The 144179-nt window shown below is 43.9% G+C and overlaps 1 pseudogene; it reads left to right on the forward strand.

Moving 5' to 3' along the window:
• The first annotated feature begins 67907 nt into the window (after window positions 1-67907).
• Window positions 67908-68545, forward strand: LOC123450599 (annotated as a pseudogene).
• The last annotated feature ends 75634 nt before the right edge of the window (window positions 68546-144179 follow it).

A 144179-nucleotide genomic window follows, 5' to 3' on the forward strand; every position in this document is an offset into this window, starting at 1 on the left:
GCAAAAGAAGGTTAGATCACATAGATCTCCAAGAAGATCATGGAGAACTTTGTATTGAAGATCCAAGAGAGAGAAGAAGCCATCTAGCTACTAGCTATGGACCCGAAGGTCTATGGTGAACTACTCACGCATCATTGGAGAGGCAAAGGTGTTGATGAAGAAGCCCTCCGTGTCCGAATCCCCCTCCAGCAGGGCACTAGAATGGTCCCCAGATGGGATCTTTGCGGAGACAGAAGGTTGTGACGGCGGAAAAGTATTTTCGTGGCTCTCTCTGGTGGTTCTGGATTTTTATGAAATATATAGGTGAAAGAAGTAGGGCAAAGGAGCCACGTGGGGCCCACAAGCCTGGTAGGCGCCCCCCTCCCCTAGGCCGCAGCTACGGGGCTTGTGACCTCCCCCGGGGTCCTTTGCCTTGGTTCTCAAGTTCCCTGCGTATCTTCTGTTACGGAAAAAATCATTCCGCAGATTTTATTCCGTTTTGACTCCGTTTAATATTCTTCTCTGAAAAGGGTCAAAAACACGAAAAAAACGGAAACTGACACTTGGCACTGAGTTAATAGGTTAGTCCCAAAAGATATAAAATAGCATATTCATGCATACAAAACATCCAAAGTTGACAAGATAATAGCATGGAACCATCAAAAATTATAGATACGTTGGAGACGTATCAGGGGTCCAAACTGTGAATCTTGGATCGACGGGTAGCAAGGGGCGATGGAGACAATGTTTTACCCACGTTCGGGCCCTCTTGATGGAGGTAAAACCCTACGTCATGCTCTTGTTGTATTGAGGATGAAGTATCGAGTACAGAGTTGATCTACCTCGAGATCGTATGTTTTGGTCTAAACCCTAACAATGTAGACACTGTGTTTAATGCATATCTATCAACTAGCTTTGCCTTGGGTTATGTAATACACCGGAGTCCCACGATAACAAGTCCTAGTCGGCTATGTCAGTGCAGAGGAGTCCTTGTCTTGATCACCAAGTCTCGTGGAAATTTCCTCGTATATGTCATCGGCTGCCCGAAGTAGCCCAGGAATCCGGCCCTTGGAGATAGGTCGGTAGCCCGAGGACCCTGTAGTCCTGGACTCCCTTAGTAGCCCCCTAACTGGCAGCCAATGCCATATTATTAATCCTTAGCATCACAAGTCCAAAGTCTTTGGCTTCCGGGGCAAGTTCTTCTCCCCATTTATGTTTGGCCAACACCAGTTCGGCCACCGATGACTTCCCGATTTCTGAGCATAGGTCTTTAAGTTAGGGACGCTCCTCAGTTCTTCCAAACTTTTCTTTATCTTTGGTTGTCGGTCTTGAATAATGGTTCAACAAATCTTCCCATCACTAATCTTGAGGATCGTCGGGGTTAATCTGAAGAGTTTCACACGTCGGGCATCCGAGGTGCCCCTTTAAGTTATCAGCCTTTATTAATGCCTTGTAATTTTTCATGCCACACCTAGGGTTTGAAATGTTTCCCATCCGATGATATCCTCTTGCTTTCGAGCTCCAATGCCGAACTGCATCTGAGGTGTCCTCTTACGTGTGAGCTCCAACGCCGGACTGCATTCGAGGTGTCTTTTTGTAGCCGAGCTCCAATGCTGGTCAGCATCCGAGGTGTCATAGATTACCTCGGTTTGTGAAAAATTGAAGGAATTCATCTGAGCTTAAATGTCGGAATAGTATTTTGTGAACTATATGCCGGACTGCTTCTGAGATGGTGCACTACCTCCGCCGTGGGCTAATTTTTTGTGGATATATAGCCAGTAGCCCTCAAGGTGTGTGTCAGTCTAAAACCTGAGATGCACTTGAAGGAAAAAATAAAACCGTTGATCCCAGTAGCCCGTGAAACTCGTGTTGATTCACCGAATCGGCCTGAGGATCAATTCCTTGGTCGGCAGCCAACTTTAGGAATTAAAACACGGCATGCAATAGCCCCTGAGACTCGGGTTGTGTTCGGCCGACCGACCTAAGGATAGAATCTTCTCGGAAACTGTACTGCACTTGTTATGTACATTTTGACAACACCAAGGTGCATGTCGGCAGGGAAGATGTCGAACTGTGGGTCGAAAAAGATTTTCTGGTTTGTGTAATTTATTCTCTGACAAGTTGTATAACCAGTAGCCCCCGAGAGTTGGGTTGGGCAAGATGGCCGACCCTAGGATCGTATCTCCTCGTGAACTATTTCATCCAGTAAATGTGTTTTGATGTGGTGTCGTTAGAGCCCATCTCCATTGTGGGGTCATCGTTAGAGACCTCGGGGGAGCTGTCCAGCATGTCGTCCTAGATCCGCCTAGCTCGACGTCTCTACCAGGCGCCGCAAGGGCATCCACCTCATGCTTAATCTCCATCAAAAGGCTCTCCCATAGAGCGTTGCCACCTGTAGTCATGGTAAATGTGATGCCTGAGAGGAGGATGTGGATTGGATTGTGTTTCGTCATGGAATTAGCCGCGTGTGCTCACCTTTAAATAGAAGATTCCCGTGAGGCTAAGCATACGGGTGCGTCAACACGGGGTGCTGGAGTGGGTTTCCCAATCGAAGAGCCTGCTTAATGGCGGCATTCGGATGAACATGATATTGAGTGTACATGGTAGATATCCATCACATTCCGTCCCATACACTAAAGCATTTTCAGAATTGGATACGTGCACACATCAGGGACGCGTTGTGGGTGGCGTCCTTGGCCGAAACACCGCTTCAAAAGTGGATCCAGTGAGAGGTCACGTTGGCTCTGGGCCGGCTTCAATGTGGAGCGATCGCTCAACGGTAGCGTTAATGCAAGAAGCTGGCACCGAGCGAGTAATCGCATGGGTGAGGGAGGAGGGTTTTCAGTGGGCCAGAGTGATCAGAAGAAGGCATGCGTGTTGTGCAAATGCCCGCAAAGACCCCTAGTTTGTTTCTGATTTGTGGGAAAAAGCATGTTCGTGTTGGGGAACGTCGCATGGGAAACAAAAAATTCCTACGCGCGCGAAGACCTAACATGGTGATGTCCATCTACGAGAGGAGATTTGGATCTACGTACCCTTGTAGATCGCATAGCAAGAAGCGTTGAGAAACGCGGTTGATGTAGTAAAACGTCTTCACGTCCCTCGATTATCCCCGCGAACCGTCCCACGATCCGCTCCGATCTAGTGCCAAACGGACGGCACCTCCTCGTTTAGCACACGTACAGCTCGATGACGATCTCCACCTTCTTGATCCAGCAAGAGGGGCGGAGATGTAGAAGAGTTCTCCGACAATGTGACGGCGCGTCAGTGGTGGTGATGATCTACTCCGACAGGGCTTCACCTAAGCTCCGCAGAAATACGATCTAGAGGAAAAATTGTGTGGTATAGGGTCGAGCAACACGTGGCAAAGTTGTGTCTCAAAAACCCTCAATACCTCTAGTATATATAGGAGTGAGGGAGGGGAGGAGGCAGCCTCAAAGCCTCAAGGTTTGGCCAAAATTGGAGGTGGAGGAGTCCTACTCCAATCCTACTTGGAGTAGGATTCCACCTTCCCACTTGGAAACTCTTTCCACCTTGTATTTTTTTCCTTCTCAAACCTTATGGGCCTTAGTGGGAACTTATTCCAGCCCACTAGGGGCTGGTTTATCTCTTCCCATAAACCATGAGACCCCTTGGGGCGTGACACCCCTCCCGATGGTCCCCGACACCCCTCCCGACACTCCCGTACACTAGGGATGAGCCCGAAACTTTTCCGGTGACCGAAACAGGACTTCCTATATATCAATCTTTAACTCCGAACCATTCCGGAGCTCCTCGTGACGTCCTGGATCTCATCCAGGACTCCGAAAAACTTTCGGTTACCAACACCTATAACTCAACTATACCGAAACGTCACTGAACCTTAAGTGTGCAGACCCTACGGGTTCGAGAACTATGCAGACATGACCCGAGACACTCCTCGGTCAATATCCAACAGCGGGACCTGGATGCCCATATTGGATCCTATATATTGTCCGAAGATCTTATCGGTTGAACCTCAGTTCCAAGGATTCATATAATCTTGTATGTCATTCCCTTTGTCCTTTGGTATGTTACTTGCCCGAGATTCGATCGTCGGTATCCGCATACCTATTTCAATCTCGTTACCTACAAGTCTCTTTACTCGTTCCGTAATACAAGATCCCGTGACTTACACTTAGTCACATTGCTTGCAAGGCTTGTGTGTGATGTTGTATTACCGAGTGGGCCCTGAGATACCTCTCCGTCACACGGAGTGACAAATCCCAGTCTTGATCCATACTAACTCAACGGACACCTTTGGAGATACCTGTAGAGCACCTTTATAGTCACCCAGTTACGTTGCAACGTTTGATGCACACAAGGTATTCCTCCGGTGCCAGTGAGTTATATGATCTCATGGTCATAGGAACAAATACTTGACACGCAGAAAACAATAGCAATAAAACGACACGATCAATATGCTACGTTCATAGTTTGGGTCTTGTCCATCACATGATTCTCCTAATGATGTGATCCCGTTATCAAGTGACAACACTTGCCTATGGCGAGGACACCTTGACCATCTTTGATCAACGAACTAGTCAACTAGAGGCTCACTAGGGACAGTGTGTTGTCTATGTATCCACACATGTATTTGAGTTTCCAATCAATACAATTCTAGCATGGATAATAAACGATTATTATGAACAAGGAAATATAATAATAACTAATTTATTATTGCCTCTAGGGCATATTTCCAACAGTCTCCCACTTGCACTAGAGTCAATAATCTAGTTCACATCACCATGTGATTTCAACGAATCCAACACCCATATAGTTCTGGGATCTGATCATGTCTTGCTCGTGAGAGAGGTTTTAGTCAACGGTTCTAAAACTTTCAGATCCGTGTGTTCTTTACAAATCTTTATGTCATCTTATAGATGTTGCTACTGTGTGCTATTCGGAAATACTCCAAATATCAACTCTACTATACGAATCCGTTTCACTACTCGTAGTTATTCGGGTTAGTGTCAAAGCTTGCATCGACGTAACCCTTTACAACAGTCACTAAGGATAACTTTGACCGTTGTTCAGTGATTCAATCCTGTATCACTCTCTGTACCTCTTAACAAACTTGTGGCAAGGCACATATCAAGTGCAATACACAGCATGGCATATTGTAGAGTCTACGGCTAAGGCATAGGGGACGACCTTCGTCCTTTCTCTTTCTTCTGCCGTGTTCGGGCATTTGAGTCTTACTCATATTCACACCTTACAATACAACCAAGAACTCCTTCTTTGCTGATCTATTTTGAACTCCTTCAAGAACTTGTCAAGGCGTGCATTTCATTTGAAAGTTCTATTAAGAGTATTGATCTATCTCTATAGATCTTGATGCCCAATGTTCAAATAGCTCTATCCAGGTCTTCCTTTGAAACACTCGTTTCAAACAACCTTTTATGCTTCAAAGAAATTCTACATTACTTCTGATCAACAATATGTCAACCACATATACTTATCAGAAATTCTATAGTGCTCCCACTCACTTCTTTGGAAATACAAGTTTCTCATCAACCTTGTACAACTCCAAAAGCTTTGATCATCTCATCATAGCGTATATTCCAACTCCGAGATGCTTGCACCAGTCCGTAAAAGGATCGCTGGAGCTTGCATACTTGTTAGTATACTTAGGATCGACAAAACCTTCTGATTGTATCACATACAATCTTTCCTCAAGGAAACCGTCGAGGAAACAATGTTTTGTCTACCTATGTGCAATAGTTCACAAATAATGCAGCAACTACTAACATAATTCCAACAGACTTTTAGCATCGCTACGAGTGAGAAAGTCACATCATAGTCAACTCTTTGATCTTGTCGAAAACATCTTTGCGACAAGTCGAGCTTTTCTTAATAGTGACTTATCACCATCATCGTCTGTCTTCCTTTTAAAGATCCATCTTTACTTAATAGTCTTACTACTATCAAGTAGTTCTTCCAAAGTCTACACTTTGTTTTGTACATGGAACCTCTCTCAGATTTCATGGCCTCCAGCCATTTGTCGGAATCCGGGCCCACCGTTTCTTCTCCATAACTCGTAGGTTCATTGTTGTCAACAACATGACCTCCAAGACACGGTTACCGTACCACTCTGTAGTAGTACGCGACCTTTGTCGACCTACGAGGTTTGTAGTAACTTGATCTGAAGCTCTAATGATCACTATCATCAGCTTCCACTTCAATTTGTGTAGGCGCCACAGGAACAACTTCCTGCGCCCTGCTACACACTGGTTGAAGTGACGGTTCAATATCCTCATCAAGTTCCACCACTCTCCCACTCAATTCTTTCGAGAGAAACATTTCCTTGAGAAAGTATCCGTTTCTAGAAACAAACACTTTGCTTCCGGATCTGATATAGGAGATGTATCCAACTGTTTTGGATATCCTACGAAGATGCATTTTATCCGCTTTGGGTTCGAGCTTATCAGACTGAAACTTTTTCACATAAGCGTCGCAGCCCCAAACTTTTAAGAAATGACAGCTTAAGTTTCTCCAAACCATAGTCTTTACTATGTCATCTCAACGGAAATACGTGGTGCCCCATTTAAAGTGAATGCGGTTGTCTCTAATGCATAACCCATAAACGATAGTGGTAATTCAATAAGAGATATCATAGTATGTGCCATATCAAAATAGGGCGTAGCTATGACGTTCGGACACATCATCACACTATGGTGTTCCAGGTGGCATGAACTGCGAAACAGTTTCCACATTGTCTTAACTCTGTACCAAAAACTCGCAACTCAAATATTCATCTCTATGATCATATCGTAGACAGTGTATCCTCTTGTCACGTTGATCTTCACTCTGAAATAACTTTGAACTTTTCAATGTTTCAGACTTGTGATTCATCAAGTAAATACTCGTGTATCTACTCAAATCGTCAGTGAAGTGAGAACATAACAATATCCACTGTGTGCCTCAGCACTCATTGGACTGCACACATCAAAAATGTATTACTCCCAACAAGTTACTCTCTTGTTTCATATGGCATGATTTGCATGTCTCAAGTGATTCAAAATCCAGTGAGTCCAAACGATCCATCTCTATGGAGCTTCTTCATGCATTTATACACCAACATGACTCAAGTGGCAGTGCCACAACTAAGTGGTACTATCATTATTACTTTGTATCTTTTGGCACCAATATTATGAACATGTGTAACACTACGATCGAGATTCAATAAACAATTATGGGTAATTATTCAAGAAAATAGAATAACTATTATTCTCTTCAAATGAATAATCGTATTGCAATAAACGCGATCAAATCATGTTCATGCTCAACGCAAACACTAAATAACAATTATTTAGGTTTACCACCAATCCCGATGATAGAGGGAGCATGCGATGATTTGATCACATAAATCTTGGAAACACTTCCAACACATATCGTCACCTCGCCTTTAGCTAGTCTCCATTTATACCGTAGCTTTCATTTCGAGTTACTAATCACTTAGCAACCGAACCGGTATCCAATACCCTTATGCTACTAGGAGTACTAGTAAAATACACATCAATATCATGTATATCAAATATACTTCTGTCGACTTCGCCAGCCTTCTTATCTACCAAGTATCTAGGGTAGCTCCGCCTTAGTGACCGTTTCCCTCATAACAGAAGCACTTAGTCTCGGGTTTGGGTTCAATTTTGGGTTTCTTCATTAGAGCGGCAACTGGTTTGTCATTTCATGAAGTATCCCTTCTAGCCCTTGCCCTTCCTGAAACTAGTGGTTTTACTAACCATCAACAATTGATGCTCCTTCTTGATTTCTACTTTCGAAGTGTCAAACATTGCGAATCACTTAAGGATCATCATATCTATCCTTGATTTGTTTATAGTTCATCACGAAGCTCTAGCAGCTTAGTGGCATTGACTTTGGAGAACCATCACTATCTCATCTGGAAGATTTACTCCCACTTGATTCAAGCGATTGTTGTACTCAGACAATCTAAAAACATGCTCAACGATTTGAGCTTTTCTCCTTTACTTTGTAGGCAAAGAATCTTGTCGGAGCTCTTATATCTCTCAACAAGGGCACGAGCATGAAATCTCAATTTCATCTCTTTGAACATCTCTTATGTTCTGCGACATTTTCAAAACATCTTCGGCGCCTTGCTTCTAAGCCATTAAGTATTGCGCACTCAACTATCATGTAGTCATCAAAGACCTGTATGTCAGATGTTCGCAAAATCCACAGACGACGCCCGAGGTGCATCACACCGAGTTGTGCATTAAGGACATAAGCCTTCTATGCAGCAATGAGGACAATCCTCAATTTTACGGACTCAGTCCGCAAAGTTGCTACTATTAACTTTCAACTAAATTTTCTCTAGGAACATATAAAAACAGTAGAGCTATAGTGCAAGCTACATCGTAATTCGCAAAGACCATTAGACTATGTTCATGATAATTAGTTCAATTAATCATATTACTTAAGAACTCCCACTCAAAAAGTACATCTCTCTAGTCATTTGAGTGGTACATGATCCAAATCCACTATCTCAAGTCCGATCATCACGTGAGTCGAGAATAGTTTCAGTGGTAAGCATCTCTATGCTAATCATATCAACTATACGATTCATGCTCGACCTTTGGTCTCTTGTGTTCCGAGGCCATGTCTGCACATGCTAGGCTCGTCAAGTTTAACCCAAGTGTTCCACGTGTGCAACTGTTTTGCACCCGTTGTATGTGAACGTTGAGTCTATCACACCCGATCATCACATGGTGTCTCGAAACGACAAACTGTAGCAACGATGCACAGTCGGGGAGAACACAAATTCGTCTTGAAATTTTAGTGAGAGATCACCTCATAATGCTACCGTCATTCTAAGCTAAATAAGGTGCATAAAAGGATTAACATCACATGCAATTCATAAGTGACATGATATGGTCATCATCATGTGCTTCTTGATCTCCATCACCAAAGCACCGGCACGATCTTCTTGTCATCGGCGCCACACCATGATCGCCATCATCATGATCTCCATCATCATGATCTCCATCAACGTGTCGCCATCGGGGTTGTCGTGCTACTCATGTTATTACTACTAAAGCTACGTCCTAGAAATATAGTAAACGCATATGCAAGCACAAACGTTAGTTTAAAGACAACCCTATGGCTCCTGCCGGTTGCCGTACCATCGACATGCAAGTCGATATTAACTATTACAACATGATCATCTCATACATCCAATATATCACATCACATCATTGGCCATATAATATCACAAGCATACCCTGCAAAAACAAGTTAGACGTCCTCTAATTGTTGTTGCATGTTTTACGTGGTTGCAGTGGGTATCTAGTAGATCGCATCTTACTTACGCAAATACCACAACGGAGATGTGCAAATTACTATTTAACCTCTCCAAGGACCGCCTCGGTCAAAACCAATTCAACTAAAGTTGAAGAAACTGACACCCGCCAGTCATCTTTATGCAACGAGGTTGCATGTCAAGCGATGAAACCAGTCTTTCGTAAGCGTATGAATAATGTCGGTCCAGGCCGCTTAAATCCAACAATACCGCCGAATTGAGAAAAGAATAAGGAGGATAGCAAATCGAACATCACCGTCCACAAAACCCTTTGTGTTCTACTCGAGATTACATCTACGCATGAACCTAGCTCATAATGCCACTGTTGGGGAACATCGCATGGAAAACAAAAACTTTCCTACGCGCACGAAGACCTATCATGGTGATGTCCATCTACGAGAGGAGATTTGGATCTATGTACCCTTGTAGATCGCACAGCAGGAAGCATTGAGAAACGCGGTTGATGTAGTGGAACGTCTTCACGTCCCTCGATCAGCCCCGCGAACCGTCCCACGATCCGCTCCGATCTAGTGCCGAACGGACGGCACCTCCGCGTTCAGCACACGTACAGCTTGATGACGATCTCCACCTTCTTAACCCACCAAGAGGGGGAAGAGAAGTAGAAGAGTTCTCCGACAACATGACGGCGCGCCGGTGGTGGTGATGATCTACTCCGACAGGGTTTCGCCTAAGCTCCGCAGAAATACGATCTAGAGGAAAAACTGCGTGGTATAGGGTCGAGCAACACATGGCAAAGTTGTGTCTCAAAAACCCTCAATACCTCTAGTATATATAGGAGGGAGGGAGGGGGGGATGCAGCCTCAAACCCTCAAGGTTTGGCCAAAATTGGAGGTGGAGGAGCCCTACTCCAATCCTACTTGGAGTAGGATTCCACCTTCCCACTTGGAAACTCTTTCCACCTTGTGTTCTTTCCTTCTCAAACCTTATGGGCCTTAGTGGGAACTTATTTCAGCCCATTAGGGTCTGGTTTATCTCTTCCCATAGCCCATGAGACCCCTTGGGGCGTGACACCCCTCCCGATGGTCCCCGGCACCCCTCCTGGCACTCCCGATACACTACCGATGAGCCCGAAACTTTTCCGATGACCAAAACAGGACTTCCTATATATCAATCTTTACCTCCGGACTATTCCAGAGCTCCTCGTGACGTCTTGGATCTCATCCAGGACTCCGAACAACTTTCGGTTACCAACACATACAACTCAACTATACCGAAACGTCACTGAACCTTAAGTGCGCAGACCCTACGGGTTCGAGAACTATGCAGACATGACCCGAGACACTCCTCGGTCAATATCCAACAGCGGGACCTGGACGCCCATATTGGATCCTACATATTCTCCGAAGATCTTATCGGTTGAACCTCAGTTCCAAGGATTCATATAATCTCATATGTCATTCCCTTTGTCCTTCGGTATGTTACTTGCCCGGATTCGATCGTCGGTATCCGCATACCTATTTCAATCTCGTTACCGGCAAGTCTCTTTACTCGTTCCGTAATACAATATTCCGTGACTTACACTTAGTCACATTGCTTGCAAGGCTTGTGTGTGATGTTGTATTACCGAGTGGGCTCCGAGATACCTCTCCGTCACACGGAGTGACAAATCCCAGTCTTGATCCATACTAACTCAACGGACACCTTCGGAGATACCTGTAGAGCACCTTTATAGTCACCCAGTTACATTGCAACGTTTGATGCACACAAGGTATTCCTCCGGTGCCAGTGAGTTATATGATCTCATGGTCATAGGAACAAATACTTGAACGCAGAAAACAATAGCAATAAAACGACACGATCAATATGCTACGTTCATAGTTTGGGTCTTGTCCATCACATGATTCTCCTAATGATGTGATCCCGTTATCAAGTGACAACACTTGCCTATGGCTAGAAAACCTTGACCATCTTTGATCAACGAACTAGTCAACTAGGGGCTCACTAGGGATAGTGTGTTGTCTATGTATCCACACATGTATTTGAGTTTCCAATCAATACAATTCTAGCATGGATAATAAAATATTATTATGAACAAGGAAATATAATAATAACTAATTTATTATTGCCTCTAGGGCATATTTCCAACAGTCTGAACCACCCAGCGGACAGATACATGCCCGCGTTGGATAGGACAAGACGTCTAGACCGCGTGGTCTGGATGCTTGCTCACAATTTTGAGGGTCGGTGTTGTAGATACCCTTAGACATGTATGAAGTAAGGGCACAATACATACCAAAATACCAAAGGCATCTCCAATGCTCACACACAAATTCGCTCCGCCATCCAACGCCGCCCGCATACATTTCAAACAGATTTTAAACAAACCCAATGAAATTCATGCAAACATGGCAGATTTCATATAAACTAGAGCACATTCATTACAACTCACACATTTTTGGCTAAAAAGAGTGGCCAGGCCTAAAGTTGTCTTATGGCAGTTCTAGGTCTCCACTTCCTTTCTATTCCACATTGGCGACCATGTGCTTCATTTTTCATCTCCATGAGCATCGGCGGGGTTCAATATGTGTGAAGTGAAGGTGCAGTCATGGCACATGCTTCTTTGCAACGAAGTTTGGGTTTGCCAAGACCATGGCGGCATGTCCTCCTCTCTTGTGTGCTCACTATAGATATGGCTCCGTGAGGCGGTGTTGATCGAGGAGGAACGTGATGTACCTCTCCTCCTCATGCACTTGTCAGAACACTGACATAGGAGTAGGCGTAGGCTCCTCCTCCTCCAGCATGGTTGCGTCATAGTTCGCCCACACGTGCTCAAACTAGTATTTGATACCTTCTCAAGAAGAAAACAGTTCACTATTATGGATGCGCACAAAAGGAAGAGGCTTACCAGCGGACGGTCATGTGAATTTTAATGAATTGTATTTGAAAACTTATCCAGAATATACTTGTGACATATATATGATGGATTGTGTGAATTTGACATATCTCAAACAACTTGGATAAGAAAACAAGAGCCTGGATTCTATTCAATTTTTGTTGGGATGGAAAATCTGATATTGATGGAGTTGCAAGGTAATGACCATGATGATGATTTCCAATTCTTTCCAAAAAAAGGTTATGTGTACAAGTGGAATACACGCATCTATGAGAAATGGATATCGTACCAACCTAATGCGTGTAGATACATGTTGAATAGAGCATCACACATTGCATTTAAATCGAAGAAAGAAAAAAGAACAAGACATGGAAATGCAGTGTGGTGCATTCCATCTTTGAATAATATATGACGTCTTGGTCGATAACTAACTAACTATATGTGGGATATATGATGTATTGTAGTAACAGGTGTGTAGGTTCAAGCTTGAGATGTATTGAGGTACTTGTCTATTATTTCTCTTCTCTATTTATAATTGTCACTTGTGTGTTTTATTTGTTATTATGTTTGTATTATCATGCATATTAAATAATAATATATGAACATATTGTGATTGTAATACATGTATTATATTGTACAATCTGTAGAATATTCAACAAATCGGTTGTTTGTTATGTGAAATTGGATAAAAAGGATATATGTTGTTGTTGAAAGAGTCATGATAACTTAGTACTAACATGGTGAGTAAGATAACTACACTATACATATTGAAGATGTTCTAGGATTTGAAGAAATAGAGCCGAATTTTCCATAGTAGCAAACATAAGAGCTTACAATACGGATGTATCTAGAAGTATTTGTTATAAGAAACTCACATGGAACATTCGAATATGTTTTAACGATCTTATAGACATCGGTAAATTTCATATAAGGAAATATAATATAAGTAGTCATCAGTTCACTACGTTTTAAATTAGCAAGGTCAAAATCTCTATGCAATCAACATAACCCAATGTATTCATCATTTGGAAATTTATCGAAATTAAGTATTATTTGGTTAGGAAATTGGAAGCATTACAAGATGTAGTACTAATAGTTCTATGTGTAAATTAAGTAGCATGTTGAAATTAAGATGTTGTGTCTTATACATAATATATTTACATTATGGTCCATATGCATAAATTGTGTATTAATAGCACATACAACATCAAAAAAAAATTACTAGAATAATAAGAATAAGCGGTTTAGAGGCAAATAACTTATGGTAGGATAGATCATTAATACCATATTATGTATTGTTTGATTATTCATTAATACAAGTTTTAATGGGAGTTCAAAAAGCTCACATAGAACTGTAGCGTTACAAATGTAGACCATGACAATGACTTAACTGAAAGATTCACAAAAATAAAGGCAACATCACGTGTATTGTCGTGAAGAAAAATAATAGCATACATACACAATACATATAAGGAATAATAAGGCCATTGTGAGTAGATGGCAAATATTACAAGACACAGAAAATAAAATTAAAATTCATAAGCAAGAGATGACATGATGACAACAGTTCCTCCAAGTCCAAGGTGCATCAAGAAGACCATCTTCTATTCGATCTTGTATTGTTGTTGCTTTAGAAAAGTAGGCCACTTGTTAATAATGACATGACCATCTTTTTAGATGGTGTACGTCAAAATGAAGCATTTGTGAGCATCAAAAATAATTTTATCACACCTTTCTGTTCCATTTAGTAAGGAACAACATGTTGGGGAAGTTTATGTTCCATGTAGAAAACTATAACACCATTAGTATATTATTTTTGTTACAAACAATGTATGATCTACATGAAATAGAATATATTTCTTACCAATAATTTGGTTTGAAGGTTGGTCTTACTAAAATTATGGACTATTGGCATGTATGAGTGAGAACTTCCACCAAGTTCATATGTGGAGACAATTGACTCAATAGTCGTAGAAAAGTTTATCAGATAACTCATTTGTTGCCATGTTATTGATGTGTCATTACTAACTTCTAAATTGTCCACTACGTATTTTGTTGTTGTACAAATTCTAGTAACATTTTGAAACGTATAGATATAAACATATGTATACACAAGTGCAAATAGAAACAACCTATGAGTTAGTCCAATTATAATTTAGAAGTTTGTATTTGTATGTAGTCCCTTTGTTTTATAATTCTTATCGTTGCATTACTCAAAATTTCAAATGATGGTAAAACAATAATTATGTAAGTGACGAAGTACATGTTTGGAAACTTATACGGGTGAGTGATTGGAACTGCAAATCGATAGGAATACTAAGACCACGATTGCTGAGAGTAAAGTACAATGTGTACGAACTTCAAATAGGTACACTTTGGAAAAATATTTCCTATTGTTACCATGAAATTTGTGAGCTGCACTACAAAAATGAAACCTTATTCTTTCTCGAGATCTAGTTTACGAGTCTTTCTTTTAGATATGCGAATGCCCACTTTGTTCATAATATTTTTTCTTGTAGAACATGGGATAAACTCGCAAAAAAAGAGAGCGGAAAATAATTAAGCCACTAATGTATGCAAATGAGTATACAAAGAGTGACTCTAATTTGGGACCTATATGGCTAACATTAATGGCTAACTTCATACATAATTCAATAGATACAACGAGTAAGTAACTTAACTGATTCAGTAAACAATCTGAACATCTTATATTTGTGAACACAAATAATATTGTTCTGTAATAAAAATAAGTAACCAGATTATGAAATCGGTCACAATATTTTAAGTGAATACTAAAAATATAATTATGTATTATGAGAAAAAATGTGTAATAATGTGGATTAATTGCAAAAAGGTAGATGGGACAGTTTTGAAGTAAAGGAAGAAGATTATTATTAATAAGAAATAAGTAACATAAAAAACAGTAACATGTTGCTTATGAATTTATACTGTTGCACAAACATACTATAATTCCTTTCAAATCATGGGCAAGCACCATAGAAAATTAAGGAATCCTCACAAGTTTGTGATCGCGGCAAATTTTCCTATAGTCCAAATAGTGTGGGCAATACAGGTCGAGCCATTATATTTAGCTACAAACAACTATTAGAACAAGACAATTGAACCTAACTACAAATATAGAGGTCCTAATATTACCCCCATTATTTTACTTATTGATAGACGGCAAGTGTCCTTAGCCCTACCTTCATATTTGGACAGAAGGAGAGAACTCCGGTGAAGGTCGATGTCGAGGCCTACCATGTAGAAGAAGAGAAGCAAAAGAGAAGGGGGGAACGTCGCGTGGGTGCATAGATTTAGAGTTTAGTGGATGGGGTGAATTTGAGAAAGTGCAGAAGAGCCTAGAGAATACGAGGTGGAATAAATTGATGGATGTGTACTAGATGGATTGCCCTTTGGGTCTACATATAAAATTTGGGAAAACATTCAAATACATTTTAGCATAGCATCCGTGGGAATGTGAAAACAAGTAATCTATCTGATTATATTTAGTATAAGTGTTAGTAGCTTAACACAAATGACTTGTCTGCGTTTCTTGATAAAGTAATATAGAGTTGTAAAGTAATAATACACAAAATTGAGTATAAAAGAATCATTCTACATTTTCAAGCATATAGATCTTAATTTTCTAAAGAATAAATAGGCAAGGCATTAAACTAGAATCATAAACTCTAAACCCTAAAGACCCTAAAACCTAGAAAAATTACCACACGACATGAAGAACCATAAACCCTAGAAAAATAAAGAGAAATCTCAAAGATTCCTAAATCATAAAAAATCGTAAATCGTAAACGTGAAGACTATCCATGAACATGCCTAATACGTCTCTATCATATCTATAATTTTTGAATGTTTCATGCCATTATTTTACGACTTTTATATACTTTTGACAACAATTTATATGATTTTCTTGGATGAACATATTGATCCAGTGCCTAGTGCCAGTTCATGTTAGTTGCATGGTTTTTGTTTCGCATAAAACCCATATCAAGCGAAGTCCAAACATGATAAAAGTTTACGATAATTATTTAGGAATATATGTGATTTTTGGGAAAAGGAATCAACGCGAGATGATGTTTGAGGGGCCCATAAGCTCGATGGGCGTGCCCTGGGGGGTAGGGCTTGTGGACACCTTGGAAGTCGGCTGGTGGTGTCCATTGTCCAAGGAAGTTAATATCCAGACAAAATCCCATCAAAATTTCAGCCCAATCAGTGTTACAAATCTTCAAGAATATAAGAAACGGTGTAACGCCAGAAAATAGGAACGTGAAATAGGAGACAAATAGAGAGAGAGAGAGAGAGATCCAATCTCGAAGGGGTTCCTACCCTCCGGGAGCGATGCCGGTCATGTACTAGAGGGGAAACCCTGCCCCAATCAAGAGGGGGCAAGCAAGAAGAAGAGGAGGAGCTCTCTACACCTCTCTCTCGGTGGCGACGGAGCACCACTGGGGAATCATCGTGGTGGTGATCAATACCAACAACTCCCTTGTCTTCCTAAACACTGCAATCACCTTCCCTCATCTATTTCCAGCGTCCCACTATCCCACAACCCTCTCTACACCCTACCAACATGTTGTTTTATCCTTCATACTATTATCCAATGATGTGGTTTCATCCTATGATGTTTGAGTATATTTCTTTTGTCCTTTGAGTTGATTGATGATCTTGATTGGTTTGAGTTGCGTGTTTTATTATTGGTGTTGTCCTATGATGACCCACAAGTATAGGGGGTCAATAATAGTCCTTTCAATAAGTAGAGCGTCGAACCCAACCAGGACCAGAAGGAAACGGTAAGGAGTTTTCAGCAAGGTATTCTCTGCAAGGGTTGTGAGTAACGGTGATAGCTAGTTTTGTAGCAAGATAATTTATAACAAGTGACAAGTAACAATAGTAACAAGTATGTAGTAGTATATTTCAATCCTTTTTATAGAAAAGGATAGGCCTAAAAGTACTCTTATATGAAGCAAGCGCTCCCAAGGACACATGGGAATTTCCATCTATTCATGTTCATCATGTTGAGTTGATTCGCATTCGTTACTTTGGTAATTTAATATGTGGGTGGATCGGTGCTAAGGTGTTGTTCTTACTTGAGCAAGCAACCCACTTATTGTAGCGACCCAACCTAAAATAGTCAAGTCTCTGGTGTTTCTGTACCATCCCAAGATCATGTCGGTACACACACAGTACATCAATGTATATATCGAGATCAATCACACTCCTTTATTAATCGAAATCTCATATCGAGTCCTTTATTACAATAAAGATTACAATAAAGATTACAATAAAGGTGCTGAAGGCCAACTCATGAGATAAAACTAATCGAAAACTAGCGGAAGCTTCAAAGGTAGTTGAGTCCATCTGACTCCAAGGGCATATCACTGAGCATAGATCGTGTCCTCAGTCATGGTCGGAAAAGTACTCTGCAACATGACATGTTGCAGCCGTGTAGGTCAGCATATTGAATATGTCGGCAAGTCACAAAAGAGAGGGGTGAAAATATCATCTATACTATATGCATATATGGCAGGTGGGGCTGTAAGTTTTAGCGGAAAGCAAATTCTTCCTACAACAAGAGAGGGGGCAAAAGCAAAAATAACTACTACATGTTGGTTGTTTAATGAGAAGGTTCCACCAACCATTTCTCATACCCAAATAATAATCCCCACATAAATAAAAAAACTGTGTCGAGAATTCCTGGTAGTTTCAGTTTCTTTGGCTCAAGTTGTCAGTAACCGTGGACACGGCTAATCGATTAGATTTGGTACTCTGCAGAGTTTTGCACGCGTTCCCCACAAGATTTGATCGCCTCCGTCGAAGTCCTCGCACTTCAAGGTGTTTGAGAATCGGATGATCAAAACATGGTCTTCCAACGGGTTCCTCTGAGCCACTATCGGTGCCCATCCATTCCTACTCTTGTTCTACATCTCGTAGCATCCCCCCCCCCCCCGTCTAGAGTCGCCACGATGTCCAACCAAGCCAGAGCCCATAATAGCTTGTAGCTATGCAAGCAAGCCTCGGGTCTTGAAGTATCCATCCATCTCTTCGTGCCTGGGTGGAACTTTCCGCGTGAATAATGGCACTTATCCAGCAACACCTAGGCTACCACTGGGTACTCCAAGGTGTCGTTCAACCAATTTCCACCCGGAGGTATATTGCATCATGAGGTCTTGAAATCCTGAAGTCTTGAGATCTTGGTCATTAATTAAGTCTCACAACTCTCATGATAAACACTCAACCAACCCCGTCTACTAAAATCATAGCAAAAATAAAAATAACGTCCCGGGCCGAAGTAACAAGGGTTGATGGGTGCCTACCACATGATACTACATCAAGAACCAAATTTCCAAGTACCTACTTTGCATGCAATGGGTGGAAAAAGTTGAACTAATGCAATAAAAATAATAGGTAATACATGATCAAGGTGACTTGCCTTGGTGACAGTCTTCAAACTCGAGTGACTCTAAATAGCAAGCCTCGCACTCCCGATGATCTAACGAGACAAACAATTCACACAATATGCACAACATAAATATAACAGCAACTAAAAATAATAATATTAAAACAATCAATAACATTAACGAAGACAAGAGAGAAAAACAAAATAAAGAATTCATCCAAAACTCCATGCAAAGCTTTTAGTAAAACAAAACAAACTATAAATAGTTTTCTGTAGCTAATAACATCTTAACAGAAACAAGAAATAAGACTAATGAAATGAATAGAAAGTATTTCACCTAAACATTTCTACACAAAAAGAATCAACTTAAAAGGTTTTATAAAACAAAAGTTATAGCTTATTAAAATAATTTTTTAATCTGTTCAGATCGAAAATTTATAAAAACAAAAAAAAAATTATTAGTCCTCTGGGTAGACATAAAATGAAGAAATCATTAGCAAAAAGAACCACTCAAAAACAAATTTTTAAATAAAAGTTATACCAAAATTGGTGTTTAATACAAATTTGTTTGAACTCGAAAATTAAAAGTCCAAAAATATTATTTTTATGGGTGCACGTGATAGAGGACATTTTTTGAATCAGCAGCAAAAAGAATCATCTAAATCGGAGTTATAAAACTAAAGATAAAAAAAACTGAAATCTAATCTAAAAACGGGATTTTTCTGAAAATGGTAGATTGCGGACATGCGACACGTGGCTATCACTGGTTTGCTAGAAGCGTTTCCTACAAGGGCTAAAAGGTGAACCATCTCTACTTAACTAATACGAAAAATAACTTACACAAAATGAACGTGAGAAGACACGGAAGAAGATGACGATGGTGCGGCGGCTCTCGCGATCAACGGCGTCGGGGAAGTTGTACAACAGATGCGGGACGCCAAGGGAGATCGATTTTTGTTGAAGGTGAACGTTGGTGGTGACCGAGGCGAGCGGGACGTCAAGGTCAACTCGTAAACTACGGCGGCTTTACGAGCTTGAGGCGGTTTCTGTAGATGTAAAGACAACGTTAGACCTTGCCAAAAAGAAGCTGAGGATCGAAAGAAGTCGAACTGCACAAGATGGAGGCCCGGAATGGCTCACGGTCGGCGGAATCCGACGATGAACCGCAGCTTCTGTCGCGAGATCCAAACGACGAAAGCTTCGCGTACATAGGGTTTTGGCGTGGGATTTTTAGGGGAATTGGTCGAGGAGAGTTTCACGTATTTATAGTACATGATGCTTGGGGGAGGGGTTGACTCGGGACAGGATTTAAGAAGAATTTAAACCGAAATCGGTTACTACTAGCAAAAGAGCCCGTGCGTTGCAACGGAAGAGAAAATAACACATGTTCTGAACGCAATATATTTTCACATGACATCACATTTGTGTTGCCGACGATGACTTTAGTGCTCATAGAATGAAAACGCGTTTGAATATAAAGTCACTCGGAATAAGATTAGAAATATGTTGTTTCTCCCGAGAAGGTTTTCCAAAGGTGTGCATGTGTTGTTAACGATGTTTTTTTCCTCTCAATGTGGTTTTAATTTAATGGATGTTTATTGCAATTCGTATCGTCGCCGGAAAAAAAGAAAAAAAGGACCGTGCACTACAGATTAAGTTTGCATCAAAAATAATATTTAAGAAGTATTCAACAGCTAAAAATAACATCCTATTTAGATTCTACACATTTTTAATCAAATTTCATATATGACATGTTAAAATCGAAGTTACGGTTTGAAAGATATGGATAATTTTGTTTTAGATAAAATATGGATTGATTAACTGAAAAGTTAGGGTTTTTTTGTTAAAATACAGAGGGCGGGTTGATTACGTGAAACATGAGGGGGTTTTCGGAAAATTGCAAAAAAACGGTTCATTTTCTGACTTAAATCCAGACTGCGGGTTGATTACCTGAAACATGAGGGGGTTTTCTGCAAAATGCAAAAAACGATTTTTTTTGACTTAAAAACGGACTGCGGGTAGAATACCGAAAAAGCAAGGGATATTTTTGCAAGAAAACCGGCGATGTCTGACAGAAGAGTTGTGCGCTTTATTATTAAGGGAGATACACACGCGTACATTCGTTTCTGTTTCGTGGAGAAGAAGAACTGATGGGGTCCAAATGACGGAGAAACAAAAAGGAAAGGGGAAAAATGAGGAAGAGAGAGGGATCGTGAGAGATGTGGGTTCGTTTAGCAACACGTCCTGCGGCGGCTGGGAGGATTGCTCGTGCGTGCTACCTACGCTAGGGCTGGTGCCCTCGTGCCCTAGCATTGGTGGGCTGAGCGCTAGCCTGGCTGGCTGAGCCGGCCGGTGTGCTATTTTTCTTAAAATTCGTTTTTTTCTTACAAAAAAAACAAAGGGATAAAACACATACTAAAAACAAAGTAAGTATATGGTATTATATACCAAAATGATTGAAGAAATAATTCCTATAATGTGAACATTTTTTTAGATACAAAATAAAAACTTTATAAAAATGTATTTTTGGATTTGAAATAAAAATAAAATTTGACCTTCAAATAAATTGGCACTATTTTTCTTCTGACTTTTGGGGTGTCATGTTACCTCCTATCATACTTGTTGGACAACATATTTTTGTCCGGGATTTGTGAATGAAATTCACGTGCCAATAAACATGAAATAAAAATATCGCATGAAAATTCAATTGCCACATTCATTTCAATCAAAATGCATAGGTGCTTAGCTATAATTGTAAAACATTTCAAATTAAAAATTTGGGATGTTACAAACCTACCCACCTTAAGATGAATCTCGCCCTCGAGATTCAGGTTGGCTAGAAAATAGGTGCGGGTGGTCTCGACGAAGATCTTCTTCTTGTTCCCACGTGGCTTCTTCCTCGGTGTGATGACTCCAAAGAACTTTGCAAAACATGATGATCTTGCTGCGAATAACTCTGTTGGCAGTCTCGAGGATTCTGACGGGCTCCTCCTCATACGTTAGATTACTGTCAAGCTGTATGGCCTCTAGGGGCACTGTGTCTCTCAAAGGAATATCAGCCATCTCAGCATGGTATTTCTTCAGCTGGGACACATGGAAGACATCGTGAACTCCGGACAATCCTTTCGGCAATTCCATCTTGTATGCAACTTCACCTCTACGTTCAAGAATTTTGTAGGGGCCTATGAATCTGGGTGCTAACTTTCCTTGAACCTCAAACCTCTTAGATCCCTCGAAGTGGGCACACAGGGAGGTATGCTCGGTCTCCCACTTCGTATGTCACCTCCTTGCGTTTACTATCAGCATAACTCTTCTGTCTAGACTTTGCTATCTTGAGTCGGTCACGAATCAGCTTGATCTTCTCTTCAAAATCTCGAATAAGGTCGGGACCAAAAAGTTTCCGGTCTCCAACACCATCCCACATCAATGGTGTTCTGCACCTCCTTCCATATAAAGCTTCGAAAGGGGCCATCTTCAGACTCGTCTGATAGTTGTTGTTGTATGAGAACTCTGTGTAAGGGAAGTTTTCATCCCAGCTAGACCCATAGTCTAGCGCACAGGCTCTCAACATGTCCTCCAGAATTTGGTTGACTCGCTCAGTCTGTCCATTTGTCTGCGGATGAAAAGTTGTACTAAACTCCAGCCTCGTACCCAAAGTTTCATGTAATTGATGCCAAAACTTTGAGGTAAATTGTGTTCCTCTATCTGACACTATACTCTTCGGAACTCCATGCAGACATACGATCCTGGTCATATATATCTTGGCAAACTTAGCACTGGTATAGGTAGTCTTCACGGGTATGAAGTGAGCTACCTTCATCAAGCGATTGACCACTACCCATATAGAATCATAACCTGAACGGGTCCTGGGTAATTGTAAGTGCATCTAGTGCCCCTTAGTGATTTTGGTGGTTTGAAGACATATAGGTTAAGTATCTAATGCGTTTATGAGTATACACAGGATCTATAAGTCACTGAGGAGTTTGAGATATTTGAAGAATATCGACCCCTAAAAATATATGTCTTCAGTTGAAGAAATTGGTCTGAAGCTGAAGAAATGAATCGCGAGGAATCTGCGATGAAATTGATATTCCTCATAAAGATACTGATATTGAGAAGTCCGGTGGTTCCTGAAGAAAATCATTATGAAGAATTTGAAGCGTGAAGATTTACACTTTCTGTTTTACTTTCTTCGCATTTGAGTAATAGGAACACCGTACTGTTAAAGGGGGTCGAAGTTACACTATGGAATGAATTTCCTCATGATGCTCAACTCAAGCCAAATCCTACCAAAAGCCTCAAGTGAGGAATATGAGTGACATGAGGACTCTCACAGTTGAGGGTTCCGACCGTTTCGATAACCACGCCAAGTCACTGGTCTTATCCACTCCAACGGTCATATTATTTAAGGGCATTAGTGTCAAATCATGTCGGGATGCTCCCAGGCTATAAATAGCCACCCCCCACAACCACTAGCTGGTTGGCTGCTCCGTTAGAAACTGACACTTGTCATAAGAGCAACCCAAATTCCTCAGAGCCTTCGAGAGTAATTCATCACTGAGGAAATACACCACCCACCGAAACCACAAACCAAACCTAGTGATTGAGCATCACTGAAGAAGTTGTTCCTGTGTGGGACTGAAGCCTTTTACCTTTGAGGACTGTGCATCCTCCAGATGGTTAGGCGTCATGGTCTAGAGCAATCCAGCAGTCAATTGTTGATCACCGGGTGACCAAGTTTGTGAGGGTTTGGAAGTCTGCCCTGAAGACTTACCACGAGTGTTGGGCGAGGACTGTGTGTCCTTAGCTCAAGGAGAATACGGTAGGGACTGTGTGTCCCGGGACTGGGTGTCCTTTGGTTTCAATACCAAGCCGCTCCAAACCAGATGTACAACTGTCACAGCAGTTGGAACTGGGTCATCAACAACTGTCTTCACTGAGAAACGGATTCTAATTCCTCAACTCTTTACTTTCCTTGTATTGTGTGTTGATGACTTTCACTGTGACTGTTTGAAGAATTTGCTGAAGACTTTCTCTGAATTTCCTCAACCCCAAATTCTTCACGATAGTTAATCATCATCTGTATTCTGCGTGCCTGATTACTGTGCAATCTGTTTTCACATTCTTCACTCTGAAACACTGATGTTGTGAACGCTTGCACATCTGATCCTTTACTGTTTCCGCTGTAAGTTAGTCATCAGTGAGGAATTTCCTCAAAAGGAATTTCCTCAGTGATGAAATTCTAAAAATCTCCTATTCACCCCCCCTCTAGTCGATATAACGCACTTTCAATTGGTATCAGAGCAAGGTACTCCCTTGTTCTGTGTGATTTTGGTTTAACCACCTCGAGTTTTAGTTATGTCGACTACAGGCATGTTTAAGGTGACTGCAGCATGTCCTACCTATGAAGGAAAGAACTTTCCCTTCTGGAAGAACAAAATGCAAATTCATCTACAAGCTATTGATAATGATCTCTGGTATATTGTGGAAAATGGCGTCCCATCATCTCTGCTAGTGTCACTGCGGCTGATGTGAAGAAATTCAAGCAACTCGATTCTCAAGCGAAGAACATCATCTGTGGCCATCTGAGCCCAGGCCAGTTTGGAAGAGTAAGTGCTTTGGGCTCTGCAACACTGATCTGGGAGAGGTTGTGCAAGGTAAATGAAGGAGTATCAACCCAGCGTGACTCTCGTGTTGATATTCTTCGCAATCTCTTCAATCGCTTCAAGAGACATGACAATGAAAGCTGCCAAGACACCTTTGATCGCCTCACTGACATATCAAATGAACTGCAAGCACTCGGAGCTCGAGACATCACTAATCACGAAGTTGTGAAGAAACTGCTGAGATCTTTGGATTCTTCATTTGACACTTTAGTTCTGATGATTCAAGAAAGACCAGACTACAAGATGCTGGATCCAGCTGATATACTTGAAAGGCTAAATACTCATGAATTCCAGCTAGAAGAAAAAAGAGATCTATATGGACAAGGCTATTCCAGACCACGTGCACTGAAGGCTAGAGCAATTTCCTCATCTGAAGAAGAAGACACAGATGACAGCATTTGTGACCCTGAAGAATTTGGACAGGAGCTTGCTATGCTCGTGAGGAAATTCCACAGATTTACACGACGTGGCCAGTTCGGTAAATCTTCAAGAAGAGACATGAGGAAATCAGAATCTTCATCTGAGGACTACAAGAGACGAACCTGCCACAAGTGCAAAAAATTAGGTCATTACATTGTTGATTGTCCCCGTTGGGGAAAGGAATCAAAGAAGAAGAAATACAAGGATGACAGTTCTGATGACTCGAAGAAGAAGAAGAAATCTTCAAAATCCTCATCTTCAAAGCCCTCATCACACAAGAAGACTAGTTTCAGAAAGGCTCGGGTACTTATTGGCAAGGAAATGGACTCCGAGGCAGAATCAGAGGAATGTGATGAAGAAGAGGATTCTGGAGAAAACTCAGAATCTGGACAGGCTAGTCTTGCACTAGCAACCACTTTCGTCAGCAAGTCAATCTTCAATCTTGAAGAAAATGATTGCACCATCCATACTAATGACTATGCTGATGACTTTGCTCCAACCTATTGCTTCATGGCAAAAGGTTCAAAGGTATCAAATAATGCCTCCTCCTCTGATTCAAGTGACTGTGAACCCAATGATTATAAGAAACCCAGTTACAGTAAACTTGCCATCATTGCCACTAAACAACAAACTGCCCTGGAAAAGCTTCAGAAACTGCTAGACAAAAGTGATGATCTGTTGAATGATGAAATGAACCTTACTCAAATCCTCACTGATGACATGAAAAGTCTTCAGTCTAGATTTGATAATCTTCGGGATCGTTATGATACACTCCTCACTGATCATGAGAAGCTTTCCTAGTAATTTCTTCAAAGGAAGCTTGATCTTGAGAAGCTGAGGATGTCTCATGATGATCTTCGTATGGAAAATGATTCATTACTAGCTCAACAGATCAGTGCTATTCAAGTTGAATTTATTCCTCCATGTCTTAAATGCATTGAATGTGAAACTGCTAATTCCTCACCAGAATCATCAAATGCTACCATTGCTACAAATTCTTCAACTACACCTGTTGTGTCTATTTCCTCACTTGAGGAAAACACAAATGTTACTGATGAAAATGCAGGGTTGAAGGAATTGTACGTGACAGGCATGTACAAAAGCCTCAAAGGACATCAAACCCTTTGTGATGTGCTCAAAAAGCAGATCTTGAACAGGAATCCGAGGAAAGAAGGAATTGCCTTTGAGAGGAAATTAAATGATGATGGATCTTATTGGGAACATGAGCAGTATCCCAAAACCTCATGGGTTGCTGCTACTGGGCCTCCTTTTGATCCATCTAATCTAACTGGCTTTTCATGTGAATTATCCTATTCCTCGGATGAGTCATTTGATTCCAACTATAAACTGTTCAAAAATCAATCTGGTGAAGTATTTTCTCGATATGTTGGAACTAACTGCAGGAATGGCCCTCCTCTGAGGAAAATCTGGGTTCCCAAAAGCTGTCTTGAAAATTTTCAGGTGAATGTCCTCATGGCACCACCGCTGAAGAATCTGAACCCCAGATCAAATTCCTCAGGAGGACCAAAGTCTTCAAGAGGATCAAAATCCTCAACTGGTCAAAACTATGCTCGTACCCGTGCTTATGCGTCTAACATGGAGGGAAACTACAAGGAATATGAATATGAGTGTTACTCCTCAAATCATTATGTTCATAAATCCTCAAACCAGCTCTCTGCATATTCATATGAGTACTTTAATCCCCCTACTGTTAAGAGAAGTGCATTAGCTTCAATGCCACCTTTCTCATATGGTGCTCGCAGGATGATGAACGCTTTGCCACCCCTTCAGATGTGTGTGGTGAAGAAATCGAACTAATTACTTCTACAGGTCAGCTCTCCAGATGAAAATCATCGTCTGAAGAATTTGCTGGAGACCTGAAGAAATGCTTGATAGGACGCAAGCTAATGATTGATGAAACAGAAATATTTCACACGTCCTTACATTTCTGTTATGATGAAATTACTGAACTAATGAAATTAGTATCATATTCTTCGAATCTGAAGCATATGAGATGGTAAGCTGTACTAATTCATCTGCAGGATGACAAACCCAAAAATACTGAGTGGGTTCTCGATAGTGGCTGCACACATCACATGACTGGTGATAAAAGCTTACTGATGTATATGCCACTAACTCCATCACCTCTGAAGCAAATCACATATGCTGACAAAGGTAAAAGCAAGGTATTGGGACTTGGCAAAGTAGCTATTTCCAAGGATAGGCATATGGACAAAGTGATGCTTGTTGAATCCCTTGGTTTTAACCTTATGTCAGTCTCGATGCTTTGTGATCTTGATATGATTGTTATCTTTGGTAGATATAGATGTGTAGTCATCATGGAATCTGACAGATCCAAAGTCTTCGAAGGTGTAAGAAGAGGGGATTTGTACATTGTTGATTTCTCTACAAGTCCTCAACCAGCCACTTGCTTACTAACAAAAACCTCAGAAGGATGGCTGTGGCACCGAAGACTAGGTCATGCAGGCATGAGGAATTTGCACACGCTTGCGAAGAAGAAGCATGTCATCGGCATCGAACCAGTCAAATTCCTCAAGGATCATCTCTGCGGTACTTGTGAATCTGGGAAAATGACCAGATCCAAGCATCCCTCTAAAACCATCATGACCACTACACGTCCATTCGAATTGCTTCATATGGATTTATTAGGACCTACTCACTATGCCACACTAACCAATGCAACATCTTTATATGGCTTCTTCATAGTTGATGATTATTCCAGATATACTTGGGTGCATATCATAGTGTATAAAACTGAAGTGCAGGAAATCTTCAAACGATTTTCTTCAAGGGCCTCGACGAACTTTGGCATCAAGATCAAACACATCAGGAGTGATAATGGAACCGAGTTCAAAAACACTGGTCTTGATGATTATCTTGATGAACTTGGTATTACTCAGGAATTGTCTGCTCCTTATACTCCTCAGCAGAATGGAGTCGTCGAAAGGAAGAACAGGACTCTGGTTGAACTGGCAAGAACTATGCTTGAAGAATATTAGACTCCTCGTCTCTTTTGGCCTGAAGCAATCAACACTGCGTGCCATATCATCAATAGGGTATATCTTCACAAAATTCCTCAAGAAAACCTCATATGAACTCCTCACTGACAAGAAACGCAATGTAAGTTACTTCAAAGTCTTCGGTGCAAAATGCTGGATTAGAGATCCTCACCATAGCTCAAAATTTGCACCTAAGGCACATGAAGGTTTTATGCTCGGTTATGGAAAGGACTCGCACACTTACAGAGTCTTCAACAACTATCACAACAAAGTTGTTGAGACTGTAGATGTGCGGTTCGATGAAACTAATGGCTCGCAAAGAGAGCAATTGCCTTCTGATCCAGATAAGCTGTCTCCTGAGGAAGCAATAAAGCTGAAGCCTACTGAAGACATTGTTCCCACTGAGGAAATTGGTGAAGAAACGATCCCAATCGCTGATAAAAACCAAGAAGATGCTCCTCAGAAAATTGCACCAGCACCACTTCCTCAGCCCAGACAAAATCCTCAACCAGCTCATCCGAGGATTGCAAACGAAGTAGAACTTGACAAAATCCTCAACGCGTCAGGTCCTCTCACTCGCTCAAAAGCTTCACACTTAGTTAACTTTTGTGGGCATTTTTCCTTTGTATCCATCACAGAACCCTCAAAAGTTGCTGAGGCTTTTCTGGAACCGGAGTGGATCCAAGCTATGCAAGACGAACTTCTTCAATTCAAGCTGAATGACGTATGGGAGCTCGTCAAACGACCAGATCCTCGCAAGCACAACATCATCGGCACCAAGTGGATTTTCCGAAACAAACAAGATGAGGACGGTCAAGTGGTGAGGAACAAGGCACGACTTGTAGCCCAATGCTACACCCAGGTTGAAGGAATAGATTTTGATGAAACTTTTGCGCCTGTTGCTAGACTTGAAGCTATTCGAATATTACTTGCTTATGCTAATCATCATAACATCACCTTATATCAAATGGATGTGAAAAGTGCATTCCTCAATGGTAAGCTTGAGGAAGAAGTACATGTTGCTCAACCCCCAGGTTTTGAGGATCCAAAGAATCTAGACAAAGTCTTCAGACTCAAGAAGGCTCTGTATGGCCTCAAGCAAGCCCCTCGGGCATGGTACGATACATTGAAGGAATTCCTCATGAAGAAAGGCTTCAAACCTGGTTCACTCGATCCAACTCTTTTCAGAAAATCCTATGATAATGAGTTGTTTGTATGTCAAATATATGTTGATGATATCATGTTTGGCTGTACTGACAAAATATACAGTGATGAATTTGCCTACATGATGAGTGAAGAATATCAGATGTCGATGATGGGGGAGCTGAAATTCTTCTTAGGTCTTCAAATTCGTCAACAAAGCAATGGAATCTTCATATCACAGGAGAAATACCTCAAGGATGTTCTAAGGAAATTCGACATTTACGAATGCAAAGGTGCCAAGACTCCGATGCCTACCAACGGCCACCTCGACACTGATGAAAATGGTAAAGATTTCGATCAACAGGTATACCGTTCTATGATTGGCTCTTTATTGTATCTATGTGCATCTAGGCCAGATATAATGCTTAGTGTTTGCATGTGTGCACGTTTTCAAGCAAAACCGAAGGAATCACACCATAAGGATGTGAAACATATTCTTCGATACTTAGCTCACACACCAACACTAGGATTATGGTATCCCAAGGGCTCCAATCTTCATCTGATAGGGTATTCTGATTCAGACTATGCTGGTGATCGTGTGGATCACAAGTCAACTTATGGCACATGCCATTTCCTCGGAAGATCACTAGTTTGCTGGTCCTCAAAGAAGCAGAACTGTGTATCACTCTCCACTGCCGAAGCTGAGTACATTGCTGCTGGTTCTTGCTGTGCTCAATTGCTATGGATGAAGCAAACCCTCAAGGACTACGGCATCAACATGAAGAATGTACCTCTCTACTATGACAATGAGATTGCTATCAAGATTGCATACAACCTAGTACAGCACTCGAAGACCAAGCACATCCAGATTCGTCATCATTTTCTTCGAGACCATGTCCTCAAGGGCAATATCCTCATCGACCATGTGAAGACTGATGATCAACTGGCAGATATCTTCACTAAGCCCTTGGATGAGAAAAGGTTTTGCAAGTTGCGGGGTGAGCTAAATATCTTAGAGTCTTCAAATGTTTTGTAAAAACATGCACACATCCTAACACTTATGCAAAGTTGATGACTTAGATGTGCAACACATGATGAAACGATTTTCTTCAAATGATCAATTTCCTCACAATGCATTTTTCTTCAAAACAGTTGTTCTTCATTGTGATGATTTATTACAAAATCTTCAAAAACACTTGATGACTTTCATTTGACTAGATAGACTGTGATTTCTAGTCCTCAACAGCATTCACTTATTGCTATTTCTTCAAGTTGATGTTTCTGCTAAGTGAATGTGATCGGACCCTACTTTCCCTCTATGCTATACTTATCCAGTCTATTCAATTCTTCATATGCGTTCTACTTGAAACTTTGTTCAAAATCCTCACTGCATCCTTGTCAGCTGATGATTTTGTAACGAAAATCCTCAAATCTTCAAAAATTGTTTTCTTTAAAGGCACAGTAACTGAACCCCCACTTCCCACGATCGGATAACCACGATCTCCACTATCTCCACCGCATCGTACGGGAGCTACACGTGTCCTGCGGAGACGTAGAGGCAGGGGCTATTTGGTCCGACATTCTCGCGCCAACAGTAACTTTTGGCTAAAAATATGTCCTTATCCCCCTCGGCATCCTCTTCTTCGCCTCATCGCTCTCCTGCCACAACACACTCCACCAAACCCTAGCGCCACCGCTGGTAGTCTCGTCGCCGGTGAGGAAGAGCTTCACTGCCTCAACTTCTCCGTCGTCGGAACCACGCCGGAGTCGGACCATCTTCGTCCGCCGCCGCCGTAGACGTACCCTGTCGCCGAGTTAGGGTGCATTGGACACTCGAACGAAGAGCCTCTCCAACACAACTTTTTGTGTTCTTCGTGCGCACCTTCCAGGGTAAATATATCCCATTTTTACAGCAGATTAGATCTGAAATTTTACATCTTCTATGTGAAATCTGTTTTTCCTCAAGATACGATGCGCACATGATTCCTCAAACACTACCTTTCACCACAATCATTGATGAACTATGCTAAGCATCTAAGATTTTCACGAGATCCCTCAATTGTGCGAATTTTCGGATCTGTACAACTCTGGAACCCAAGAACAGTATGCTTAGGCAAATTCCTCAACCACTGGTTATATTCCTCAAACTTTCAAACTTTTTCATTTTCTTCAAATCTGAGAACGCATATGACCTCTCCAAATTCCTCGCAACTATACTCTGTTCACAGGTACACACATGTCAGCTGATGAATCTCTCGGTTCTCATCACATTAACTCATTTGCAGCGTTTCTGGAAGAAACTCTTCAAGGCTCATCAGAATCCTTAAGATTTCAAAATCATCAGCAAAATCCTCAATTGAAGAAAATGGAGGAAGAAAGAAAGCAGAAGGGAGGAAAGAAACTTGAGCAAAACACAGCTACTGATATCCCTGAGGACATTTACTTGGACTATTGCACGCCTGGTGAAAATGAGACAATGGCCAAGAGAAAGATACGGCTGCAGAAGATTGAACGCCGATGGGCGAAGGAATGGAAGGAGTACACGTTTGTGACTCCCAAATATGCGAAGAAATTCTCTTTGAAGCCTCCTGGCAGAAGGGCCCCACTTGAGGATCATCAAGTAGCACATCCCTCAAGCCTCATGACAATTGATGACTATCCAGATGAGAAAGAAAAACATCTGGCCAAGCTCAAGAAGCAGGCAGAAGCTGCAGTGAGGAAATTTAATGAATCCTCAGTTGCTGCCTCTGGTGCTGCTAATTCCTCAGCTGCGGAAACCTCAGGCTCAGAAATTCCTCAAATGCAGTCTGTGCCATCAAAGCCAAGGGCTCCAAAGCCTCACGAGAAGTCTGCTCAGGCTTCTGTCACAAAACCCTCAGCACCAAAACCCTCATTACCAAAACCTTCAACACCAAAACCATCATTGCCAAAACCCTCAGTACCAATCTCCTCAGCACCAAAATCCTCAGCTCCACCTCCAAAGCCTCAAGAGAAACCAGTACAGAAGCATGTCGTGAAACCTACGACCGCCAGCTCCAGCTTCTCACTCCCAGCTGCAACTAGCTCGGAGACAAAGTCTTCAACACCTCTTGTGAAGACTTTGGCAATTGCTGAACGTGCACCTCTGCCCAGCCCGAGCAAAATCATCGCAGTCCCATCTGCATCAGAGGGAAGTGATGAATATGCCGATGAAACCCTGCAAGCCATCATTAGAAACAAGCAAGAAAGAGTATCTCAAGCATCAGGCAGCGCTATTCCTCTGGCCATGGACCCCAAGGTCCTCCTTGACTACATCAATATCTGGTATGAGGACCCAAACACTCCTATTGATGATTTGAAACTTCCCCCTGGCATCAGCCACATGGTGGCCACCTTCATAAATGAAGCCAAGTGGAAAGAACAGCAGGCCAGGCAGGCAAAGGTTGCAAAGATCAAAAAGGAGAAATTCCTCTGGCAGAATGTCCTCAAACTGACTCCTGATGCACTAGTGACAACACAGGCAGAGTTGCAGAAATTGACTGACAAGTACGCCAAGCTGTCAGATCGCAAAAGCCTCAAGAGAAATTTCATCAAGCTGGCCACTAGTGCTGTTGATGACTACAACAAGAGAACCGCACCCCCAACACCAACTCCTCAGCCCTTGGTTGAGGAGCCAGCAGATGCATCTCCTCATGAGGAGGAAACTCCTCAAGCTGAGGAAGTCACCAAGAGCGCCGTATTGATGAACCGGCCATTGACGAAATCATCACGGAAACTCCAACTGATGAAATTACTGCCGCTGATGAGACTGCTTCTGATCCAGCTGCTTCATCAAAGCAGGCTGATGACTCTGTTCCAGCTGGTTCCTCACTACTAGCTGAAGAAACTGAAGAGAGAAAACCTTCACCAAAAGCTTCAAAGGTGAACAAGATAATTCCGTCTGCATCAGACGTGAAGAAAACAAGGGCTGCTGAAAAGGAAGCCAAGAAGAGAAAAGCCTCCTCAGTAGTAGAAGAGACAGAGGCAAAGCGCCTCAAAGAAATTGAAGAAACTGCTCCTCTGGACCCGGTGCCTCTCAATGTCGCCCCTTCCTATGAGATGGTCGTCATTGATGACCCAGCTACGAAGGCAGATGAGTAAATGAAGGATGTCGCCCCTGAGGAACACACTGATGAGGAAATTCAGATTGACGAAAGTCCTCAACCTCTTATTCCTCAGACAGAAACTGCTCAAGCATCAGTTGCACCAGCTGATGCAACTGCTTCTGCCACAAAGCCAGCTCAGGAAAAACAAGCTGAAAATCCTCATGCTGACGAAATTCAACATTCTGAGAAGACTCCTCAAGATGAGGAACAGGCTGACCCAACTCCTCCAACTGAGAAAGATGCAGAAATTCCTCAGCCTGAAGCTCAACCAGAGCAAGCATCATCTCCTCACCATGAAGTACCAGCTGATGAAATTCCTCACCCTGAGGAAAATGCTGAAGAAATGTACCCGCCCAAGACAATGAATTCATTGTGCTCAACCCAGAGACTGCTATTGTTGTCTCCTCCCCTATTCCTCAGCAAAATCTTCAGCCAGTTCAGCGTCAGCCATTCTCCAAGCGTCCAAAGTTTCAGAAAGAAAATTTCTTTGAAGAACGCATGTACTTCATCGGAGAGAACCCTTATGACAAGCCTCAAATGAGGCATCTGAAGTTTTGAACAAGGACTCGGATGAACTACTATTCCTCTGTGCTCTGTGGACGCAACAAGATATTCCAGCACAGGCATATTCCTCATGTTGAGCTTGAAGCAATACCTTGCCTGGAGCCAGTCCTCAGTGTACTCCACGATGCTGGTTTGCTCCCAATGTGCTCAGACATATCGGACTGGAACAGCGAGCTTATTCTCCAGTTCTATGCCACTCTTCACATATCTGGCAACGCTGAAGACATCAACACTTGGGTGTTTGACTGGATGTCACAAAACACTCACTACAAGGCTCCAGCTTCTGAACTCCTCAAAGAACTGCCCATACCAATTCCCTCAGATGGGGCTGTGAAGCTTTATGGTGAGCGTGAGCTGTCAGATGGAATGATGGAAGTCCTCATGAAGCCTTTGGCTGCAGACAAATCCTCAAGAACAACCTTCCTCGTCCACGAGCTCAAGTACACACCTCGGTCTGTCTATAGAATCCTCTACAGTGTGCTCGCGCCAATCAAAGGCCATGACGATGAAGAAGATGTTGTAGGCCTCATGAAGAATATCCTCTTCAACATCATTCACTGTATTCCTATCAATATCCATGATTTCTTCTTGAGGACTTTGGCCGACAATGCCATGTGCCCCTATGATCACAAGATATATGCCCCGTGGATCATGAGATTCATCAAGACAAGGACAGGCATCAACTTTCACGCTGATTGTCAAAACCATGTTGGTTATATGACTCCTATCCGGGTCAATAAGAAAACTTTTGAGCCCATTGAAGGAAAAGGAAAATTTGTGATTGAAGAAGGCAGCAGGCCCCTTGATGGCCAGTTCAGAGAGCCAGAAGCATATTCTTCATGGGACGATACTGAGACTCGTCCAGCAAGCCCAGTTCCTCCTTGCGTGCTGAACACCAGAGAGTTCATCCTCAGTCTTCACCAGAAGGTGGATCGCAACCAAAAATGGGTCAAACGCCAGTTTGGTGCCATTGTGAAAACCCTCACTGAAACACATAACTCTGTGAAGATTAACCATCACTATCTGCATGAGGTTTTCGATCGCACCTGGGCTACACTTGCACATCTGAAGACTCAGACTGAGCTTAAAGAAAATGGACTTTGAGAGAGACTTTGACTGGTCGTAGCCTCCCAAGAGGAAGTTCAGGACCATTCCAGTGCCAGACCTTGAAGACAGCTCCTTTTCTTCATTCCGCACTGCTGAATCTGATGAGGAACAACTCGACACAGCAACCGGCCTAAGGAATAAGACTACTCCCAAGAAGCATCACGGCTCTTCCTCAACCGCCAAGAAATGAAGTCTTCACAGGCGTTAGTCCTCAGTTTATCCCTTTTTGTCACTTGATGACAAAGGGGGAGAAACTCGAGAGTTAGTATTCAAGCGGGATATTTTTGGGGCTTATGAACTATATTTAAGTTACAAACTCTTGGCTCTTCTGAAGTTTTTATGTAATGAGTTGTAACTTAAGCCCGATGGTACTCTAACGCTTTTGAACGTTTTTCTTCGCATGCTTATTCTTTAAGTTTTAATGCACGCATGCTGAAATTCGTCAGATACCATTTGTCATCATGCATCTTCATTTTCTTCATATGATATGTTACATATATGCATGATTTACAAGACTCAGGGGGAGATCTCCATGATATAAATCATCAACGTGCATTTGCTGTAGAAGCAAAATCCTCAAGGTATGCACATCTTCACGGGGAGTCACTCTGAATCTTGTTTTCAAATTCCTCAAATGAGTATTTACACTTCACATTATTTATCCTTGTTGAAGACTTAACCTTATTGTCATCAACCACCAAAAAGGGGGAGATTGTAAGTGCATCTAGTGCCCCTTAGTGATTTTGGTGGTTTGAAGACTTATAGGTTAAGTATCTAATGTGTTTATGAGTATACACAGGATCTATAAGTCATTGAGGAGTTTGAGATATTTGAAGAATATCGACCCCTAAAAATATATGTCTTCAGTTGAAGAAATTGGTCTGAAGCTGAAGAAATGAATCGCGAGGAATCTGCGATGAAATTGATATTCCTCATAAAGATACTGATATTGAGAAGTCCGGTGGTTCCTGAAGAAAATCATTCTGAAGAATTTGAAGCGTGAAGATTTACACTTTCTGTTTTACTTTCTTCGCATTTGAGTAATAGGAACACCGTACTGTTAAAGGGGGTCGAAGTTACACTATGGAATGAATTTCCTCATGATGCTCAACTCAAGCCAAATCCTACCACAACCCTCAAGTGAGGAATATGAGTGACATGAGGACTCTCACAGTTGAGGGTTCCGACCGTTTTGATAACCACGCCAAGTCACTGGTCTTATCCACTCCAACGGTCATATTATTTAAGGGCATTAGTGTCAAATCATGTCGGGATGCTCCCAGGCTATAAATAGCCACCCCCCACAACCACTAGCTGGTTGGCTGCTCCATTAGAAACTGACACTTGTCACAAGAGCAACCCAAATTCCTCAGAGCCTTCGAGAGTAATTCATCAGTGAGGAAATACACCACCCACCGAAACCACAAACCAAACCTAGTGATTGAGCATCACTGAAGAAGTTGTTCCTGTGTGGGACTGAAGCCTTTTACCTTTGAGGATTATGCATCTTCCAGACGGTTAGGCGTCATGGTCTAGAGCAATCCAGAAGTCAATTGTGGATCGCCGGGTGACCAAGTTTGTGAGGGTTTGGAAGTCTGCCCTGAAGTCTTACCACGAGTGTTGGGCGAGGACTGTTGTCCTTAGCTCAAGGAGAATACGGTAGGGACTGTGTGTCCCGGGACTGGGTGTCCTTTGGTTTCAATACCAAGCCGCTCCAAACCAGATGTACAACTGTCACAGCAGTTGGAACTGGGTCATCAACAACTGTCTTCACTGAGAAACGGGTTCTAATTCCTCAACTCTTTACTTTCCTTGTATTGTGTGTTGATGACTTTCGCTGTGACTGTTTGAAGAATTTGCTGAAGACTTTCTCTGAATTTCCTCAACCCCAAATTCTTCACGATAGTTAATCATCATCTGTATTCTGCATGCCTGCTTACTGTGCAATCTGTTTTCACATTCTTCACTCTGAAATACTGCTGTTGTGAACGCTTGCACATCTGATCATTTACTATTTCCGTTGTAAGTTAGTCATCAGTGAGGAATTTCCTCAAAAGGAATTTCCTCAGTGATGAAATTCTAAAAATCTCCTATTCACCCCCCTGTAGTCGATATAACGCACTTTCAGTAATCCTGTGATGAAGTCCATACCAAGTTTCTCCCATTTCCACTCGGGTATCGGCAAAGGTTGAAGTAACCCTGTTGGCTTCTGATGTTCTCCCTTTACTTGTTGACAAATATCGCATATTTCAACATGCTCGGCAATATCCTTCTTCATGCATGTCCACCAAAAACTTTCCTTCAAGTCTAGATACATCTTGGTGTTGCCTAGGTGTATAGAGTATGGTGAATCATGGGCCTCTTGAAGTATCAAGTTCCTGAGCTCTGGGTCATTGGGTACATAGATACGGTCCTCAAACCATAGAGTTATGTGTTCATCCTCACAAAAACCTTTAGCTTTCCCATATTTCATTCTTTGCTTTATCTCGGCTATTTCCTTGTCCGCCTTCTGGGCTTCATGGATCTTTTCGGTCAAGGTGGAGTGAACCTCTAATGTGGCAATATATCCTCTTGGTATTATTTCCAATTTGAGCTCTCGGATATCGTCGGCTAACTCCTGGGGTAATCCTCCCGCTCTGAGTGTGTTCACGTAACTCTTACGGCTCAGAGCATCTGCTACAACATTTTCCTTCCATGGGTGATAATGTAATCTCATGTCATAGTCCTTGATCAACTCTAGCCATCTCCTCTGTCTGAGGTTCAACTCTTTCTGGGTGAAGATATACATCACGCTCTTGTGATCCATGTAAGTATCACAACTATTTCCGATTAGAAAATGTATCCAGGTCTTAAGTGCGTGCACTACGGTTGCTAACTCCAAATCATGTGTGGCATAGTTCAACTCGTGAGGTCGTAGCTGCCTGGACGCATATGCTACAACTTTTCCCTCGTGCATGAGCACTCCTCTAAGTCCTTGACGTGAGGCGTCACAATAAACTTGGAAGTCCTTCTGAATGTTCAACAAAATCAACACTCGGGCTGTAACCAAATGTTTCTTGAATTCCTGAAAACTGGCTTCACATTCCTTGGTCCAAATGTACTTGGACTCCTTCTTCAATAACTCTGTCATGGGCTTGGCAATCTTTGAGAAGTTCTCGATAAACCTCCGGTAATATCCGGCAAGTCCAAGAAAACTACAGATCTCCTTAACTGAGGTGGGTGCCTTCCATTCGGTGACTGTTGTAACCTTCGCAGGATCCACTGCTATTCCGTCTCCAGAAATAATGTGTCCGAGGAATCCGACTTCCTTCAACCAAAATTCACATTTGCTGAACTTCACATATAACTCATGCTCTCGAAGCTTCTCCAAAACTAAACGCAAGTGTTCTTTGTGTTCTTCCTCATTCTTGGAGAATATCGGTATATCATCGATCAACACCACGACAAACTTGTCCAGATATTCAATAAATACCTTGTTCATCATACTCATAAAATATGCAGGAGCATTAGTCAAACCAAATGACATGACTGTGTACTCGTATAGACCATACCTTGTGGTGAAGGCTGTCTTGGGTATATCCTGTTCACAAATTTTCAACTGATGATACCCTGATCGAAGATCGACCTTGGAGAATACTCTGGCTCCAACCAGCTGATCAAACAAATCGTTAATCATCGGTATATGATACGTCTCCATCGTATCTACTTTTCCAAACTCTTTTGCCCTTGTTTTGGACTCTAATTTGCATGATTTGAATGGAACTAACCCGGACTGACGTTGTTTTCAGCAGAATTGCCTTGGTGTTGTTTTTGTGCAGAAATGAAAGTTCTCGGAACGTCCTGAAAATTTACAGAGAATATTTCTGGAAAATATGAAAAATACCTGCGCAAAGATCCACCAGAGGGGGTGAGCCAGTGGGCCACAAGCCGTGTGGACGCGGCCACCCCCCCCCCAGGCTGCGGCGTCAGGGCTTGTGGGTCCCACGTGGCTCTGCCGCCCCCAAACTCAGCGCTATTTATTCCCTTTCGTCTCGGAAAAAAATCACGAGAGAAGATTTCATTGCGTTTTCGAACCAGAGGCGCCGCCACATCCTGTTCTTCATCTAGAGGGCAGATCTGGAGTCCATTTTGGGCTCCGGATCAAGGAGATCGTCACCATCGTCATCATCAACCTTCTTCCCTCTCCAATTCCATGAAGCTCTTCATCGTTCGTGAGTAATCTATTCGTAGGCTCACTAGACGGTGATGAGTAGGATGAGATCTATCATGTAATCGAGTTAGTTTTGACGGGGATTGATCCCTAGTATCCACTATGTTCTGAGATTGATGTTGCTACTACTTTGCCATGCTTAATGCTTGTCACTAGGGCCCGAGTGCCATGATTTCAGATCTGAAATTATTATGTTGTCACCAATATATGTGTGTTTTAGATCCGATCTTGCAAGTTGTAGTTACCTGCTATGTGTTATGATCCGGCAACCCCGGAGTGACAATAACCGGAACCACTCCCGGTGATGACCATAGTTTGAGGAGTTCATGTGTTCACCAAGTGCTAATGCGTTGGTCCGGTTCTTTATTAAAAGGAGAACCTTAATATCCTGTAGTATCCATTTGGACCCCGCTGCCATGGGAGGCATGGACAATAGATGGCATGCAAGTTATTTTCCCTAAGCACGTATGATGACACACGGAATGCATGCCTACATCACATTGACGAACGGGAGCTAGCCCGTGTTATAACTGTTGCATGACGAATGTCATCTAACAAATCACCGATCCATTGCCTACGAGTTTGTCCCACTGCTGCTGTTACTTGTTTTGCTCTGCTGCTGTTACTACTGTTGCTGCTATTGTTACTTGCTGCCATTGTTACTTGCTTTGTCCTGCTGCTGCTGTTACTACTGTTGCTACTACTGTTACTTGTTGCCATTGTTACTTGCTTTGTCGTGCTGCTGCTGCCACTACTGTTGCTACTACTTTGCTTGCAGATACTGATCTTTTAGGTCTGGTTGAATCTGACGCATTCAGCTGCTAATACTTGAGAATATTCTTTCACTTTCCGTCACGCAAACCAACAAATTTGGGTTGAATACTCTACCCTCGAAAACTGCCGCGATCCCACGTGCTAGTGGGCTATTGCAAGACAATTTCTAATTGTTGAGCAACTCGAAGCAGCTCTTTTCTGGCTCCGTTGCCATGGAGGCATCAAGTCAGGAATAGTTGCACGTCAACAGTATAGGGTACTTGTTCTTGATAGTCACCTCGTTCAGTACACGATAATCAACTACCATCCTCAAGGTTTTATCGTTCTTCTCCACCAAGAGAACTGGGGCTCCCTAAGGTGACGAACTTGGGCGAATGTAGCCTTTCTCCAATAACTCCTTGATCTACTTCTTGATTTCCTCCAAATCATTTGCTGGCATCCGATTGGGTCTCTTGGATATTGGGCCTGTCCCTGGCAATAACTCAATCAAAAATTCAATCTCTCGATCCAGTGGCATGTGTGGCAATTCCTCCGGGAATACATCTAGGAAGTCTTGTACAACGGGCACTTCCTCCTGAACTACTCCCGTGAGGGAATTCACTCGAGTACTCTTTGATGTGTGTCGGGATACATACTTAATCCTCTTCTGCTCTGGGGTGGTGAGCAAAATAGACTTACGGGCACAATCAAGGTTTCCTTCATACTTGGTCATCCAATCCATGCCTATGATTACGTCCAATCCCTGTGACTCTAAGACGATGAGGTCAGTGGGAATATATGGTTTCCAATGTTGAGGTTCAATGCGTGGCATCATATCCCTGTCGTCATCATCCATCCTGGGGAACTGACCTTAATAGGCCGACTAAAGGTTCTAGTGGGCAAATCGTACTTTTCCACAACTACCCTTGATAGGAATGAATGTGTTGCACTAGAATCAAAAAGTACCAGTATTGGACGTGAATTTAACAAAAACTTACCAACCATGGTCTCAGGCTGATCATAGACTTCCTCCACATCAATGTGGTTCACCTGAGCATGGGGAAAAGGGTTTGGCTTCTTTGCTGGTGAACTGTCGTTGTCGTTGCCGTTTCCATTTCCCTGCTTGTTGTGGGGACATTCTGTGGCATAGTGCCCCGTCTTCTGGCACTTGAAGCAGGTGATATGGCTTAGATCCTTCTGAGCTGGAGCGGGATGGTGTTGAGTGCCATTACCTCCATTGCCACTCTTGAAGCTGTTGTTGTTGCGGTTGTTCCCCTTTCCTCCATGGTTATAGCCTCCATGGTTGTGCACGGCATGGGTGTGGTGGGTGTGTCCTCCAAACTTACAGGATCTTGCTCCGGTATTACCTGAATAAGGAGAGTAACGGGGCTTCTGCTCGGCTCTAGGGTTGTACTTCCCATGTCCATACTTCCTTTTGCGGTTCTCGATCTGCTGCTGCTTTCCCTCTAAGACGAGGGCCTTATCTACCACCTCCTGGTGGTTGTTGATGGTAGCCATAGTCAGTTGAATGCTCAACTCATCGTTCAGTCCTTCCATGAACTTTTCCTGCTTGGCAGCATCATCGGCCACATCTCCAGGTGCATATCGGGCCAACATGCTGAATTCATCAACATACTCGGCCACAGAGTATTTCCCTGGCGTAAGTTGCAAAACGCATGCTTCTTCAGACTCATGGCTCCATCTGAGACATGAGCGGTGCGGAAAGCCTATTTGAACTGCTCCCAAGTCACACTAGCAATGGGATAGGTGGTGGTGTAGTTCTCCCACCATGCAGCTATTGGTCCTTCAAGTTGATGTGCGGCAAAGCGCACTTTCTCAGCTTTAGTGCATCCAAGAGTGATCAGTTCCCTCTCCATCTTGCGGAGCCAGTCATCTGCCACAATGGGCTCAGTGCTGCTGGAGAAGGTCGGGGGATTCAGCCTCAGAAAACGGGTGAGGTTGTCGGCCTGGGGTGGAGGGTGGTTGTTGTTATTGTTGGTCTGGTTATGAATGATCAACTGCGTCAGGGTATTCTGCTGCTGGATCAGGTGGGTGAGTTCCGGCAGGAACTTGGAAGCAGGGTTACGTCTCGGAGGCATCTGGTGTTTTAGAGTGATGAGAATTAGAATAGAACAAGGGTCTAAAGAGAAATAGACTACCCATATGAAATGCAACAAACATCATCACATCAAACATTCATTCATTAATTCAACTCAAGGTTCAAAAATGAAGATACAAGCTTTGCGATAACCTAAACATCAGCCTAAATGTCTAATGATAAGGTAAAGATAACTTGATGGTCTTGACTATGTGTCCTCCTCAGAAGTACATGGTGGTGGGTCCGTTGGTAGAGCTCTCTTCGTAGTCCTCCTCTTGTTGATCAAGGGGGCCACGTCGTCTTCTGGGTGAAGATTTTCTCCCATGTCCAATTCCTCCTCTAGGTATGAAACGCGAGTCTTCATCTTCTCGATCCTCTCCAGGAAGTCCTTCACTTCTTGTTCGTGCTTGTAGTGGGATTCTCGGGCTTCTGCTTCGAGGTCAAGTTCACGGAGCATCAGTTGCTTGATCTTCTTCATGTCTTTTCTTACACGGAGCTCCAGAGTCCTAATGTGTGTCTCCAATGTATGGGCATAGGAGAGGATAGAGTCTTCAGTCTTGGTCTTTATGATTTCTCCATCTTCTCCTCTCCGGGAGACCATGTAAAGGTCCGGAGAAATAGGGCATCCTTTGTATACCTCCTTGATACGCCTGAGTGCACAGTGAATCGCCATGTCCCTTCCGAGAATCCAGCTATGTGTGATAAACTTGAAGTCAATGGGATCTGTTCGATTCCCAAAGGTCCTTCAAGGGATGTGCACCTCAATCATGTAGCGAGCGTCTGCCGGGAAAGACATGGTAGGTTTTCTGGTGATGGTTGGCAGAGCAATCCTTATGTCCTTGATGATCTACATGAGCTCTTTGCCGAAGGGCATTGTTGCGTCCGGCTAGCAAAACTCTATGACAAAAAAACTGGTTGAAGGTGGCAACCTAGATATATTGGAAATCGAAGAGAAGTCAAAAATGAGCACATGAGAATATAGAAATTTTATGGACATAAGTAAAATGATTTTATTCCTAAGGCTTTTCCAATCCTAGAGGTTATGTTATACGGTCACCGTGTGCTCTAGATACCATCTCTGTAGTGACCCGACCTGAAACATTCAAGTCTTTGGTGTTTCTGTACCATCCCAAGATCATGCTGGTACACACACAATACATCAATGTATATATTGAGAGTTCAATCACACTGCTTTATTAATCAAAATCTCATATCGAGTCCTTTATTATAACAAATATTACAATAAAATGGCTGAAGGCCAACTCATCAGATAAAACTAATCGAAAACTAGTGGAACCTTCAAAGTTTTGAGTCCATCTGACTCCAAGGGCATAACACCGAGCATAGATCGTGTCCTCACTCCTGGTCAGAAAAGTACTGTGCAACATGACACGTTGCAGCCGTGTAGGTCAGAATATTGAATATGCCGGAAAGTCACAAAAGAGAGGGGTGAAAATATCATCTATACTATATGCATATATGGCAAGTGGGGCTGTAAGTTTTAGGGGAAAGCAATTTTTTCCTACAACAAGAGAGGGGGCAAAGGCGAAAATAATTACTACATGTTGATTGTTTAATGAGAAGGTTCCACCAACCATTTCTCATACCCAAATAATAATCCCCACATCATGAAATTTATTTGTGTCGAGAATTCCTGATAGTTTCAGTTCCTTTGGCTCAAGTTGTCTGTAACCGTGGACAGGGCTAATCGGTTAGATTTGCTACTCTGCAGAGTTTTCCACACGTTCCCCACAAGATTTGATCGCCTCCGTAGAAGTCCTCGTACTGCAAGGTGTTTGAGAACCGGATGATCAAAACATGATCTTCCAACGGGTTCCTCTGAGCCAATGTCGGTGCCCATCCATTCCTACCGTTCTTCTACATCTTGTAGCACCGCCCGTCCAGAGTCGCCACGATGTCCAACCAAGCCAGAGCCCATAATGGCTTGTGGCTGTGCAGGTAAGCATCGGGTCTTGAAGTATCCATCCATCTCTTCGTGCCTAGGTGGAACTTTCCGCGTGAATACTGGCTCTTATCCAGCAACACCTAGGCTACCACTGGGTACTCAAGGGTGTCGTTTGATACGTCTCCATCATATCTACTTTTCCCAATCTTTTGCCCTTGTTTTGGACTCTAATTTGCATGATTTGAATGGAACTAACCCGGACTAACGTAGTTTTCGGCAGAACTGCCATGGTGTTCTTTTTGCGCAGAAATAAAAGTCATCGAAATGACTTGGAAATTTACAAGGATTTTTTGTGGAATATATAAAAATACTGGCGCAAGAATCAACCGGAGGCATGGAGCGAGGAGCCCACAAGCCCATGAGGCGCGGGCCCCCTTGCCGCGCCTAGCAGGCTTGTGGGGCCCTCACGGCTCCGCCGCCTCCAACTCTAGCTCTATTTAGTCCCTTTCGTCTGGAAAAAAAATTCAGGGAGAAGAGTTCATCGCGTTTTACGATACGGAGGCGCCGCCACCACCTGTTCTTCCACTGGAGGGCAGATCTGGAGTCCGTTCTGGGCTCCGGAGAGGGGAGATCGTCGCCATCGTCATCACCAACCTTCTTCATCGCCAATTCCATGATGCTCTTCACCGTTCGTGAGTAATCTCATCGTAGGCTTGTTGAGATCTATCATGTAATCGAGTTAGCTTTGATGGGGACTGATCCCTAGTATCCACTATGTTTTGAGATTGATGTTGCTACTACTTTGCCATGCTTAATGCTTGTCACTAGGGCCCGAGTGCCATGATTTCACATCTGAACCTATTATGTTTTCATCAATATATGTGTGTTCTCGATCCTATCTTGCAAGTTGTAGTCACCTACTATGTGTTATGGCCCGGCAACCCCGGACTAACAATAGACGGAACCACTCCCGGAGATGACCATATATGAGGAGTACATGTATTCACTAAGTGCTAATGCTTTGTTCCGGTTCTCTATTAAAAGGAGAACCTTAATATCCCGTAGTTTCCATTAGGACCCCGCTGCCACGGGAGGGATGGACAATAGATGTCATGCAAGTTCTTTTCATAAGCACGTATGACTATATACGGAATACATGCCTACATTACATTGACGAACTGGAGCTAGTTACATATCTCCCCATGTTATAATTGTTGCATGATGAATGTCATCTGGCATAATTATCCATCACCGATCCAATGCCTGCGAGTTTTTCCTACTAATCCTTGCTACATTACTTTGCCGCTACTGTTGTCACTGTTGCTACTGTTACTTTGCTGCTACTGTTGTCACTGCTGCTACTGTTACTCTGCCCCTACTGATGTCACTGTTGCTACTGTTACCATTGCTATTGTTGCTATCACACTACTTTGCTACTGATAATCTGCTGCAGGTACTAAGTCTTTCAGGTGTCCTTGAATTGAGAACTCAAATGCTAATGCTCGAGAATATTCTTTGGCTTCCCCTTGTGTCGAATCAACAAATATGGGTTGAATACTCTACCCTCGAAAACTGTTGCGATCCCCTATAATTGTGGGTTATCAAGACTTTTTTCTGGCGCGGTTGCCGGGGAGGCATAGCTCTATTCTCTGAGTCACTTGGGATTTACGTCTGCTGATCACTATGAGGAATCTGAGAGATCCAAAAATTCAAGTCTTGCCCTCAACTACGAGGACAAGTAAGGAACTGTCATCTAGCTCTGCACTTGATTCACCTTCAGTTATGAGTAAGTTTGCGACACCACCTCCTGTTAGAAATTTTGATATGTCGTCTGTGCTTGATGATGTTGGTTCTGCTATCCATGATGCTTGTGATGATGCTTTGCTTGATACTGCTTTGCCACTAGGTGCATTCCTTGATGCACAAATTGCTAGAGTTGGTGCTGAATGTGATGATACTTCTGAAACTGCTGAGATTATAGAAGTAGAACCTGCTATTTCACCTGTTAGAACTAGCTCTCCTAGATATGAATTGCCTGATATGCCTGAGGGTTATGTTATGGAGGGAGAGATAGCTGAGGACTTTCTTGCTTGTAAGGATAGCTATGATCTTGAGAAATTACTGCGCAAGTGGAAAGAAAAATCTTTGAACGCTAGGATGAAATACGACCCGAAATTTGCTACTTCGCCTATCTTTGTGACCGATAAGGATTATGAATTCTCTGTCGACCCTGAGTTAATCACTCTGGTCGAATCTGATCCTTTTCATGGTTATGAGTCTGAAACGGTTGTAGCACATCTTACTAAGCTGCACGATATAGCCACCCTATTCACGAGTGAGGAAAAGATCTGCCACTACTATATCCTTAAGTTGTTTCCTTTCTCGCTAAAGGATGATGCTAAGACTTGGTTCACTTCTCTTGCTACTGGTTGTGTGCGTAGTCCCCAGGATATGATCTACTACTTCTCTGAGAAATATTTTCCTGTCCACAAGAAACAAGCCGCCTTAAAGGAAATATATAACTTTGCGCAAGTTGAAGAAGAGAGTCTCCCACAAGCTTGGGGGAGGCTTGTCCAGCTGCTGAATGCTTTGCCCGATCACCCTCTTGAGAAGAATGAAATACTTGATATCTTCTATAATGGACTAACTGATGCTTCTAAGGACCACCTAGATAGTTGTGATGGTTGTGTTTTCAGGGAATGAACTGTAGAACAAGCTGAGATCCTATTGAATAATATCTTGTGCAATGAGAATGCTTGGACTATTCCCGAACCACCTCCGAAGCCAACTCCAAAAAAAGAGGTATTCTATTCCTCGGTCCTGAAGATATGCAAGAAGCTTAGAAATCTATGAAAGAGGAAGTCATTAAATCTGAAGATGTCAAAAATCTACCACATATCGAAGAGATCCATGGTCTTGATAACCCGACACAGGTAGTAGAGGTAAATTCTCTTCGTAGATTCAATGCGAGTGATATTCCCTTTGATAAACCTGCTAGCTTATGCCTGGATGAATTTGATAACTTTGTTGCCAAACAACAAAGTTTCAATGATTATGTTAGCACACAATTGGAACAGAATGATCGTATGCTTAGTCATTTAAGTGCTTGTGTGGACAAAAACGTCAATGATCTTAAGCTTTTGAGTAAACATGCCTCTATGGTTACTACTCAAGTAGAACAAGTACTTAAGGCTCAAAATGACTTGCTCAATGAGTTGAATGACAATTCTGTCAGAGTCATCACTAGAGGCGGTAGCACGACCCATGAACCTTTGTATCCTGAGGGTCATCCTAAGTTGAACAATATTCTCAAGGAGTTAGCACCGAGGCACCTACTCATCCTAGAAAGAAAAAGAAAGATGATAGGAACTTGCATGCTAGCAACCATGTTGCTGTTACACCTGAGAATCCAAACGATGTCTCTGTTTCTGATGTCGAAACACAATCTGGTGATGAACATGAGCCTAATGATAATATCGATAGTGATGCTCATGTTGATGCTCAACCTAGTAATGATAAGGATGTGGAGATTGAACTAGTTGATCTTGATAACCCACAACCTAAGAATAGGAGATACAATAAGAACGACTTCATTGCTAGGAAGCATGGTAAAGAAAGGGAACCATGGGTTCAAAAACCCATGCCCTTTCCTCCCAAACCATCCAAGAAAAAGGATGATGAAGATTTTGAGCGATTTGTTGAAATGATTAGACCTGTCTTTCTGCAAATGCGCTTGACAGATATGCTCAAAATGTCTCCTTATGCTAAGTACATGAAGGATATTGTGACTAATAAGAGGAGGATACCTAAGGTTGAGATTTCCACCATGCTTGCCAATTACACCTTCAAGGGTGGAACTCCTAAGAAACTAGGTGATCCCGGAGTGCCCACTATACCTTGCTCCATTAAAGGCAACTACGTTAGAACTTCTTTATGTGACCTTGGAGCCGGTGTTAGTGTTATGCCTCTCTCTCTTTATCGTAGACTTGAACTGGATAAGTTGACACCCACTGAAATCTCTCTGCAAATAGCCGACAAATCAACTGCTTTCCCTATCGGCATTTGCAAGGATGTGCCTGTTGTGGTTGCTAACGTTACTATCTTAACGGACTTTGTTATTCTGGATATTCCCGAGGATGATGCCATGGCAGTCATCCTTGGAAGACCCTTTTTAAACACTGCAGGGGCTGTTATTGTTTGCAACAAAGGCAATGTCACTTTCCATGTAAATGGTAATGAGCATACGGTGCACTTTCTGAAGAAACAATATCAAGTACATTGCATCAATGCTATTGAAAAAACTTCATCGATTCTTATTGGGAGCTTTGAATGCCCTATACCTACTGTTAAGATGAAGTATGATTTGCTTGTTGGGGATATGCACATCCCCATTGAGGTAACCTAGTGACTTCGAAAATTCTCCGTTTTTACGCGATTTGAAAAAAGTTTGTCAAGGAGACTTGATCAACCTCATTGACGGATTTCCTTTGATGACTATGATATGGATGAATCTAGGAGTCACAAACCTCTGTTCCGAACTTTTACTTTCTATTGTTAGAAGAAAAATGATAGATTTAGCTTTAGTATCTCCTGTTTTCTGCTTTTTGCATCCCGTAAAAAGTGTCCCGGAAATAAAAGTTCTCCGAATGCCCTGAAAATCAAGTATGATTTTTTTCTGGAATTTTTGAAAAATTCTGAGACGAAGAGCTAGTCAGGGGGATGTACAAGTGGGCCACAAGCCCTGGAGGCGCGGGCACCCCCTGGCCGTGCCTACCAGGCTTGTGGGGCCCACGTGTCCCCCCTCCACTTATTCCAGCTCCCATCTCCTTCTCCTACCTCCAGAAAAATCCATTCTACAACTCAAACCCGTGTTCTTGATCTTCTTGTTGCGGTTTTCGATCTCCTTGTGCAAAGCCCCATTCACCAAACTGTTTTGGGGAAATTGTTCCTTGGTATCTGACTCCTCCATTGGTCCAATTAGTTTTTGCTCTAGTACCTTATTTGTTGCGTATTTTTGCTGCCTTGGTGACCCTGTGCTTGAGCTTTGCATGCTAATTTTAGCTGGTCCCAAGTAGTTTTGATGCGTGATATCGCCTCTAGGCACTTGTAGGAGTACTTGCTACGAGTTTCGTTGGGCCTTGTTCACTTTTCCTTAGAGTTACTAAAAATTTCAGAAAAGGAAGATGTTCAGGAGAAACTATCATGGTGGTTCCTCAAGCAAGAGGGGTCCCCGTCTCGTGATTCGGGAACCCGATCCTTACCAATCGAGGAACGCACAGGTACAACCATGTGAATGGCCTTGTGATGAATTCATAATTGATGCAGGTTTCAAAGACGAGTTTGATACACTTGTTCACTGTCGTGGGTATAAGCCTGATAGTAGATGTGTAGGGTACGAATGAGATGGGCAGAGTCCTAACTACGGCGAGGTTGTATGAGTTCAGGCCCCTCTGCGGTGGAGGTAACAGCCCTACGTCTTAGTGCTCTCGGAGCTTGTTGTCGAGTGGAATATGGAATACAATGATTTGCTAAGACCTTTACCAGTGGGGGAGGGCGGCTTATATAGAGTGTGCTGCCCTCCACAACGGTTCTGGTACAGGGGTGGAGTAGTGGCGATTGAATGCATATGTTACAGGTAACGTATGCCCTTAATGCTAATAAATACACCCGGAAACGTACGACTGTTTCCCTCCAGGGGGGTTACGATGTACCCAGTGGTATACAGTCGGTTGGCTCGATGTCCTCCGAATGCTAGTCGACGACTGGAGGACCGAAGGTATGTTACCGACTGGAAGACATGGATTCCTTAATTCAGTCGGAGTTGATTAAGGGTATTGTCCTCTGTGGGGGGTAGTCCTTGGGTAGGACCTATAGGGCAGGCCTATGACCCTTCCCTAGGACTATAACCCCATCGTTAGTCCCCGAATGGATTGAGGTGGGAACGACGAAGCGATGTTTGAAGTTGAATCCGACTGGAACAGATTCGGCTTGGCCGTTGCTTGCCTCAGTCCATTTTGACTTTTCTGATCGTCGATCCGAGTGGAAGTACTTGCGGAACGGACTGTCGGGAGCCGAGTGTTTCGGCGGCATCTTCTGACGCAACCGGTCAACTGACAGCGGCGGATTTTCCGGGATACTCAAATTTCGGTTTCCGCGCGCCCAGCGGGGATGACGCCAGCGCGCTCGAGTAGCAACTGACGCCTCGATTCTCGCGCCTTCAACCTCTCCACTAATATCGCAGCGGTGGGTCAGGGGGATAAGGTTTCGGGGCCACTTGCCAGCGACCCAGTCGGAACCCTATATAAATCTCTGCGGCGAGGCTTCTCTGTTACGCTCGCCGAATCCCTTGCTCTCGCCTGCCCCGCCCTTCTCGCCACCTCCAGCGCTCCTATATTCCTCCCTTCTCCTTCCTCCCGAGGGCTCGCAGCCGCCGCCATGACCAAGGGCCAGACCAGCAAGATGGAGGCGAGGAAGAAGAAGGGGAAGACGGCGGCACCTGCTCAGCGGCGGCAGCGGCCGCTGCCGGCGAGATGGATCCAGGGCGACTTCCTCCCCTCCACGGTGACGGAGGGGGATCTACTGCAGCTGGTGGAGCACGGGATGATCGTGGACAAGTCCTGGAGGCTGTCGGCGGAGGACGAGGTCGAGCGAGCGCCTCGGGAGGGGGAGCGCGTCCTGTTGCTCAGCCACGTCCACTGAGGTTTTTCTTTGCCCCCGCATCCTTTCTTCAAGGGCATCATGAATCATTTCGGAGCCCAACTTCACCATTTTCCTCCGAATGCCATTGCCCATCTTTCTGCCTTCATAGTTTTATGTGAGTGTTTCATCGGCTGCCCTCCCCATTGGGGTTTGTTCAAACACATCTTCTCCGCCCGATCCCAAACCATCAAACGACTTAGCCAGTCGGATGATAAGACGCACCTCCTCCAGCTCTGCGGGGGTTTAGGATTCCAGAAGAAGAGTCGGAATAGCTATCCTGCTCTCGAGTTAAGTGAGTCGCTTAGGAACTGGCAGTCGACGTGGTTCTACTGCCAGGATATCGCATGTCCGAATGCGTCGACTGGGTTGCCTCCTTTTAGTCTAGATCGGCCCGCCCCGCCTAAGCAACTCGCGCTCTCGAAGGCGGAGAAGAACGACATCCAGCCCCTGGTTGAGGCACTCGTGGACGTCGTCAGGAGGGGCGTCACCGGTATAGATCTGCTGGAAGTCTTCCTTGGTCGGCGGATCCAGCCTCTGCAGGCTCGCGACCATGCCATGTGGCATTACACGGGGCCCGAAGACTCCACTCGGACCATCGTGGTGGGCGTGACCGAGGAGAGGGTGACCTCGTGGGTGCTCCAAATCACGGGCCCCTACGAGAATCCCAAAGGAGCTCGGCGAGTGAAGCCTTACAGCGCGGATCATCCTTCGCCGAATCAGGTGAGTGGTACTTGCCGAGTGCACTGAACTGTCTTAATTCATGTCGTTTGTCTATATCACCGTGTGGTGTTTGATGTTTCCGACTGGAATTTATGCAGGCGTGGACCAACTGGTTCTCCCCCATCTCGAATGGGAATCCGGAGGAGGAAGAGGAGGAAGGCAGCCAGGAGGGCTGTGTGGAGAGCGCCGAGTACGTCTCCGACAGCGGGGAATCGGTGGAGGAGAGCAGTGAGGAAGAGGAAGAAGACGAGGAGCAAGACTCGCCACCTCCACGACCAGAGCATCGGACCAAGCGCCGACACGAGCCCGCCGTTCCTTCGGCTCCTCCTACGTCGTCGAGTGCTCCACCTACTGCTCCGGTGGTCCCGAGTGTTCGAAGCACCAAGAGGGCTAGGGATGCCGCCGCTGAGCCCGCGGGCCAGTCTTCTAAGGCGCCCAAGCCGAGTGGGCCTAAGCCTCGGAAGGCTCTGCCGCGAATGAGGGTTGCTATCCCCGTCACCTCCACGTAAGTGTATCCAGCTTTCGGTTCTTTCTGTTATCCGAGTGAACTTCTGTTTACTGGCCGAATGGATTTCACTCGACAGGGTCGCTACATCTGCCACCTCTCCGGCGCGCCAAGGAGACGACCCCATGGACACAGACAACGTCGTTTCGTCTCAGCCGGGTGCGTTGTAGGAGCGTCGAGTGTTTTACCCCATCGTGTCTCAAATTCTATCATAGGGCTTGCTTCTTTCTTTTTCTGAGACGTCATGTCATTCGGCTTGTCAGGGGCGATTTGCCTGGACGAGGACGACCAGGGGAGAGCCGACCCCGCTGTGGAGCCTGTTCTTGAGGCTGCTCCTCCTGCTGCCGCTCCTGCCGCCAACGTCCTGCCGACTGAGGCGCTGTCGCAGATTGAACCAGTGCTGGTGGAGGAGGGGCCGACTGGGGCAGACCTTGGGATGCCTCAGGAGCTTCCGACGATTCCAGGCTCATCGAATGCTGAATTCAGCATCCAGCATCTTCCGGAGGAGCAGGTGGGGGCGGCCAAGGGGGCTATGGTGCAGGCTGAGCTGATGGCTGGAGAAGCCAAGAGGGCCTACGACTCCGTTGCAGCCTTGTACCAGCGGAGCTTGGAGCTGCGAGACGACATCCGAGTAAGTGGTCTAGTAAGTAATTACTTTTCTCTTGTAACCCACTGGGTGGTCTTGAATAACAGCTGTTTTTGCAATGGGTTCACTCCGAGTGAACCCAGTGGGTGTAGTCCCCGAGACTTCTGTCGAGTGCTTGCACCGACAGTTGTCTTTATACATATTGTCTTTACTTTGTTTGTGTCTGTAAATAGTATGACTGAGTACGAGTAGTTATTGCAGTCGGATTGCATTTACTGTAGGAGTCCCTGAGAGTAAGTTGTACTCAGGTCGGGTAGTATCGGCCTCGTAGGCGTAAGTTATGACATGCATCTCAATAGGGCAGGCCTGCTTGAGCTGCATGCCAGTGGGGTCACTCTGAGTGAACCCACTGGGTGTAGTCCCCGAGACCGCTGTCGACTGCTTGCGTCGGCAGGGGTCTAAAGAACTTAGATCTTTAACTATTGAACTTTCTGATTGTCCCTTGGTGCTTGGTGGCAGAAAACTTGTGAAATGGGGACGGCATATGAGGCACTCAGAGCGGAGAGGAACCAGTATGCTGGTGAGCTTGATGCGGCTATGCTCGCCATGGCCGGCATGAAGGATGCTCTCGAAGGACGAGAGAAGTCCTTGGAGGAGGCTCGGGAGGCGAACAAGGTGTTGACTGAGGAGGTGGAAAGAATGAAGAAACAGAGGACTGCTCTGAACAATCAGATGGCCGTCCTGAATAGACGATGCCTAGCTCAGGAGAAGTATGTCAAGGACTGGGCTGGGCAGATGATGACGCGTCTGGCTGGTAAGTCGTATGTTATGCTGAGTGCTTGTACCGTGTGCGTTACAGTCGGCGTTTATTGTATGCTTGCCCTTTTGTTGCAGACTTTTGCGTTGATGCTGAAGCTGAAGCAGTGGATGTGGAGCGGTCCATGCGCGAGAACGTGCCACTCGGCGAGGACGCCAATCGGGATCTTCTCCGGGCGCATATCCGCGTAGGCAAAGTGGGTCCTTTCATCGGTCGACTGAGAGAGGTCGTCGGCCGAATTGACAAGGAACTTTGGCCAGAAGATGAGTCGCAGCAGGAGATGGAGAGCCTGATGGCGCGATTGGAGGATATTCCGAACCGAGTGCAATCGTGGAAGAAATCGGCAGCGCGTTGCGGTGCTGATGTTGCCCTGTCCTTGGTCCGAGTCCATTGCAAGGAGGTGCGGGAAGAGAAGCTGAAGACACTGAAGGTCGCCAACACGAAGAAGCTTCGATTCGAAGACTTCATGGAGACATTCCTTGAGAGTGCTACCCGCATCGCCGACGGAATCGACTTGGACACCTTCGTGGAGCCCTCCAGTCCTGGCGCCGGCCCAGCTGACGCGTAATAAAACTTTATCCTCGGTATGCCGAGTGTTTATCTGTAAGGTACTTTGGCCACTTCTGTTGGTCGTCACATTCTTAAATCGGTGCGGGTAAGCTTGATCCGCACCGAGTTAGCTTTCGTTGCGAGGATTTTGGAATCCGAATGAAAGTGTTTACTCTTTTGTTTGAATGTTGTTTCGAGTGTGACATTTAGTGCACACTTTGCGGAAAGTGATTACTTAGATGATTCTTGATCATGTCTAAGTCTCCGAGTGCGACGCTTAGTGCACACTCGGAGAGAGTTAGGACTTAAGTGATTCTTGATCACATCTAAGTCCTCGAGTGCGACGTGTAGCGCACACTCGGAGGAAGTTAGTACTTAGGTGATTCTTGATCACAGCTAAGTCCCCGAGTGTTACGTTTAGTGCACACTTGGAGGGAGTTATTACTTAGGCGATTTGGGATCGCAGCTAAGTCCCCGAGTGCGACGTGTAGTGCACGCTCGGAGGAAATTATTACTTAGGCAATTTGGGATCGCCGCTAAGTCCCCGAGTGCGATGTGTAGTGCACACTCAGAGGAAGTTATTACTTAGGCGATTTGGGATCGCAGCTAAGTCCCCGAGTGCGACGTTTAGAGCGCACTCGGAGGAAGTTCTTACTTAGGCGATTTGGGAACGCAGCTAAGTCCCCGAGTGCGACGTGTAGTGCGCACTCGGAGGGAGTTAGAACTTAGGCGATTCAGGGTCGCAGCTAAGTCCCCGAGTGCGACGTGTAGTGCACACTCGGAGGAAGTTATTACTTAGGCGATTTGGGATCGCAGCTAAGTCTCCGAGTGTGACGTGTAGTGCACACTCGGAGGAAGTTATTACTTAGGCGATTTGGGATCGCAGCTAAGTCCCCGTGTGCGACGTGTAGTGCACACTCGGAGGAAGTTATTACTTAGGCGATTCAGGGTCGCAGCTAAGTCCCCGAGTGCGACGTGTAGTGCGCACTCGGAGGGAGTTAGAACTTAGGCAATTCAGGGTCGCAGCTAAGTCCCCGAGTGCGACGTGTAGTGCGCACTCGGAGGAAGTTATTACTTAGGTGATTTGGGATCGCAGCTAAGTCTCCGAGTGCGACGTTTAGAGCGCACTCGGAGGAAGTTACAACTTAGGCGATTCAGGATCGCAGCTAAGTCTCCGAGTGCGACGTTTAGTGCACACTCGGAGAAAGTTAAAACTTAGGCGATTTGGGATCGCAGCTAAGTCCCCGAGTGCGACGTGTAGTGCACACTCGGAGGAAGTTATTACTTAGGCGATTTGGGATCGCAGCTAAGTCTCCGAGTGTGACGTGTAGTGCACACTCGGAGGAAGTTATTACTTAGGTGATTTGGGATTGCAGCTAAGTCCCCGAGTGCGACGTGTAGTGCACACTCGGAGGAAGTTATTACTTAGGCGATTCAGGGTCGCAGCTAAGTCCCCGAGTGTGACGTGTAGTGCGCACTCGGAGGGAGTTAGAACTTAGGCGATTCAGGGTCGCAGCTAAGTCCCCGAGTGCGACGTGTAGTGCACACTCGGAGGAAGTTATTACTTAGGCGATTTGGGATCGCAACTAAGTCTCCGAGTGCGACGTTTAGAGCGCACTCGGAGGAACTTAGAACTTAGGCGATTCAGGATCGCAGCTAAGTCTCCGAGTGCGACGTTTAGTGCACACTCGGAGAAAGTTAAAACTTAGGCGATTCAGGATCGCAGCTAAGTCTTTTTTCTTTTTTTCTTTTTTGTGTGTGTGACCGGAGTCTGCGACCGTGGAAAAACTCTGAATCTGCAAAAAACTGAATCTGCTGTATATTATTTCATCAATACTTGTTCGTTACACTGCTTCAGTCGACGATCACGTATAGAAGCGCTTGAGGAGGTCTCCGTTCCATGCGCGTGGCTCGTCTGTCTCCCTCTGAATGTTGTAGAGTCTGTATGCTCCGTTGTTCAGCACCTTGGAGATGATGAAAGGCCCTTCCCAAGCCGGAGCCAACTTGTGGGGTCTTTGCTGATCCATTCGGAGCACTAAGTCGCCTGCTTGGAATGTGCGACTCCTGACGTGACGTGCATGAAAGCGTCGCAGATCTTGCTGGTAAATTGTTGAGCGAGTTAGTGCCATCTCGCGTTCCTCCTCTAGAAGATCTACTCCATCTTGCCTTGCTTGTTCTGCTTCAGCTTCGGAGAAGAGTTCGACTCGTGGGGCATTATGAAGCAGGTCACTCGGAAGGACCGCTTCTGCTCCATAAACGAGGAAGAACGGTGATCGTCCTGTTGATCTGTTCGGAGTGGTGCGGAGGCCCCAAAGCACTGAAGGTAACTCGGTGACCCATGCGCCAGCAGCGTGTCCCACCTCTCGCAGGAGTCGGGGCTTCAAACCTTGAAGAATAAGCCCATTCGCCCGCTCAGCTTGTGGTTTGGATTGAGGATGTGCTACGGAAGCAAAATCCACTCGGATACCCTGACTCGCACAGAAACCTTTGAATCTGTCCGAGTCGAAGTTTTTCCCGTTGTCCGTGATTATGCTGTGAGGTACCCCGAATCTGGAAATGATGTCCCTCACAAACTTGACAGCTGTTGAGGCGTCGAGTTTCTTGATGGGCTTAGCTTCTATCCATTTTGTGAACTTGTCGACTGCCACTAACAGATGTGTATAGCCTCCTTGGCCTGTCTTGAATGGTCCGACTGTATCTAATCCCCAAACTGCAAATGGCCACTCAAGAGGGATTGTCTTCAATGCAGATGTTGGCTTGTGGGACTTGTTGGAGTAGAACTGATAGCCTTCACATCGGTCGACCATATCTTTAGCCATCTCGTTTTCCTGCAGCCAAAAGAAACCAGCTCTGAACGCCTTGGCGACGATTGCTTTCGAAGAAGCGTGATGACCGCAGGTTCCCGAGTGAATATCCTCTAGGATCAACTGCCCTTCCTCTCGGGAAATGCAACGTTGAAGAACGCCTGAAATACTCTCCTTGTACAGTTGGCCATCAATGACAGTGAATGCCTTCGACCTGCGGACTATTTTCCTGGCTTGGACTTCGTCTTCTGGTAGTTCCCGTCTCAGAATATATGCAATGATCGGCACAGTCCACTCGGGGATGGCAGCGAGGATCTCCATAACTAGATCAACCACAGCAGGTACATCGACTTCAGTCGGATCTGTTGTGCTCTTGGGTTGTACTCGTTCCTCTGTGAAAGGATCTTCTTTGACTAAAGGAAGATGGAGGTGCTCGAGGCAGACGTCACTCGGGACTGGTCTCCGAGTGGATCCGAGTTTTGCCAACTCATCAGCTGCTTGGTTCTTCAGTCTCCGAACATGGTGGAGCTCCAGACCTTCAAACTTCTTCTCCAGCTTCCTTACTGCATTGCAGTATGTGGTCATGGTGGGGTTCCTGACGTCCCACTCTTTCATCACTTGATTGACCACCAAATCTGAATCGCCGTAGACCATCAGGCGACGGACGCCGAGTGAGATGGCCATGCGCAATCCGTAGAGGAGAGCTTCATACTCTGCCTCGTTGTTGGAGGAATCGAAGTGTATCTGTAGCACGTATTTGAGCTTGTCGCCCTTTGGTGATATGATCACAACACTAGCGCCGGAGCCATTCAACATCTTAGACCCATCGAAGAACATTGTCCAATGAGCCGAGTAGATGTGGGTCGGTTGCTGTTGTTCTACCCATTCTGCTATAAAGTCAGCCAGGTCTTGAGACTTAATAGCTTTCTTGGCCTCGAACTTGATGTCACAGTACAGCATCTCCATTGCCCACTTCGCCACTCGGCCTGATGCGTCTCGATTGTGGAGAATTTCTGACAACGGAGCATCAGAAACGACAGATACAGAGTGGTCTTGGAAATAATGAGCCACCATCTTCGCAGTCATATAGATCCCATAGATAAGTTTTTGATAATGGGGATATCTCTGCTTGGAAGGAGTCAGGACTTCTGAGACGTAGTACACTGGCCGCTGAACTTTGTATGCTTTGCCTTCTTCTTCTCGCTCGACTGTAAGAACAGTACTAACGACTTGATTTGTAGCCACGATATATAGAAGAAGGGGCTCTTTACTGAGCGAAGCAGTAAGAACCGGCTGGGTGGAAAGTAGGACTTTGAGGTCGTCGAATGCGACTTGGGCTTCGTCTGTCCACTCGAAGGTATCTGATTTCTTCATGAGTCGGTACAGAGGAAGTGCTTTTTCGCCGAGTCGACTGATGAACCTGCTCAAAGCCGCTAGGCAACCTGTGAGCCGTTGAACATCGTGTATTCTGACCGGCCTCTCCATTCGGACGATGGTCCCAATCTTTTCGGGGTTGACGTCGATCCCTCGTTCGGAAACAAAGAAACTGAGTAACTTTCCGCTGGGCACACCGAATGAACATTTGGCGGGGTTGAGCTTGATATCGTACCTACGAAGGTTGGCAAATGTTTCTGCCAAGTCAGTCAGCAGGTCGGAACCTTTGCGTGACTTGACTACGATATCATCCATATATGCCTCCACATTCCGACCGATCTGGTCGAGGAGACATTTTTGGATCACGCGCATAAAGGTAGCTCCTGCATTCTTTAGACCGAAGGGCATAGTGATGTAGCAGAAGCACCCGAATGGGGTGATGAAGGCTGTTTTTAACTCATCGGGACCATACAGACGGATCTGATGATAGCCCGAATAAGCATCAAGAAATGACAAATGCTCGCATCCCGCAGTCGAATCGACAATTTGATCTATGCGGGGGAGCGGAAAATGGTCTTTCGGGCAGACCTTATTGAGATGCTTGAAGTCAATGCACATTCGGAGCGACTTGTCCTTCTTGGTCACCATGACAACATTGGCGAGCCACTCGGAGTGGTGAACCTCGCGAATGAAGTTGGCGGCCAACAGCTTGGCCACCTCTTCTCCGATTGCCTTCCTCTTGTGCGCGGTGGACCGGCGCAGGCGCTCTCGGACGGGCCGAGCGACGGGATCCACATGCAGTCGGTGCTCAGCCAACTCCCTGGGTACACCTGGCATGTCAGAGGGTTTCCATGCGAAGATGTCCCAGTTCTCATGAAGGAATTGGGTGAGCTCGGCTTCCTATTTAGGATCGAGGGTGGTGGAGATGTTCGTCGGGGCGGCAGAGTCATTCGTCAGGTGGATGCTGACCTTCTTCGTCTCCCCCGCCGACTGGAACGCGAACTCAGAAGCTGGTTTCTTTGAGCGCATCAGGTTGGCAGGGTCGACTGTCTTCTTGTACTCGTCGAGCTCGAGTACAGCCATCTGCTGGTCGGCGATTCTTGATCCCTACTGTAGACACTCTTCGGCTCGCTGACGGCTGCCCGTGAAGGTGATCACGCCTTTCGGGCCTGACATCTTCAACTTCAAGTATACATAGCATGGACGTGCCATGAAGCTCACATATGTTGGGCGGCCCAGAATTGCGTGGTAAGCACTCTGGAAATCCACCACCTCAAATGTGAGCTTCTCCTTACGAAAGTTCTTGTCGGAGCCGAAAACGACGTCCAACGCGATCTGGCCGAGTGACTTGGCCTTCCGTACAGGGACGACTCCGTGGAACTGCATACTCCTCTCGCTGAGTCTGGACATCGGAATGCCCATTCCCTTCAGAGTGTCGGCGTACATGATGTTCAGCCCGCTACCACCATCCATGAGGACTTTGCGCAGTCGGACTCCTTCCACCACCGGGTCGACGACCAGAGCCTGTCTTCCTGGGGTGGGGACATGCGCTGGATGATCCAACTGGTCAAAGGTGATCGCAGTCTGAGACCATTTAAGGAACTTGGGGTTGGTCGGAACGGCCATGTTGACCTCCCTGTTCACCAGCTTCAGTCGACTCTTGCTTTCGACGTCAGCAAAAATCATGAGTGTCGCATGGACTTGGGGGAACGGATCCTCCTTATCCTCCTCATCCTGTTCTCTGACCTTCTCACTCGGTTGTCCCTCGCTGAACCCCTGGATCAGGAGACGACACTGTCGAGTGGTATGCTTCGCGTATATGGGGTTGCCTTCTTCGTCCATCTTCGTGTGAACCGGACAAGGTTGGTCCAGGATGGGATTGTTGAACGGCGTCTTCTTCGGGGTAAACTGCGCCTTCCCTTTGCCCTTGAACTTGGCATTCGTCACGGCTGCAGCTTCTGCTTGCGGTGTGGGCGGAGCTTTTTGTTTTTGCTTCCGAGTGTTACCTCCGTCAACATCGCCGACTGTCTTGTGCTTGCCGCTCCGGATGCGGTCCTCTTCTTTGCCATTTGCATAGCGAGCCGCTATCTCCATCATCTTGCTCATGGAGATGTCGCCTGTTCGACCGAACTTTAGGTACAACTCTCTGTACCGCACGCCTGCCTTGAAGGCGCAGGCCGCTTGATGCTCGGTGACGTTCTCCACCGTGTGGTAGAGAGTTGTCCAACGCTGGATGAAGTCGCGCGGGGGCTCATTCGGCTTCTGGACACAGTGCTGGAGCTCCACAAGGCCTGCAGGGCGTTTGCACGTTCCTTTGAAGGTCCTGACGAACACTCGGGCCAGATCCGCCCAACTGTAAATGCTCGAGGGGGCCAACTGGTTCAGCCACGCTCGCGCCGAGCCGTCGAGCATCAGAGGGAGGTGCTTCATAGCGACATGGTCGTCCCCTCCTCCGATCTGGACTGCCACTCGGTAGTCATCCAGCCATGTTTCCGGCTTGGACTCTCCTGTAAACTTACTGGTTCCCGCTGCCAATTGGAAGTTGGGCGGGATGTCACCGAGCGGATGGCTCGACTAAAACACTCGGGACCGGACACGATGGCCCTGCTTCCATTCGGACGGTCCATATCGTGACCATCACGGTGGGCTCGACCCCTGTCGACTCTTCGCTGGGCGATACGTCCTCTTGCGTCGGGTCTTGGGTCGTAAGTGTCGCCGACTGAACGCCGATCATCATGATGTCGGGACCCATAGGTCCCACCCCACGGAGGGGTGCGTGAGCGGCGGCGATCTTCATGAATCATGGAACAGCTGCCTCCCCTGTGATGCTGATGGGATCCAGGGTTGTGAACCGACCGATGCGTGTTTGCGTGGACTGAACTATTGTAGATCCGGTTGTGCGACTGGGAGACTGCCGAATTCTGCTGCTGCGCCGTGTGCAACAGGGCTCGGATCTCCTCAATCCCCCTTCCAGCCTCCGAATCAGTCGGCTGGAGGGAATCGGCTATCTTGGCAGCCGCAGCCAAGTTGAGGAGGGGCGTGCGGAACAACTCCACGTTGCTCCGCCGAGTGTGTCGACTCGCAGAACGGCGAGGTAGACGGCGCGCACCGGATGCTTCACCGACCTCGCGCTCGCTTCGACCAGCTTGACGGGGATCTTCATGGGAGTTGGCCATGTGTACTTCTGCTGCGGGTCCGCGACCCGCGTACTCGGAAGGAAACTCAGTCGGAACTGAGCCCGAGCGCTGAGAACGCGGGGCAACCACAACAGACTCCAGAACTGCCACTTGAGAAGACGCGATCTGACACGCTCGGGCATGCTGCACCCAACATTGGAGACGCGGACGGCGGGACCGCTTGTTGCGGCGCATGACGGAGGTGCAGGTCGATAACAGAGACGATTGTTGGAGAAGAAGAACGCCGCGGGTGCCGGCACGGAAGTGCGTGGCCCCGCGACGGGGAAGCACCTCGACGTTGAGAGGTGCCTCCCGAAGCCACGCCGAATCATCGACGGTGAAGGAGAGAGCGCCGAAGAAGATCTGGTGACCCATGCTCGAATCTCCACCGGTCGACATGACGAAAGGAAGTAGTCGCAAACTCGCCGGAAGTCGCTTAGACGCCTGCCCCACGGTGGGCGCCAACTGTCGTGGGTATAAGCCTGACAGTAGATGTGTAGGGTACGAATGAGATGGGCAAAGTCCTAGCTACGGCGAGGTTGTATGAGTTCAGGCCCCTCTACGGTGGAGGTAACAGCCCTACGTCTCAGTGCTCTCGGAGCTTGTTGTCGAGTGGAATATGGAATACAATGATTTGCTAACCCCTTTACCAGTGGGGGAGGGCGGCTTATATAGAGTGCGCTGCCCTCCACAACGGTTCTGGCACAGGGGTGGAGTAGTGGCGATTGAATGCATACGTTAGAGGTAACGTATGCCCTTAATGCTAATAAATACACCCGGAAACGTACGACCGTTTCCCTCCAGGGGGGTTACGATGTACCGAGTGGTATACAGTCGGTTGGCTCGATGTCCTCCGAATGCTAGTCGCCGACTGGAGGACCGAAGGTATGTTACCGACTAGAAGACATGGATTACTTAATTTAGTCGGAGTTGATTAAGGGTATTGTCCTCTGTGGGGGTAGTCCTTGGGTAGGACCTATAGGGCAGGCCTATGACCCTACCCTAGGACTATAACCCCATCATTCACAATGTTGGACTTGAAGAATTCATCTCCGATAAATGTGAACAGTATACTACTCTCACTGCCTCTTTTGTTCGTAGATTCAAATTTTCAGCTGGCCATGACACATCTGTACTGTTTGATCTCTATGACAAATCGTATACCATGGATTTAGAGGATTTCAATAGAATTTGCAAGATACCTGATTGGGGTAGTCTCAACGATCCTCCTAAATCTTCGGTTAGAGATTTTTTCTCTAGTATAACTGTCGGAGAAACTAGATTACGCAGGCTACCATGGGGAGCATTCATTTTCCTGCCTTGCATTACTTTGCCCTCTTCATAGGTAGATGCATTAACGGCAAGATCAAGCATTGTCACCTCTGTGCACCCGACCTTAGTATTCTTAAGAGTGCAGTAACGGGTGATAGAAGTTTCAACTTGGGAGCTATAATAGCAAGGAGGCTGAATAAAAATGCTAATGAAGGGGATTTCTTTGGTGGGATCTATGCCACTTGCATGGCAATTTTCTTGGAGTACCCATTCGCGAAGGAGATCCCCCGCTCCATACAGCTTTCCTTGATCGCACCGCTATGACACGCTATCAGTTCCTTGAGAGGCACAATGAATCCCTCCTATACCGGTTAATATTTAACCGACAGCGTGTTTTCCATATTACCCTTCCTGCTCCTGCCTTCTTTGACTTTCAGGTAAAATGGAGATATTACATAACCAGAGGAGAGGCAGAGGAGTATGAGAAGGAGGCAAAGGCTGCTCGCCTCCGTGAGGCAGCTATTCAGGCGGTAGCTGCCACGCTCCCGTACAACCCCCATTATGATTTTGGATATCGGCCGGACCAGCCATGGGAGTAGACCAACTTAGGCCAAAAACCTAAGCTTGGGGGAGTATGTGTTTCTCACCGACTTTATATTCTTGTTCACACTTTCACTTTGTTAGTCGGTGTTCACACTTTGCCACTGTATCATCCATGCTAGTTTATTTCTTTTTCTCGCTTTCTTCTCGTGTGTTTTTCTACTTTGAGAAAACCCAAAAAGATTTTTCGTTCTTCTTTTGCTTGTTGGGAGCTTTCCCGTGTAACTAGTTTTCTTTTTCTTTGGGTCAAGGTAGAAGACCATGGTTACAATGTTTAGTGGCTCTCGCATGCATATCTGTTTATCCGTCAAAGAGCCATATTGCTTTGTCTTCTCCTTTGTGTTTACTTGCAGATTCCAGCTTAGTCCAATACACGGACACTCTTATTATTGTTCACATCATTCAGTCGTGCAAGTGAAAGGCAATAATGACGATATCTGATGAAGTGATTGAGCCTGGAAAAGCTAGTATGAACTCGATTTATTTTGTCTTTGTAAATATGACTAGCTCATCGTTCCTGATTCAGCTTTGTTGTGAGAGAAACATGTTTGCAATGACAAGTTAGAGATCATAGTTTATGATGACATGCTTAATTAGCTAGGAGCTTATAATGGTTTCTCTTGGATGCCAACATGAATTTTGAGATGATTATGAAGTAGTATGATAGGATGGTATCCTCCTTTGAATGATTCAAGTGGCTTGACTTGGCGCATGTTCACGCATGTAGTTGAGACAAAATCAACATAGCCTCTATGATATTCATGTACATGGTGATTTATGTCCTACTCATGCTTGCACTCAATGTTGGTTAATTTCAATGCATTTTGATGACTGTTGTCGCTCTCTAGTTGGTCGCTTCCCAGTCTTTTGCTAGCCTTCACTTGTACTAAGCGAGAATACTGCTTGTGCATCCACTTCCATAAACCCAAAGTTGTTCCATATGAGTCCACCATACCTACCTATATGCGGTATCTACTTGTCGTTCCAACTAAATTTGCATGTGCCACTCTCTAAACCTTCAAGAAATAATTTGTTTTGCATGACCAAACCGCTCATGTGGTGACAAGGTGCGATCAGTATCTTCCATGCTAGGCGTGTTATCCTCGATACGTGTTTATTCACTATCATTCATGAGAAAGGGGCCGGTAATTGGAATGCCCAGTTCCATGCTCAAATCGAAAAGATAATTGCAAACAAAACTCCCCCTGGACTGTTGTTGGTATGGACGGCACCCAAGTATTCGGCTAGCCGTGGAGTGTGATTGATCGGTGGTGGGGTAGTCAAAACTTTACTTTTCTGTTTGGGAACTGCCTATAGTATGTGTAGCATGCAAGATGGTGAAAACTATTGGTCATCGCGTTGACAATGAAAGCATGCCACCCAAATTATTTATCTCTGTCTTCGAAGCTTGAACTCTGGCACCTCTGCAAATCAATGCTTCCCTCTGCGAAGGGCCTATCTATTTATGTTTTTGTTGAGTCATCCTCTTCTTATAAAATCACCAATTAGAGAGAACCTCTGTCATTTCTATGCTTTGCTTTTAATTCATATTGAGTATGACTATGACTGGATCTTCTTTGCCATGAATTACAATGTTCAGTCAACCCTTGGTCTTTGAAGGTGCTGTGCATTTATGTTTTGCGGTCTCAGAAAGTGCTAGCGAGATACCATCTGTTCATATTGCTTCATGATTGTTTTGATTGAAGTGTTGACGTTCGAAACTCATTATTATTGCTCGCTAGTTGATTATGTCATTGATATGAGTTTGCCATGAGACCTAAATGTCATTGCTTATGTGGTTAGCTTATGATCTTGCTGAAAACCTGAATATGAGTTAGACATAATTACAGCAACAAGATCAAACAAAGTTCGTAAAAGTTTTTCTTTTGTCTCTTTCAGTTTGTCAACTGAATTGCTTGAGGAAAAGCAAGGCTTTAAGCTTGGGGGAGTTGATATGTCTCCATCGTATCTACTTTTCCAAACTCTTTTGCCCTTGTTTTGGACTCTAATTTGCATGATTTGAATGGAACTAACCCGGACTAATGTTGCTTTCAGTAGAATTGCCATGTTGTTGTTCTTGCACAGAAATAGAAGTTCTCAGAATGACCTGGAAATTTACGAGGACTTTGTGGAATATATAAAAAGTAATGGCGCAAGAATCAACCGGAGGCGGGAGCGAGGAGCCCACAAGCCCATGAGGCGTGGGCCCTCGCTGGTCGCGCCTAGCAGGCTTGTGGGGCCCTCAGGGCTCCGCCGCCTCCAACTCCAGCTCTATTTAGTCCCTTTCGTCCGGAAAAAAATCAGGGAGAAGAGTTCATCGCGTTTTACGATACGGAGGCGCCGCCACCACCTGTTCTTCCTCTGGAGGGCAGATCTGGAGTGCGTTCTGGGCTCCAGAGAGGGGAGATCGTCGCCATCGTCATCACCAACCTTCCTTCATCGCCAATTCCATGATGCTCTTCACCGTTCTTGAGTAATCTCATCGTAGGCTTGCTGGATGGTGATGGGTTGGATGAGATCTATCATGTAATCGAGTTAGCTTTGATGGGCATTGATCCCTAGTATCCACTATGTTCTGAGATTGATGTTGCTACTACTTTGCCATGCTTAGTGCTTGTCACTAGGGACCGAGTGCCATGATTTCACATGTGAACCTATTATGTTTTCATCAATATATGTGTGTTCTCGATCCTATCTTGCAAGTTCTAGTCACCTACTATGTGTTATGACCCGGCAACCCCGGAGTGACAATAGCCGAAACCACTTCTGGAGATGACCATAGTATGAGGAGTTCATGTATTCACTAAGTGCTAATGCTTTGTGTTGGTTCTCTATTAAAAGGAGAACCTTAATATCATGTAGTGTCCATTAGGACCCTGCTGCCACGGGAGGGATGGACAATAGATGTCATGCAAGTTCTTTTCATAAGCACGTATGACTATATACGGAATACATGCCTACATTACATTGACGAACTGGAGCTAGTTACATATATCCCCATGTTATAACTGTTGCATGATGAATTTCATCCGACATAATTATCCATCACCGATCCAATGCCTACGAGTTTTTCCTACTCGTCCTTACTACATTACTTTGTCGCTACTGTTCCCACTGCTGCTACTGTTATTTTGCTGCTACTGTTATCACTGTTGCTACTGTTACTCTGCCGCTACTGGTGTCACTACTGCTACTGTTACCATTGCTACTATTGCTATCACACTACTTTGCTACCGATACTCTACTGCACATACTAAGTCTTTCATGTGTGGTTGAATTGACAACTCAACTGCTAATGCTTGAGAATATTCTTTGGCTTCCCCTTGTGTCGAATCAACAAATTTTGGTTGAATACTCTACCCTCGAAAACTGTTGCGATCCCCTATACTTGTGGGTTATCATCGTTCAACCAATTTCCACCGAGAGGTATATTGCATCATAAGGTCTTGAAAATCTTGAAGTCTTGAGATCTTGGTCATTAATTAAATCTCACAGATCTCAGGATAAACACTCAACCAACCCCGTGTACTAAAATCATAGCAAAAATAAAAATAACGTCTCGGGCCGAAGTAACAAGGGTTGATGGGTGCCTACCACATGATACTACATCAAGAACCAAATTTCCAAGTACCTACTTTGCATGCAATGGGTCGAAAAAGTTGAACTAATGCAATAAAAATCATAGGTAATACATGGTCAATGTGACTTGCCTTGGTGACGGTCTTCAAACTCGAGTGACTCTAAATAGCAAGCCTCACACTGCAGATGATCTAACGAGACAAAAAATTCACACAATAAGCACAACATAAACATAACACCACGTAAAAACGAATAATATTAAAACAATCAATAACACTAACGAAGACAAGAGAGAAAAACCAAATAAAGAAGTCATCCAAAACTCCATGGCAAAGCTTTTAGTAAAACAAAACAAACTATAAATAGTTTTCTGTAGCTAATGACATCTTAACACAAACAAGAAAGAAGTCTAATGAAACTAACACAAAGTATTTCACCTAAACTTTTCTACACAAACAGAATCAAATAAAAAGGTTTTATAAAACAAAAGTTATGGCCTATTTAAAATAAAATTTGGATCTGTCCAGATCAAAAATTTATAAAAACAAAAAATATTTTTATTAGTCTTGTGGATAGACATAACATGTAGAAATCATTAGCAAAAAGAACCACTCAAAAACAAAATTTTAAATAAAAGTTATACCTAAATAGGTGTTTAATACAAATCTGTTTGAACTCGAAAATTAAAAGTCCAAAAAAATTGATGGGTCCACGTGATAGAGGATTTTTTTTTGAATCAGCAGCAAAAAGGATCATCTAATTCGGAGTTATAGAACTAAAGATACAAAAAAACTGAAATATAATCTAAAAATGGGATTTTTCTGAAAAAGGTAGATTGCGGACATGCGACACATGGCTATCACTGGTTTGTTGGAAGCGTTCGCTACAAGGGCTAAAAGGTGAACGATCTCTACTTAACTAATATGAAAAATAACTTACACAAAATGAACGTGAGAAGACACGGAAGAAGATGACGATGGTGCGGCGGCTCCGGGGATCAACGGCGTCGGGGAAGTTGTCCAACGGATGCGGGACGTCGAGGGTGACCGATTTTTGCTGAAGGTGAACGTTGGTGGTGATCGAAGCGAATGGGGCATCGAGGTGAAGTACGTGAACTACGACGGTGTTACGATCTCGAGGTGGTTTCTGTTGATGGATAGACGATATTAGACCTTGTTAAAAAGAAGTTAGGGATCGAAAGAAGTCGAACTGCACAAGATGGAGGCCCGAGACGGCTCACGGGTGGCGGAATCCGATGATGAACCTCAGCTTCTGTCGCGAGATCCAAACGATGAAAGCTTCGCGTACATAGGATTTTGGCGTGGGGTTTTTAGAGGAATTGGTCGAGGAGAGTTTCACGTATTTATAGGACAGGATGCTTGGGGCAGTGGTTGACTCCGGATAGGATTTGAGAAGGATTTGAACCGAAATCGGTTTCCATACTTATGCGTACGTTCGTTTCTGTTTCATCTGTACTATAAAAAGCACGAGAGGGCAGATCCAACTCATCATCTCAGCCGTCTAATTACATCATCAACGATCTAGATACGTTGTTAACGAAACTAATCATCGCTAACGAAACCCCATCGCTAATAACGAAACCTGACCCTCCTGACATCCCCCTCCCCCCATGTTATCGATTGGAACCGCTCCCACGCACCCGCCACTCGCTCCTACGCCCCCGCCGCTCGACCCCGTTGGTGCCGCCGCCCGCCCCTGCAGGTGCCAGTGCCGTCGCTCTTCGCTCGCCCCCGCTCTCTCGCCCCCCGCCGGTGGGGCCTTTGGCATGCTGGAGTGGTTCAAATGCGAGCGGGGGGTTGGGTGATGGTGCGATGCTCCTCCACGCGCCGTTCATGCTCTTAGACGTGGGGAGAGATGCGGTTCTCGCAGTGGGGGGAAGGCAGCGCAGCACCACCAGAAGCAGGCGGCGGCGCGCCCGGCACCACGTATTCATGTCATATGCCCAATCCCAACTCCGCCGATTCATACGCCCAGTGCGGATTGACTTATCGATCGATCTGGTATTCATTGTTTCCAATCTGTTGTTGCCGCGGTGGGAGATCATGGCGACGGCGCCGACGAGAGGAGGGAGGAGGCGGAGAGCACGAAGAGGAAGGCCAGGAAGTTCGACATGGACATGCGCTACGGGCCCTGCCTCGGCCTCACCCGCGCCAGCGCTGGCGATGCACCGCCGCGCTGGGCCTTGCTCCACCGCCGTACGCGCTCTGCTCCGCCGACCAGCCATGCCTCTGGGAGGGCCGCGTCTAGAGTCTAGACTCCTCTACTCCTACACGCCCCACATAGAGAGCTAAATCCAGCAAAAGCACCCCGCAGTGTTGCCATTCTCTATCTACTTACATCTTTCCGAGATGGTCCGGTTGTGCGATGCCCCGACGATCAAGCGTGTGCTGTCCGCAGAAGTCGGCTCCTCCACCCAGGCCGTCGTCTGCAAGGCCGGCGGCGACACCCTTTGTCTGAATCGATTGTGATAATCAAGCGAGGTACACACATACATGTTCTCCCCTGCCGCCTCCTCACTGATTTAATTCGAAATTCAATTGTGAGATATTGGTAAGCACCATCCTTATACTATACCGACTTCAGTAACCATGGAGCTTTACTAATTTTACGGTAACAACAGAAGTAAAAAATTGTACTCATGCATCCCCTGCCTGTCAGTCAGTCACGGGGAGCAGTCTACGAGTGTGACTCTGAACCCTGACGGCTCCTCGGACACCTCCTCCCTTCTTCAGGGGCGGTCCGCAAAGAGCATCAGGAGAAGGCCCAGGACGAGGCTCGACGCGAGGAGCGCCATCCCCGCGGAGACGAGGCTGAGGTCGCGCTCCAGGGGTGGGCGGTACTGCAAGGTGATGGAGCTGAACGTGTCGCGCACGAACTTGCAGTCCTCGAAGTTGAGCATGGGGGGCGCATAGTGGTGCAGCGCGTAGCTCGCGTTCGCTGCCGTGACGAGCTGGCTATAGATCTCCGGTTTCACGGTGCTTGGGCCGGAGCACACGTCCGCGTCGAGAGCGTTGCAAGTGTAGTCCTGCCATGCCTGAAAGGCAGTAGAGATTGTTCGGTTGTAAGAAAATCTATTCGGAATACTCCATTTCAGTAGTGCAGCCAAACACAAGTGGAATTGAACCAGATCAACAACAATAATAGAAGATTGTGTGTGGAATCAAATCAGTAGATGCCAACAGGATCTTAAGTAAGTAGCAGAAGAATAACAACACTTACTATCATTGCATTGTCAAATGTCACCTCCTTAGACAAGAACTGACGATCGTTTAGGTTGTCATCATAAGGAGAACACAGGTAAGGCATGAGCTCCGGATGCAGATGGCGTTGTTTTCGGTTCGAAAGAGCGGATATAGCTCTATTGACCAATCTCACAAGCTGCACCACAACTTGTTTACTCTAGTACAATGTTCGGTTGGTTGTACTCGCGTCCACACATGGCAGGATGTTGCTGAGAGCAGTCTCTGCTCGAGGATGATCTGCCCATTCGTCCATTGCCTGGCATGTATCCTTTGAAGCACTGCAACAACAACTTTCAATCAGTGTAGGCATCTATTTTCATATTATTGGCATGTATCCTCACGAGCTTTCTACATTCCTTTTGACCGTTGGTGGACTGTATATGAATACTGCTCCAAAACTTTCAATCCCGATGGCCATCGCCGCACTGATTGTTGTGGCCTTTTGGGGTGCTTCGTGCTAATACTAGGCATCTATTTTCATATTATTTGGGACCATTATAGAATTTTATTTGTGGTTTCTAAAATTTACACTGAAGTTTAGCTAATCAGTATATCATGGTATTACAGTTTGCATAATTAGTAAAGAATATACATTCCAATGGGAGCACCCTCTTTTGATGCTCATGAATTCTTTACCATCATTCCAATGGCACCACAAAGTGAAGATATTTATGTAGGCACAGATCATTGATACAACAGAATAAATCGAGTATTGAGTTAATAATACCACCAGTTTATAATGCAGTCTCCGTGTGCTTTCATTGTGGTTCCACCGTAATACCACCATGCCCTCCTTCTGTTATGATTGACACAAGTGTCATTACTTAAATTTGCAGAATGGTAAGCACTATAATTTATTGGAGATCTTGTGTTGGCTGAACCGAACAAGCTACTGTAGAATTTAGGCATTGTAATACTTTTTTAAACTCTCATGCATGAGTACAGGTTGAACTATTTGTACACAATACTACTTATCATGCAATCGCTACAAGAACAATATATCAGATCTTCTCAATCATCTACCGTCCTACCCAATATATGATGTTCTTGCTACACATTGACTGCACCAGTCCGAGGCAAGCTGGAGGAGTTATATGGTACTTTTCTGTTCCAACGTCGCCGCCAAGCAAGTAACGCAAGAGGCTGTCATAACCCATTAAGCAACCATTGTTTTTTGATGACGAAGTAGACCTAGAAGCTTTGACTGTGTGTCAACTGAAAAAAATTCGTACATGTGGATAATTTAGTGGCTCATCAATGGTGAAAAATTACAGGCAGTAGAGGGCATTTCTCCTATTTGGGCCATCGGGACGGGTGTCCTACTTGGTGAAAGTTGTTGCACGAGAGGCTGAGACGGGTGTCTTACTTGGTAAAAGTCATTGCGACTGAAGTTGATTTCATCTTCTCAATGGGACTGTTGCTTAAATTTTACTCTTACAATTCACTCTCCTACAATTCTAGCATTGTGATTGATCCAATAGAAACATATTACATTGATAATTTCCTTAAAATAAAATGTTGAATTGTAATCCTAAATCAATTCTTTATTTATGATTAATTGTGTAGTCATATTCTGGTTCTTGTTGGATTATGATGCATTCTTTCATAGCATAAGGAATGTCTTTATCATTTATATATACACTGCAACTTCTACTTCTGGCCTACAATGGATGAATTGTAGTATATCTTGATCGTTTCTTATGAAGTGGATGGGAGAAAGTGATAACTGGCCACGGACATCATTTGGAATAATGTTGGACTCAGACTTAGTGGTCCCTCATCTAACACGGAGCAAATGGAAACCATTTAAGGATTTGGTTGTGTCGCATATAGCTCAACACACTCTCATGTAATTCTTCATGTACGGTGGATTCTCCTTTTCTGTATTAATGGAACGCCGCGCAATTATCTTGCGCATTTGAGGAAAAGGAGTTTTGCAACCTTTAAATTTTGATGAAGCCTTTGATAATTCTCTTTTATCTTGTAAATTTCTTTTGATTGTGCTTAACTTACGACCTTCCTGTTATTATGATTTTGCACCATGGTTTCCCTCCATTGGTTATATATGTTGAGAGTGTTGATCTTTTTAGTGATTTTCAGTTCGTCACAATAGATTCCTTTTGGAGTTTTTACTGATCAATATTTTGCAGTTTCTGCAGATGACACTTCAGTCTTTATATGCAAGTGTAGAAAGATTTCAGGTTGTGTCCTGTTTTCTTAGTTGGAACTAACAGGTCGTGTCCTCTTGCAATGCAAGATTATCCATAGTTTTCAACTCATTTTTGTTCTCACATAATTGTACCCTTCTCAAATAGATAGATGCCATGAGTAAACAATTGTTGTATTGCAGGAAGGTATTGTTGAATTTGTGGCTGCTACTGACTACTAATGGTGTAAACATACAGCTATGATGTGCTCCATTCTGGGAATTTCGAGTATGTATTTCTTGCATTCTTGAGGAGATTTTTATTCACAGCTTGAGTAAATAAATATATCTTCTTATTTTGTTAACCACCTTTGTATTGTGTGCTATATTTAGGTTGTGGACTTGATCCCTTAGGGCTGCTGGCAAATGCATGTAAAATAGACTGCTAGGAGTAGTTCAATCAATGATCTTTGAGAATGAATTGCATCATTATGTGACTTGAGTGTGTACCTATTTTAGCTTGTAATATATGTCAACATATGGAGATTCATAGGAATGCAGAGTATAGGAGGAGCTTCAACATTAAAGCAACAAGGAGGGACAAATGTTTACGCGGGTGATAAGCATGTAGAATATGTACTATTAAAAGCACGAGAGGGCAGATCCATCTCCAGATCTTGACCCTCTAAACACTCAATCAACGACATGGATACTACATTAACGAAACTAATCAGTTTTCGTTAGCACTAATCGCACACCCCACATGTCGTCTCGCCGTTAATCCCGGCCTCTTGCCTTCTCCCCCTGCTCGCCCCACTCGCCGCGTCTCCCCACGCTCGCCCGCTTGCTCCGCTCGCCGCGCCTCCTCCCCCCGCTTGCCCGCTCGCCGCGCTTGCCGCACCTCCTCCCCCCGCTCGCCGTGCCGCGCCTACTCCCGGCGCATGCCGCACCGCGCCTCCTCCTCCCGCTCGTCGCGCCGCGCATCCCCCCACTCGCCGCGCCACGCCTACTCCCCGCGCATGTCGCGCCACACATGCCGCGCCGCGCATCCCCTGCTCGATCCCGCCGGACACCTCCCCCCTCCGCGCGAGCCCATCCTGGGCCGCGGAGCGCATGCACACGCCCGCCCGCCACATGGCCTTCCTGTACTTTGCATTCATCGGCTGGTCTGTCCACTGCGGCAGCGCCACCATGGGCACGCCGGCCACCAGCGCCTCCGACGTCGAGTTCCAGTCGCAGTGCGTCAGGAAGCACCCCACGGCCGGGTGCACCAGCACCTCCAGCTGCGGGGACCCCAAGGATGATGGGAGTGAGAAGAAGCCCAAGTATTTGGTCCCTCAAGTTGCAGAAGTTCGAGCGTGCGAATGGCCAAGGGACGTGTTCTTACACGCCGCTAGAATTTATGAGGACTTTTATCACTTGGTGGAGAACGCAGGCCTTACCGCCTTCGTTGAAGATAAGTGTCCGCAATAGCTCCTCCTCACTAATATCTTCGTACAAAGCTTTAACTTCTCTCCTAGGAAGAATCCTCCTATGGTTGAGTTTAAACTTTATGATATCCCCCATCGGATGTCACTCTAGGATTTTTGCAATGTTTGCAAATTACCTTACGTCGGGGATATTCATGAACCTCATCCATGGGACTTGGAAGCTTTCATCGATACAATTGCTGTGGGAGAAAAGAGAGGAGTGTCTTGCGCTAGAGCTGCTAGCATACATTTTCCCGTGCTTCGGTACTTCTCATTATTTGTGGGAAAATGTTTGATTGGCCGTGGGAAAGCTAGGTCACTTAGTTCCCCAGATCTTGCGGTCTTGCGCGAAGCCCTTTATAACGATAAAACTTATAGCTTGGGCGCTATAGTAGCTCAACGGTTGAACCTGAACTATTCTAAAGGTGTTGTCTATGGAGGTATCTATGTTACTCGTCTTGCCATACACTTTGAGATACCTATTAGACTGGACGAGGAAGAAGAGATTCTTCTTCCCGAGAGATATCTAGATTACGATAGCATGGTTCACCATGACTTTCTTGATAGAGTTACAAGTAGAAGGATGATCTATAACCTGGTGTTTAGTCAGGGTACTCGTGAGACTATTACTTTGTCTGCTCCTTCTTTGTTCAATCTTCATGCAGGCAGGTACATTATTATGCCCTCGGACATCTATGCATATTGGGGCCTAGCCCAACCACAGGTGCCCGTGCCCGAGCCACCAGTCGAGTACTAGACGCCAGTTTATCAGTGGGAGCCAGAGGAGCTCACACAGCAATGGCATCCTCGGTCCACTCCGGAGTACCCCGGAGCTAGTTATTTCCCTCCTTGGGAGTAGACCAACTTAGGCCAAAAGCCTAAGCTTGGGGGAGTACGTGTTCTCACCGACTTTACATTCTTGCTTATGCTTTCACTTTGTTAGTCGGTGTTCACACTTTGCCACTATATCATCCATGCTAGTTTATTTTCTTTTTTTCTCGTTTTCTTTTCGTGTGTCTGTCTAGTTTGAGAAAAAACAAAAAGATTTTCTTTTTCTTCTTTTGCTTGTTGGGAGCTTTCCTGTGTAAATAGTTTTCTTTTTCTTTGGGTCAAGGTAGAAGACCATGGTTACAATATTTAGTGGCTCTTACATGCATACGTGTTTAGCTTTCATAGAGCCATATTACTTTGTCTTCTCCTTTGTGTTTGCCTGCAGATTCCAGCTTTAGTCCAATGCATGAGCACGCTTATTATTGTTCACATCGTTCGTTCATGCAAGTGAAAGGCAATAATGACGATATATGATGAAGTGACTCAGCCTGGAAAAGCTGGTACGAACTCGATCTATTTTGTTTTTGTAAATATGACTAGCTCACTGTTCCTAGTTCAGCTTTGTTGTGAGATAAACATGTTTGCAATGACAACTTAGAGATCATAGTTTCTTATGGCATGCTTACTTAGCTAGGAGCTTATAATGGTTTGTCTTGGTTGCCAACATGAATGTTGAGATGACTATGATGTAGTATGATAGGATGGTATCCTCCTTTGAATGTTTCAAGTGGCTTGACTTGGCGCATGTTCACGCATGTAGTTGAAACAAAATCAACATAGCCTCTATGATGTTCATGTTCATGGTGATTTATGTCCTCTCATGCTTGCACTCAATGTTAGTTAATCTCAATGCATTTTGATGACTGTTGTCGCTCTCTAGTTGGTCGCTTCTAAGTCTTTTGCTAGCCTTCAGTTGTACTAAGCGGGAATACTGCTTGTGCATCCACTTCCATAAACCCAAAATCATGCCATATGAGTCCACCATACCTACCTATGTACGGTATCTACCTGCCGTTCCAAGTAAATTTGCGTGTGCCACTCTCTAAACCTTCAAGAAATAATCTGTTTTGCATGCCTGAACCGCTCATGTAGTGACAGGTGGCTATTAGTATCTTCCATGCTAGGCGTGTTATCCTCGATATGTGTTTATTCACTATCATTCACGAGAAAGGGGTCGGTAATTGGAATGCCCAGTTCCATGCTCAAATCGAAAAGATAATTGCAAACAAAACTCCCCCAGGATTGATGTTGGTATGGACGGTACCCGAGGATTCGGCTAGCCGTGGAGTGTGATTTATTGGTGGTGGGGGAGTCAAAACTTTAATTTTCTGTTTGGGAACCGCCTATAGCATGTGTAGCATGGAAGATTTTGAGAACTCTTAGTCATTGCGTTGACACTGAAAGCATGCCACCCAAAATTATTATCTCTGTTTTCAAAGCTTGAGCTCTAGCACCTCTGCAAATCAATGCTTCCCTCTGCAAAGGGCCTATCTATTTATGTTCCTGTTGAGTCATCCTCCTCTTACAAAAGCACCAATTAGAGAGAACCTCTATCATTTTTATGCTTTGCTTTTAACTGTGTTGAGTATGACTATGACTGGATCTTCTTTCCCTTGAATTACAATGTTTGGTCAGCCCTTGGTCTTTGAAGGTGCTCTGCATTTATGTTTTGCGGTCTCAGAAAGAGCTAGCAAGATACCATCTGTTTGCACTGCTTCATGTTGTTTTGATTGAAGTGTTGACATTTGAGACTTCTTATTATTTGCTCGCTAGTTGATTATGCCACTGATATGAGTTTACCATGAGACCTAGATGTCATTTGCTTATGTGGTTTGCTTGTGATCTTGCTGAAACTCCGGATATGAGTTAGACATAGTTGCACCAACAAGATCAAACAGAGTTCGTCAAAGTTTTTCTTTTGTCTCTTTCAGTTTGTCAACTGAATTGCTTGAGGACAAGCAAGGCTTTAAGCTTGGGGGAGTTGATACGTCTCTGTCGTATCTACTTTTCCGAACTCTTTTGCCCTTGTTTTGGACTCTAATTTGCATGATTTGAATGGAACTAACCCGGACTGACGTTGTTTTCAGCAGAATTGCCATGATGTTGTTTTTGTGCAGAAATAAAAGTTCTCAGAATGTCCTGAAAATTTACGGAGAATTTTTCTGGAATAAAAGAAAAATACCTGCGCAAAGATCCACGGAGGGGGCGTGCCAGTGGGCCACAAGCCAACAGGCCGCGGCCACCCCCCTAGGTCGTGCCGTGAGGGCTTGTGGGGCCCACGTGGCACCACCGCCCCCAAACTCAGCTCTATATCTTCCGTCTCGCTCGGAAAAAAATCAGAGAGAAGGTTTCATCGCGTTTTACGATACGGAGGCGCCGCCACCCCCTGTTCTTCATGTGGAGAGCAGATCTGGAGTCCGTTTTGTGCTCCCGAGAGGGGAAATCGTCGCCATCGTCATCATCAACCTTCCTCCGTCGACAATTCCATGATGCTCTTCATCGTTCGTGAGTAATCTCATCGTAGGCTTGCTGGACGGTGATGAGTTGGATGAGATCTATCATATAATCGAGTTAGTTTTGACGGGGATTGATCCCTAGTATCCACTAATTTCTGAGATTGATGTTGCTACTACTTTGCCATGCTTAATGCTTGTCATTGGGGCCCGAGTGCCATGATTTCAGATCTGAACCTGTTATGTTGTCGCCAATATATGTGTGTTTTAGATCCTATCTTGCAAGTTGTAGTCACCTAGTATGTGTTATGACCCGGCAACCCCGGAGTGACAATAGCCGGAACCACTCCCGGAGATGACCATAGTATGAGGAGTTCATGTATTCACCTAGTGTTAATGCGTTGGTCCGGTTCTTTATTAAAAGGAGAACCTTAATATCTCGTAGTTTCCATTAGGACCCCGCTGCCACGGGAGGAATGGACAATAGATGTCATGCAAGTTCTTTCCCTAAGCACGTATGACTACATACGGAATACATGCCTACATTAGATTGACGAACGGGAGCTAGTTACATATCTCTCCGTGGTATAGCTATTACATGATGAATCACATCCATCATACTCATCCATCACCGATCCATTGCCTACGAGTCTTTTACTATTGGTCCTTGCTACGTTACTTTGCCTAGGCTTGTCCCTTGCTACAAAAGGGATTGGGCCACTTTGCTGCTACTGTTGCTATTGTTGTTACTTTGTTGCTACTGCTACTGTTGTTCCGTGCTACTTCGCTATTACTTGTTGCAAGATTCTTTTCCAACACTGTTGTCGGGGAAGAATAGTTACTCGCCCACGTGCAACTTACTCGCGCCATTGATACAACAGTTAGGAATAGTCTACCATCAACAGATCGTTTCTGACACCGTTGCTATCATACTACTTTGCTACTGATACTTTGCTTGCAGACAATAATCTTTCAGGTGTGGTTGAATCTGACAAACTCAGCTGCTAATACTTGAGAATATTATTTTGCTTCCCCTTTGGCGAACCAACAAATTTGGGTTGAATACTCTACCCTCGAAAACTGTTGCGATCCCCTACACTTGTGGGTTATCAGACCCCACCCGTTAAAATCTATTTATGTCCAGATTTGTCCTAATCACTTTTTATGTTTGTTAAACCGCAAAGTAAAGTGGTTCACGTGAAACTACACGTCATACTAGTCCATTTACATATATGGACCAATTCCAACGGAATTACGATCTAAAAGATACGAGCAACACAAGATCGTATGCCATGGTTGCAACATGCATGCAATGACAGTCACAACATGTTCCGGTTCCGATAACTCGACGAGATACCGGTGCCAACGAATTAGGAGTGTGTGCATAACATTAAAAAATGATGGGGCGATCTCGGTTACTGGGATCCCATGTGCCGGAGGCAGATTATGGTGTATTTGCAACTAACAAAATACTACAAGAAGAAAAGGAAAAAAAGAAGAAAATAAAAAATAGGAACATAATAATTCGGCCTCTATGGGATTTGACCCGAGGACCTCTTGCATGTGGATTGACAAGGTAACCAGAATGACATGCAGATGCTAGTGATTACAAAGGGTAATGGCTGCAGATGCAATAACAGTGGCAAACTTGCTAGTTTGAAGACACACAAAATAAAAAGAAGAATTATGCAATCGTGGGGATTTGATCCCTGGTCCTCCAGGAGGTAGCACTGCTGCACTAACCAACTCGCTAATAAACTACTTGCGGCAGATAACAACTGCGACAGAATATAACCTCATCAAGCAAAACGGATCTAGGACAAAACTGAGTTTTTGTTACACGAAATGGGCTCACATCGGGGAAACAGAGGCCGAGGTTCATGGCGATACATAGGCGGTCGAGGGAGGCGTTGGAGGAGGAGGCTGCCTGGAGGAGTTGGCGCAGGGGACCTGCTGGTCGGGGACGGCGGGGATGGGAGGATCCGGCCCTTGGGGCACCACATCTGGCCGGTGGTGGAGCTCCAAGGCAGCGACAGGCTCCTGTCCATGCAGCGGCTTGGCTCGGGACTCCTTCTCGGGGACCAAGAGACACAGAGAAAGGGGGTTACGGGAGAGAGAGGGGGAGAGCACAGGGAAGGAGAAGCTCGGGCGAGGCACTGGCCTAGGTCACGGAGATGGTCGGCGAGCTGCAAGGCGGCGAGATCCGCCCATGGCGGCGTTAGCTGCAGAGGTCCCTGTGTGTGTGTGTGAGAGAGAGAGAGAGAACCGAGAGAGATGAGATCAGGGAGAGAGAGAGCTGCGGGAGGAGGAGTGTGCTAGGCTATCGGAACGCACCCTCATGGTGCTCAGGCTGCGGCAGGACGCGGTGAGGTCCGGCAGGCACGCGACGAAGGAGCTGCGGGCTCTGGTCGCCGGGCATGTCCAGGGACAACAGGGCGAGGTAGCCATCGGGCGGCTGGCTAGAGTGGTTCGGCTCGGGCTTTCGCTGCTAGTTGGCCTGGTGAGGAAAGCAAGGTGGGGCTAGGGGATGGATCGGGAGAGATCCCGAGGTAGGAGATGGGTCAAGGGGTTGGCGGCGGCGGTTGGGACAAGGGAAGGATCCCTAGAAACTAGGTTTTTTGGGTGGATTAGTCTATGGTCCAAATATATAGCTAGCAGGTTAGTTGTAGGTTCATCTCGACCCTCTGATTTAGATCGAGTGGTCGAGATAAATAGGTTAGGAAGTTCACTAGACAAACCAAAGACAGTTTGCGGTAAAACGGGGTTGATCCGGACCCAACGGTCACGAGCACCCGGTTTGGGTTTCGGGAGGTTTTCGGACTAGGCTGTGCGTAGGGTCGGTGCACTGTGCAGAGAGGCTAGGCGGAGATGAGAGGAAAAAAGGGCACCCGGCAACGTATTTTATAAACACCAATAAAACGTCCGACGATAGACCGAATATGGTGCCGCTATGGTCGACCGTTCGGGTACCATACGGACTCCGATTGCGACGAAAATTGGCAAGCGGTCTACCTATATTAAAATAAGACCACACGTCAAATTCCAACCCAATCAGAGAAAGTTTTACACACACTTTTAAAACAGGTTTTGACAATGTCGCGGGCGCGTGCGAGTGCGGTCGGGCTCAGAACGGACAACGACGAGAACCGGCAACTAACAACGGATGCAAGTTTGAAAACTCGCGGCAACGGGGTGCCGATGCAATGAGGATGATGCGCATGATGCGATGATGATGCGAAAAATAAAAATAGACACACGACGAAAACGGAATAAAGGGGAATATTTTGGGGTGTCGGTCTCGGGCTGTCACAGGCAGCACCTCAAATGGAAGGCAAGGGGTGGCGCCAGGGCAAGGGTGTGGCAGCCCTAGGGGTGGCTTGCCACCCAAGGCAAGCCCCCACGCCCTAGGGTTTTGGCCCACCTTGCCCCCTTCGCCTTGGGATGGGTGGTGGTGGTGCACCAGCCCACTTTGGTCTGGTTCCCATCCACCTTTTGGCCCAAATACCCTTTCATGGCTGCAGGCCCTTCCCGGTGGACCCCGGAACCCTTCTGGTGGACCCCGGAACCCTTCCGGTGGTCCCGGTACTTTACAGGTGTCGCCTCGAACAGTTCTGGTGACCAAAACCTCACTTCCTATATATCAATCTTCACCTCCGGACCATTTCGGAGCTCCTCATGACATCCAGGATCTCATTCAAGATTCCGAACAACCTTCGGTAACCACGTATACTATTTCCCTATAACCCTAGCGTCATCGAACCTTAAGTGTGTAGACCCTACGGGTTCGGGAGACATGCATACATTTCCGAGACACCTCTCCGGCCAATAACCAGCAGAAAGGTCTAGATATCCATGTTGGTTACCACATGTTTCACGATGATCTCATCAGATGAACCACGATGTCAAGGATTCAATCAATCTCGTATGCAATTCCCTTTGTTTACCGGTATGATACTTGCCCGAGATTCGATCGTCGGTATCCCCATACCTTGTTCAATCTCGTTACGGGCAAGTCTCTTTACTCGTTCCGTAACACATCATCCCGTGGCAAACTCCTTAGTCACACTGAGCTCAATATGATGATGAATTACCGAGTGGACCCAGAGATACCTATCTGTCCCACGGAGTGACAAATCCGAGTCTCAATTCATACAACCCAACAAACACTTTCGGAGATACACGTAGTGCGCCTTTATAACCACCAAGTTACGTTGTGACGTTTGGTACACCCAAAGCACTCCTATGGTATCCGGGAGTTGCACAATCTCATGGTCTAAGGAAATGATACTTGACATTAGAAAAGATTTAGCACACGAACAACACGATCTAGTGCTATGCTTAGGATTGGGTATTGTCCATCACATCATTCCCCAATGATGTGATCCCGTCATCAATGAAATCCAATGCACATGATCAGGAAACCATGATCATCTATTGATCAATGAGCTAGCCAACTAGAGGCTCACTAGGGACACATTGTGATCTATATATTCACACATCTATTACGGTTTTCGGTTAATACAATTATAGCATGAATAATAGACAATTATCATGAACTAGGAAATATAATAATAACCACTTTATTATTGCCTCTAGGGCATATTTCCAACAGTCTCCTAGTTGCACTAGAGTCCATAATCTAGTTACATTGTGATGAATCGAACACCCATAGAGTTCTCGTGTTGATCATGTTTCGCTCGTGGAAGAGGTTTAGTCAACGGGTCTGCGACATTCAGATCCGTGTGTACTTTAAAAAAATATCCATCCTAGATGTATCCACGAATGGAGTTGAAGCGGCGCTTGATGTGCTTGGTCTTGTGAAACCTGGGCTCCTTTGCAGTGGTAATAGCTCAAGTGTTCTCACAGAACAGAGTCATCGGGCTCGAGCAATTGGAATCACTCCTAGGTCGGTGATGAACTCCTTCATCCAGACTCCTTCCTGTGCTGCTTTCGAAGCAGCTATGTACTCCGCTTCACATGTAGATGATGCCACGACGCTTTGCTTGCAACTGCACCAGCTAACTGCCCCATTATTCAAAATATACACGTATCCGGTTTGCGACTTGGAGTCATCTGGATCTGTGTCGAAGCTAGAATCGACGTAACCCTTTACGACGAGCTCTTTGTCACCTCCATAAACGAGAAACATATCTTTAGTCCTTTTCAGGTACTTAAGGATGTTCTTGACTTCTGTCCAGTGATGCACTCCTGGATCACTCTGGTACCTCCCTACCAAACTTATGGCAAGGTTCACATCGGGTCTGGTACACAGCATGGCATACATGATAGAGCCTATGGCTGAAGCATAGGGGACGGTACTCATGTTTTCTCTATATTCCGCCGTGGTTGGTCGTTGAGTCGCACTCAACCTCACACCTTGTAATACAGGCAAGAACCCCTTCTTATCCTTCTCCATATTGAACTTCTTCACTATCTTCTCAAGGTATGTGCTTTGTGAAAGACCAATGAGGCGTCTCGATCTATCTCTATAGATCTTGATGCCTAATATGTAAGCAGCTTCTCCAAGGTCCTTCATTGAAAACTCTTATTCAAATAGCCCTTGATGCTTTCCAATAGTTCTATATCACTTCCCATCAACAATATGTCATCCACATATAATATGAGAAATGCTAGAGAGCTCCCACTTACTTTCTTGTAAATACAGGCTTCTCCATAAGTCTGTACAAACCCAAACGCTTTGATCACCTCATCAAAGCGAATGTTCCAACTCCGAGATGCTTGCACCAACCCATAGATGGAGTGCTAGAGCTTGCATACCTTCTTAGCATTGCTAGGATCGACAAAACCTTTCGGTTGTATCATATACAATTCTTCTTTAAGAAAGCCGTTCAGGAATGATGTTTTGACGTCCATTTGCCAGATTTCATAATCATAGAATGTGGAAATTGCTAACATGATTCAGACCGACTTCAGCATCGCTACGGGTGAGAAGGTCTCATCGTAGTCAACCACTTGAACTTGTCGATGACCCTTAGCAACAAGTCGAGCCTTATCGATGGTCACATTACCATTCGCGTCAGTCTTCTTCTTGAAGATCCATTTATTTTCTATGGCTCGCCGGTCATTGGGCAAGTCTAGCAAAGTCCATACTTTGTTCTCATACATGGATCCTATCTCGGATTTCATGGCCTCAAGCCATTTGTTGGAATCCGGGCCCGCCATTGCTTCTTCATAGTTTGAAGGTTCAATGTTGTCCAACAACATGAATTCCATGACAGGGTTGTCGTACCACTCTGGTGCGGAGCGTACCCTTGTCGACCTTCGAGGTTCAATAACAACTTGATCCGAAGTGTCATAACCATCATCATCAACTTCTTCTCTTGCCGGTGCGGGCGCTTCAAAAACATCTTCTTGCGCTGCGCTACCGTCCGTTTCGAGAGGTACAATTACCTCATCAAGTTTTGTTTTCCTCCCACGTACTTCTTTCGAGAGAAACTCTTTCTCTAGAAAGGATCCGTTCCTAGCAACAAAGATATTGCCTTTGGATCTAAGATAGAAGGTGTACCCAATAGTTTCCTTAGGGTATCCTATGAAGACGCATTTTCTGCTTTGGGTTCGAGCTTCTCTTGTTGAAGTTTCTTCACATAACCATCACAGCTGATACGTCTCAAACGTATCTATAATTTTTGATGGTTCCATGCTATTATCTTGTCAACTTTGGATGTTTTATATGCATGAATATGCTATTTTATATATTTTTTGGAACTAACCTATTAACTCAGTGCGAAGTGCCAGTTTCTGTTTTTCCGTATTTTTGGCCCATTTTCAGACGGAGTCCAAACGGAATGAAACTTTACGATGATTTTTTTGGACCAAAAGAGACCCCCGAAGCTTTGGAAGAAGGCCAGATGGGCCACGAGGGAGTCAGAAGCCCTCACGCCGCCACCACCACCCCCCCTGGTGGTGGCGAGCAGGCTTGTGACCTCCTCATGGGCCCAACTGACACAATTCCATCGCCATAAATTCCTATAAATTCAGAAACCCAAAAAAAACCTAGATCGGGAGTTCCGCCGCCGCAAGCCTGTGTAGCCACCAAAAACCAATCTGGAGCCCGTTCTGGCACCCTGCCGGAGGGGGAATCCATCTCTGGTGGCCATATTCATCATCCCGGCGATCTCCATGACGAGGAGGGAGTAGTTCTCACTCGAGGCTGAGGGTATGTACCAGTAGCTATGTGTTTGATCTCTCTCTCTCTCGTGTTCTTGAGATGTCTTGATCTCGATGTACCATGGGCTTTGCTACTATAGTTGGATCTTATGATGTTCTTCCCCCTCTCCCTCTTGTAATGAATTGAGTTTCCCCTTTGGAGTTATCTTATCGGATTGAGTCTTTGAGAAGACTTGATGTATGTCTTGCACGTGTCTATCTGTTGTGATCAACTTGCGGGTTTGTGACAATTGGGAACCTATGCATATGGGTTCGCACACGTCGATTCATGTGAGTACTTGATGTATGTTTTGGTGATCAACATGCGGGTTCGTGACATTGGGAACCTATGCACAGGTGTTGGCACACGTTTTGACTCTGTGGTAGAAACTTTGGGGCACTCTTTGAAGTTCTATGTGTTGGTTGAATAGATGATTCTGAGATTATGTGATGCATATCGTATAATCATGCCCACGGATACTTGAGGTGGCAATGGAGTATCTAGGTGACATTAGGGTCTTGGTTGATATGTATCTTAAGGTGTTATTCTAGTACTAACTCTTGAATAGATCGATCAGAAAGAATAACTTTGTGATGGTTTCGTACCCGACAATAATCTCTTCGTTTGTTCCCCGCTATTAGTGACTTTGGAGTGACTCTTTGTTGCATGTTGAGGGCTAGTTATATGATCCAATTATGTTATCATTGTTGAGAGAACTTCACTAGTGAAAGTATGAACCCTAGGCCTTGTTTCCACGCATTGCAATAGCGTTCCTGCTCACTTTTGTTACTAGTTACCTTGCTGTTTTTGTAATTTCAGATTACAAAAATCTATATCTACCATCCATATTGCACTTGTTTCACCATCTTTTCGCCGAACTAGTGCACCTATACAACTTACCATTGTATTGGGTGTGTTGGGGACACAAGAGACTCTTTGTTATTTGGTTGCAGGGTTGCTTGAGAGAGACCATCTTCATCATACGCCTCCCGCGGATTGATAAACCTTAGGTCACCCACTTGAGGGAAAATTGCTACTGTCCTACAAACCTCTGCACTTGGAGGCCCAACAACGTCTACAAGGAGAAAGGTTGCATAGTAGACATCAACAGCCCCAAACTTTAAGAAACGGCATCTTAGATTTTTTGCCAAACCATAATTCATACGGTGACGTCTCAACGGATTTAGACGGTGCCCTATTTAAAGTGAATGTGGCAGTTTCCAATGCATATCCCCAAAATGATAGCGGTAAATCATTCAGAGACATCATAGATCGTACAATATTCAATAGAGTGCTATTACGACGTTCAGACACACCGTTACGCTGCGGTGTGCCAGGTGGCGTGAGTTGTGAAACAATTCCACATTTCCTTAGGTGCGTTCCAAATTCGTGACTTAAATATTCTCCTCCACGATCGGATCGTAAGAACTTTATTTTCTTGTCACATTAATTCTCCACCTCACTCTGAAATTCTTTAAACTTATCAAAAGTTTCAGACTTGTGCTTCATTAAGTAGACATATCCATATCTACTCAAATCATCAGTGAGGGTGAGAACATAACGATAGCCTCCGCGAGCTTCAATGCTCATTGAACCGCATACATCGGTATGTATTATTTCCAATAAGTTGGTTGCTCACTCCATTATTCTAGAGAATGATGTCTTGGTCATCTTGCCCATGAGGCATGGCTCGCATGTGTCAAATGATTTAAAATCATGAGACTCCAAAAGTCCATCAGTATGGAGTTTCTTCATGCGCTTTATGTCGATGTGACCAAGGCGGTAGTGCCACAAGTATGTGGGACTATCATTATCAACCTTACATATTTTGGTACTCACACTATGAATATGTGTATCATCACGATTGAGATTCATCAGGAATAAACCATTTACCAGCGGGGCATGACCATAAAACATACCACTCATATAAATAGAACAACCATTATTCTCATATTTAAATGAGTAGCCATCTTGCACCAAGCGAGATCCTGATACAATGTTCATGCTTAAAGCTAGTACTAAACAACAATTATTAAGGTTTATAACTAATCCCGAAGGTAGATGTGGAGATAGCGTGCCGATGACGATCACATCGACCTTGGAACCATTCCCGACGCGCATCGTCACCTCGTCCTTAGCCAGCCTACGCTTGTTCCGCAGTTCGTGCTTAGAGTTGCAAATGTGAGCAACAGCACCAGTACCAAATACCCACGAGCTACTACGAGCGCTGGTAAGGTACACACAAATAACAAGTATATCACATATACTTTGATGTTGTCGGCCTTCTTGTCCGCTAAGTACTTGGGGCAATTCCGCTTCTAGTGACCGGTTCCTTGCAGTAATAACACTCAGTCTCGGTCTTGGGTCCTTTCTTTGACTTCTTCCCGACAACTGGCTTACCGGGCGCGGCAACTACTTTGTCGTCTTTCTTGAAGCTTTTCTTACCCTTGGACTTCTTGAAACTAGTGGTCTTATTGACCATCAACACTTGATGTTCTTTCTTGATTTCTACCTCCGCGGGTTTCAGCTTTAAATACAAATCAGGAATAGTCTTTTCCATCCCTTGCATGTTGTAATTCATCACAAAGGCTTTATAGCTAGGTGGAAGCGACTGGAGGATTCTGTCAATGACCGCATCATCCGGAAGTTCAACTCCCAACTGAGTCAAGCGGTTGTGCAACCCAGACATCCATTTTCCTCCATCTTACAGCTAAAGAACTTGTCGGAGACTTCATATCTCTCGACCCGATCATGAGATTGAAAAACAAGTTTCAGCTCCTCGAACATCTCATATGCTCCGTGATGCTCAAAACGCCTTTGGAGCCCCGGTTCCAAACTGTAAAGCATGCCGCACTCAACCAGAGAGTAGTCATCACTCCGTGACTGCCAGGCGTTCCTAACGTCCTGGTGTGTCGCGATAACGGGAGTTTCACCTAGCGATGCAGTAAGGACATATGCCTTCTTGGCAGCATTGAGGATGAGCTTTAAGTTACAAGACCAATTCACATAGTTGCTCCCATCATCTTTCAGCTTGGTTTTCTCTAGAAACGCATTGAAGTTGAATGAGACATTTGCGTTGGCCATTGGATCTATGATGATGAGATGATGTATATACTTCTAGCACCTCGTTGGTTACCCCAAGTGGAAGGTTGAGATGTAGTCAACAGCAAGTTTTCCTTCACACGGGAACTGTAAGGTTTATCGAACCAGGAGGACTCCTAGGATCAACAAGTAGGTGTCTTCCACCCTGGTGCTAGCAGAATACGTGGACCTGCACACACACACAAATAAGTTTGCTCCCAATGAGTACAGAGAGGTGGTCAATCTCCACGGCCTTGTAGTTTGCAAAGGATCAAAACACAAGCGGGAAAGTAATAGTGATTGCAACGGAAAAGTAAATGAAAGTAGTAAATGATGGAGGTGTAAACAATGATGGTGATATGGACTGGAGTCACATGATGTTCACTAGTGATGTCTCTCTCCCAAAAGACGATAATCAACTATGGTTGGGTAAATAAATCACAGTTGGGCAATTGACAGAATTATGAACGCATCGCAATGCTAATTATGCTACTTGATAGTTAGGGTTCAATAGTAATGGGCAGTATGCCAAGACAAGTAGACCGTTTATTCATCAGCATTTACTTACTAATCATCCACCTTGAGATATCTATCCAGAACATCTCTCCGGTATTAAGTTGCGAGCCCCACCCGAAGTGTAAACTCAAAGCAACGGACAACTACATTAACGAACTATACGTAAGGTAAACAATCCTTGCAACCGTGGTCACAAGCATCGTTGTTTTCTCCCTGGTGGCAACGACACATCCCCTAGTCTCATGTTTCTTTCACTCAAGCTACACATCGAGGGGCATGAACCCATAATTATGCATAATGCTCCCTCTTGGAGTTACAATCTACTACTCGGCCAAAGCAATAAATAGCAACGGAGAACATGCATGAATCACTAAGGAACATAATATAAAAGGATAATCAAATATATAACTCATAACAATCTGAACATAATATCATAATCCATCGGATCCAAACAAACCGAGCATAGCAATAGCAAGAGAATTACATAGATGCCTTGATCATGTAGGGCAGCTCACAAGGACTTACCATTGAAGCATGAGATTGGAGAGAAGACATCACATAGCTACTGGTCATGGACTCATGGTCCAAGGAGGACTACTCGCGACAGGTCCAGGAAGCATCATAGCGGTGGAGAAGCTCCCGAAGGTCAATCCTCCCTCCGGCAGGGTGCCGGGAAGAGGTCTCCTGACGCTCCCAATCTCGGAAGCGCTGCGGCGGCGGAACGATGGAGAAATTCGCAATTCTGGAAGTTGTGGAAGGGTTTCCTCTCGGGACTCTAAATGTAGGCCAAAGGAGGGCACCGGAGGAGGTGGGGCCCACCTAGGCAGCCTCCTGGCGCGTCCTAGGGCCTGGCCGCGCCAGTAGGTCGCGTGGGCAGCCCCTGTCCCTCGTGTGGCCCATCTTCGGTGATCTGGAAGCTTCTGTTTCGCTGATTTTTTATATATTTTTCCTAGAATTTTTCGGGCTTCGGAAAATTGGGTAAAAGCCCCTGCAAAATAGACATCAGCAGACAAAAACTGGCACTCGGTGCACTGAGTTAGTAGGTTAGTCCAAATATGTGTAAAATTATATAAAAGTGTAGCAAAACATATAACATTGTCACCCAAAAGATCATGGAACAAGCAGAAATTATAGATACGTTTGGGACGTATCAACATCCCCAAGCTTAATTTCTGCTCGTCCTTGAGTAGATAAATGATAACACAATAATTTCTGTGGTGACATGCTAACACACATATAAGAACTTCAAAGTAAAGCAAGTAAGATATGCAATTCAAGTCAAGACAATAACAAGCAAGAGTTTATATCTAGTATTGAGATTAGCAAAGTAAGAACATAAAGGTGCAAGAGCTCTCGCTGTCCGTGACTCGAATGTCTCCAAATGGTGTTTGCATGCAAGAAGTGAGAGCTGGGTTGAGATCATAAAATATTTTTAAATTGAGAAATCAACCTACTAAACCCCACACTTGGTCTCCTTCGAAATCTTATTTTGACTCATTCCCAGACCACTAGTCAGGCACAAGTCAAAATGATCCTCTCCCTTTCGACTTTGAGCACTCATGCAATGGATGAGCGTAAGCAAGATATGTTGGCACTTAGGATGGCAAATATATTAATGATGGGGGAAGGAAGACAAAAAGGTGTGATAGGCGAGAGAAATCCAAATGATAGATATGATGTGAGGAGTAGGGATTTCCATGTAACGAATGCACATATGAGCTAAGGTAAGCTCTCCAATGGAACTAGTGGGGATGAATCCAACTAGTTTTCTCATGAAGACCTAGATCTCATTTGAGGAGGCTCATCATTGGAATATGCAAACCAAGTTCTATAGTGTAAGGGTCCCCACATAGTCCTGCATGAATGATAATCTCTATGTAGTACAAATATAGCAATGGAGTACGAGTGTGGATCTTTCAAAGGAATAGTAGTGTAAGTGCATCTAGTGCCCCTTAGTGATTTTGGTGGTTTGAAGACTTATAGGTTAAGTATCTAATGTGTTCATGAGTGTACATGGGATCTATAAGTCGCTGAGGAGTTTGAAATATTCGATGAATATCGACCCCTAAAAATGTATATCTTCGGCTGAAGAAATTGGTCCGAAGCTGAAGAATTGAATCGCGAAGAAATTGCGATGAAATTCATATTCCTCATGAAGAAATTGAAGATGAGGAATTCAGTGTGTCCTCGAGAAAAACAATTTGAACATTTTGAAACATGAAGATTTATTCTGTTTGTTTTATTTTCTTCACCTTTGAGTCATAGGAACACTGTACTGTTAAAGGGGGTCAAAGTAACACGCCGGAATGAATTTCCTCATGATGCTCAACCCAAGCCTAATCCTACCAAAAGCCTCAAGTGAGGAATATGAGAGACATGAGGACTCTCACAGTTGAGGGTCCTGACCGTTACCACAAGTCGCGCCACATCACTGATCTTATCCACACCAACGGTCATATTATTTAAGGGCATTAATGTCAAATCATGTAGGGATGCTCCGAGGCTACAAATAGCTGCCCCCCACAACCATTAGCTGGCTGGCTGCTCCGTTGGTAACTGACACTTGTCATAAGAGCAACCCAAATTCCTCAGAGTCTTCGAGAGTAATTCATCAGTGAGGAAATACCACAAACCGAAAACCAAGTGATTGAGCATCAGTGAAGAAGTTGTTCCTGTGTGGGACTGAAGCCTTTTACCTTTGAGGACTTGCATCCTCCAGACTGTTAGGCGTCATGGTCTAGAGCAATCCAGCAGTCAATTGTGGATCACCAGGTGACCAAGTTTGTGAGGGTTTGGAAGTCTGCCCTGAAGACTTACCACGAGTGTTGGAGAGGACTGTGTGTTCTTAGCTCAAGGAGAATACGGTAGGGACTGTGTGTCCCAGAACTGTGTGTCATTTGGTTTCAATACCAAGCCGCTCCAAACCAGATGTACAACTGTCACAGCAGTTGGAACTGGGTCATCAACCATTGTCTTCACTGTGAAACGGGTTCTATTTCTTCAACTCTTTCAATTCCTCACATTGTATGTTGAAGATTTTCATTGCCACTGTTTGAAGAATTTGCTGAAGATTTTATCTGAAATTCCTCAACCCCAAATTCTTCACAAGAGTTATTCTTCACCCGCTGTCTCTGTGCCTGCATACTGTGCAACCTGATTTTCATATTCTCTACCTTGAAAAATTGTTGTAGTGATACTTTGCACTCCTGATCATTTGTTGTTTCCGCTGCAAGTTAGTCATCAGTGAGGAATTTCCTCAAAAGTAATTTCCTCAGTGATGAAATTCTAAAAATCTCCTATTCACCCCCCCCCCCTCTAGTCAATATAACGCACTTTCAAGTAGTGTTGCCCCCTTCTCTCTTTTTTTTTCTTTTTTTTCTTTTCTTTTCTTTTTCTCTATTTTTTATTTTTATTTTTTGGCCTCTTTGGATCTTTATTTTTAGCTCTCATTTGTCCTCTTTGGGATCTTTTATTTGTCCTCTTTGGGATCTTTTGCTCACTTAAGGGCAACACTCTATGTTTTTCATGAACAAAAAGAAGGTCATCACACTTTATAAGAAGTACTCAACATAAAGACAAGTGAAAACTATCATGATGTATGCAAATGTATGCCTCTACCAGTGTAGCAGGATATGCAACGATACCACCGCGTCATGTAGCAATAATCATGCGGCTCTACGATCAAGCAAAAGCATGTATGACATGAAGATCAAGTCATGAGATGGTGGATGTTGCATGGCAATGTATCTCAGAAAGGCTATGGAAATGCCTTAATAGGTAGGTATGGTGGCTGTTTTGAGGAAAGGTATAATGAGGATTATGTATGACATAGCGTATCATGTCATTGGTTGTGATGCACCGGCGGAGTTTGCACCAACTCTCAATGTGAGAAAGGGCAATGCACGGTATCGAACAGGCTAGCAAAATATGGATGGTGGAAGTGCCAACAATCGAATACTCACATTAGTCCGAAGAACTCATAAACTTATTATCTGTAACTCCCTATCTAGTTAGGAAATTCACAAAGGGACAAGTACCCCGAGGAGGAGTGTTTGGGGGTTTGGTTATCCTTGCGCATCCTCGACTCATGGTAGCGTGAGGGTACTCTATATATTCCAACCCCTACAGAGGTTAGCGATCTATTTAGTAGCTAGAGTTCTCAACTAATTTTTAGTTTTTGAAAAAGATACGGATTTCCCAAAATATGACACCTGTCACTAATAGGCTCAAGCTCTTGGCACCAATAGTCCAAACATTACTCAAATCAATACCTCAAAACTATTGTAAGTTACTACTATACTTAAATAGCAACCTCAATTACCTACTCATGCAAGACACACAACTCAGTGCAACGAGCCAACTCTCTAAACAAGATAAGCATGATAACTCAAGAGAATTACAAAAGCAACCTAAATTAAAGCTCTTAAAAAGATAAGTATGAAAACTAAGAGCTAAGCATGACAGTAGCTACGAAAAGATAGAGAACACACAAAAAAGATAAGCATAGAAACCTATGTTGTGTTCTAGAGTGGAATGGAGCGTGTGTGTGTCCCAAACAAGGTAGGCTAGGTTCCGACTTGTTATGAACAGCAAGCAAAACTAAAACAAACTAAAAAGTAAAGAGCGAGACGCTTCAAGCATAGCATGTAACATATGAAGTGATAAAAATATAGCATGGAGATGGACGAACTGACGATTGTTGATAGAGAAGGGGATGCACGGGGGCATCCCCAAGCTTAGACGCTTGAGTCTCCTTGAATATTTCTTGGGGTGCATGGGGCATCCCCAAGCTTGAGCACTTGACACTCATGTATCTTCTTTCATTATCTCCCATCGCATACTTGAAAACTCCCTTCATACAAAACTCATCATAAGCTGATTAGAGTGGTTAGTACCCTTAATAAAATAATTCATTACCTGCTGGAAATAAATATTTTCATGAAAAACTACTGATTCTCATGATTGCCAAAAGTTTTTTGCAAATAAAAAGTAATCTTAGGATTTGCAAAACAATGAAAACGCAAAACATGGCAGAATCTGTGAAAAACAGAACAGGAGGTAGTAAATAATTTATTCAGGGCACTTTCGCAACTCAAATCAAAAAACTCAGAACAGATGTGATAAATACAATTATATAGAGCATGCTTTCAAAATAATTCAGATCAAAAAGATGATATGGTGATTTTTGGCGAATTTTTCCTTCAAGCAGACATAATCTGTTTTCGGACAGCATGTCACAATTTTTGAACTTTCTTGCAATCGGAGGCTATAACTTGGCACAAAGCTTAAAAATAAAGATACAATGATGTTGCTGCAGTAGTAACAAGCATCAAGACCACTAAAACTGAAAGTAAAAACTCAAAGTAAAGATAACAAGGGTTGTCTCCCTAGAGCTCTTTCTTTATAGCCATAAAGATAGGCTTAAGATTTTAATGATGCTCTTGTAGGAATTAGAGTTGTAGAAAAAAAGAGTGCATCAAGAAGCAAATACCAAACACATTTAAGTATAACATGCTTCTTATGCATAGGAATATTGCAATAGAATAATTTATTGAAGCGCAAAGCAATAAGCATAGGAAGGCAAAACAAGTGTAGCTTCAAAACCTTCAACATAAAGAGAGGAAACTTGATATTATTGAAATATACATAAGCATATGTTCCCTTCTCATAATAATTTTCAGTGGGATCATGAATAAACTCAACAATATAAGTATCACATAAAAGCATTGTTACCATGATCCACATGGACTTCATGAAGAGCATAAAACTTGGAGTAAAAGAGAGATTGAATCTCATCCCAATCCCGTAGGTGAGAATCATCTAGTAGCCTATACCATTCCAATGCTTTTCCTTACAGTGACAAGGAAAATAATTTCCTCATGACTCCATCTCTTGTCAAACCTGAATTCTTATACAACTCACAAAGTTCTGTAAGTTTCAACAAATGAATACTAGGATCGACTGTTCCATCTCCTGCATAACAATCATTCCTAATTATTTCAATTATCCCAAGTGGTATTTTGAATGGGATACATTCAGTAGGTGGAGGAGACTTCTCTACCACGGGTGTGGTAAAGTGGCCTTCCCCAAGCAGCGAACTAAGAGTGCAGTTTTCCATAAGCCTAACTAGTGAAGTCACACAACTTAGTGTTCTCGGTGGAACCCATAGCAGCAACAAGCAAGAACAAAGCAACTATTTTTTTGTGGTTTTTGGTATAAAACTCTAAAGTAAAAACTAGAAAGCAAACTAACAAGACTAAAAGCAAAGGTAAAAGATAGTGTGCAACTCCCCTATCTTGAAGACTCGAGTCCCCGACAACGGCGCCAGAAAACTTTGCTTGATAACGAGATGATGTATATACTTCTCGCACCTCGTTGGTTACCCCAAGTTGAGATGTAGTCAGCAGCAAGTTTTCCCTCACACGGGAACTGTAAGATTTATCGAACCAGGAGGACTCCTAGGATCAACAAGTAGGTGTCTTCCACCCAGGCGCTAGCAGAAGACGTGGACCTGCACACACACAAATAACTTTTCTCCCAACGAGTACAGAGAGGTTGTCGATCTCTCCGGCCTTGTAATAGTGATTGAAAGTAATAGTGATTACAACGGAAAAGTAAATGAAAGCGGTAAATGATGGAGGTGTAAACAATGATGGTGATATGGACCGGAGTCACATGATGTTCACTAGCCATGTCTCTCTCCCAAAAGACGATAAACAACTATTCTTGGGTAAATAAATCACAGTTGGGAAATTGACAAAATTATGAACGCACCGCAATGCTAATTATGCTACTTGATAGTTAGAGGTTCAATAGTAATGGGCAGTACGCCAAGACAAGTAGACTGTTTATTCATCATCATCTACTTACTAATCATCCACCTTGAAATATCTATCCAGAACATCTCTCCAGTATTAAGTTGCGAGCCCCACCCAAAGTGTAAACTCAAAGCAATGGACAACTGCATTAACGAACTATGCCTAAGGTAAAATAATCCTTGCGACCGTGGTCACAGGCACCGTTGTTTTCTCCCTGGTCGCAACAGCACATCCCCTAGTCTCATGTTTCTGTCACTCAAACTAGACATCGAGGGGCATGAACCCACAATCATGCATAACGCTCCCTCTTTGAGTTACAATCTACTACTCGGCCAAAGCAATAAATAGCAACGGAGAACATGCATGAATCACTAAGGAACATAATATAAAAGGATAATCAAATACATAACTCATAACAATCTGAACATAATATCGTAATCCATCGGATCCCAACAAACCGAGCATAGCAATAGCAAGAGAATTACATAGATGCCTTGATCATGTAGGGCAGCTCACAAGGACTAACCATTGAAGCACAAGATTGGAGAGAATACATCACATAGCTACTGGTCATGGACTCATGGTCCAAGGAGGACTATTCCCGACAGGTCTGGAAAGCGTCATGGCGGTGGAGAAGCTCCCGGAGCTCAATCCTCCCTCCGATAGGGTGCCGGGAAGAGGTCTCCTGACGCTCCCGATCTCGGAAGTGCTGCGGCGGCGGAACGATGGAGAAATTCACAATTATGGAAGTTGTGGAAATGTTTCCTCTCGGGACTCTAAATATAGGCCAAAGGAGGGCACCGGAGGAGGTGGGGCCCACCCAGGCGGCCTCCTCGCGCGGCCTAGGGCCTGGTCGCACCAGCAGGTCGCTTGGGCATCCGCTGGCCCCCTCTATCCCATCTTCGGTGATGTGGAAGCTTTTGTTTCGCATATTTTTTATATATTTTTCCTGGAATTTTTCAGGCTTCGGAATATTGGGTAGAAGCCCCTGCAAAATAGACATCAGCAGACAGAAACTAGCATTGGGTGCACTGAGTTAGTAGGTTAGTCCAAATATGTGTAAAATGATATAAAAGTGTAGCAAAACATATAACATTGTCACCCAAAAGATCATGGAACAAGCATATATTATTGATACGTTTAGGACGTATCAATCCACAATATTTGTAAAGACAATTTCAGACTAAGTTCATCTAATCAAATTACTAATGAGCTCCCACTTAGATCGACATCCCTATTGCCATCCAAGTGTTACATGATCCACGCCGACTAGCTCGTGTCCAATCATCACGTGAGACGGACTAGTCATCAATGGTGAGCATCTCTATGTTGGCCGTATCAACCATACGACTCATGTTCGACCTTTCGGTCTCCCGTATTCGAGTCCATGTCTGTACATGCTAGGCTCTTCGAGTCAACCTAAGTGTTTTGCGTGTGTAAACTGGCTTACACCCGTTGTATGCGAATGCTAGAATCTATCACACCCGATCAACACGTGGTGCTTCGAAACAGCGATCCTTCGCAACGGTGCACACTTAGGGGAATACATATATCAAAATTTTAATGAGGGGTCATCTTATCTTTGCTACTGTCGTTCTAAGCAATAAGATGTAAAACATGATAAACATGACATGCAATCATATAGTGACATGATATGGCCAATATCATCTTGCTCCTTTGATCACCATCTTTGGGACACCATGATCATCATCGTCACCGGCATAACACCATGATCTCCGTCATTGTGTCTCTGTGAAGTCATCACGCCAACTTATTACTTCTACTACTACTATAGCTAATGTTTAGCAATAAAGTAAAGTAATCACATGGCGTTGCATCTCATACAATAAATTAAGACAACTCCTATGGCTCCTGCCGGTTGTCATACTCATCGACATGCAAGTCGTGAATCCTATTACAAGAACATGATCAATCTCATACATCACATATGTAACATCACATCCTTTTGACCATATCACATCACATAGCATTCCCTGTAAAAACAAGTTAGACGTCCTCTAATTGTGGTTGCAAGTTTTACGTGGCTGATTAGGGTTTCTAGCAAGAATGCTTCTTACCTACGTGACAGCCACAATGTTGATATGCCAACGCTATTTACCCGTCATAAGGACCCTCTTCATCGAATCCGATCCGACTGAAGTGGGAGAGACAGACACCCGCTAGACACCTTATGCAACAAGTGCATGTCGGTTGGTGGAACCAGTCTCACGTAAGCATACGTGTAAAGTTGTTCCAGGCCGCTTCATCCCACGATGCTGCCAAATCAAGATAAGACTAGTAACGGTAAGCAATTGACAAAATGAGAGCCCACAACTTTTGTGTTCTACTCGTGCATAGAATCTATGCATAGAACCTGGCTCTGATACCACTGTTGGATAACGTAGTAATTTCGAAAAAATTCCCTATGTCATGCAAGGATCTATCTATGGAGAAACCAGTAACGAGCAAAGGGGTAGAGCATCTTCATACCTTTGAAGATCGCGGTTGATGGAGTCGTACTCGTAGCGATTCATATCGCGGTGGATTCCGATATATGCATCGAACAACGGTGCCTCCGCGTTCAACACACGTGCAACCCGGCGACGTCTCCAACGCCTTGATCCAGCAAGGAGGGAGGAGAGGTTGAGGGAGACCTCTGGCAGCACCACGGCATTGTGACGATGGAGCTACGTGGTAACTCCGACACAGCTTCGCCAAGCTATGCGGAGGGCGAGGAGGAGAAAGGGTAGGGTTGCGTCGTCTAGGGAGGAGAAGTTGTGTGCACCCCTCCCAAAACCCTTGGGTATATATAGGAGGGAGGGAGAGGGGCCGACCACCCTAGGGTTTCCCCTAGGTGGTGCAGCAGCCCCTTAGATGGAAGGCAAGGGGAGGCGGCCAGGGCAAGGGTGCGGCAACCCTAGGGGTGGCTTGCCACCCAAGGCAAGTCCCCACGCCCTAGGGTTTTGGCCGACCTTGCCCCCTTGCGCCTTGGGCTGGGTGGTGGTGGCACACCAGCCCACTTTGGGCTGGTTCCCATCCATCTTTTGGCCCAAATACCCTTTCGTGGCTGTAGGCCCTTCTCGGTGGACCCCGGACTCCGGTGGTCCCGGTACTTTACCGGTGTCGCCCAAAACAATTCCGGTGACCAAAACCTCACTTCCTATATATCAATCTTTACATTCGGACCATTTTGGAGCTCCTCGTGACGTCCGGGATCTCATCCGAGACTCCGAACAACCTTCGGTAACCACATACACTATTTCCCTATAACCCTAGCGTCATCGAACCTTAAGTGTGTAGACCCTATGCTTTCGGGAGACATGCAGACATGACCGAGATACTTCTCCCGCCAATAACCAACAGCGGGGTCTGGATATTCATGTTGGTTACCACATGTTTCACGATGATCTCATCGGATGAACCTCGATGTCAAGGATTCAATCAATCCCGTATGCAATTCCCTTTGTCTACCAGTATAACACTTTCCCGAGATACAATCATCGGTATCCCCATACCTTGTTCAATCTCCTTACCGGCAAGTCTCTTTACTCGTTCTATAACACATCATCCCGTGGCTAACTCCTTAGTCACACTGAGCTCAATATGATGATGAATTACCGAGTGGGCCCAGAGATACCTCTCCGTCACACGGAATGACAAATTGTAAGTGCATCTGGGGCCCTTAGTGATTTTGGTGGTTTGAAGACTTATAGGTTAAGAGACTAATGTGTTTGTAAGTGTACACAGGCTCTATAAGTCGTTGAGGAGTTTGAGTTATACGATGAATATCGACCCCTAAAAATGTATTTCTTCGGCTGAACACTTTGTTCTTACCTTGAAGACTATGATCGCGAACAAATTGCGATGAAATTGATATTCCTCATGAAGATATTGAAGATGAGGAATTCGGTGGTTCCTGAAGAAAAAACTGTCTGAAGACTTTGAAGCGTGAAGATTTATTCTTTCTATTTCATTTTCTTTACTCTTGAGTCATAGGAACACCATACTGTTAAAGGGGGTCGAAGTAATACTACGGAATGAATTTCCTCATCATGCTCAACCCAAGTCGAAACCTACCAAAGCCTCAAAGTGAGGAATATGAGGAACATGAGGACTTTCACAATTGAAAGTTCCGACCGTTGTCGCGACACATGCCACCTCACTGATCTTATCCACCCAACGGTCACATTATTTAAGGGTATTTATGTCAAATCATGGCGGGTGTCTGTTTTTCAACTTTAGTTGAATCGGATTTGACCGAGGCGGTCCTTGGAGAAGGTTAAATAGCAATTTGCATATCACCATTGTGGCTTTGCGTTAGTAAGATGCAATCATACTGGATACCCATAGCAGCAACGTAAAACATGCAACAACAAATTAGAGGACGTCTAACTTGTTTTTGCAAGGTATGCATGTGATGTGATATGGTCAAAGACATGATATGATATATTGGATGTATGAGATGATCATGTTGTAATAGTTAAATATCGACTTGCACGTCGATGCTACGGCAACCGGCAGGAGCCATAGGGTTGTATTTAAACTAATGTTTGTGCTTGTAGATGCTTTTACTATATCGCTAGGTTGTAGCTTTAGTAGTAATAGCATAGATATCACGACAACCTCAATGGCGGCACGATGATGGAGAGCATGGTGCGGCGCCGGTGACGATGGAGATCATGCTGGTGCTTTGGTGATGGAGATCAAGAAGCACAAGTTTATGACCATATCATGTCATTTATGATTTGCATGTGATGTCAATCCTTTTATGCACCTTATTTTTCTTAGAACGACGGTAGCATTATAAGGTGATCCCTCACTAAAATTTCAAGATAAAATTGTGTTCTCCCCAACTGTGCACCGTTGCGACAGTTCGTCGTTTCGAGACACCACGTGATGATCGGGTATGATAGACTCAACGTTCACATACAACGGGTGCAAAACAGTTGCACACGCAGAATACTCGGGTTAAACTTGATGAGCCTAGCATGTACAGACATGGCCTCGGAACACAAGAGACCGAAAGATCGAGCATGAATCATATAGTTGATATGATCAACATGGAGATGTTCACCACTGAAACTATACTCAACTCACATGATGATCGGACTTGAGTTAGTGGATTTGGATCATGCACCACTCAAATGACTAAAGGGATGTCTATTTGAGTGGGAGTTTATTAGTAATATGATTAGCTAAACTCAATTATCATGAACATGGTCCAAATGTCTTTGCAAGTTATTTTGTACCTTGCATTGTAGCTCTATTGTTTTGATATGTTCCTAGAGAAAATTTAGTTGAAAGATGATAGTAGCAATTATTCGGACTGGGTCCATAAACTGAGGATTGTCCTCATTGCTGAACAGAAGGCTTATGTCCTTAATGCACCGTTCAATTTGCTAAACCCAGAGCGTCATCTGTAGATGTTGCGAACATCTGACATACACGTTTTTGATGACTACATGATAGTTCAGTGTGTAATGCTTAAATGGCTTAGAAGTAAGGCATCGAAGACGTTATGAACGTGACGGGACATATGAGATGTTCCAAGAGATGAAATTAGGATTTCAGGCTCGTGCCCGTGTTGAGAGGTATGAGACCTTCGACATGATTCTTTGCCTACAAAATAAGGGAGAAAAGCTCAATCGTTGAGCATGTGCTTAGATTGTCTGGGTGCTACAATCGCTTGAATCGAGTGGGAGTTGATCTTGCAAATAAGATAGTGATTGGCATAGTTCTCCAAAGTCACTGCTACCAAGCTACAGAGCTTCGTGATGAACTATAACATGCCAGGGATAGAATTGATGATCCTTGAGCTATTTGCGATGTTTGACATCGCAAAGGTAGAAATCAAGTAGGAGCATCAAGTGTTGATGGTTAGTAGAACCACTAGTTTCGAGAAGGGTAAGGGTTAAAAGGGATGCTTTATGAAATTTCAAACCAGTTTCCACTCTAGTAAAGAAACCCAAGGTTGAACACAAACCCGAGACTAAGTGCTTCTATTATGAGGGGAACAGTCACTAAAGCGGAACTACCCTAGTTACTTGGTAAATGAGAAGGCTGGCAAAGTCGACAAAAGTATATTGGATATACATGATTTTGATGTGTACTTTACTAGTACCTCTAGTAGCACCGGGGTTTTAGATACGGTTCAGGTTGCTAATTGTTAGTAACTCAAAATAAAAGCTACGGAATAAACAGATACTAGCTAAAGGCGAGGTGACGATGTGTTGGAAGTGTTTCCAAGGTTGATGTGATCAACATCGCACGCTTCCTCTAACATCGGGATTAGTGTTGAACCTAAATGAATGTTATTTGGTGTTTGCGTTGAGCATGAACATGATTGGATTGTGTTTATTCTAATACGGTTATTCATTTAAGTTAGAGAATAAAAGTTATTTTGTTTGCATGAATAATACCTTCAATGGTCATGCACTAATATGAATGGTTCATCGAATCTCGATCGTAGTGATACACATGTTCATAATATTGATGCCAAAAGATGCAAAGTAGTAATGATAGTACCACTTACTTGTGGCACTCACACCTGAGTCATATTAGTGTAAAACGCATGAAGAAGCTCCATGCTGATGGATCTTTGGACTCACTCGTTTTTGAATCGTTTGAGACATACAAACCATCCCTATTGGTGTAAACGCATGAAGAAACTCCATGGAGATGGATCGTTTGGACTCACTTGATTTTCAATCACTTGAGACATGCAAATCATGCCACATGGGCAAGATGACCGAAGGCCTCGTTTTCCATTGAGATAGAACAAGAAAGTAACTTTTTGGAAGTAATGCATTTTGATGTATGCAGTCCAATGAGTGTTGAGGCACGCAGTGGATATCATTATGTTCTTACTTCACAGATGATTTGAGTAGATACTGGTATATTTACTAGATGAAACACAAGTCCGAATTATTTAAAGGTTCAAGCAATTTTAGAGTGAAGTTGAAGATCGTCGTGACAAGAGGATAATATGTCTACGATGTGATCGTGGAGGCAAATATCTGAGTTGCGAGTTTGGTATACATTTAAGACAATGTGAAAATTGTTTCACACCTAATGCCACGTGGAACACCATAGTGTGATGGTGTGTCCGAACGTCGTAGCCGCACCCTATTAGATATGGTGCATATTATGATCTCTCTTATCGAATTACCATTATCGTTTTGGGGTTATGCATTGGAGACCACAACATTCACTTTAATAGGGCACCACATAGTTCCGTTGAGATGGCAACATATGAACTATGGTTTGGAGAAACCTAATCTGTCGTTTCTTCAAAGCTTGGGGCTACGATGCTTATGTCCAAAGGCTTCGGCTTGATAAGATCGAACCCAAAGCGGATAAATGCATCTTCATAATATACCCAAAATAGTTGGGTATACCTCCTATCTCAGATCCAGAAGCAAAGTATTTGTTTCAGAAAATGGGTTCTTTCTCGAGAAAGAGTTTCTCTCAAAAGAATTGAGTGGGAGGATCGAGGAACTTGATGAGGTTATTGTGACCGCCCGAGACCGACGTTCCAGAAGATTCCCCTTTTCTTTCCGTTTTCGTCGTGTGGTTATTTTTACTTGACGCATCATCATCGCATCATGCGCATCATCAGCATTGCATCAGCGTTCCGTTGCCGCCAATTTTCAAAACTTGCATCCGTTGTTAGTTGCCGGTTCTCGTCGTTGTTTGTTCTGAGCCCGTTCACACACGCACGCGCCCGCGGCATCGTCAAAACCCTATTTTAAAAGTGTGTTGAAAACTTTCTCTGATCGGGGTGAAACTTGGCATGCGATCGTGATTAAATATAGGTAGGCCGCTTGTCAAGTTTCGTCGAAATCGGAGTCCGTCTGGTACCCGAACGGTCGACCGTAGTGGCACCGTATTTGGTCTATCGTCGGACGTGCCCTGGTGTTTTAAATCGCGTTGCCGCGCCGCCCATTTTCCCTCTCGTCTCCGGATAACCACTCTTCACAGCCCACTAGTTCCACCTAGCCACTTCCTCCGGTCATGGTCATCGGATCGCGATCGGACGGACGAGGTCCACCCCACCCGAGACCAACCCTATATAAGTAACACCCCCTAGAGAGACCCCTCTCACTTCACTAGGGTTTCCCCTAGTCATTTTGCAGCCACTCCCCTCAAAAAACCCACCTGTCAGGCCTAACCCTCTAAATCCCGCAGTCCAAACCCTCTGACCAAATCTGGCCATTGGATTTGCATCTAATGGCTTAGAATAGCCCCAAATCTCACCTACCGGACAATGTCCACCCAAGTGGATAATGTTTGGGCGACCACAGGAACTCCTCCCATGCCCGCAGATCCTCCCGTGCCCGAGGTGGCCAGCCCCCGCAGCAGCCCCTTCCCTCACCAGAGTCCACCACCAGCCGGAGCCCCCCCGAGGACCTCGCCTGCGTCGCCGCGCCGCCCTGCCTACCCCGCCGCCGGCCTCTGCCAGGAAGCCGCCGCCTCCTTGGTTCCTGTTTTGCAGCTCCTCGTCGGGGTCCCTCCTCCACCTCGGGTAGCCGCCATGGCCCGGATCCGGGCAGATCCTGCCGGCCCCGCCATCTCCCGCACGTCGCTCCGCCGGATCCGCCTCCCTGCGCGCCTCCGTGCTGGCCGGCCTTCGCCTGGACGTCGCCTCGTTCTCGGCTTCGTCCAGAGGTCGGGGACGAGAGCGCTCGCTCCCTCGCCAACGCGACCCCGCCTGGGCCTCCAGCGCCCCAGCGGCCCAGGTGGCGCCTCGCCGCTTGGCCTCCCTGCGGCCCAGGTAGCCCCGCAGCCCACGCCTCATCTGCCTCCTCAACCGGGCTAGCCCGAGGTGAGAACCCTCCTTGCCGGCCTATTTCTCGCACCATGCTCAGTATAGTAAGATGCGCCCACCAGTTTTGGCCCATAGAAGTATTTTGGGTTTTTTCTACGAATTAGTTAATTCCAGGATTTTGCTAGGTATTCGAATGCCCGTATCTTTAAATCCGTAAGTCGGATCGCGATGTGTAGCATATGGTTTTGATGTAGAATTTCGCGTAGAATCCGATTATAAAACTTGCATATTTGTTTGACGTGGTTTGCCGTGCCAAATGCCTAGATTAACGTGTTGTTCCAATAGGATACGTCCCGTAATTTATTTTCGTGCGTGCCCGGATTGCCCGAATGCCGTAGTAGAAATGTCCACGTTTTAGGAACCCTCTTGCCATGTATTTTAGAGTAGACGTTGGTATTTTTGCGTGTAGGGATTGCCGCTAGTTTATTTTCCCGTGTATAGGTTATTATCTCGCATTTACGTGTGGCATTATTTTTTTTGTGCAACCCCACATATTTTATATGTTTTCTGTGCAATTAGTTTTAGCTTTTGAGTAAGTTAGTTCGCCCAATATTTTGCCATGTTGTCCTCTTGTCTTTTTCGTAGGATTTATTCCGTGCTTCGTTTGATTAAGTTGTCAACTAGGGAGTTGTTCTTGGATGTTTACTCTAGCCCCTGGTATTTTTGGTTGCAATAGAAATGCATGTTTAGGTGTGGTTTGCTTGCTCTCAATTTGCTAGAAATAGTGAGGATTTGGAGGCGCTGAAATATTTCTAAGTCTGGAATCTGTTATATTTTGTTATTGTCTTGTCTTGATTCTATCTTGTGATCTGTAGCTCTTTTTAGGTTGGTCCAATGGAGTAAGTTGTAGACCTTGTGATTCTCTAGCATGCTGTGAGTTTTCATGCCATTTGGAGTCCTGTAGCTTATGTTTTTGCTGCTGTCAATATGCCTTCAGACCGAAAACTGCACTTTCATGAAGTGTAATTTTCACTAAGTCTGAAATAGTGTGTGAGATGCCATTTTGTGTCCTCTTTTCCTAGTGTTCCATGCTGCCATGCTAGTTGTTGTTAGTTGTTTGTTGTAGTGCTTCTTGAACTCTTTCGTGTCATGCCTAGGTTGATTATATTTGAGTTGTGTAGCTCGTAGTTGTGGGGCGTAGAAAATGCTATGTGGCTGATTTTGGCAGATTGTGGTGATATCTTGTTTTGCTCGTAGTTTTTGATCCATAGCTCCAATTTGATCGTGCCCTATATGGTACTTGCTTAGAATCTCATGTAGTTTAATTTTCTTTTGCTGGTTGTATGTTTTGAAGTGATCGTGACCATTGTTGCACACATATTGCATTCATGCCATCATATCTTGCGGTGCTTGTATCTTTTGAACCCTAGCTCCGTTGGAGAAGTTATTTATGTGTAAATTGCTTGTAACAATGCGTAGAATCACGTGAACCTATTTGTTTTGCTGTTTAACAACTAATTAACTATGTTAGTTCAGATCTGGACAGAATTGTAAATTAACATGTGAGGTCGTTTTGGAGATGCTATATGTCATTTCCGACCTCATTTAAAATGCCTAGATAGGTAGTTTAATTACGCTTCACTTCTTCCCATGTTTAACCACATTTAATATTGTCGTGTATCTAATCGGGATAGAACTAAATAATTAAACATGGAGTTTCGTCAATATGCAACTCGTTGCATATTTAACTTCACTTAACGTGTAGTGTCTGTATGCGTGAGTTGTCATGTCGTGTCTTGTTTGTCTTGAGCTGCTCATGCATCATATGTGTTATGCATCGTGTGGTGAATTTCTTGTGTTGAATTGTGTTCCGGTTTGCTTCGTCTCGATAGAGTTCCGCAAGTGTGTCGGATTGTGAGGACCCGTTCGACTACATCGGTTCGACTGCTTCATGGAGTCATTCTTCTTCCAAGCAGGATCTCAGGCAAGATGACCATTTCCCCAGATGTCATTACTATCATTGTCATGCTAGTTTACCGCTTCTATCGTTTATGTCTCGTTTCCTACCACATGTTAAATATCAGCCTCTCAACAATGTCATCATAACCTTCAACCTGTTCGACCCAGAAAACCACTGATTGGCTATGTTACTGCTTTCTTAACCCTGTTGTTAGTGTTGCTAGTTGCAGGTGCAGTTATTTCCATGTGTTAACATGGGTTCCTTGTCATATCACCATATTAATGCTATTTAATTTAATGCACCTATATACTTGGTAAAAGGTGGAAGGCTCGGCCTTTCTAGCCTGGTGTTTTGTTCCACCTTTGCCCCCTTAGTTTCGGCTACCGGTGTTATGTTCCATAATTGAGTGCTCCTAACACGATCGGGGTTGTTACGGGGACCCCCTTGATAATTCGTTTTAGATTAAAGCTGGTCTGGCAAGGCCCAACATTGGTTCTACATTTGCCCAACATAATAATTTTGGTAATATTGAGATGCATAGGGTGTCATGAACCCGAGGAGTAATTTTACATAAACAGGAGGGGCCAGTGCTGATGGTGTTGGTCCCAAACGGTCTGCCTGCGGGGCCACCACGGGGAAACTCGAGGTTTGGCACCCGTAGCTAGTTCCATCCGCCGTGTCCTGAGAACAAGATACGCGGCTCCTATCGGGATCGTCGACACGTCGGGTGGCTTTGCTGGATTAGTTTTACCTTTGACGAGATATCTTGTGCATCGGGATTCCGGTGATGCTTTGGGTAATCTCAGAGTTGAGGTTTTCCACTAGGGAATCCGACGAGATCGCGAGCTTCGTGATTGAGGATTTCTATGCGGCTTGTGGTAATTTGTGATGGACTAGTTGGAGCACCCCTGCAGGGTTAAATCTTTCGGAAAGTCGTGCCCGCGGTTATGTGGCAACGTGGAAACTTTGTTTAACACTTGTTCTAGATAACTTGAAGTTAACTTAATTAAAATATGCCAACTGTGTGCGTAACTGTGACTGTCTCTTTCGTGAGTTCCTTCTCCGATCGAGGACACGATGGGGTTATGTCTGACGTAGGTAGGTGTTCAGGATCATTCATTTGATCACCAGTAATTCACGTCCATTATGCGTAGAACTTCCCCCTCTTATTTCTTGTACTCGTAAGTTTAGCCACCAAATATATGCTTAGCCGCTGCTGCAACCTCACCACTTAACCATGCCTCACCCATTAAGCTTTGCTACTCTTGATACCTTTGGAAATGAGATTGTTGAGTCCCCTGTGGCTCACAGATTACTACAACACCAGTTGCAGGTACAGGTAAAGATTACTTGACGCGAGCGCATTGATTGTTCATTTGGAGTTGCTTCTTCTTCTTCTTCTTCATCGATCTAGGATGGGTACCAGACCGGCAGCCTGGGATAGCAAGGATGGACGTCGTTCTCATTTTCTCGTTTGTTTTCGTCCATAGTCGGACCCTGCTCTTACTGTTGATGATTATGTAATGTACTCATGTGACTCTGGTGTAGCTTGTGGCGAGTGTAAGCCAATTCTATATATATATATATATATATCTCTTCTTTTCAGTACATGTACTTGTAACGATATCCATTCTTGCGACACGATGAGATGCGCTTCTATCCCTGTCGAGGCCCTCGTGCCAAATTGAGGATAGGGTCGCATCTTGGGCGTGACAAGTTGGTATCAGAGCAGTACCGACTTAGGAGCCCCCTTGATTGATCGAACTTGGCCGAGTCGAGTCTAGTGAAAAAATACTTTGAGTCTAGTTATATATCGGAGAGTAGGATTCTTTTCTCTCCTCTTCTATGCTCTGGTGACGAATCTTGACGTAATATTTTAATTCTACTCCTCTTCTCACTCAAAAAAAATTAGGATCACACGGATATTTTTGGAATCTATATGATGCCGATGTGACGGAGTTCTGTCTTGGTGCCTCCTGTCTGACTTGATTTTCTTCCGGGGAGTTGAGCTCCAGGGGATTCTCGAGCACATCGTTATCATTCAGATTTCTTAGAATCTAAGAACGAAGGATGTTCGTAATTGTTTCAATACTAGTAGTGGCAAGATAACCCCGATGTCCCCAGTACTGGTGCAGATTGTTCGGGAGTACTGCCATACTTTGTATCCTTGTGATCACGAGGGTCTGTTGTAGATGAAGGTCCGAGATTCTGGTTGTGTGTTGACGGATGTGATACAAGTGACGGGTTAGTATAGGAGTTGTGTGATATTAGTCCTTGTATCCGTGTACCAGATTGCATGACTAGAGATTTCGGGAATTCTTAGGTGGGAATTGAAGTAGTTGCTTATAGGACATTCTTCCAACAAATGCATGATGTTAGGTTGGGGTTCGACATCTAGTGGATTTGTTTGTTGACGGTCGACTTACAGCGGTTCTCGTTGTGTCTTAAAGAGTCCTTGTAGCTTGCTACGACTCGGGGACGCTTCGTATGTCGGGTGCACTGCCTTGCACTTGATGGCTACTGTAAAATCGAGCCCGTGCGATCGTGTCCACGAAAATATCGGACGAAATCTTTCTCATAAGTTTGTTCTGGCTTGTTTCATAAGCCTCACCCTTTGTTTTGTTGGAATATGGTAATTCAAGTTGCTTCGATGTCAAGTGGTGATTTCAGATCTTTCCTAATCTGTGTTCTCATATTTTTTTGTGAGCGGTAATTCTTTTGTTCAACCAGGTTGTCTTATCAATTTTTGTCAACCGGAGTCGTCATGTTAATTCCTTTCCAACCGGTGTGTTTCTCTCCAAGTGGATTCAATCCTCTCCAATTTTTGCAAGATCATTCTCTCATTTTATTCCGGAGTTCATCTCATCTGTTCCAAGTTGTCTTTGTTCCCCCCCCCCCCCGCCCTTTTTCTCAATGATTCAATTTTCATCCAAGAGTTTTCTTTTCATTGTGCTTCCGCTGCTTGTTCTTTTCTCTATTATCCGGTGATCCATTGTGAAGATTCTCACGAGCTTCGTGTTCATCCTTATTCAATCTTGTTAACTTTTCCGGTGAATTCAATGCAGTTATCTGTATCATCGTATCATTTTCATCCTTGCAATTCTTTCCTGTGTTGGAGATTCTTATCAGTCTATCTTGTTTATTCAGTTATCTCTATTCTATCCGGGGCGTTGAAAATGTCTCAGAGTTCTTCTTTTCAATTTTTTCCAATTATTTCGAGGTGCTAACCTCATCTAGTTTTTGTTATACCGGTGCAATATCTCTCTTTCTAGTAATCTTTTCAACGGTGGTTTCTTTGAGTGAGCCCATAACCCACAGGTTTTTCCCGGGATCTTATATGTCTCTTCTAATTTTCCGGAGATCTCTAAATCTTTTCAACTATCACGTAAGTATGATTTCCATCAGTCATATTACTTCTTCAAGTTCTATTTGAATTAATTATCATAATCGGCTCTACCTTTCATTCTTCTTTATTCCGGAGTGTCTCTGTATTCTTGGTGTTGTTTCTCGTCATCTTTCTCAGCTTGCAAATTTGAAGGAGTCTTTCTCTCAAATCTTGGTCCATTCTCTTGCAGATTCATCATTTCAGCTTTGTGCCATCATCTTAATTGTTGTCGATCATGAGTGATTCATTTCTTGCTATCCGGTGCAGTGCTGAGTTGTTTTTATTTCTCGCTCCTCCAAAGGCCAACATTTTAGAAGATTCTTCGTTCTCAGCTTTCAACTTTCATCCTCAATTCTTCTCAATGGTTGTCTCTTCGTTCGTCTCTCGATTATTCCGGTGCCTTGTTCTAGTTTCTCTTAGGTGGCTCATGATCTCTTCATTCGCATGTATCTCCATTAATTCCTGGTATCCCCATTCAATACAATTCTCACCGGTGCTTCCTTCAATTATGCTTCATGGGTGCATATCTCCCTCTTTCTTCAAGTTCTTTCTAGAAGAATAAGTTGTATGCTAAATCCGTTGCTTGTCATCAATTTAATTTGATGAAGGATGATCATAACATAATTCTTATTCTTGCTTCATCAAATGGTTTCAATTCTTCTTCCGAAGTGGCTCATGATATCAATTCCTTTTTTTCTCAAGTGTTCTTATGTTTTCTTTTCCGGAGTTCCAAGTTTTTTTTCTCTCAAGTATCTCTTCGTGAGGCTTCATCTAAGTCTTTGCAAGGCTTCAATCTTATTCTTTCATCCTTCTTATCTTGCTTAATCCTTTTGATACGGAGGCTCGTCATGCTGGTTCTTCAAGGATGTGATTCATTCTCATGTGTTCTTCAAGATTCTTGTTGGAATACCTCAAGTATTCTTTCTCTTCCATTTTCAGTGCATTTGTTCTTCCGTTATCCTTTGAGGTGGTATTATAGCATTCTTGTTAGTGTAGGAGCCTCGAAGAGTTTTCCTTTCAAGAATGAGATAATTAAACCCACCAATTCTATGATCATGAGATATTTCAACCCATGAATTATTCATTGAGCTATCTTGGTTTAGTTTTCACCTAAAGCCTTTCCTAAGGATTATGCTATCATGGTGCTTGTCATTAATCCCTGTTCTCAAGGTATCCTCTTGGTGTAAGAAGTGTTCATATCTTGTTTCCCGAATCTATCCTTGTTTCTTTTAGTGGTTGGTTGTCACCTCATAAATGTTGTGATGATTTTCATAAGCCCACTACTATCTTGTTCTTTTCATTGTTGGTTTTCCAACTACTACGTCAATTCTCTGTCCGGAGGCTCTTCAGTTCTATTGTGATGATAGTTGTCATCATTTTCTTCATTCTCTTCTCCGTATGAGCTAGTTCCTATTCTATTGTTCCGCAGGCATTGTGATGTTGCTCTTTTGGGTCTATTATGTTGTTCTACCAAGATCATGGTGTTCCCTTGTTCTGTTTAGTTTTTTGTTATGAATATTTTCTATTTCTTCCATCTTATCGAAATTTTTGTCCCATTTTCCTACCGAAGTGCTGCCGAAATTTTCCGTGAATTCTTGCTTCTTTCCCATATCATTCCTCATCTCTTTGCAACTTTCAAGGATCGTTGGTTTCACTCGTTTGTCAAAGAAGCGGTGAAGTTTTACCTCTTGCTTTCTCATCCTCTTCCCTTTTCATTCTTGGATCTCGGGGCGAGATCCTCTTGTAGTGTAGGAGAGTTGTGACAGGCCGAGACCGACGTTCCAGAAGATTCCCCTTTTCTTTTCGTTTTCGTCGTGTGGTTATTTTTACTTGACGCATCATCATCGCATCATGCGCATCATCAGCATTGCATCGGCGTTCCGTTGCCGCCAGTTTTCAAAACTTGCATCCGTTGTTAGTTGTCGGTTCTCGTCATTGTTTATTCTGAGCCCGTTCACACACGCACGCGCCCGCGGCATCGTCAAAACCCTATTTTAAAAGTGTGTTGAAAACTTTCTCTAATCGGGGTGAAACTTGGCATGCGGTCATGATTAAATATAGGTAGGCCGCTTGTCAAGTTTCGTCGAAATCGGAGTCCGTCTGGTACCCGAACGGTCGAGCGTAGCGGCACCATATTCGGTCTATCGTCGGACGTGCCCCGATGTTTTAAATCGCGTTGCCGCGCTGCCCGTTTTCCCTCTCGTCTCGGGATAACCACTCTTCACAGCCCACTAGTTCCACATGGCCACTTCCTCAGGTCGTGGTCATCGGATCGCGATCGGATGGACGAGGTCCACCCCACCCGAGACCAACCCTATATAAGTAACACCCCCTAGAGAGACCCCTCTCACTTCACTAGGGTTTCCCCTAGTCATTTTGCAGCCACCCCCCTAAAAAAACTACCTGCTAGGCCTAACCCTCTAAATCCCGCAGTCCAAACCCTCTGACCAAATCTGGCCATTCGATTTGCATCTAATGGCTCAGAATAGCCCCAAATCTCACCTACCAAACAATGTCCACCCAAGTTGACAATGTTCGGGCGATCACAGGAACTCCTCCCATGCCCGCAGATCCTCCCCTGCCCGAGGTGGCCAGCCCCCGCAGCAGCCCCTGCCCTCGCCGGAGTCCATCATCGGCCGGAGCCCCCCCCCCCCCCCCGAGGACCTCGCCTGCGTCACCGCGCCGCCCTGCCTACCCCACCGCCGGCCTCTGCCAGGAAGCCGCCGCCGCCTTGGTCTTCATTTTGCAGCTCCTCGTCGGGGTCCCTCCTCTCCCTCGGGTCGCCGCCCCGGCCCGGATCCGGGCAGATCCTGCCGACCCCGCCATCTCCCGCACGCCGCCCCGTCGGATCCGCTTCACTGCGCGCCTCCGTGCTGGCCGGCCTTCGCCTGGACGTCGCCTCGTTCTCGGCTTCGTCCAGAGGTCGGGGACGAGAGCGCTCGCTCCCTCGCCAGCGCGACCCCGCCTGGGCCTCCAGCGGCCCAGCTGGCGCCTCGCCGCTTGGCCTCCCCGCGGCCCAGGCCTCCTCTGCCTCCTCAACCGGGCCAGCCCGAGGTGAGAACCCTCCTTGCCGGCCTATTTCTCGCACCAAGTGCAGTATAGTAAGATGCGTCCACCAGTTTTGGCCCATAGAAGTATTTTGGGTTTTTTCTACGAATTAGTTAATTCCAGGATTTTGCTAGATATTAGAATGCCCGTATCTTTAAATCCGTAAGTCGGATCGCGATGTGTAGCATATGGTTTTGGTGTAGAATTTCACGTAGGATCCGATTATAAAACTTGCATATTTGTTTGACATGGTTTGCCATGCCAAATGCTTAGATTAACGTGCTGTTCCAATAGGATACGTCCCGTAATTTATTTTCGTGCGTGCCCGGATTGCCGGAATGCCGTAGTAGAAATGTCCATGTTTTAGGAACCCTCTTGCCATGTATTTTAGAGTAGACATTGGCATTTTGGCGTGTGGGGATTGCCGCTAGTTTATTTTCCCGTGTATAGGTTATTATCTCGCATTTACGTGTGGCATTATTTTTGTTGTGCAACCCCACATATTTTATATGTTTTGGGGTAGAAAAATCCATGGGATTTTTCTGTGCAATTAGTTTTAGCTTTTGAGTAATTTAGTTCGCGTGATATTTTGCCATGTTGTCCTCTTGTCTTTTTCGTTGGATTTATTCCGTGTTTCGTTTGATTAAGTTGTCAACTAGGGAGTTGTTCTTGGATGTTTACTCTAGCCCCTGGTATTTTTGGTTGCAATAGAAATGAATGTTTAGATGTGGTTCGCTTGCTCTCAAGTTGCTAGAAATAGTGCTGATTTGGAGGTGCTGAAATACTTCTAAGTCTGGAATCTGTTATATTTTGTTGTTGTCTTGTCTTGCTTCTATCTTGTGATATGTAGCTCTTTTGAGGTTGGTCCAATGGAGTAAGTTGTAGAACTTGTGATTCTCTAGCATTCTGTGAGTTTTCATGCCATTTGGAGTCTTGTAGCTTATGTTTTTGCTGCTGTCAATATGCCTTCAGACCGAAAACTGCACTTTCATGAAGTGTAATTTTCACTAAGTCTGAAATAGTGTATGAGATGCCATTTTGTGTCCTCTTTTCCTAGTGTTCCATGCTGCCATGCTAGTTGTTGTTAGTTGTTTGTTGTAGTGCTCCTTGCCCTCTTTCGTGTCATGCCTAGGTTGATTATATTTGAGTTGTGTAGCTCGTAGTTGTGAGGCGTAGAAAATGTTATGTGGCTGATTTTGGCAGATTGTGGTGATATCTTGTTTTGCTCGTAGTTTTTGATCCGTAGCTCCGATTTGATCGTGCCCTATATGGTACTTGCTTAGAATCTCGTGTAGTTTAATTTTCTTTTGCTGGTTGTATGTTTTGAAGTGCTCGTGACCGTTGTTGCACACATATTGCATTCATGCCATCATATCTTGCGGTGCTTGTATCTTTTGAACTGTAGCTCCGTTGGAGAAGTTCTCTATGTGTAAATTGCTTGTAACGACGCGTATAATCACATGAACCTATTTGTTTTGCTTTTTAACAACTAATTAACTGTGTTAGTTCAGATCTGGACAGAATTGTAAATTAACATGTGAGGTCGTTTTGGAGATGCTATATGTCATTTCCGACCTCATTTAAAATGCCTAGATAGGTAGTTTAATTACCCTTCACCTCTTGCCATTTTTAATCACATTTAATATTGTCGTGTATCTAATCGGGATAGAACTAAATAATTAAACGTGGAGTTTCGTCAATATGCAACTCGTTGCATATTGAACTTCACTTAACGTGTAGTGTCTGTATGCGTGAGTTGTCATGTCGTGTCTTGTTTGTCTTTAGCTGTTCATGCATCATATGTGTTATGCATCGTGTGGTGAATTTCTTGTGTTGAATTGTGTTTCTGGTTTGCTTCGTCTCGTTAGAGTTCCACAAGCGTGTCGGATTGTGAGGACCCGTTCGACTACATCGGTTCGACTGCTTCACGGAGTCATTCTTCTTCCAAGCGGGATCTCAGGCAAGATGATCATTTCTCCAGATGTCATTACTATCATTGCCATGCTAGTTTAGCGCTTCTATCGTTTATGTCTCGTTGCCTACCACATGTTAAATATCAGCCTCTCAACAATGCCATGATAACCTTCAACCTGTTCGACCCAGCAAACCATTGATTGGCTATGTTAATGCTTGCTTAACCCTGTTGTTAGCGTTGCTAGTTGCAGGTGCAGTTGCTTCCATGTGTTAACATAGGTTCCTTGTCATATCACCATATTAATGCTATTTAATTTAATGCACATATATACTTGTTAAAAGGTGGAAGGCTCGGCCTTTCTAGGCTGGTGTTTTGTTCTATCTTTGTCCCCTTAGTTTCGGCTACCGGTGTTATGTTCCATAATTGAGCGCTCCTAACACGATCGGGGTTGTTATGGGGACCCCCTTGATAATTCGTTTTAGATTAAAGCTGGTCTGGCAAGGCCCAACATTGGTTCTACATTTGCCCAACATAATAATTTTGGTAATATTGAGATGCATAGGGCGTCATGAACCCGAGGAGTAATTTTACATAAACAGGAGGGGCCAGTGCTGATGGTGTTGGTCCCAAATGGTCTGCCTGCGGGGCCACCACGGGGAAACTCGAGGTTTGGCACCAATAGCTAGTTCCATCCGTCGTGTCCTGAGAACAAGATACGCGGCTCCTATCGGGATCATCGACACGTCGGGTGGCCTTGATGGATTAGTTTTACCTTTGACGAGATATCTTGTGCATCGGGATTCCGGTGATGCTTTGGGTAATCTCAGAGTTGAGGTTTTCCACTAGGGAATCCGACGAGATCGCGAGCTTCGTGATTGAGGATTTCTATGCGGCTTGTGGTAATTTGTGATGGACTAGTTGGAGCACCCCTGCAGGGTTAAATCTTTCGGGAAGTCGTGCCCGCGGTTATGTGGCAACGTGGAAACTTTGTTTAACACTTGTTCTAGATAACTTGAAGTTAACTTAATTAAAATATGCCAACTGTGTGCGTAACTGTGACTGTCTCTTTCGTGAGTTCCTTCTCCGATCGAGGACACGATGGGGTTATGTCTGACGTAGGTAGGTGTTCAGGATCATTCATTTGATCACCAGTAATTCACGTCCGTTATGCGTAGAACTTCCCCCTCTTATTTCTTGTACTCGTAAGTTTAGCCACCAAATATATGCTTAGTTGTTGCTGCAACCTCACCACTTAACCATGCCTCACCCATTAAGCTTTGCTAGTCTTGATACCTTTGGAAATGAGATTGTTGAGTCCCCTGTGGCTCACAGATTACTACAACACCAGTTGCTGGTACAGGTAAACATTACTTGACGCGAGCGCATTGATTGTTTATTTGGAGTTGCTTCTTCTTCTTCATCATCGATCTAGGATGGGTACCAGACCGGCAGCCTGGGATAGCAAGGATGGACGTCGTTCTCATTTTCTCGTTTGTTTTCGTCCGTAGTCGGACCCTGCTCTTACTCTTGATGATTATGTAATGTACTCATGTGACTCTGGTGTAGCTTGTGGCGAGTGTAAGCCAATTCTATATATATATATATATATATATATATATATCTTCTTTTCAGTACATGTACTTGTAACGATATCCATTCTTGCGACACGACGAGATGCGCTTCTATCCCTCACGAGGCCCTCATGCCAAATTGAGGATAGGGTCGCATCTTGGGCGTGACAGTTATTGAACCAACACTTCAACCACAGAATAGAAGGGCGCAAGAAGTTGTTCCTGTGGCGCCTACACCAGTTGAAGTGGAAGCTAATGATGGTGATCATGAAGCTTCATATAAATATACTACCAAACCTCGTTGGTTGACAAGGATACGCGCTACTACAGAATGGTGCGGTAATCCTATCTTGGAGGTCATGTTGTTGGACAACAATGAACCTACGAGCTATGGGGAATTGATGGTGGGCATGGATACTGACAAATGGCTCGAGGCCATGAAATCGGAGAGAGGATCCATGTATGAAAACAAAGTGTGGACTTTGGAATAACTACTTGATGGTCGTAAGACTATTAAGTACAGATGGATCTTTAAAAGAAGACAGACAATGATGGTGAAAGTCACCATTTAAGAAAGCTCGACTTGTTGCAAAGAGGTTTCCGACAAGTTCAAGGAGTTGACTGCGGTGAGACTTTCTCACTCGTAGTGATGCTAAAAATCTGTTGGAATTATGTTAGCACTTGCTGCATCTTGTAGATGGATGTCAAAACATTGTTTCCTCGACGTTTTCTTGAGGAAAGGTTGTATGTGATACATCCAGAAGGTTTTGTCAATCCTAAGGATGCTAACAAGTATGCAAGCTCCAGCGATCCTTCTATGGACTGGTGCAAGCATCTCGGAGTTGGAATATACACTTTGATGAGATGATCAAAGTTTTTGGGTTTATACAATTTTGTGAGAAACTTGTATTCCGAAAGAAGTGAGTGGGAGCACTATAGGTTTTCTGATGAGTATATGTGGCACACATATTGTTGATCGGAAATAATGTAGAATTTCTGGAAAGCATAAAGGGTTGTTTGAAAAGGTGTTTTCATAGGAAAACCTGGATTGAGCTACTTGAACATTGAGCATCAAGATCTATAGAGATAGATCAAAACACTTAATAGAACTTCCAATGAAATACATGCATTGACAAGTTTTTGAAGGACTTCAAAATAGATTAGCGAAGAAGGAGTTCTTGGCTGTGTTGTAAGGTGTGAATTTGAGTAAGACTAAAAACCCGACCACGACAGAAGAAAGAGAAAGGACGAAGGTCGTCCCCTATGCATTAGCCATAGGCTCTATAGTATGGTATGATGTGTACCGCACCTGATGGGTGCCTTGCCATGAATTTGTCAAGGGGTACGAAAGTGATCCACGAATGGATTACTGGACAGCGGTAAAAGTTATCCTTAGTAACTAGTGGACTAAGGAAATTTTTCTCAATTATGGAGGTGTTAAAAGAGTTTGTCGTAAAGGGTTACGCCGATGCAAGCTTTGACACTAATCCGCAAAACTCTGAGTAGTAAACCGGATTCGTATAGTGGAGCATTCATTTGGAATAGTTCCAAAATGGCACGTTGGTAGCAGCACCTACAGGATGACATAGAGATTTGTAAAGCACACTCGGATGTGAAAGGTTCAGACCTGTTGACTAAAACCTCTCTCACAAGCAAGACATGATCAAACCCCACAACTGTATATGTGTTAGATTCATCAAAATCACATAGTGATGTGAACTAGATTATTGACTCTAGTGCAAGTGGTAGACTGTTGGAAATATGCCCTATAGGCAATAATAAATTGGTTATTATTATATTTCCTTGGTCATGATAATCGTTTATTATCCATGTTATAATTGTATTGATTGGAAACTCAAATACATGTGTGGATACATAGACAAAACATTGTCCCTATTAAGCCTCTAGTTGACTAGCTCGTTGATCGAATATGGTTAAGGTTTCCTAGCCATAGACAAGTGTTGTCACTTGATAACGGAATCACATTATTAGGAGAATGACGTGATGGACAAGACCCAAACTATAAACGTAGAATATGATCTTGTCAGTTTATTGCTACTGTTTTTCTGCATGTCAATGTATTTGTTCCTATGACCATGCGATCATGCAACTCCCGGACACCGGAGGAATACCTTGTGTGTATCAAACGTCGCAACGTTAATGGGTGACTATAAAGGTTCTCTACAGGTATCTCCAAAGGTGTCTGTTGGGTTGGCATGGATCAAGACTGGGATTTTTCACTCCGTGTGACAGAGAGGTATCTCGGGGCCCACTCGGTAATACAACATCACAACAAGCCTTGCAAGCAATGTGACTAAGGAGTTAGTTATGGGATCTCCTATTACGGAACGACTAAAGAGACTTGGCGGTAACGAGATTGAACTAGGTATGGAGATACCGACGATCGAATCTCGGGCAAGTAACATACTGAAGGACAAAGGGAACAACATAAGGGATTAACTGAATCCTTGACATAGAGGTTCAACCGATAGAGATATTCGTAGAATATCTAGGAGCAAATATGGACATCCAGGTCCCACTGTTGGTTATTGACTGGAGAGTGTCTCAGGTCATGTCTGCATAGTTCTCGAACCCGCAGGGTTTGCACACTTAAGGTTCGGTGACGTTTCGGTATAGTTGAGTTATATGTGTTGGTGACCGAAGGTTGTTCAGAGTCCCGGATGAGATTCAGGACGTCACAAGGAGCTCCGGAATGGTCCGAAGGTAAAGATTGATATATAGGAAGTCCAGTTTTGGTCACCGGTAAAGCTTCGGGCTCATCGATAGTGTACGAGGAGTGCCGGGAGGGTACCGGAGACCACCGGGAGGGGTGTGACGACCCAAAAGGGTTCATGGGCTGTGAGAGGAGGTATACCAGCCCTTGGTGGGCTGGCCAAATCCTCCCCTAAAGACACATGCGTCTGGAATAAAGAAACAAGGCAAAAAGATCAAAAGGTGGAAAGAGTTTCCAATTAGAAAAGTGTCCTAATAGGATTCCACCTCCCTTTTGGGAGGTGGATTCCTCCTCCTTGGTTCGGCTGAGCCCTAGAGGCTTCCCTTGGAGGCCAATCCTCCTCCCTCTCTCCTCCTATACATACTAAGGGTTTTGACAGTTTTAGAGACAACAGAAAACAACCACGTCTTCCCTCTTTCTCTAGATCTGTTTCTCCTCTAGTTTCAGCGGTGCTTAGGCGAAGCCCTGCTGGAATAGCACCACCACCACCACCACGCCGTCATGTTGGAGAACTCATCTACCTCTCCGCCCCCTCTTGCTGGATCAAGAAGGTGGAGATCGTCATCGAGCTATACGTGTGCTGAACGCGGAGGTGTCGTCCGTTCGGCACTAGATCGGGAAGGATCGTGATGGGATCGCGGGACGGATCGTGATGAGATCGCGGGACAGATCGTGATGAGATCGTGGGACGGGCTGCGATTTGGATCGCTAGGATGTTCCACTACATCAACCGCGTTATATACGCTTCCGCTTAGCAATCTACAAGGGTAGGTAGATTCACTATCCCCTCTCGTAGATGATCATCACCATGGATAGGTATTGCATGTGCGTAGGAAATTTTTTGTTTCCCATGCAACATTCCCCAACAGGAATTGCCTTCTAGAGGAAATTTAATGCTAGAGGATCATACTGGAAACCTGAGCAGTATCCCAAAACTTCATGGGTTGCTGCTAAAGGTCCTCCCGTCGATCCATCCTCTCTAACAGGCTTTGCATGTGAATTATCCTATTCCTCAGATGAGTCATTTGACTCCAACTATAAACTGTTCAAAAATCAATCTGGTGAAGTATTTGCTCGATATGTTGGAAACTAATTGCAGGAATGGACCACCCCTGAGGAAAATCTGGGTCCCCAAAAGTTGCCTGGAAATCTTCAGGTGAATGTCCTCATGACACCACCTGCGAAGAACGTGAACCCCAGATCAAATTCCTCAGGTGGGCCAAAGACTTCAAGAGGATCAGAATACTCAAATGGTCAATACTATGCTCATAGTCGTGCTAATACTTCTGATATGCAGGGAAATTATAAGGGATATGAATATGAGCATTACTCCTCAAATGATTATGTTCATAAATCCTCAAAGAACTTCTCTGCCTATTCATTTGAGTACTCTAATCCCCCTACCGTGAAAAGAAGTGCATTAGCTTCAATGCCCCCTTTCTCATATGGTGCTCGCAAGATGATGAACTATTTGCCACCCCTTCAGATGTGGGTGGTGAAGAAATTGAACTAATCACTTCTGCAGGCCAGGTCTCTAGATGAAAATCATCATCTGAAGAATTTGTTGGAGACCTGAGGAAAATGCTTGATTGGACGCAAGCTAAAATTGATGAAATGATAACATTTCACACGTCCTCAAAATTACTGTTTATGATGAAATTCCTATCTGATGAAATTGAAATCATATTCTTCAAGTCTGAAGCATATGAGATGGTAAGATGTACTGATTCATCTGCAGGATGACAAACCCAAGAATGTTGAGCGGGTTCTTGACAGTGGTTGCACAAACCACATGACTAGTGATAAAATCTTGTTGATGAATATGCCACTGACTCCATCACCACTAAAGCAAATCACTTATGCTGACAAAGGTCAAAGCAAGGTATTGGACTTGGCAAAGTGGCTATTTCCAAAGACAGACACATGGACAAAGTGATGCTTGTCGAATCCCTTGGGTTTAACCTCATGTTAGTCTCAATGCTTTGTGATCTTGATATGGTTGTTATCTTTGGAAAATACAGATGTGTAATCATCATGGAATCTGACAGATTCAAAGTCTTCGAAGGCTTTAGCAGAGGAGATTTGTACGTTGTTGATTTTTCCACAGGTCCTCCACCAGCCACATGGTTACTAGCAAAAACCTCACAAGGCTGGCTATGGCATCGGAGACTTGGTCATGCATGCATGAGGAATTTGCACACGCTCGCGAAGAAGAAGCATGTCATTGGCATCGAATCAGTCAAATTCCTCAAGGACCACCTCTGCGGTGCTTGTGAGTCTGGAAACATGACCAGATCCAAACACCCCTCGAAAACTATCATGAATACTACTCGTCCGTTTGAATTGCTTCACATGGATCTATTTGGACCTACTCATTATGCTACTCTAACAAATGCAACATCTTTATATGGCTTTGTCATCGTTGATGACTATTCTCGATATACTTGGGTACATATCATTATGTATAAAACTAAAGTGCAAGAAGTCTTCAAAGGATTTTCCTCAAGGGCCTCAACAAACTTCGGCGTCAAGATCAAACACATCAGGAGTGACAATGGGACATAATTCAGAAACACCGGTCTTGATGATTATCTTGATGAACTTGGTATTACTCGCGAATTATCTGCTCCTTATACTCCTCAACAGAATGGCGTCGTTGAATGCAAGAACATGACTCTGGTTGAAATGTCATGGACTATGCTTGAAGAATATCAAACTCCTCGTCGCTTCTGGCCTGAAGCAATCAACACCGCTTGCCACATCATCAACAGGGTATATCTTCACAAATTCCTCAAGAAAACCTCGTATGAACTCCTCACTGACAAGAAACCCAATGTAAGTTATTTCAAAGTCTTCGATGCAAAATGCTGGATTAGAGATCCTCACCATAGTTCAAAATTTGCACCTAAAGCACATGAGGGTTTTATGCTTGGTTACGGAAAGGACTCGCACACCTACAGAGTCTTCAACACCTATCACAACAAGGTTGTTGAAACTGTAGATGTGTGGTTCGATGAAACTAATGGCTCGCAAAGAGAGCAATTGCCTCCTGTGCCAGACAAATTATCTCCTGAGGAAGCTATCAAGTTCAAAGCTACTGAAGACATCGTTCCTACTGAGGAAATTGCTGAAGAAATCATCCCCAGCACTAATGAAATTCAGAAACGTGCACCTAAGGAAATTGCTCCAGATCAAATTCCTCAGCCGAGACAAAATCCTCAACCAGCGCATCCAAGGATTGCAAATTAAGTAGAACTTGACAAAATCCTCGATGATATCAATGCGCGAGGTCCTCTCACTCGCTCAAAAGCTTCACATTTAGTTAACTTTTGTGGGCATTCCTCTTTTGTGTCTATCACGGAACCCTCAAAATTTGTTGAAGCCTTCATGGAACTTGAGTGGATTCAAGCCATGCAAGATGAACTTCTTCAATTCAATCTAAATGACGTGTGGGAACTCGTCAAATGACCAGATCATCGCAAGCACAATATCATCGGCACCAAGTGGATTTTCCGAAACAAGCAAGATGAGGATGGTCAAGTGGTGAGGAATAAGGCACTGCTTGTAGCCCAAGGCTACACACAGGTTGAAGGAATTGATTTCGATGAAACTTTTGCACCTGTTGCTAGACTTGAAGCTATTCAAATACTACTTGCTTATGTTAATCATCATAACATTACTCTATATCAAATGGATATGAAAAGTGCATTCCTCAATGGTAAGCTTGGGGAAGAAGTATATGTTGCTCAGCCCCTAGGTTTTGAGGATCCGAAGCATCCACACAAAGTCTTCAGACTCAAAAAGGCACTATATGGCCTCAAGCAAGCTCCTCGGGCTTGGTATGATACATTGAAGGAATTCCTCAAGAAGAAAGGCTTCAAACCCGATTCACTCGATCCAACTCTTTTCACAAAATCTTATGACAATGAACTATTTGTGTGCCAAATATATGTCGATATCTTTGGTTGTTCTCACAAACGTTACAGTGATGAATTTGCTTACATGATGAGTGGAAAATATCATATGTCTATGATGGGAGAGCTGAAATTCTTCTTAGGTCTTCAAATTCGTCAACAACGCAATGGCATCTTCATATCACAGGAGAAATACCTCAAGGAAGTTCTGAGGAAATTCGACATGCATGAATGCAAAGGCGTCAAGACTCCTATGCCTACCAACGGCCACCTCTGCACTGAAAAAATGGTAAAGATTTCGATCAGCAAGTATATCGCTCGATGATTGGCTCTTTATTGTATCTATGTGCATCTAGGCCAGATATAATGCTTAGTATTTGCATGTGTGCTTGTTTTCAAGCAAAACCGAAGGAATCACACCATAAGGTTGTGAAGCATATTCTTCGATACTTAGCTCACACACCAACACTAGGATTATGGTATCACAAGGGCTCAAATCTTCACCTCGTTGGATATTCTGATTCTGATTATGCTGGTGACCGTGTGGATCGCAAGTCAATATGAGGCACTTGCCATTTTCTCGGAAGATCATTAGTCTGCTGGTCCTCAAAGAAGCAGAACTGTGTTTCTCTCTCCACTGCTGAAGTTGAGTACATTGTTGTTGGATCCTGCTATGCTCAAATGTTGTGGATGAAGCAAACCCTTAGAGACTACAGCATCAACATGAAGAATATGCCTCTCTACTGCGACAATGAGAGTGCAATCAAGATTGCCTACAACCCATTACACCACTCGAAGACTAAGCACATCCAGATTCGTCATCATTTTCTTCGGGACCATGTCCTCCACGGCAATATCATCATTGATCATGTGAAGACTGATGATCAGCTAGCAGATATTTTCACTAAGCCCTTGGATGAGAGAAGGTTTTGCAAGTTGAGGTTGAGCTAAATATCCTAGAGTGTTCAAATGTTTTGTGAAAACATGCACACATCCTAACACTTATGCAAAATTGATGACTTAGATGTGCAACACACGAAGAATCGATTTTCTTCAATTAATGAAGAATATCACTCTTAATGTGAAGAAATTAATGAAGAATTTGGTTCTCAGAGCCCTATGATAATTGTACGCGGAGCCTGAACTCATCATTCTTAAACGGTGGGTCACGCCACCACCCAACTTTGAAATTCTTCAAACTAGTTTTTCTTCAAAGTTGAAATTCATCAATTTGACACTTTGTCGCAAAATCCTCAAGTTTTTCAAAATCTTCAAATTCTTCAAAAACGTTTGATGATTTTCATTTGCATATATATATATATAGACTAAGATTTCAAAATCCTCAACAACATTCACTTATAGCTCAGTCTTCAATTTCATATTTCATCTAAGTGAATGTGATCGGACCTAGCTCCCCTCTATGCTAAGCTCAACCCAGTCTATTCATTTCTTCATATGCATTCTACTTGACACTTGTTCAAAATCCTCAATGTGTCCTTGCCAGCTGAGGACTTTGCAACGAAATCGTAAAAGATTCAAAAATCATTTTTATAACATTACACGGTAATTAGACCCACTTCTCATGATCGGATAACCACGAACTCCACCGCTTCAGTCGTGGACTCCACGTGTCATGCGGAGACGAATGGTCAAGGGCAGTTAGGTCCAAAAGTTTTGGCCGAACAGTTTTTCACTTGAGCTATAAATAGGCCCTTACCCCCCTTAGTCAAAACTCTTCGTCCTCTCGTCTTCTCCGCTCGAGCTCAACCCTAGCGCCACCGCTAGCAATCTCGACGCCGGTGAGGAAAAGCTTCACTGCCTTGCGCTCGCCGTCGTCGGACTCACGCCGGGTGCGGAAAATCGTCCTCCACCGCCGATGTAGCTGATTTCAGTTGCCAAGTTAGGGTGCTGAAGATCTGAACCGAGGAACTTCCCCCTTTTACTGCTCCAGTTCTATGTGTTCTTCGCACAGGGTAAATAAAATCCTATTTTACTGCCTCTGTTGATCTTTTAATTCACTTTAGACTCGTGAAATCTATTTTTCCTTAGAGTGTGTGTCAGCCATGCACACTCATTCCTCAAACACTTGATGAATTTCACTAAGCCACTAAAATTCTTCATGAGATTCCTCAGTTGTGTAAATTCTCGAATCTGCACAACTCTGGAACCCAAGATCAGAATGCTTAGTCAAATTCCTCAACCCACTGGTCAAATTCCTCAACTTACAAATTTTTTCAATTCCTTCAAATCTGAGAACGCATATGACCTCTCCAAATTCTTCGCACCTATACTCTGTTCACACGTACAAAAATATCAGCTGATGAATATGTAGGTCTCATCAACTTAACTCATTTGCAGCATTCCTCGAAGAAACTCTACCTATGTCTTCAGAATCATCAAGATTTCAAATTCCTCAGCAAAAGCCTCAGTTGAACAAAATGGAGGATGATTGTAAACAGAAAGGAGGAAAGAAGCTTGAACAGAACACAACATTTGAAATACCTGAAGATATATAGGCTGACTATCACACTCCAGATGAAGAAATACATGGTAAAGATACCATGGTGAAGCGCAAGATAAGGCTTCAGAAAATTGAGCGCAGGTGGGCTAAGGAGTGGAAGGAGTATAGATATGTGACTCCAAAATATGCGAAGAAATTCGCCCTCAAGCCACCTTGCAAGAGGCCTCCTCAGGGTGATCAACAAGCTGCTCATCCCTCAAGTGTTAAAACTATTGAGGATTAACCGGATGAGAAGAGCAAATATCTATCTAAGTTACAGAAGAAGGCAGAAGGAGCTGTGAAGAAATTCAATGAGGATTCTGCCACTGCTGCCACTTCTTCAGCTGCTGAGGCCTCTGCAACAGTAATTCCTCAGAAGAAGACTTTGCTGAAGAAACCCAAAGCCTCAGTGCCAAAAGAGCAATTGCCTCAGAAGGCTGAAACGGCAGCAAAATCATCAACAACACCACAGTCTTCACCCCCACAACAGAAGCAACCCATTAAGCATCAACCTGCTCAATCAAGTTCCTCAGTGACGTCTGCCACTAGCTCTGCTACAAAGTCTTCACCCACTCTATTGAAGACTAAAATGACTGCTGGAAGAGGCATCAGGCCAAGTCCTAGCAGAGTCATCAGTGTTCCTTCTGCATCAGAAGGAAGTGAAGAATTTGATGAGGAAACACTCCAAGCAATCATCAAGAACAAACAGGAACGGGTTGCGCAAGCCTCCGGCGGCTCCATTCCTCTAGACATGGACCCGAAGGTCTTGCTGGATTTCATCGACCTCTGGTACAAAGATCCAAACACACCGGTTGATGACTTAAAGCTTCCGCCGGTGTCAGCCATATGGTGGCCACTTTCATCAATGAGGCAAAGTGGAAAGAGTAGCAAGCCAAGCAAGCAAAGGTTGCCAAACTCAAGAATGAGAATTTCCTCAAGCTGAATCTCCTCAAGCTGACGCCTGAAGCACTTGTATCAACTCAGGCTGAACTTAAAACCCTAACAGACAAATATACAAGTCTTCACAGTGATCGTCAAGGCGTCAAGGTGAATTTCATCAAGGTTGCATCAGATGTAGTTGATGAATACAACAAGAGAACGGCCCCTCCAAAGCAGCAAACAACACCTCACTCAAGCTACACTGTTCAGCTGCCTGAGGAAGATGAAACTGATGAGCTAGCTGCTGAGGAAATTCCTCAAGATATTCCAACTAAAGAAAATTCTCCAGTTAAAGAAAATGCTAGGCCTGACACTGCACCAGTGCCTGATGAAATCGTTCCTTCACCTCAACCCTCAAAGGTGAAGAAAGTGACTCCATCTGCATCATACGTAAAGAAGACTAAAGCGGCTGAGAAAGAAGCCAAAAAGAGAAAAGGCTTCAATGGCCTCAGAAACCACAGAGGCCAAACGTATGAAGGTTACTCACTCAGAGTCTTCATCAGCCCCGGTGGATGCTACCCCTCTGAATGTAGCACCATCATACATGCTCGTTCCCTTCGGACTTGACTATGTCATTCCTGAAGAAGATGATGAAATGGATGATGCTGAAGATGAAGAAATAATGGATGAGGAAACATGGATAGATGATATTCCTCAGTCCACCATTCCTCCAAAGACCACTGAAGAACAAATGGGTGATGATGACTCTGGGTGCAGCACTCCAGTAATTCATGATGATTTCTGGGAAGAAACTCATCCTCGCTCACCAAGGTCAACTCAAATTCCTCCAACTCCTACTGCAACTGAGATCATCACAGGTTCTAATGGGAAAAGCATTCGTGAGGAGTCTGCCCAAGAATCAGCTGCATCAGCTAAAGACAATGCAGTGACGAATACTGCAACTGCCTCCTCCAACAAGCAAATTCCTCAAGCTGAGGAAAATCCTCAAACTGAGGAAAATGCTCAGACTGAAGAAAATGCTACTGCGCCCAACACTGAAACCGCTATTGTTGTGGTAAACATAGAAACATCAATGGTAGTGGCTACTCCTCAAGAACAACAGCATAATCTTCAACCGCAGCAAAATCAGCCTTTCTCCAAAAGGTCAAAGTTTCAGAAAGAGGCATTCTATGAAGAACACATGTACTTCACTGGCAAAAATCCATATGACAAGCTTCGCATCAGACACGGGAAGTTTTGGACAAGAAATTAGCTTAACTATTATGCTTCTATGCTCTGTGGGAGGAACAAGATATTTTAGCATACCCATATTCCTCACTGTGATATGGAGGAAATGCCTTGCTTTGCTCCGGTCCTCAACGTTCTTCACAAAGCTGGATTACTGCCTTTCTGTACTAACATCGGAGATTGGAACACAGACATCATTCTTCAATTCTACGCCACATTGCACATCTCTGGCGACCCTAAGGATGTCAACACTTGGGTTTTGGATTGGATGACTCGGCACACACACTACAAAGCATCTACCACTGAATTGCTTCGAGCTCTTCCAATCTCAATTCCCTCAGAGGATGCAGTTCTGATGTATGATGAACGTGAACTACCCAACAGGCTAATGGAAGTCCTCATGAAGCCTTTGGCCAAGGACCAACCTCCAAGGACTCGATTTCTGGTACAGGACTTGAAGTATGAAGCAAGAACAGTGTACAGAATCCTGTCGTATGCCATTGCTCCTATCAAAGGGCATGATGATGATGAAGATATCATAGCATCATGAAGAATATCTTGTTCAATGTCATCCATGGCATACCTATGAACCTTCATGATTTCTTCTTGAGGACTTTGGCTGACAATGCCCTGTCGCCATTTGAATTGAAGATTTATGCGCCTTGGATTATGAGATTCATCAGAAACAGGCCAGGCATCAACTATCAAGCTGATTTTCAGAATCACCTCGGATATCTGCCGCCGATCAAAGTCATCAACAAATCATTTGAGCCTATTGAAGGCAAAGGCAAGTCTGTAATTGATGAAGGAAATCGACCCTTTGATGGCTAATTTCGCAAGGCAGGTTCTTATTCTTCATATGATGACACTGCTACCCAAGATCCTCCAAGCCCAACTACCCCCAGAGTGATGAATAACAGAGAGCTACTCCTCAGTCTTCATCAAAAGGTCGATCGCAATCACAAGTGGGTGAAACACCAGTTTGGTGCCATTGTGAAAACCCTCAACGAGACACATAATGCAGTGAAGAAAAATCACTATTATCTTCATGAGATGTTTGATCGAATTTGGGCCACCTTGGATCATCTGAAGACTCAAGAGGAACTTGAGGAATTGGAGTTTACTCAAGACTTTGACTAGTCGTGGCCTCCAAAGAAGAAATTCAAGCCAATTCCAGTTCCAGACTTGGAGGACAGTTCATTTTCTTCATTCCGCACTGCTGAATCAGATGAAGAACCAGAAGACACTGCGACTGGTCCAAGGAAGAAGCCTGTCTCCAAGAATCCTCACGCCTCTACATCGACCAAGAAGTGAATTTCTTCCAAGGGCGTTAGTCCTCAGTTTTGTCCATTTTCTTCACTTGATGACAAAGGGGGAGAAATCTGAGAGTTAGTCTTCAAGCGGGATCTATTTTGGGGCTTATAAACATTATTAAGTTACAAACTCTTGGTTCTTCTGAAGTGTTTTGATGTAATGAGTTGTAGCTTAAGCCTGATGGTGCTCTGACTCTTTTGAACGTTATTTCTTCGCATGCTTATTCCTCAAATCCTATTAATGCAGGCATGCTGAAATTCGTCAGACACCATTTTTCATCATGCATTTTAAAATTCCTCATATTATATGTCAAATATATGCATGATTTACAAGATACAGGGGGATCTCCATGATATAAATCTTCAATGTGCATCTACTGTACAAAGCAAATTCCTCAAAATATGCACATCTTCAGGGGGAGTCTCTCGGTATCTTGATTTCATATTCCTCAAACTCAGTATTTACACTTCATATTTTTATCCCCGTTGAAAACTTAACCTAATTGTCATCAACCACCAAAAAGGGGGAGATTGTAAGTGCATCTAGTGCCCTTGGTTCTTTTGGTGGTCTGAATACTTATAGGTTAAGAGACTAATGTGTTTGTAAGTGTACACAGGCTCTATAAGTCGGTGAGGAGTTTGGGTTATACGATGAATATCAACCCCTAAAAATGTATGTCTTCGGCTGAAGACTTTGGTCTTACCTTGAAGACTTTGATCGCGAAGAAATTACGATGAAATTGATATTCCTTATGAAGACATTGAAGATGAGGAATTCGATGGTTCCTGAAGAAAAACTGTCTGAAGACTTTGAAGCGTGAAGATTTAGTCTTTCTAGTTCATTTTCTTTACTCTTGAGTCATAGGAACACTGTACTGTTAAAGGGGGTCGAAGTAATACTATGGAATGAATTTCCTCATGATGCTCAACCCAAGCCAAAACCTACCAAAGCCTCAAAGCGAGGAATATGAGAGACATGAGGACTTTCACAATTGAAAGTTTCGACCGTTGTCGCGACACGCGCCACCTCGCTAATCTTATCCACCCAACGGTCACATTATTTAAGGGCATTTATGTCAAATCATGTCGGGATGCTCCGAAGCTATAAATAGCCGCCCCCACAACCACTAGCTGGTTGGCTGCTCCGAGAGAAACTGACACTTGTCATTTAGAGCAACCCAAATTCCTCAGTCTTCGAGAGAAAATCATCAAGTGAGGAAATACCCCAAACACCAAACCAAAAACCAAGTGATTGAGCATCACTGAAGAATTTGTTCCTGTGTGGAATTGAAGCCTTTTACCTTTGAGGACTCTGCATCCTCCACACTGTTAGGCATCATGTTCTAGAGCATCTAGCAGTCAATTGTGGATCACCGGGTGACCGAATTTGTGAGGGTTTGGAAGTCTTCCCTGAAGACTTACCATGAGTGTTGGGCGAGGACTGTGTGTCCTTAGCTCAAGGAGAATACGGTAGGGATTGTGTGTGCCGGGACTGTGTGTCCTTTGGTTTCAATACCAAGCAACTCCAAACCAGACGTACAACTGTCACAACAGTTGGAACTGGGTCATTAACAACTACCTTCATCATGATACGGGTTCTATTTCTTCAACTCTTTCATTTCCTCTGAATTGTATGTTGAAGACTTTCATCTGTGCTATTTGAAGAATTTGTCTGAAGACTTTCTCTGAATTTCCTCAACCTCAAATTCTTCATTCGAGTTAATCTTCACCTGCTTTCTATGTACCTACGTACTGTGCAAACCAATTCTCATAATCTTCACCAAGTAATCTGGTGTAGTAGTCTTTGCACTTCTGATCCTGCGCTATTTCCGCTGCACGTAATTCATTATTGAGGAATTTCCTCAGCGATGAAATTCGAAAAATCTCCTATTCACCCCCCCCCCTCTAGTCGATATAACGCACTTTCACAAATCCGAGTCTCGATTTGTACAACCCAGCAAACACTTTCGGAGATACCCGTAGTGCACCTTTATAACCACCCAATTACGTTGTGACGTTTGGTACACCCAAAGCACTCCTACGGTATCCGGGATTTGCACAATCTCATGGTCTAAGGAAATGATACTTGATATTAGAAAAGCTTTAGCACATGAACAACACGATCTAGTGGTATGCTTAGGATTGGGTATTGTCCATCACATCATTCCCCAATGATGTGATTCCGTCATCAATGACATCCAATGTCCATGATCAGGAAACCATGATCATCTATTGATCAACGAGCTAGCCAACTAGAGGCTCACTAGGGACACATTCTGATCTATATATTCACACATGTATTACGGTTTCCGGTTAATACAATTATAGCATGAATAATAGACAATTATCATGAACTAGGAAATATAATAATAACCACTTTATTATTGCCTCTAGGGAATATTTCCAACAAACCCATTATCTACTTATTACTCCACAATGCCTTCCCTTAGGACCATAACATCGTGAAGTGTCGTGTAGTCGACGTTCACATGACACCACTAAGAGAAGCAACAACATACATCTCATCAACATATCAAACGAATACCAACTTCACATGATTACTTATAACAAGACTTCCCCCATGTCCTCGGGAACAAAAGTAACTACTCACACATCATCAATATATTCAAGATCAGAGGTGAATAACTATAATTAAGGATTTAACATAAGATCTTCCACCAAGTAAACCAACAAGCATCAACAACGAGATGTAATCAACACTACTAGTAACCCACAGGTACCAATATGACGTTTTAAGACAAAAATTGAATACAAGAGATGAACTAGGATTTGAGATGAGATGGTGCTGGTGAAGATGTTGATGAAGATTGGTCCTCCCATGAAGGAGGAAGCATTGATGATGACAATGGCTTTGATCTCCCCCTCCCGGAGGGAAGTTTCCCTGCAGAATCACCCTACATGAGGGGAAAAGGTCCTTTGCCCAGGTTTCTGCCTAGAGACGACGACGCTTCATCCCGTAAGTCTCTATCTTGTTTTTTCTATGTCAAAACACACCTTATAGCAGAGGAGGGGGCCAAGGGACCTCTACGGGGCCCACGAGCTAACGGTGCGCGTCTAGGGGGGTGGGCGTGCCCTATTGGCTTGTGTCCAGCATTTGGCCCCCTCTGGTATATTTTTGGCCCAATAATTCTTATATGTTTCATAAAAGTTCTTCGTGAAGTTTCACTCATTCGGAGTCGAGTGATTTTTTAGCGTTTTTCTTGGTTTTCACGTCCAGAATTCGAGTTTTCCGCAATCTCCCTCTTTTGTGATGTACCTTGTAAATTCAGAGAGAAAATACATAAGAATTTTACATAATGAGTAATAATGGACAAGAATAGCATAAATATCAATAGGAAATCATGATGCAAAATGGACGTATCAACTCCCCCAAGCTTGGACCTCGCTTTTCTTCAAGCGAAAGGCAAACTTGATAATAATGACCACATAATTTGAGAGGGAGGTGTCAATAAAAATAAAATAGCCTGCGGTCCTGGGTTCTAAGCTGCTTCAGTAGAGTCAGCAACCGTAAGCCTAGGTATGAAGCATAAACTTTATTGACAATCAACGAACTATGTTCTTAGTCATCGAGACAATCACAATTCATCATATTTCAGAGAAGAGTTTATGTAAGATCTTTCATTTTAGCAAGTTTGCATACTCAACTATCATTTAGTCTTCTATGATTGTTGACTCTCATTGCATATTTTTGGAGCTAATGTTTCCATTGGACACATAGGGAGATATGGGATTTATTGTTTTTGCTTCCCAACTCATTTACCTCAAGGATAATCTCAACAATAATGAATCATGATCACCTACATCCAACTGGATATATATATTTGGATATTTCCCCAACAGATGATGCTTTCCAACTAGAGAGTTAATAGGTAGGAATAGGGATAAACACTTATTGACTCTTGCATAAAAGTAAATACATGAAAGTAAAAGATATGCCCTTCGCAGAGGGAAGCGAAGGTTGTCATGTGCTTTTTATTTGTGGATGTGCATGCTCTTAATGTAAAGGAGCGTCACTTTATATTTCCCCTTGTGATAGTAAACTTTATTATGAAATCGCTTTTATTTCTTTGTCATCACAAGATCGTACAAAGCTCATTTTCCCTTACAATAAAATATCATACATGCTTAGGAGTAATTTTTATTGCTTTGTGCACCGATGATAACTTACTTGGAGGATCTTATTCAACCCATAGGTAGGTATGGTGGACTTGCATGGCAAGAAACTAGGTTTAAGGGTTATGGATGCACAAGTAGTATTTCTATTTAGTGCGAATTTTTGGGCTAGCAAAGGATCTAAAGCAAGCACCACATGTTAGAGGATCCATGACAATATAACTTATGTGTGAATGTAAACAAACATACCCATTATGATGTCTTCCTTATCCAACACCAACACTTCGATAATTATATAATATTTGATGGGGGCTCACAATCATAAACATGTCCAAGATAGTATATTTGTATGTGAATCTCCTCTCCTCTATCATAATTTTGCATGGATTGTATCAATGACTAATGCTATGTTTGTTCACTACCAATAACTTTTATCTATCATACTTTTTCTATGTGAAGTCATTACTCCCCATGGGATTAGCATATAATGTTTATGTTTCTTTTATTTCAATGCTATGATTGATGCATGAGAGTAAAGCAAGCAAGAAAACTCAAACTAATATTTACTATATAACTCCCACACTCGATTACAAGGGTAGATAGATCTCAAAGCAAAACACTCTAGGCAAAGCAAAACTAAAATTTTATTTCCCTAGATTACGACACAACTAGGATCAAAGTAAGATAGATGATAATGGTAAAAGTGATGGTGATATGATACCGAGGCGCCTCCCCCAAGCTTGGAACAAGCTAAGGGTGGTGCGCATACCCGTGCACTCATGTTTTCTTCTTGGGTGATGGTGGTGATGGTGTAGTAGGCTTGTACTTCGCAATGGATAGCAGGGCAACTTTTAGTTCCCTCATCTCATAGAGTAGATGTTGAATCATTGCAATGTTTTTTGCTACTTCCACCCTAATATGCTTATTCTCTGGACACCAAGAGCTTTTTCCTGCATCGCTTTCACTTGGACGAGAGATGTCCCAATTGGACGGTATATGTGAGCGAGAAATATTCTCGACTCCATAGTTGTGAATCAAATTGTTAAATTTATTTGCATGTAACCTGTTGAGGGGGCTCGCGGTAGACTCACCTTGCGCTTCCTAGGTATTACACCGCCATTTTGATCATACGCTAATCATACACGCAAATACATACGACCAAGATTAGGCACTCATGAGAGGATATCACAACACAACTCTAAATACAAATTAAAGTCATATAAGCTTCATATTACAAGCCAGGGGCCTCGAGGGCTCGAATACATAAGCTTGAATAAAAACGAGTCGATAGAAGCAAATAATATTTGAGTACAGACCACATCTGGGCATGGGCATCCGGGCCAGGCCGGCCCGACCCGACCAGACCCAAAAATCCTCGGACGGGTCGGGCCTATTTGTCCCATCGGGCCGGGCTCAGGCCAGAAAGTTGACCCCGATGGTAACGTCAGACCGGGCTCGGGCCTATCAAAAATTAAAATTAAGTCGTGGTCTAGCCGGGCCAGTCGGGCTTAGTCGGGCTTTTTTCGTCTCAGACTGGGCTTGGGCCCAAAATCTAGGCCTGACAGTCGGGTCGGGCCGGGCTCGGGCTTGGATTTTTAGCACCGGACTTTTTTTGGCCCGACCCGAAACCCGTCCCGTCCTCAGAAATGCCCAGGTATAGTACAGACATATGTAAACAAGTTTCCCTTAAGAAGGCTAGCACAAACATAGGCAACGGATCGAAAAGGCATGGCCTCCTGCCTCGGAGCCTCCTAACTACTTAGTAGCCTCCATGTAGTAGTACGCTCCATCGGGGTAGTAGTAGTAGTCAGCGGGATCAACTGGCTCCTGGTCTCCTTTATCTCCTCGCGGCAACCGTATCAAGAGGAAAAAGGGGAGCAAAGCAACGGCGAGTACTCATCCAAAGTACTCGCAAGACTAACATCACAACTATGCTAAGTATGCATCAGTATCAAAGGAATGGTGCTATATATTTGGACTGACTGCAGAAATGCCACAATAGAGAGAACGCATAGTCCTATCAAATACTAGCATCTTCAGTGTACTAAAGCATTAGAAGAGTGTAAATCAGTAACACATATGTAATAATTATCTTGCAGCAAATTTATTTAAAAACGCCCAGAGATCCTTCCTCGACTCCGTGCAAGAAAGCAATCTCGGAGCCAATGTTTTAATTTAAGTCACATTTCTAGTTGTATTAGATTGGGATACAACTCTGAGTGTCTGTTACCATGGACACGGCTATTCAAACAGATATACTTCCCTGCAGGGGTGCACAAACTTACCCAACACGCTCGATTAACTCTGGCCGAACACACTTTCCTCGGGCATGCCCGGCCTTGGTTGATCGACACGTCGTAGACCTGCCTAGGCTCAACAGAGAGGCCACATGCTGGTCTACATCCTAATCGCAAAGGGGTCATGGGCCAATCTCCTTTCACAATCATGCGCGTTACGTGGACGGTCAGTGTTAGTCCTGGCACCTCTTTATACAAAGAAGGTGCTTACACGGACCCCCCGGGAGCATGCCGCTCAATTGTGACATCTGAAGAGCTTTCTATTTCTTTTAGATTTCTTTCTATTTTTTTAAATCTTTTGTTTGAATTAATTCCCTAACCAAAATGACTTCTGTAAAATAAGTCATCTGGCCAAATATTAGTATTGCAATATTAGGCACAACTAGAAAAAGTTTGGGGGCATTTTGAAAAGTTTGGAAATTTTCATAAATCCAAATGCATTCAAATTCATTGTTTTTGGACTCTATTTTATTTTTTTGAGGCACTAAAATACTTTGAAAAAATTGGTTCCAATTTTATAAATGCTAAAGAAATATCTGTAACCCATCCATGATTTTTATTTTTAGGTTTGCAAAACTATTTAATGACACTTACTATTTGAGTTTTGAATTTCAATAGGAGCTTGAAATGAGATAGAATTCAAATCTGATCAAACAATGTTTAGCAAAAGCATAACTAAAACCCAAAGGTTACTGTAGCTTAATTACATGCATCAGTGTAGCTGATAATCACGGGGTGTTACACTAGGCTAGCTAAGCTCTCCTCCTCATTGGTGGATAGGGATTCATAGAGGTGGAGATGCGTGCTAACGTCCCACATTTTGAGGCAGGGGGATGCACTTCCATAGAGTCCATAGGTTCCTCTCATGAGATAATTTCTTCAGCCCCTTCTCGTTCAAACTCCATCTGCAATAGCCAAGCCTGGCCCTCAAATTTGTTGGAGGAGGACGAAGACATAGCTTCCACACCTTGAGAATTTTGTCAGAAAAATATCTCGAAACAAGAATAAAGGAGAAACACGCGACGTAGTGGTCAAAACAGACGCGAGTAAATATAAGATTTTTTTTAGATCACAATACATGTCAAGGAAGAAAACTGAGTCTAGGAGGCGCACGAGGGGCCCACAATCTAACAGGGCGCACCCTATTGGCTTATGACTCCCTCGTGGGTCCCCATGACTCATTTTTGTTTTTGTAATTTTTCTAAAATACCAAAACTAACATAACATATTTTTGTAATTTTTGGAGTCAGTTTACTTACCGTATCACATACCTACCCCCTTTTTAGGTTTCTAGAGTGTTCCGCAAGGTCTCTCTTATGTGTTATTCCGATGTCATTACTTGAATAACATTAGTTTCAACATTAATGGACGTACCTCAAATATAGTGTTTATTTCTTTCCCCATTTACCACTCTCAGATTTTTGCCTTCAAAGTTGTTAATCTTGATAGCACCAGAGCGATAGACCTCCTCGATGATATAAGATCCTTCCCATTTGGAGAGAAGCTTACCCACAAAAATTTTGAAATGAGAATTATACAAAATAACTATGTCTCCTACATTTAATTCTCGTGTTTGGATTCTCTTGTCATGCCATCTTTGAATTTTTTCTTTAAACAACTTGGCATTTTCATAAGCTTGTGTCCTACATTCATCTAATGAGCTAATATCCAATAGCCTCTTTTCACCGACAAGTTTGAAATCATAGTTAAGTTCTTTAATTGTCCAATAAGCTTTATGTTCTAACTCGAGAGGTAAATGACATTGATACGTCTCAAACGTATCTATAATTTTTGATGGTTTCACGTTGTTATCTTGTCATCTTTGGTGTTTTATGTACCTTTTATATCTTTTTTGGGACTAACTTATTAATTCAGTGCCAAGTGCCAGTTCCTGTTTTTTCTATGTTTTTGACTCTTCTCAGATCTGATTTTGGAACGGAGTCCAAACGGAATAAAAACCCCGAAATGATTTTTTCCCGAACGGAAGAAGATCAGGGGGGCTCTGGGCCAAGCCAGGTGGGCTCCAGGGAGCCCACAAGCTCCCACCCCGCCACCAGGGGGAGGCGGCGGTGTCAGGGCTTGTGGCCTCCCTGGCCGCCCCCTGACCTAGATCCTTGGCCTATATATTCCCAAAAATTCAGCAAAAAATGAGGGGAGCCTCGAAAATACTTTTCCGCCGCCGCAAGCTTCCGCTTCCGCGAGATCTCATCTGGGGACCCTTCCCGGCGCCCTGCCGGAGGGGACTTTGGAGTTGGAGGGCTTCTTCATCATCATCATCGCCCCTCCAATGACTCGTGAGTAGTTCACTTCAGACCTACGGGTCCGTAGTTAGTAGCTAGATGGCTTCTTCTCTCTCTTGGATCTTCAATACAAAGTTCTCCATGATCTTCATGGAGATCTATCCGGTGTAATCTTCTTTGGCGGTGTGTTTGTCGAGATCCGATGAATTGTGGATTTGTGATCAGATTATCTATGATATATATTTGAGTCTTTGCTGATTTCTTATATGCATGATTTGATATCCTTGTAAGTCTCTCCGAGTCTTGGGTTTTATTTGGCCAACTAGATCTATGATTCTTGCAATGGGAGAATTGCTTGGTTTTTGGTTCTACCATGTGGTGACCTTTCCGAGTGACAGTAGGGGCAGCAAGGCACACATCAAGTAGTTGCCATCAAGGTTAACAAGATGGGGTTTTCATCATTGGTTTGAGATTATCCCTCTACATCATGTCATCTTGCTTAAGGCGTTACTCTGTTCTTTTGGACTTAATACACTATATGCATGCTGGATAGCGGTCGACGTGTGGAGTAATAGTAGTAGATGCAGAAAGTATCGGTCTACTTGTTTTGGACGTGATGCCTATAGATATAATCATTGCCACAGATATCGTCACGACTTTGCGCAGTTCTATCAATTGCTCGATAGTAATTTGTTCACCCACCGTCTACTTGCTTTCACGAGAAAAGCCACTAGTAAACACTATGGCCCACGGGTCTATTCACATCCATCGTTTACACCTCCGCTTTTACTTTGCTTTGTTACTTTGTTGCTTTCAGTTCTCACTTGGCAAACAATCTATAAGGGATTGACAACCCCTTCATAGCGTTGGGAGCAAGCTTTTTGTGTTTGTGCAGGCTCTTGTGATACTCCTCCTCTGGATCGATACCTTGGTTCTCAAACTGAGGGAAATACTTACCACCGCTACGCTACATCACCCTTTCCGCTTCGAGGGAACACCAACGCAAGGCTCCAAGGCCACGGGGGAAATCCTTTGCATACTTTCCTAGGAAGTCCCTTAAGGCGTAACCGCAGCAGAAGTATTTCTGGCGCGGGAGTATCAAGCAACACTCCTATTCCTGGCGCCATTGGAAGGTCTTTTGTTGCAGTAGAAGAAGTATTTCTGGCGCCGTTGCCGGGGAGGAGAAATCAAGATCTATCCAAGTAGGTCTCACAAACTCATCTCTTACATTTACTTTTGTTGCCAGTTGCCTCTCGTTTTCCTCTCACCCACTTCACATTTTCCCTTTTCATTTGCCTTTCTCCTTTGCCGTTTTCGTTTGCCTTTCCTTTGCTCGAGTGCCATGTGCCTTCAATATGCTTGCATCTTTTCTTGCTGAAAATCTATTGATATGGATCCTCATCCACTAGCTAGTCTCTTTAAGAGACCCACTATTGTTGAAAGAATTGCTAGTGAGTTGAGGACACTTGACTATCTTTATGGAGTTTTGCTTGAGATGCGTGAATCTGAAAATCGTGATGAAGAAACTTATGAAGTGATTCACGAGGTCTCCTTGGATGAAAAGCATGATTGCAATGGTTTCACTATAAATTCTATTAGTGATAATCATGCTAAAATTATGCAAAACCCTAAGCTTGGGGATGCTAGTTTTGCTTTGTCCACTACTTGTTGCAATAATCATGATTGGGGTGATGATCTTTCTTATGATCTTGAAAATTTGTTCAAACCTCATGATGAATATGATATTTGCAACAATATTGAAACTGGGTTTGGAGAAGTCATGATTTTAGTTGATGATAATCCCACTATTTTTTAAGAGCGTCAACTTTGCATGCATGTGGATCATGAAAAGAATATCCTTTGTGATAGTTACATTGTTGAATTCGAATATGATCCCACATGTAATAGCTATGAGAGAGGAAAATATTGTGGTAGAAACTTTCATGTTACCAAATTACCTCTTGTTATGTGGAGATTGCTATTGTCTCTTTCTTCTTCCTTGCATATGGCAACTATTGGTTGTCTTGACAATTTGTTTTCCTATAAAATGCCTATGCATAGGAAGTATGTTAGACTTAAATGTGATTTTCACATGCTTTAGAATGCTCTCGTTATGCTTCAATTCTTGTCTTTTGTGAGAGCATCATTGAATGCCTAGCTAAGGGTGTTAAACAAAAGCGCTTGTTGGGAGGCAACCCAGCGAATCTATCCTTTTTATTTGTGTTTTGTGTTTTCCACACTTTCATAATTCTGTTATGATTGTGTTTTTTTGTGTTTCTTTTTGCGTGTGTGCCAAGCAAAACTGTTATGATTAGTCTTGGGGATGATCGTTTGGTCATGCTGGAAAAGACAGAAACTTTCTGCTCACGAAAAGAATTTTCATTTATTTTATGTAAGAGCTTTTGAGTTGATTCTTTTTGCTACTGATTTCTATGCAAATTATCTAGACTTTCGTAATTTTTCAGAATTTTTGAAGTACCAGAGGTATACGAAATATACAGATTGCTACAGACTGGTCTGCTGTTAACAGATTATGTTTTTGTTGTGTTGGTTGCTTATTTTGATGAAACTATGGATAGTATCGGGGGGGGGGGGTATTAGCCATGGAAGATTGAAAATACAGTAACCCAACATCAGCACAAGTAGAATTTAAGTTTGCTACAGTACCTAAGGAAGTGGTGGTTTGCTTTCTTGTACTAATGTTATCACGAGTTTCTGTTTAAGTTTCGTGTTGTGAAGTTTTCAAGTTTTGGGTGAAGTTCTTATGGACAAAAAGATAAAGAGTGGCAAGAGCTCAAGCTTGGGGATGCACAAGGCACCCCAAGATATTCAAGGATGCGGTAAAAGCCTAAGCTTGGGGATGCCCCGGGAAGGCATCCCCTCTCTCGTCTTCAATCCATCGGTAACGTTACTTGGGGCTATATTTTTATTCACCACTTGTTATGTGTTTTTGCTTGGAGCGTCTTGTATCCTAGGAATATTTTATTTTTGTTGTGTCACAATCATCCTTTCTGCACACCTAGAGAGAGATACATGCACTCACCGTGATTTTGTCGAGCTTCACTTATATCTTTTGGTAGACAATTCAGCTCACATGTGCTTCACTTATATCTTTTGAGCTAGATACTTTTGCTCTATGTGCTTCACTTATATCTGTTAGAGCATGGCGATGCGTGGCTTGGTAGTTGATCTATGCTTTGAAAGTAGTCTCAAAAGGGGTAGTTATCCAAAGGGATACGAAAACTTCCACCTTCATGTGCATTGAATAGTTAGAGAAGTTTGATTCATCTCAATTAGTTTTGAGTTGTGGTTATGGTAATATTGAAGTCATGCTAGTAAGGTGTTGTAAATCTAGAAATACTTGTGTTGAAGTTAGTGATTCCCGTAGCATGCACGTATGGTGAACCGCTATGTGATGAAATATGAGCATGATTAGTCTATTGATTGTCATCCTTTGCGTGGCGGTCGGGATCGCGCGATGGTTTATACCTACCAACCCTTCCCCTAGGAGTATGCATTGAATGCTTTGTTTCGATTACTAATAAAACTTTTGCAACAAGTATATGAGTTCTTCATGACTAATGTTGAGTCCATGGTTTAGATGCACTTTCACCTTCCACCATCACTATCTTCTTAGTGTCGTGCAACTTTCGCCGGTGCATAAAACCCACCATTAGCCTCCCTCAAAACAGCCACCATACCTACCTACTATGGCTTTTTCAAAGTCATTCCGAGATATATTGCCATGCAACTACCACCATGACATGTGCCACCACGTCTACATTGCAATTTCATGATCGTAAGATAGCTAGCATGATGTTTCCATTGATGTCTATGCCATGCTAGATCTTTGTCACGGTACACTACCGAAGGCATTCCATATAGAGTCATAGTTGCTCTAAGTTTTGAGTTGAAAGTGTGATGATCGTTATTAATGGAGCATTGTCCCATGTGAGGAAATAAAAGAGGCCAAAGAAGCCCACCAAAATAAAAAAGAGGCCAAAGAGCCCACCAAATAAAATAATGAGAGAAAAAGAGAGAAGGGACAATGCTACCACTTTTCCACACTTGTGCATATTAAGCACCATGATCTTCATGATTGAGAGTCTCTCATTTTGTCACCACCATATAGCTAGTGGGAAAATCTTCATTATATAACTTGGCTTGTATATTCCAATGATAGGCTTCCTCAAAATTGCCTTAGGTCTTCGTGAGCAAGCAAGTTGGATGTACACCCACTAGTTTTCTTTAAGAGCTTTCACATACTCGTAGCTCCAGTGCATCATTTGTATGGCAATCCCTACTCATTCACATTGATATATATTGATGAGAATCTCCACAACTCATTGATATGCCTAGTTAATATGACTATCTTCTCCTTTTTTGTCTTGCAACCTCCACCACACTCCACACCATCTATAGTGCTATAACCATGGCTCACGCTCATGTATTGCGTGAGAGTTGAAAAGGTTTGAGAAAGTAAAGGTGTGAAACAATTACTTGGCCAATACCGGGGTTGTGCATGATTTAAATTCGTTGTGCAATGATGATAGAGCATAGCCAGACTATATGCTTTTGTAGGGATAACTTTCTTTTGGCCTTGTTATTTTGAAAGTTCATGATTACCTTGCTAGTTTGCTTGAATTATTATTGTTTCCACGTCAATAGCAAACTATTCTTTTGAATCTAATGGATCTGAATATTCACGTCACATAAGAGGAGTTAGAAAGGACATCTATGCTAGGTAGCATGAAAGCATCAAAAATTCATTCTTTATCACTTCCCTACTCGAGGACGAGCAGGAGTTAAGCTTGGGGATGCTTGATACGTCTCAAACGTATCTATAATTTTTGATGGTTTCACGTTGTTATTTGTCATCTTTGGATGTTTTATGTACCTTTTATATCTTTTTTGGGACTAACTTATTAATTCAGCGCCAAGTGCCAGTTCCTGTTTTTTCTGTGTTTTTGACTCTTTTCAGATCTGATTTTGGAACGGAGTCCAAACGGAATAAAAACCCCGAAATGATTTTTTCCCGAACGGAAGAAGATCAGGGGGCCTCTGGGCAAAGCCAGGTGGGCTCCAGGGATCCCACAAGCTCCCACCCCGCCACCAGGGGGAGGCGGCGGTGTCAGGGCTTGTGGCCTCCCTGGCCGCCCCCTGACCTAGATCCTTGGCCTATATATTCCCAAAAATTCAGCAAAAAATGAGGGGAGCCTCGAAAATACTTTTCCGCCGCCGCAAGCTTCCGTTTCCACAAGATCTCATCTGGGGACCTTTCACGGCGCCCTGTCGGAGGGGACTTTGGAGTTAGAGGGCTTCTTCATCATCATCATCGCCCCTCCAATGACTCGTGAGTAGTTCACTTCAGACCTATGGGTCCGTGGTTAGTAGCTAGATGGCTTCTTCTCTCTCTTGGATCTTCAATACAAAGTTCTCCATGATCTTCATGGAGATCTATATGATGTAATCTTCTTTGGCGGTGTGTTTATCGAGATCCGATGAATTGTGGATTTGTGATCAGATTATCTATGATATATATTTGAGTCTTTGCTGATTTCTCATATGCATGATTTGATATCCTTGTAAGTCTCTCCGAGTCTTGGGTTTTGTTTGGCCAGCTAGATCTATGATTCTTGCAATGGGAGAATTGCTTGGTTTTTGGTTCTACCATATGGTGACCTTTCCCAGTGACAGTAGGGGCAGCAAGGCACACATCAAGTAGTTGCCATCAAGGTTAACAAGATGGGGTTTTCATCATTGGTTTGAGATTATCCCTCTACATCATGGCATCTTGCTTAAGGCGTTACTCTGTTCTTTTGGACTTAATACACTAGAATCTGGATAGCGGTCGACGTGTGGAGTAATAGTAGTAGATGCAGAAAGTATCGGTCTACTTGTTTTGGACGTGATGCCTATAGATATAATTATTGCCATAGATATCGTCACGACTTTGCGCGGTTCTATCAATTGCTCGACAGTAATTTGTTCACCCACCTTCTACTTGCTTTCATGAGAGAAGCCACTAGTAAACACTACGGCCCCCGGGTCTATTCACATCCATCGTTTACACCTCCGCTTTTACTTTGCTTTGTTACTTTGTTGCTTTCAGTTCTCACTTGGCAAACAATCTATAAGGGATTGACAACCCCTTCATAGCGTTGGGAGCAAGCTTTTTGTGTTTGTGCAGGCTCTTGTGATACTCCTCCTCTGGATCAATACCTTGGTTCTCAAACTGAGGGAAATACTTACCACCGCTACGCTACATCACCCTTTCCGCTTCGAGGGAACACCAACGCAAGGCTCCAAGGCCACGGGGGAAATCCTTTGCATACTTGCCTAGGAAGTCCCTTAAGGCGTAGCCGCAGCAGAAGTACTTCTGGCGCGGGAGTATCAAGAAACACTCCTATTCCTGGCGCCATTGGAAGGTCATTTGTTGCAGTAGCAGACATGCTTTTCCATAGACCATTTTATATGGGGACATTCCCATAGGGTTTTTATAAGCAGTTATATAAGCCCATAAAGCATCATCAAGTTTCTTAGACCAATTCTTTCTAGATCTATTAACAGTCTTTTGCAAGATCAATTTTATTTCTCGATTTCTCAGCTCAACTTGACTGCTGGACTGAGGATGACAAGGCGATGCACTTCTATGATTAACATCATATTTAGCTAGAAGTTGACAAAAAGCACCAGGAATAAAATGTGAACCACCATAGTCATTAAATATCTAGGGACTCCAAACCTCGGGAAAATAACACCCTTAAGCATTTTAATAGAAGTTTTATGATCAACACTACTAGTTGGAATAGCTTATACCCACTTAGTAACGTAATCGACATCAACTAAAATATGAGTATACCCTTTAGAGGAAGGAAAAGGTCCCATATAATCAAAACCCAAACATCAAATGGTTCAATAGCAAGTGAATAATTCATAGGCATTTCCTGACATCTACCAATGTTACCAATTCTTTCACATTCATCACAATAAAGTAATACTTAAGAGCATCTTTGAAAAGAGTAGGCCAGTATAAACTAGATTGTAATACCTTGTGTGCAGTTCTATCACCAGCATGGTGCCCTCCGTAGGCCTCAGAATGACACTTCTGTAGGATATGTCCCTATTCAAGCTCAAGTAGACAACGTCTAATAACACCATATACTCCTTCTTTATAAAGATGTGGATCATCCCAAAAGTAATGTCTTAAATCATAGAAGAACTTTTTCTTTTGTTGGTAGGTGAAACTAGGTGGCATGTATTTCAAAACAATGTAATTAGCACAATTTACATACCAAGGAGTACTATGGGAAGCATTTATAATAGCTAATTTCTCATCAAGAAAATTATCATCAATAGACAGTGGATCATCAAGAACATTTTCCATTTCTAGACAAATTATCAGCTACAAAGTTTTTAGCTCCCTTTCTTGCCATGTGCTCATGGTAAGCATACTTGGTGTCTTTGGGGAAACACTCTTCTTCTTCCTATTTCGATATTGCCTTAGCCTTTAAAGCAAGGTTGGGCTTCTTTGGCCGTTGGACATGAGCTAGAGCATTGTCAATGGTCTTGTTCAAGATGTTCATAGCAACGAACTCATCCAACAATTCACTTGAAGTCAAGGCGTGGGAGCCCGGCCTTTGATGGATCACGGAGGACATGCCTTTGTTAAAGGCATGATGGCCTTGAGGAACTTGCATTTGACATAATTTTCATCTGTGTCCTTGCTCCCATGGTCTCGTAGTGAGACGACGAGATAGGTCACTCTCCGGGAAAGCTCACGGGGATCTTCGTCTTCATTCATCACAAACTCATTGGCTTCGTCAAGTACCGCCTAAAAGTTGCATCGTTGGATGCTCGGGCTTCCTTTGTACAAGGAGTTGATGTGTGCCCAAGAATCTTTGGCAATGGTGAAGGGGTGCATATGTGCAAGTTCTTTGGGAGGCATGGTGGTTTGAATAATGGACAATGCGGATGCATTAAGTCGATTGTCCACTTCTTCTCTTGAAGTCATGTTGTTGGCATCATGAGGGAGAAAGCCTTGCTCGATCACCCTCCGTAATTGCGTTGAGTTGTGATTCAAATGAGACTTGATACAAGCATCCCAATTAGGAAAATTAGTCAAATCAAGTTTGGTTGTTGGCCCATAAGAGTTAATATGATGTGAAGGGATATGTCCACCATAGGACTAGGGAGGGGCAACCGCGGTATGGATGCCCAATCCATTATTTCCTTGAGATGGTTAGGGTTCG

The sequence above is a fragment of the Hordeum vulgare genome, chromosome 4H, assembly GCF_904849725.1.
Source record: "Hordeum vulgare subsp. vulgare chromosome 4H, MorexV3_pseudomolecules_assembly, whole genome shotgun sequence".
Taxonomy (NCBI): domain Eukaryota; kingdom Viridiplantae; phylum Streptophyta; class Magnoliopsida; order Poales; family Poaceae; genus Hordeum; species Hordeum vulgare.